This window comes from Schistocerca piceifrons, chromosome 1 (genome assembly GCF_021461385.2).
Source record: "Schistocerca piceifrons isolate TAMUIC-IGC-003096 chromosome 1, iqSchPice1.1, whole genome shotgun sequence".
Lineage (NCBI taxonomy): Eukaryota > Metazoa > Arthropoda > Insecta > Orthoptera > Acrididae > Schistocerca > Schistocerca piceifrons.
In genome coordinates this window covers 493,093,838-493,238,016 of record NC_060138.1, presented here as the reverse complement: position 1 = coordinate 493,238,016, position 144,179 = coordinate 493,093,838, and the positions used below count along the sequence as shown (strand labels likewise).

At 39.2% G+C, this 144,179-nt stretch overlaps 2 protein-coding genes across 3 annotated transcripts; both read left to right on the top strand.

Moving 5' to 3' along the window:
* Positions 1-9,536: 9,536 nt before the first annotated feature.
* On the top strand, positions 9,537-41,321 carry LOC124801607. Its single transcript, XM_047263087.1, has 3 exons — positions 9,537-9,597; positions 34,737-34,910; positions 40,762-41,321. The coding sequence occupies exons 1-3, from the start codon at positions 9,564-9,566 to the stop codon at positions 40,947-40,949; spliced, it is 396 nt and encodes a 131-aa protein (XP_047119043.1). The 5' UTR covers positions 9,537-9,563; the 3' UTR covers positions 40,950-41,321.
* Positions 41,322-77,234: 35,913 nt separating this feature from the next.
* On the top strand, positions 77,235-143,807 carry LOC124795602 (AP-1 complex subunit sigma-2). Of its 2 annotated transcripts, none has more exons than XM_047259676.1 (5): positions 77,235-77,436; positions 80,807-80,985; positions 95,025-95,133; positions 106,092-106,229; positions 140,817-143,807. In XM_047259676.1, the coding sequence occupies exons 2-5, from the start codon at positions 80,807-80,809 to the stop codon at positions 140,859-140,861; spliced, it is 471 nt and encodes a 156-aa protein (XP_047115632.1). In that variant the 5' UTR covers positions 77,235-77,436; the 3' UTR covers positions 140,862-143,807. The 2 variants fall into 2 exon arrangements, with proteins under 2 accessions (XP_047115632.1, XP_047115640.1); XM_047259684.1 differs by lacking the exon at positions 140,817-143,807 and adding an exon at positions 121,448-125,354.
* The last annotated feature ends 372 nt before the right edge of the window (positions 143,808-144,179 follow it).

Here is a 144,179-nt window from a genome sequence, read left to right as displayed (position 1 = left end):
CGTTCGCGAAGTGCTTCTATGAAAGTGATAGCCTTTTTTGTCGCTGCACTCGACATGTTGTGATAGCTGCTTTAGAGTACCGAATAACAGTTAATGATGAATGGCGTAAAACCATTTAAACCATTTGTCACACATCGTCAATCATATATATAAAAAAAAGAACATGTCGCATTATTCAACATACCAGCAGTTTCACGGTGCGTCAAACAATTGAACATTTGAGGGAGTAACTTAATCTTCTCTCACTTACCCTATTCACATCATTACTGACTAATGACTACGTTTCGTTCCCTTATGTCAAACAAGAATTTCATGGACAGCTGCTTTCATCTTCTCAAGAAGCGTCGAACTCTTTCCAATAGCATGATTTTAGTTACCAAAATCAGAGACGAAAAGATATACAAAGAATCTACAGGGTGTTAGGGAAATAAGTGCATATATTACATTACATCACTGCTTACTTCATTTATTATGTAATAATAATAACTATTACGAGTAGAATGTTTTTAGGTTCGTTAGTGCCTCCGAATACACGTGGTACAAACTGTGTTTATTTTCCCGTGGGCAGAAGATCAGGTATTGAAGAGCGGACGCATGAAAGCAAAACGTTTATCTATAATAGGAGGCACAGTCCACTTCACGGCTCAGTTATGACCATGTAGGAAACATCAGTTAGTAAAATATGTGATTTGTTCTCGGGAAAACTGATAGATGCAGAGAAAAAACAGCTAACAAGCTGAAGACTGCAATTTATTTTGTAACGCTTACCACAGTCGAGTCCGCCCCGATAGCTGAATGGTCAGCGTGACGGTATGCCGTCCTCAGGGGCCCGGGTTCGATTCCCGGCTGGGTCGGAGATTTTCTGCGATTAGGGACTGGGTATTGCGTTGTCTTCATCATCATTTCATCCCCATCCGCAGCGCAGGTCGCCCAATGTGGCGTCGAACGTAGTAAGACCTGCACCAAGGCGGCCGGACCTGCCCCGCAAGGGGCCTCCCGGCCAATGACGCCAAACGCTCACTTCCATTTACCACAGTCGAAATCGTCAGTGACAGTACCTGTTCCTCCAAATACCCAGGCATATCTGAAACACATTGTGAAGAATTGTAACCATCAATGATGTATTCAGTCCTCAATGGGCTAAAATGACGATATAATATTTCTATTCCTATGTGAGAATCACAAACTGCGAGCGTAGGGGTTGTGTCCAAGTGCCGTATGGGAGTTTAGAGAGGTCCCGGGGGTATGCTCGGACAGCTGAAATTGTTAAGGCGACCGCTCACGATAAGCGGGAAATCCGCGTCCGAGTCCCGGTCCGTCATTGCATAGATGCAGAATGCTAATATATCTCTTAACACCACGGAAGTGTTACGAACGGTATATTCTGGAGCACTTGGCCGCTCTCCAGTGTTCCACTCCGCTGACGTTTGCTCCTTAAATTACTATCTATATTAACTCGCATAAAGAGCAAACAGGCTACGTCCAAGTTCTATGGCGAGGCTTGAACGTAAATTACTTTACTAGTGTTTAGAACCTGGTGGGTAACTACCTCCGCTGGGCTGAAATGCAGTTTTTGAAGTATAAAATCAAAACTGATGCTTGTTCTCCGGAAAAATAACGGTTGTACTTTAACCCCTTGCTTTCAGCCGTTCGTAGTACCAACATAGCAAGGCCATGCTGGCTAGTATTTAAAGACTAGGTCAACCATTCATTCAGCTTCTGCTGCCCACTTCAGGAACCACAGATTTGTGTGGTCTCCCAACAGACGCTCCTCCGTTGTGTTCCCATCTACGGTACGGCTATCTGCAACACTGACTCACGCCCACTTAGACAAATTCGGTGAGTCATGAGAAATACAGACATTTTATAGCATCTGTAAATTTATAGAAAGTTTTTGGTAGTAATTGAGAAGAGTGTGAGATAACGTTGTAGCCTATCCCCGACGTTATTCAATCGGTACATTGAGCAATCAGTAAAGGCTACCAAGGACAACTTAGAAAGGAAATTGAAGTTCAGGGAGAAGAAATGAAAACTTCGAGGTCATGACACTGAAGCACATGGAAGTGCAGTTCAAAACAGATTATGAGATGAACATCAGCATACGTAAAACGTGGGTAATAGAGTGCAGCCGTGTTAAGGGTATGGTGAGGAAATTACATTACGAAATTTGACTCTAAAAGTAATAGATGAGTTTTGTTATTTGGACAGCCAAAAAAACTGATGATGGCAGCGGATGATATTTGAACACCCAAAAAACATATACTGACGACAAGAATAAATGTGTTTCTGAAAAAAAGTAGTTTGCTAACATCAAATATAAATTTCGGTGTTGGAAAGTCTTTTCTTAAGGTATTCGTCTGGACTGTAGCCTTACACGGAAGTGAACGTGGACTGTGAGGAGTGCAGACAGGCAGGAAATAGAAAACTTTGAAATGTGATGCTACAGAAGAAAGATGGAGAAGAGGGAGGAGGTGATTAGTGTTTACCGTCCCGTCGACAACTAGGTCATTAGAGACGGAGCACAAGCTCGGATTAGGAAAGGATGGAAAAGGAAAGCGGAGGTGCCCTTTCGAAGGCATCATCCCAGCACTTCCCTTAAGAGATTTAAGGAAATCACGGGAAACCTAAATGAGGATGGCTAGACATGGGTTTGAACCGTCGACCTTCACAATGCGAGGCCGGTGTGCTAACCACTGCGCTGCGCTGCTCGGTGGGTTCATCTAAACACTGATGAGAAAGTAGAGAACCGTAATGGGGAGAAAAGGAATTTATGATCTGACTAAAAGAAGGAATCGGTGGATAGTACACATCCTGAGACATCAGGTAATGTGTGTGTGTGTGGGGGGGGGGGGGGGGGGGTGGAGGGGAGGGGAGGGGGGGGAGGGGGGTGGAATGCGGGAGTAAAATCCGTAGAGGAAGACAGTAAACAGGTTTAGATGGACATAGGGTGCAGAAGTTATTCAGATATGAAGAGGCTTGCACAGGATAGACTGCCGTGGAGTCCTGGATCAAACCAGTCTTTCAACTGAAGAATACTACAACAAAAACAACCGGGGTAAGAACGATGAACATAAAATAAACGACAGGGAGCGAGGACTAGTGTCAAGTCTTGCCAAGAACAATTGATTTCAGACCCGAAAGAAACTGCTACTGCCAAGGAATGTAGATCCATCTCAACCAATTTTGAGCGAACGTTGTAAAAACAGGCCATGAGCTGACTGGAGGCATGTAGTGTGGTCTGACGAGTTGAAATTTTGCCTCTTTTTAAATGATGCAAAGTGTTAATTCCTAATGAGATGTTTTATCTGCGATTTGTGGAGGGTGCAGTTCGAGCTGCAGACGATTCTATGATGTTTACGTGGTATTTGTAGTACCATGAGTTTGGCCCACACATTCAGGTTACGGTGAACATGAACTGTGATGTTTATTTCAGTATTCTCTGTGACCAAATGTTTTTATTTCTTCTACACACTGTGTAGTGTCTGAATAATGAAAACTATTAGTTGGCTATATTATGAAGAGCAACATTTGTTGTGATAAACTCTCACATAAAAGTTGCCCTACTTAGAAAAACGAATAAGCCCCAAATTAATGTAATTCAGTCTTACAAATCACAGTTAACATTCTCAGACACCAATACGCAAATAGAGAAATGAAAGTTATATTTGATGCCTGAAATAATTTAATATTGGCCACAGGTTAACTTTCCTTTCATTGAAACCAGAATAAATCTACCTAACAAAATTTAGCTCTTCTCTAATCAACAAAATGTGGGTCCAAGTTTGTGAATTGATATATAACTTCATTATCTTGGAACGTGGGGCGCTATTAATGCCATCGTAACACAAAACAATGTCATAAGAACGTGATGTGGCTGCGCTCTCGAAGGTCACGAGGTTACTTACGTTGCGCGACCTGAAAATAACATAATGATGTGAAGAATGGCTTATTTCAGACTATTCGTTATGATCAAAAGTGATGCTGAATGAAAATGAACTGGACTGGCCATAAAATAGTCACTTTACTTACTTCTACACGCATTCACGTAAGGTCTTACATTTTCTCGTATGTATTATCTGACAATAATGATATTTTATTTAAGTGAATATGTGAGCGGTATGGATTCGAAATAAAAGCTTTAAGATTTATGTTAACTTGGATTATTATTCTGCCACATACATAAAAAAATTGGATAGCCTACTTCGATACAGTGACTTGAAGCACGTGTTGTCTCAACACTGCCGTATAAAGACCAATTCTTTCACGTGGAACATGCAAGGCGCAGTCATTTGGTGAATGAAAGTACCGACTTGCTAAATTCGACCGCGAGATTTATGTAATTCATGAACAGAACTGGAAATACCACAACGAACTGCATTCGTGAGCGCCACTTTGCCACAGTATTTAGTATTTAATCTAGGCAGATTTTGACAAACTAACATCTCTCGTCTAGATTTAGTAAACGCAAAATTGTTTTCTTTTGTCCAAAGTCGTTAAATAAGAGGAGCTTTGTTTTTAAGGTAATGGGTAACTCATACACACTATTGCTGCTTTCATATGCAGGGTGTGGGGGGTGTAAGTACAGATATTTCTGTTGATGACTGAGGATATTGTACCGAACAGCATCACATCAGTATTTACTTCATTTGCAGACTAATAGTCCCAGTTATTAAGAGTAGTATGTTTCTAGCGTGGTTCATATCTCGAAGTATGTGTGGCACATTCAAGCCATTAATGTTTATTTTCCCCTGGGCAGCAGATAAAGTTTTGAAGTAGGGATGCATGAATGCAGAACGGTTAGTCTATACTGACAGGCGTAGTTTGCTTCGTGGCACAGTTATGACCATGAGAAAACTTCAGGTAGTAAATTATGTGACGTGTTTGTAGAAAGACTGTTAGATGCAGTGAAAAACAACTAACACACTGAAGTCGGAACATATTAAGGTACAAATTATCATAACATCCGTACCTATACCACCAACGCCATATACAGGGTGGTCCATTGATAGTGACTGGGTCAAATATCTCACGAAATAAGCGTCAAACGAAAAAACTACAAAGAACGAAACTCGTCTAGCTTGAAGGGCGAAACCAGATGGCGCTATGGTTGGCCTGCTAGATGGCGCTGCCATAGGTCAAATGCATATCAAATGCGTTTTTTTTAAATAGGAACCCCCATTTTAATTACATATTCGTGTAGTATGTAAAGAAATATGAATGTTTTAGTTGGACCACTTTTTTCACTTAGTGATAGATGGCGCTGTAATAGTTACAAACGTATAAGTACGTGGTATCACGTAACATTCCGCCAGTGCGGACGGTATTTGCTTCGTGATACATTACCCGTGTTAAAATGGACCGTTTACTAATTGTGGAAACGGTCGATATCGTGTTGATGTATGGCTATTGTGATCAAAATGCCCAACGGGCGTGTGCTATGTATGCTGCTTGGTATCCTGGACGACATCATCCAAGTGTCCGCACCGTTCGCCGGATAGTTACGTTATTTAAGGAAACAGGAAGTGTTGAACCACTTGTGAAACGTCAACCACGACCTGCAACAAATGATGATGCCCAAGTAGGTGTTTTAGCTGCTGTCGCGGCTAATCGGGACATCAGTAGCAGACAAATTGCCCGAGAATCGGGAATCTAAAAAACGTCGGTGTTGAGAATGTTACATCAACATCGATTGCATCCGTACCATATTTCTATGCACCAGGAATTGCTTGGCGACGACTTTGAACGTCGTGTACAGTTCTCGCACTGGGCACAACAGAAATTACGGGACGACGACAGATTTTTTACACGCGTTCTATTTAGCGACGCAGCGTTATTCACCAACAGCGGTAACGTAAACTAGCATAATATGCACTATAGGGCAACGGAAAATCCACAATGGTTGCGACAAGTGGAACATCAGTGACCTTGGTGGGTTAATGTATGGTGCGGCATTATGGGAGGAAGGATAATTGGACCCATTTTAACTATGGCAATCAAAATGGTGCAACGTATGCTGATTTCCTACGTAATGTTCTACCGATGTTACTACAAGATGTTTGACTGCATGACAGAATAGCGATGTACTTCCAACATGATGGATGTACGGCACATAGCTCGCGTTGAAGCGGTATTGAATAGCATATTTCATGACAGGTGGATTGGTCGTCGAAGCACCATACCATGACCCGCACGTTCACCGTGTCTGACGTCCCCGGATTTCTTTCTGTGGGGAAAGTTGAAGGATAATTGCTATCGTGATACACCGACAACGCCTGACAATATGCGTCAGCGCAATGTCAATGCATATGCGAACATTACAGAAGGCGAACTACTCGCTTTTGAGAGGAATGTCGTTACACGTATTGCCAAATTCATTGAGGTTGACGGACATCATTTTGCGCATTTATTGCATTAATGTGGTATTTACAGGTAATCACGTTGAAACAGCATGCGTTCTCAGAAATGATAAGTTCACAAAGGTACATGTATCACATTGGAACAACCGAAATAAAATGTTCAAACGTACCTACGTTCTGTATTTTAATTTAAAAAACCTACCTGTTCGTCTAAAATTGTGAGCCACATGTTTGTGACTATTACAGTGCCATAAATCACAAAGCGAAAAAAGTGGTCCAACTAAAACATTCATATTTCTTTACGTACTGCAGGAATATATAATAAAAATGGGGGTTCCTATTTTTAAAAAACGCAGTTGATATCCGTTTGACCTGTGGCAGCGTCATCTAGCGGGCCAACCATAGCGCCATCTGGTTTCCCCCTTCAAGCTAGACAAGTTTCGTTCTTTGTAGTTTTTTCGTTTGACTGTTATTTCGTGAGATATTTGGCCCGGTCACGATCAACGGGCCACCCTGTATATGCATGTGTAACTCTCTCTCTCTTCTTCAATTTGTGTAAATACAGTCACTTTGAATATCACGCCATTTCACACCGAAAGTACGTCTTATCACTGCCATAGTCATGAATGGAATGAGGAAAAAATCACGTCATTGACCAAACCGCTCACAAGCCAAAGAACCTCAGCAGATGCCCTACCATAGCAGACGTTGTAGGGAAAGTCAATCAGTGGATTCAAAAAGAATGCAAAACTTGCTCGCTGGTAATCGACAAGGACCACACTGAATATGGAAGTTGGCAAATATAATACACAACCTTCAATCTCATGAGTTGTTCTGGATATTGGAGAATGGTCCATAATGTTACAGAATCTTACAGAAGATTCGAGAATGTTCTAGATTGTTTTGGAATTTTCCAGAGTGGTATAGAAAGTTCCAGGATATTTGAGAACATTCTAGAATGTTGCTTCATCATTCTTTTCTCACAGTCAGTTAGAAGTAATTTGCTCTAGACTTGGAAATCCAAAGTATTTATACGTCTCCTCACTAAATAATTAGATGACAGAAGTAGTTCATATGCGAGTATTATAACAGAATAAGTTAATTAAGTATGACATAAAATGGAACCAAACCATAGTTGTTCTTCACTAAATTACATGCAAACTTACTGAAAACATGAGGATTTGGTTTAACTTTATAATTTCTGCTGTTTAATGGTTCAATTTTTAATTCAAGTTTGTTATAAGCTGACTGTCTTTGTCCCAGTGCAGCGAATGAGCTCCAGGTACACAGGGTGTTTAAAAAAGTGTCACTTGTTCCTACAGGGGAGGCATTGGTCAAAACTAGCAGAACCCAGTACCTGTTGAGATATGAGCCAATTTGTCCTCTTATTCCTACCTGTCTGTTACGTAGAAGTAGAGAATGTAAGCAGTGCTACAAGTGCTAACTAAGCATCCTAACACAATATTCAGTCCGTCTGCGCAGTGAATCACGCACTCTTTCAAATACACCTGGCTCCATTGGGATTGCGTCAAATGTGTTGGTCACTTGCTCCTGTAAAGTCTGTATTTTGTCGATGGGCTGGGCATCCACTAATGCCTTTAAATGTCGCTATATCACACACTCCAAAAGATTCAAGTCTAGTGAACGGATGACCATACCGCTGGACCTTCTTGGTCAACAAGCCAACGGAAGTTTTGCAGTGACGCACTGTAGCTCGAACCGTAGAAAATGGAGTGATGCTCCGTGCATAAACCGTCTTTGTTTTTCTACCAGGGCAACGTTCTTCAATAGAGCTGGAAATCCATAAGGGGCAGAAATCGGTGATACGCAGCACCTGTTAATCTGTTTGGTAAAGTTTATGGCTCTATGAATCTTTCACAGACAATGCCCGCCCATATATTGACACTGAAGCAATCTTGATGCCTGATATCCGTGATCCATTGAGGATTTGCATTTTACCATGTGTATTGTGGTAATTTACTACGCCATCTTTTGTGAATCCTGCCTCATCTGCAAATAAAATGCACGTTGTCAATACTAAACATTACTTGTCACAAGTAAAACGACCCTCCTGCCACCAATGATTGGTTTTTGTGTCTGGTCCCTGTTGTGCGCTATAGTGGTTTAGTGGTTGTGCGGAGGTAACTGTTGTAGTTGTTGAAAGAGGAGTGTTTCGAGTGGTCGCTAGCACATTTTGGTGTTCACCAGGACATTTTCCATCTGTTTCGCATCAATGTATATTTCAAGGAAAAAAAGTCGTGATTCATCTGCAACTTTCTCGAACTTTTATGAATATTCTTGAATGTTGACGGATGTTTTAAAATATTCTAGAATGTTTTGGAATATTCCATAGTGTTCCAGATTAGCCAAGAGTGTTTTTTAATGCTTTAGACAGTTCTTGAGTGTTTGGAACTACAAAATTCCGGAATTTTCTTTAACGTTCTCGAGTCTTTTTCAGTGTGGTGGAGTGTTCTCGAATCTTTTGAAATATTCTCGGCGTTCTGTAAGAACATGAATGAATGAGTGACAGAGTACATTATTTGTAATTGAGGTACTGTTGAATATTTAAGTCGTTTTAAGAGTACTTAGAGTTTTTTTCAGTCAATCAGGAGTAGTTTTTTTACGATTTTTTGAATGATCATCTTTATCATGTTCTCAAATGTTCTCGAGTGATCCGCAATGTCCTCAGAAAACAAATGAAAATAAAGGCCAAGTGAAGCAGGTCTTTTTCAGTTAGTGTGTGAATATAACTTCACTTACGCAGGGTGATTACTTCAGGGTTTTCCTTCTTCAATTTCTTCTAGTGTGTGAATTAAAAATAAAAGCGAACGTATACAAACAATAGTTAGTAATATTCAGATTCGCAGTTGAGATTTTACTGCTTTGCAAAAGCAAGCAACGTTAGAAGAACCGTTACAAAATATGTCAGCAATGATGGGAATTCGCAACTCTCATTATTGGAGGTTTTGGTTTAAAGTGAAATCTATGAAGAGACGAAGAGATTGGTCTCCATAGTGCTGGTACGGCTACACAGCTTAGGGGAATGAGTCATAAGGAGACACACAGGGGATTGCGCGTGGCGCCACAGCATTTCCCTTGCGTCAGGAAACGTGTCCCACTCCAGCCAGCGGGAAGTTTCGACTCTTCCGCTCGCAACCGCTTTAAATCGTCCGTTGCTGGCCACTGGTCACGTAGTACTGTGCAGACATGGACAGAGTGGTGGTCGCCGTTCTTGTCGCAGGTATGTGTAGCCCAACACTGACTCGGCCGTGCAGCGGCAGGATTTCTATCGTTGACGCACTGTATTGGTCGATACGTAACAGTACCGCTAGAGCCTAGCACAGCAATACTGTCTGTGAGTGGACTGTACTAAGCGACTCGATAAATTAGCAAGTGTTCCAGAGTATGGTCCTAACTCTGAGGGGTTTCAGGCGGCATTAACGGTTTCACCTCTACATGGATACCTCACATTTTTTTCGGTATGAGACTATTCGTAACGGTGTCCAGTGGTCCACAAAAGCCGTCGCATCGTGAGAGATAAAGGCAGTCGTCATTGTGTACGAGATGCCAAAGCTGATGAGCAGCGGGAGGCAGGAAAGTGAAGAATTTATTGCCCTGTCGATATCGGCGTTATTACAGGCAAGGTAGTCTGTCAGTTGGACAAAGATGGACCAGGAAATGTGCTGCACCCATTTCGTGGGAATCATCGCGATATTCACTTGCAGAGAACTAAGAAAACCACGACAAACCTGTCTCAGGACGGCAGGACGGAGTTTTGACCCACGTTGTTCTAGAATACTAGCCGTGTGCATTAGCCATTTCGCTGGTTCATTCGTCGATGTCATTTTGACAATCTGATTCCGTCACATGTTCAGAGTGAACCCGAAGTTCACAGTCAACTTTCGGAGGTTGTCCAGAGATATTTTTTAGTATTTTGTTTCAAGGGACGATTAGTCTTCGGAGAAATGTTAGAGACTAACTGCATTTCGTTTGATGTTCGACCCCCATTTATATTATTATCGCCGGCTTCGGTGGCCGAGCGGTTCTAGGGGCTTCAATCCGGAACCGCGTGACTGCTACGGTCGCAGGTTCGAATCGTGCCTCGGGGGTGGATGTGTGTGATGTCATTAGGTTAGTTAGATTTAAGTAGTTCTAAGTTCTAGGGGACTGATTACCTCAGATGTTAAGTCCCATAGTGCTCAGAGCCATTTGAACCATTTTTTTTATTATAATCTGTATTGCACTTAAAACATACTCACAACAGTGCAAATGCGCTCTTTGTCATGCTTGGAAACAGACTCGTTAAATTCGCTCTTGCTACCTGCTGTTGACGACAGAATGCCCATTTTAGTCTACGCCCTGAAGTTTACATTCAGTAACGCTCAAGTATTTCGCGGGTTTGGTTTTTCTGGCGGTGTTAGTTATACATTAACAATAATACACAGCGTTATGGCTGATTAAATGATGATGGCGTCCTCTTGGGTAAAATATTCCGGAGGTAAAATAGTCCCCCATTCGGATCTCCGGGCGGGGACTACTCAAGAGGATGTCGTTATCAAGAGATAGAAAACTGGCGTTCTACGGATCGGAGCGTGGAATGTCAGATCCCTTAATCGGGCAGGTAAGTTAGAAAATTTAAAAAGGGAAATGGATAGGTTGAAGTTAGATATGGTGGGAATTAGTGAAGTTCGGTGGCAGGAGGAACAAGACTTCTGGTCAGGTGACTACAGGGTTATAAACACAAAATCAAATAGGGGTAATGCAGGAGTAGGTTTAATAATGAATAGGAAAATAGGAATGCGGGTAAGCTACTACAAACAGCATAGTGAACGCATTATTGTGACCAAGATAGATACGAAGCCCACACCTACTACAGTAGTACAAGTTTATATGCCAACTAGCTCTGCAGATGACGAAGAAATTGAAGAAATGTATGATGAAATGAAAGAAATTATTCAGATTGTGAAGGGAGACGAAAATTTAATAGTCATGGGTGACTGGAATTCGAGTGTAGGAAAAGGGAGAGAAGGAAACATAGTAGGTGAATATGGATTGGGGCTAAGAAATGAAAGAGGAAGCCGCCTGGTAGAATTTTGCACAGAGCACTACATAATCATAACTAACACATGAAAGAAGGTTGTATACATGGAAGAACCCTGGAGATACTAAAAGGTATCAGGTAGATTATATAATGGTAAGACAGAGATTTAGGAACCAGGTTTTAAATTGTAAGACATTACCAGGGGCAGATGTGGACTCTGACCACAATCTATTGGTTATGACCTGTAGATTAAAACTGAAGAAACTGCAAAAAGGTGGGAATTTAAGGAGATGGGACCTGGATAAACTGAAAGAACCAGAGGTTGTACAGAGTTTCAGGGAGAGCATAAGGGAACAATTGACAGGAATGGGGGAAAGAAATACAGTAGAAGAAGAATGGGTAGCTTTGAGGGATGAAGTAGCGAAGGCAGCAGAGGATCAAATAGGTAAAAAGACGAGTGCTAGTAGAAATCCTTGGGTAACAGAAGAAATATTGAATTTAATTGATGAAAGGAGAAAATATAAAAATGCAGTAATTGAAGCAGGCAAAAAGGAATACAAACGTCTCAAAAATGAGATCGACAGGAAGTGCAAAATGGCTAAGCAGGGATGGCTAGAGGACAAATGTAAGGATGTAGAGGCCTATCTCACTAGGGGTAAGATAGATACTGCCTACAGGAAAATTAAAGAGACCTTTGGAGATAAGAGAACGACTTGTATGAATATCAAGAGCTCAGATGGAAACCCAGTTCTAAGCAAAGAAGGGAAAGCAGAAAGGTGGAAGGAGTATATAGAGGGTCTATACAAGGGCGATGTACTTGAGGACAATATTATGGAAATGGAAGAGGATGTAGATGAAGATGAAATGGGAGATATGATACTGCGTGAAGAGTTTGAAGAGCACTGAAAGACCTGAGTCGAAACAAGGCCCCCGGAGTAGACAACATTCCATTGGAACTACTGACGGCCTTGGTAGAGCCAGTCCTGACAAAACTCTACCATCTGGTGAGCAAGATGTATGAAACGGGCGAAATACCCTCAGACTTCAAGAAGAATATAATAATTCCAATCCCAAAGAAAGCAGGTGTCGACAGATGTGAAAATTACCGAACTATCAGTTTAATAAGTCACAGCTGCAAAATACTAACACGAATTCTTTACAGACGAATGGAAAAACTAGTAGAAGCCAACCTCGGGGAAGATCAGTTTGGATTCCGTAGAAACACTGGAACACGTGAGGCAATACTGACCTTACGACTTATCTTAGAAGATAGATTAAGGAAAGGCAAACCTACGTTTCTAGCATTTGTAGACGTAGAGAAAGCTTTTGACAATGTTGACTGGAATACTCTCTTTCAAATTCTAAAAGTGACAGGGGTAAAATACAGGGAGCGAAAGGCTATTTACAATTTGTACAGAAACCAGATGGCAGTTATAAGAGTCGAGGGACATGAAAGAGAAGCAGTGGTTGGGAAGGGAGTAAGACAGGGTTGTAGCCTCTCCCCGATGTTGTTCAATCTGTATATTGAGCAAGCAGTAAAGGAAACAAAAGAAAAATTCGGAGTAGGTATTAAAATTCATGGAGAATAAATAAAAACTTTGAGGTTCGCCGATGACATTGTAATTCTGTCAGAGACAGCAAAGGACTTGGAAGAGCAGTTGAATGGAATGGATAGTGTCTTGAAAGGAGGATATAAGATGAACATCAACAAAAGCAAAACGAGGATAATGGAATGTAGTCTAATTAAGTCGAGTGATGCTGAGGGAATTAGATTAGGAAATGAGGCACTTAAAGTAGTAAAGGTGTTTTGCTATTTGGGGAACAAAATAACTGATGATGGTCGAAGGAGAGAGGATATAAAATGTAGGCTGGCAATGGCAAGGAAAGCGTTTCTGTAGAAGAGAAATTTGTTAACATCCAGTATTGACTTAAGTGTCAGGAAGTCATTTCTGAAAGTATTCGTATGGAGTGTAGCCATGTATGGAAGTGAAACATGAACGATAAATAGTTTGGACAAGAAGAGAATAGAAGCTTTCGAAATGTGGTGCTACAGAAGAATGCTGAAGATTAGATGGGTAGATCACATAACCAATGAGGAAGTATTGAGTAGGATTGGGAAGAAGAGAAGTTTGTGGCACAACTTGACCAGAAGAAGGGATCGGTTGGTAGGACATGTTCTGAGGCATCAAGGGATCACCAATTTAGTATTGGAGGGCAGCGTGGAGGGTAAAAATCGTAGAGGGAGACCAAGAGATGAATACACTAAGCAGATTCAGAAGGATGTGGGTTGCAGTAGGTACTGGGAGATGAAAAAGCTTGCACAGGATAGAGTAGCATGGAGAGCTGCATCAAACCAGTCTCAGGGCTGAAGACCACAACAACAACATGGCTGGGTTTAGTAGTGAAGAGTTAATCTCGTGTTTGGGTTCACTGAAGAGCTGCACAGCGATGCTATGCTGAGCTGTTGCAGGGACGACAACCTTATAAAAGTACAAGTGTCGCTGCTTCCATCGCACAGACCGTATGGGCAGGGCAGATTGTTCTTTTGTTGTTCTTCAGTCGAATTTTAACGTTCTTCACAATTTGCAAGACCTTCTAAACTTTTCACACCGATGAAGTCCGTAGAAGCAAGGTTTTTTCCGAATGTACTTCTAATCAAAAAGCGATTCTGGCAGCTGGAGTCCAAGGATTTTATTAATGATGCCTTCTGCGTTATCGTGGTGATATTTCAATAGAAACTTTCATCCTCTAACACATATTTCTTTGTACATAGCCGAGAAGTGAAACATACATTTAGATTTAAAATTTTCTTAATAGAACTAAATATTTTCTTAAAAATTTTCATCCCTAATTTCAACACTTTAAAAGTGGACTTTCGAACAGTCCTCTATAACGACTTCTATAGATATAAGATGCACACCCTCTTCAAATTTCATGTTTCTGTCAACAGCAGTTTGGGCTGGGCGATGATGAGTCACTAAATCAGTCTGATCCCCTTTGAAGCTGAAAAAAAAGTGTTTCTTCATTTCTCACTGAGAAGCCAAATATCAATTTTCACAAATTTAGCTCTAAAAATGCTATCACAGTGAAAAAAATTCATAAAGCATTCAACTTCTATTTCATCCCCTTTAGGACTGAATTTCCAAAAACAGTGAAACATTGTTGTTTTTTTGAGAAGCCAAATTTAAACCTTTATAGATTTCGCTTTAAAAATGCTTTCATAATGAAATATTTCTTAAAAATTTCATTGCATATTTGGCCCCATTGTGGGCTGAATTTCCAATAACATTAAGACATGTTTTTTTTATTTGTAACTGAGAAGTCAAATATTAGTTTTCATAGATTTAGCTTTAAAAATTCCTTAGTAGTACTTTAATAATGATTTATATTTAAAAAACGTTCACCCCCTGTTTCACAGCCATAGGGGTTAAATTTCGAAAAATTCTGAAACACGAGTACCTTTATCTCTGACCGAGAAACCAAATACCAATTTTCGTGGGTCTAGCTTCAAAATTGCCTTAATAGCGACAGATTTTCAAAAAACCTATCATCCCTTATTTCAATCCTTTAGAAGTGGAATTTCTAAAAATGTCTTCTTAAACGATGCCTGCTGTATAAGATCCTCAGCATGTTACAGGTCTCTATCCTTAGTGGTTTGGACTGGCCGATAAGGAGTCTTCAAGTGAGTCAGTCAGTCGAGACATTGCATTTTATACACAGAAATTTTTACGAGTTCGAAAAGCTGCACACTACAGTCATTTTCGTTGATATGAAGGTGTTTTTACAGACACAAAGGTAAACGGAGTAACAAACCGAATAAATTACAAAAATAGTATTACTCTGTAAACCCCACCAGAGGCCACGGGTCCAGTATATCCGAAGATATCCCTGAACACCTGAATTTTGTCGGTAGAGTTTGGCCTCATCTACATGAAAATTTTTAGCTATGTTTTCTTGCTGTTTGAGATGACTGAACGTTTACCTGGCACATACCATATGCACCTGTGCTGAAATAGGCGTTTCTCTCTAATAAACTAATACTGAACATAGCTTTTTTCTGTCACAGCTTCAACAGCCATTCACTGAACGAAATGGCGCAGTTGTTGACGCAACAGTTCTAGATGAGTTCAAATTCCAATCGGGACATCTAGAAAACAAGTTCCGAAACTTCTCCTCTGACGGGACACAGTGAAAAATCCTGGTACTTTGATTGAATAGCTTGCTTATTTTGAAGGATAACAAGATTTTAAAAAATAAAATAAACCTGTTTTATTCACTGATTACTTCAGTTTTAAATCACAACTAATAACACAGCGATCATACTAAAAATTTAAAAAGTAAGTGGTATCGTCAAAATGTCGCGAAAAAACCGTGCTATTTGTAGCTTTTTGCGGAGCAGTTACTCATTTCCTGCGGAACTGATAAGAGATGACCACATTTGTTGAGTGACTCTAAAAGAATGCTTCCATCGGCGACTACGGCTGCATACGAGGCCGTGCCGATTTGATTCCAAATTTTTCATGTGAAAACTCTTAAAACTTTTTAATAAAACAAATGTTATTAACATTTTACATCTTTATTTCTCAAATCTACATATTTCCAATCCTCTGCCGCTAGAGGGCTACGAATTGCAGCATGTAACATGGCGGTGTGTTACGTGACTACTCGGTGCGTGAGAAACAGCGTGCTGTAATCGAGTGTTCCACACATGGAGCACCATCTCTTTCAGCACGACAATGCGAGACGACACACGAGAGCTGCGACATCTGCAGTCCGACGCATTGGGTTCACTGTCGTCGATCACCGTTTTTACTTTCCCGACTTGGTCCCACCCGATTTTATCTGTTTCCAAAACTTAAAGAACAACTTCGAGGACTTCACTTTGGAAACCGATTTTGTCGCATGTTTTTTATTATGTATATCTTCTCCTTTTTTAAAACAAAATCTGTAGGCTGAAGAGCGGCATACTAAGCTGCTGCCAGCCCGCCCCCTTAGGGGGGAATCGAAATTCAATAAAGAAAAAAAATGAAAAAAAGAACTTCACTTTGATTGTGATGAAGCGGTGCAAACAGAGGTGAGGTCGTGGCTCTGTCAACAAAGTCAAATGTTCTACAATAACGGTATCAACAAATTGGTCTCTCGCTGGGAAAATTGTGTTCATCGCCAGGGTGACTATGTTGAGAAATAAATATGTCGACATGAAGAATAAAGGTGTAGAATGTTAAAAAGGTTTCTTTTATTTAAAAAAAACTTTAACTTTTTCACATAAAAAATCTGAGGCATTATTTTTCAACACGCCCTTGTACATAGTTCTAAAGTCTTCCTAAGGACGTGGAAGTATTTCTGGTCAACACGTTTTATTAACAGGATGCGAATAATGAATTCTTAGCGACGAACTGTTGTTTGAACACTTACCACTGAAGACTTAAAAGCGGCTGTTCATTATTGTGTCCTGGTTGTAGGATAAGTTTCACATTATTTGCTCTTTAGCGTATCCCAGTAATTTGCTTCTAAGAAATAGCTCTTTTAAGTCGCGATGCTCTCTATTTCTCTAGTATAGCAGGAATGTTTAGTATTTGCATAATTGCGTAATATACATGTATCTTAAGTTACATCGTTTAAGCAGAGCCATCTTCATCACACTACTTTGCGTTACTCGGTTTTACTCATTTTTTTTCCTTTTATAGGACGTCCGAATTACTTCCAAGATTTATTCTGTAGAATATGGTGCTCTCAACAGATTACTTCATGGTTTGTTATCCTTCGACAGCCTTTTTTCCTCGTTCCTTACATGTTTTTACGCCAATCAACGACATGGTACCAGCGTATGACAGAAGTATGGTTTGACACGATAAATTGCACTTGCACGTTCCTAGACTATAAAGCTAAATTACACACTTTTTTAAATGGCATTTGGTTTCTAGAGCACACTGGTAGGTCGTTCGTTTTGATGTCAGTCATCTTTTTCTCTATGTAGTACATTTTATAATCAGCATACGTATATTCCAGTCCTGCACGTAACATGTACATACAGTAATGGTTTGCTTCAAATCAGCTGCTTGTTCATCAACAGCGAAGCATTTGCAACGAAGATGTTTTGATAATAGGACAAGGAAGGCAGAAGCTGTATATATATGAATACATTGGTATTAGATTTAATTTCAGCTTACAAGGTCGGATGTGACGGCTTCTTACTGAAGCATTGTTGGTCAACGCTTTCACCTCGTGTGTAGCTGTGTAGCTATGCAGTGAGAGGAGCTTGCAAATCACAGTAACAATGAGATGAGTGTGGAAAATTTTTTAAGATTTTGTATGTTGCCTGACTCTTGCCCAAACCACTGACTTGGTTACTTCACTGTATAACAGAGTGCCTGGTTAATCCTTATTTAGTCAGTGACCAGGTGACCCGTGCAAAACTTCCGCACTTTTACAGTTTTAAGCAATGACAGTATTTGGAGACGTACAGATAAGAGTACTTGTAGAAATGAAAACATCTTTAAAAAATGAACAGAACGACGTGAAATAATAATCAAGAAATTATGACACATGCTTATATATACATTTCCATGCACATAATTCTGAACAAAACTCTTTACAGTGTGTTACAATAGTTTACAATGTAGTGCTCACTTCTTACCTGGTATATCACTAAGGCCACAATAACGTCTGACTGTATCCTGAGATTTTAATTGCACTTCGCACTTTATGCTATAGTAGTAGTACATAATAGCACTATAGAAGCAACAATTACAAATAATATTTGTGTTAAAAATGTGTCCAAACATCTGTTTTGTATTCGGAATGATTCTTCCGACTTGTATTACAGACAGAGATCAATGACTGTCCGTATGGCCACATAACCTACAACTTTAACTCGACAAGCATTTTCAATTACAGAAAACAAGTTCGGCCTTGACAGCAATAAGTAAACCACAGTTCAAGGTGACAATGACATAAATGTTTGTCGTTAAGGAAAGTATATTCGTTTAAAAGAATCAACCCGTACGACGGGCATCGATAATGGACAACTGCAGTGGTCACGGTTATTATCTATGACAATGTTATGTACAATTATCCAGTTAATAAGTACTTCAAAACAAATAAAATGGTATTTATAATAAGATAATATGAACAGGGAGTCTCTTATTCATTATTAATAAGTTACCATCGTAAAATATAATTATGAATCCGGAATCCATGTGCCCTTCTGTCTATGATATGTTTGTTTTCCACAAATACTAAGTTTTAGCTCAAAATCAGTACGGTACGCAGTATCAGAAGCCGATTAAAAAATCTTTCTAAAGATACTCCGTTCATCCCTGTACGATTAGTATATATTGAGAAACAAGCATGTTGACTTGGAAAACAATAAAATGATCAATCAGTATTTTCAGAAATTATCGGCATCATGTCGTGATTGTGTGTCAATTTCTCTTTTAATAGACGCTTTTAATGAAAGACTCGGGTTTTTTGTAGAAGCAGTTTTAACAGCCTTGTCCAGAATTGTTGAAAGCAACTTTTATCTGTTCTGACAGTGGTTAGCTCTTTCCCTGTTTTTCTCTATAGTGAGCCAGTCAAATGTACTAAGAAACCTACAATAGTTTTCAGCTAATTCTCCTTTTCTTTAGTATATTACGATTAATTACAATATTATAAATGCATAAGAGAATCGAATGAACATACTTGTAGTATGCTTGCTCCCATGGGTGATGTTTACGACCCATTTCAGTACATTGGTAAATCTGTGTTGTCGATGGTCTTTGAAGTCTAATATATGTCCGTTGATCTGTTCCAAGACGACTTTAGCTTCACTGAGCATTTACCTCATATTCAACAAGAGCGCTCATAACCGTGCCGTTCCCGAGCGTCATGAAACCATCATTGCATCATTATCAAATTACAACCCTTTGTTCTGCGGCAAGCAGATCTTCCTGACGCCAGAATTTCCCAACAATGAAATACGAAACGCATGACACTAGCAATAGCGATGAAATCATGCAAATAACCACACCAAGCAGGAAATTGTGTCCAAACTTCTGTCGCAGCAACATCCTGGAAGTTGTGTTGCTCTTGTGGCGTCTCTCGTAATCTTGGCATTTTTTAACTAGTTGGTAGTGATTAATCATTGTTAATATTGGTTTGTTTCTGATCTCTGGGCGTCGTAATTGTTAATTTTCTTTGTGAGAAGACGCCACAATTTACTTTCTTTAAAATTCGTCGTAAAACAGAGTTCGTAGTGGAACTGATATTTCGTAGTATCTTTCTTTCTTTAACTTTGATGGAATGAATCAATGAATAAAGATGATAATCTTTAAGATAGTCCTGTCCAAATTAATTTTGCACTCTTCCAAGTAAGTTACATTCACGTCAAAAGTAATTTTTTCGAGTTATTATAAATTCACTCAAAGATGCTATACTTACGTTAACTTTCGTTCGATTTGATGAAGAAATGATAATCGCTGCGCTGCGTAATGTAGTGATCGAAAATAATTAAAATTCTCACTGTTCCAACTTTGAATTAATTCCTATTCATTGAAACTCCCTATCTCATTTCGCTGAATTCACGTAAAAGAAATAATCATCAGATCTTTTTAATAATAAAACTGTTCCCTTCAAAAAACATAATTACTTTCAGATAAGATGGAAGATACTTCTGAAATTAAAGTTTTGAATCTTCTTACGCTATGTATTTTCACAGTTAAAAGTCATAAGCGCTCACACGAGCTAACACAATACAGACAACTAGAGACAAGAAGAGCTGAGACAAAATTAGAACCAGGCACTATTGTCTAGACTATTTATAGGCTTATACAAAGACAAAGTTGACCTAACTATGACTTCTCACGCCTAGAAGTTCTTAGTACACTACTTAGTCTTTTGAAATTCCTAAGTAATTCACAATTGCACAAAAATATTAACGAAATTATTTAAAATCACTGCTTATGGCCTGTAAGTGTGGCTTCACTGTGTTTCACCGCAGGGACTCACTTCCTTCAGAACGATGTAGAGAGAGAACGTGCAGCATTTACGAAAAGACAGCAGATGGCTGTTCGGTTGTTCGGCCTTGCGTTTTTGCGTCGGAAGTGGTAGACCGCAGCGTACTTCCTTTGTAGCGAACACATCCACAGGCCTTGGAGCAAAACAACCAGCGAGATGTTTCATTAACATTGTATTATCTTCCTGATATTCTATTAAGCAGCTTGAACTAAAAACATATCCTTCTACACAGAACAGTAGACTGCTTCAAGTTTGCATTTTTTGTTTGTACCCAGCTATTGATGCAAAAATGATCCTCTATCTACAATTTCAGAAGATGTAAATGTTGTTCTTTTTGTAGAAAATACAATTACAGAAATAATAAAAAATAGTACGTTCCCATACTGAAAAGGCAGGCAATTAAATATTCGGAAACATCAGCACATGCTTAAAAGCAAATAAACGGATTATCATTGAAAAAACTGAATTCTCAAACAATGACATATAAAAAGAAGAAAATGTTTTTTTGAGACTGACTGTAAATCACAACTTTTGTTGCAAAATCCACAGCTTAGAATTAATAAAGCTCCTTAATTCCGCTACGTTTGCAGTGCGTAGGACTACTGCTACAGGATATTTAAGTATGAAGTAAGTAGTTTATTTGTATCAATGCATAAAGGCGAAACGTTGGGAACAAAAATTTCGATAAGCTCTTGACCGATTTCCTCCATTTTTACGCGATATTGTACTAAGCATATCACCTTTGCCATTGTACAAAAATCTCGTTCATGTGCTAGAATTTCGTAAGGATTTTCAGTTCCCTCACACTGTGGTGATTAACCTTTCCAGATACACGGAAGGTAATTTCGTCGATGAATATCAGCTTAGAGGCGAAATGTTCATCCCCAAATGCTTCAGCATCGTGATGCAAAACTGAAGTCGCCGGCCACAATCTTACAGTTTTAATCTAGCAGGAACTGCCTACGGTGCGGTTTGAAATGTAACCGCCGTCGAAAAATGATCCACAGATTTTGCCGCGGTATTCCAAGTTCGTAGCTTGCGCGGAACATCGATTTTTTTTTTAATTTGAGTATGAAACTTTCTCTCAAACTCTCCACCATAGCATTTGGCACACATGGTGGGCCTGTACTTTTAGGTGTACAGAATCAACCAGTGTCCCTAATTTGTCAATACCAACCCATAACGATCTGTTTACATAGCGGTTCTTTTCCATAATTCCTTATTAATGCACGCTGCACTGTTATAGCAGTTAAATATTTCTCATATTCCAACAAACAATAGCTCTTCTCTTGTTTTGTCGCTATTTTGTCAAGGTGCTGCCCTCGTAACGCCAATTGGTGTGCTCAATGCAGACTCGATGAGTTTATATATTTACAAGTAACGTCACGGAAGCTAGTATTCTCATAGATTGAGCAGATGGAGAAGTCGCTCGCATACCCCATATACCAATGGTCCCAGCCGATTCACCCATTTATTTTCAGCGATTTCAGTTCCAAATCAAGGTTTCGTTTGCAATAGCAATAAACAAGACTCTATGTCTGACGTTCATACACGTTGGAACTGATTTACGATCGAAGTGTTTTTCGCATGGCCAAATGTAAGAGAGATTTTTTTTTTCAAGGTACAGTCGGTCTCGAAATTAAAACCACTGTGAAAATCCGACAAAGCTTTGCGAAGATATGTTGCACAGTGTTTCTAGTATGCCCGTCTATCGTGTCACGTGCACTTTTCAGTTCTCAGGGAACAGTAAGAACGTAAAGATGCCTAGAACAATAGTCCCTCGCCAAGTGCGAAGTACGTGCTGTCATTCGATTTCTTCATGCTCAGGGGTTCCGCAGCCCACATAGCGCAATGGTCATGCGTGGCAGCAAATTGCGGAAATAGGGCAGGAACTTTGAAGCAGGGCTTACAGATGTTCATTACGCAGGCGGTAAGAGAAGGGAGCAACTGTCAACCAATGATTTTGTTCAGCGAGTGGATGAGGCGATTCGAGGAAATCGTCTATGAAGGGCAATTCAGAACAAGCAAAGTGGGATGTTGCCATTAGGCATTGTTCAAACAGCCCTGAGCACTGTGGGACTTAACATCTGAGGTCATCCCTCTAGACGTAGAACTACTTAAACCTAACTAACCTAAGGACGTCACACACATCCATGCCCGAGGCAGGATTCGAACCTGCGACCGTAGCAGTCACGCGGTTCCGGACTGAAGCGCCTAGAACCGCTCGGCCACAGCGGCCGGCAGGCATTATTCTTCATGACAGTGCTTTGCTGCACACTGCAGCGTTTTCGATGGGGTGCGTTTGATCACCCACAATACAGCCCGGACATGGCTCCCTCTTATTTTCATCTTTTAACTCTCTGGAGCCGCTGCCCATGATGCATTTTGGCACAGACACCGAGCTACAGACCAGGGTAGAGCACTGGCAGGAAGCATAGGCGACTGCCTACTATGAGGAGGGTATTGGAAAGTTGGTACGACATTACGGCAAATGTCTCTCATAGGAAAGGCAAGCATGTAGAGAAGTAGCTGGAAGGTATAGATAAATATTAGAAACAAAACGGTTTTTATATAGGGGAAAGTTCTTACCAGAACTATAGAACAGTTCTTGAACATGCACTTCAAATTGTTACACAATACTCTAACTAACGTTCGGACAGACATAGCCTATATATCTTTTAATATTTTCAATATATATATATATATATATATATATATATATATATATATATATATATATATATATATGTGTGTGTGATTTTCAAACAAAAGTTGTATACACCACAATATGTTATTTTGTTACCTTTCTCGGCATCAGTTTTACAGAAAATAAGGGGAGTTATGTTTATGCCTTACCGGCTTCTGATTAGAATACTAGTATGGGATCTGACCATTCGCAGATTAAAACTGTGTGAGATACTGCCATTAAAGCGATCATAGCTGGAGACGTGTCTCTCATATCCCGTATACCAGTGATCCCAAGCGAATCAGCCACTCATTTTGAACGACTTCAGTTCCCATCAAGGTTTCATTTGCAACAGCAATAAACAAGGCTCAGTGTCGTAGAGAGGGGTAGAGGACAAAGAGAGGGGAAGGATGAGGAGATGGAGAAAGAGAAGGGGCGGGAGTGAGGTGCGCAGAGAGAAAGGGGAGAGAGTGAGGAATTTAGGATGTATATCCACTTCCCATACAAATTTAGCTTATAATAGAATGAAATAAAGTTGCCAATTGAATGAGTTACGAAATTACTCAGATTATTAATATACATATTTGAGTTCCTAGCCCATTTATTGTGATATCTTAACAAAGGTAGTATATTTTTCAATTCCCTCACTTTCATTTAACGCGGTTGCATTCAGAAGGATATCCATTTAATTAATTTCGTAATCACTACTGCAACTAAGCGCCACGTTTGAGCGCGAGCATCCCTTTAATGCGGTGTCACGAAACTCATCTGGCCGGCGCAGCTTGAAAGTATTGTCGGCAGTGAATGAAATTGTCTCTCAGCTCCTCCGTAGTCGGCAATGAGTTACAAGTGATCAATGGTGCAGGAATGTGGTTTACTTACAGCTTTTTTGGAGTGTAAAAGCATAGAGCACAGGTTGAAAAAATGACCGATATTCGTAAGTTTTCTTAATGAAAATCGAAAATGAAAGTGAGGGAATTGAGAAATATACAGCCTGCGATCAATTATCACAAGAGAACTGTGAGGAACTAAAATACCTCTACTGAAAAGGCCATTAATTGTACTGATGGAGAAAAAGTAGACCTACCTAGTAACTCTGCTGACTTCATGTGATTTTATGAAAAGGGTAGTATTTCCGATGTCGGGCATTACTTTGATGGACAAAAGAGATGGACGATTCCTTAAAGTATTAGAGTTTATTGAATCCATAGCAACCCGAGAAAAAAAATGGCTCTGAGCACTATGGGACTAAACATCTGTGGTCATCAGTCCCCTAGAACTTAGAACTAATTAAACCTAACTAACCTAAGGACATCACACACATCCATGCCCGAGGCAGGATTCGAACCTGCGACCGTAGTAGTCGCGCGGTTCCGGACTGAGCGCCTAGAACCGCTAGACCACCGCGGCCGGCAACCTGAGAAAAATTACAATTTCAGAAATGATGAAGATGGCATAAAGGGGACCTTTCGATTGGACTGGCTCTCATTATATCCATGGTTAGTTTATTCTAAAGCTGTTCAAGGTGCGCTTTGTAAGTTGTATCAGCTCTTCGCACCACTTATAACGCGTGGCAGTCATCGTGACGCATTCATAGACTTTGGTGTAGGATGGGTTGTTCATATTTTACCTATCCTTTATTTATTTGTTACAAAGTGTTTTTCTCAGCGACACTGCTATAGGTATGTAACAAGATCCCAGAGTTACTCTCCGAAATAAACAATAGCAATGCCAATATTGTATTAGGTACGGAAAGCTGGTTGAAACCAGACATAAATAGCAGTGAAATTTTGAACTCGGATTAGGCAATGTTTAGGAAGGATAGGACTGATGCTATGGGAGGTGGTGTGTTCATTGCAGTTAAAAGCTGTTTAAACGCAGTTGAGATCGATACTGAGCAGGACTGTGAAATAGTTTGGATAAAGCTGTCAATCAGACAAGGATTGACCATTGTATTATGATATTTTTACAGATCACCAGCATCCGCAACAAATGTCGCAGAACGTTTCAGGGGAAGTCTTGAGTACATAGGAAATAAATATCCAAATTATCCATTAGTTATGGGTGGAGACTTTAATCTGGCATCCATTGAATGGGAAAATTACACGTTTATCACAGGTGGCAGAAGCAAAGACTCGTGTAATGCAGCGTAGAGTTTTCTTGTTTGGGAAAGCAAATAAAAGTGTCATTAAGAATACCTTCATAGTCAGCTCGAAGCATTCACCGCGGGACACAAAGATATTGAGCATCTTTGGTCGGAATTTAAAGGTCTTGTCCACCATGTGCTAGAGAAGTATGTGCCTAGCAAAAATATAGGGGAGGGAAAGGATCCACTTCGGTACGACAAACATATTAGAAAGTTGCTGAGAAAGGAGAGAATTTCGCACAGTCGTTTTAAACGTAGTCACTGTCCCGCTGACAAACAGAAATTATGCGAAATGAAAGCAGCCGTCAAAAGGTCAATGAGCGATTCTTTTAACGAATTTGAAAGCAATATTTTATCTGCAGATTCTAAAAATAACCTCAAAAAATTTTGATCGTACGGAAAATCTATGAACGCTACAAATAATTCAATACCTTCTCTTGCTGACAGTACGGGTAATGTAACTGATGCTGATAAGCAGAAGGCCGAAATTCTAAACCTAGCTTTCAAAAACTCGTTTACGGTAGAGGACTGCAGCACCATTCACCCTTTCAACTATCGAACAAACGCAAGGATGGCTGACCTAGTGTTTAGTGTATCTGGGACTGTAAAATATTTAAGATCCTTAGGCGCCAGGAAGGCATCTGGCTCAGACGGTATCCCTGTAAGATTTTATGTTGACTATGCTACAAATATAGCACCATTCTTATCCATCATCTATGAGAGATCATTGGGACAGCGGAAAGTTCCACAGGACAGGTCATAGCAATCTATAAAAAGGGTAGAAAATCGGATGCACATAATTACCGGCCAATTTCACTGACATCGATTTGTTGTAGAATCATGGAACATATTTTGTGTTCAGACATAATGACCTTTCTATACTCTGAGAAGCTCATCTGCAGAAACCATCACGGTTTTAGGAAACAGTGGTCATGCGAGACACATCAGGCCCTCTTTGTGCATGATATACAACAGGCTCTAGATACCGGCTCCCAGGATGATGCCATATTTCTCGACTTTCGAAAGGCTTTCGGCTCAGTTCCGCACTGTCGCTTGCTCCAAAAAGTGCACGCTTACGGCCTATCCTATGACATATGCGGTTAGATAGATAGTTTTCTAACCGACAGGGAGCAGTATGTCGTCCCGAACGGGGTGACTTTAGCAGAAACATGCGTAACTTCAGGTGTGCCCCAGGGCAGTGTAATACGTCCGCTGCTTTTTATGATCTACACAAACGATACGGTTGATGGTATTGACAGCGGCATTAGACTGTTTGGCGATGATGCTGCAGTCTACAGGAAAGTAGTATCACCCGAAAGTTGTGAACAAAGCAATGAGGATTTGCAGAAAATAAATGCGTGGTGTAATGACTGGCAGTTATCTCTCAATATTAGTAATTGTAACCTACTGCGTAAACAAGGTAAAAATCCCCATTAATGTACGAGTACAAAATAAATGCCCAGTCTTTGGAAGCGGTAACATCCGTCAAGTATCTGAGTGTGACTACTGGAAATGATCTCAAATGGCATGATCATATTACACAAGTAACGGGCAAGGCGAACTCTAGATTGCGGTTTATTGGTAGAATTCTGAAGCGATGCAGTCCTTCGACAAAGGAAGTAGGTTACAATACGTTAGTTCGTCCTGTCTTAGAGTATGTTCGTCTGTATGGTGCGGCCTTCCAAAAGAAAAGTAAATGATGGTGTGACCCTCAACTACCTACCCTCCGACTCAGCGTTGCAATATTAAAAGTTTTGGCTGGTTTCGTTGTCTAGAGACTGGGATACGTAGTTGCCGCATTACAGGCCAAATACTGCTTAGTCTACAGTATACAATAAGAATACACACATGAATCGAATGGTCGAAGGTTTCTATCACTCGGCAATTGCGAATTATGAATGTAACATATAAATTTATAAATGAAAGATTGCAATTAAATATAATCTGCAGGTACTATCTTAACGACTTTAAATGATGAGTACGATAGTAGAGGTACTTTTGAGAATGCGGTATATTTCCGCAAAACACTTATTGGTGTCGATGGTCCAGCAATTAAATAAAATATAAGTTGAATAACAGGGCAACAATAGATTCCTACTTCACGTAATTAGTTATGAACAACAACATAGCTCGCGAGATATTCACTCCTGAACGCATACTACGTCTTCACTGCAGAAGCTACGGAAATCACACAATAGCACAGGTCGACACTCCGAAATATTTCTATCCTCCGCGACCATGCGCAAACTGCTCCACTGTCCAAGTCTTTCCGCCGACTGTGCGTCCCTCGCGCCGTACTGTCCTGGACTCCTTTCCCGTGACCTGTGCGACTGTGCAGCACCCCGCACTGCCCAGAACTCACCCGTGTCCTCTCCGGAAACGGTGCTCCTCCCCAACCTCCCTATGCCTCTCTTAGTAACGAGAGCTGTGATTGGCTAGAGCGCTCCCTCCATGTCTCCATGCCAACGTGCACTCACAAACATACTGAAACACATACCAAATACTGGATTTACATTTAAATAACTTGAAATTAAATAAATATTCATACGGCTGGACCATAAACACGCTCTAACACACATTATTAAACACCTAAACAAATTAAATAAACATATATCAAAGGAGTAGCAACAAAAGGTAGGCCAGTAGTCTAATGTCTGTGTGCTTTCTAAAACACGGTAAATATTTAACCAACTTCTTCTGAATACTATATATCGGATATAAACAAAGACATAGCTGAATAAATATATTTATAAGCATACTGCTACCTTTTTTTGTGTGTGTAACTGTGGAGTATTTATGGCCCGACGCGATCGATAGTAATCGGCCACTTTGACCTACAATAACTCATGTCCTATTCAAGTTACATGCCTGTAATTTACGCCAATTTAGGTTTACACTAATAGCTTTCTAATGACACGTCGATCGACGAAATGGGATGAAGCGTTTAGATTTTGGAAATTCGTTGCTGGGTGTTACTTGTATAATTTATCATCAGATACTAAACTTTAAACTAATACATATATCGAAAATCTGATTACACCATCAGAATCGTCGTGCAGATAATAGTAATGTACTTGTTTCTTTTTGAGGTATCATGATTCATCTGGCTACTATTAATTTCTATACGAACTGTGAAATGTCTGCCATTAAGGTTTCAGAAATTCCGCCATCTTTGGCACTCCCAGCGCGTCTCCTTCATCGATACAGCTTCACAATGGAATTCCCAGGCACGCGACTGGGCCATGCGCTGGGGCTACCCCTCTCGTCCGGCTAACGATTGGCACCACGTGTTTGCTGCTGGGCCCACGCTGCCTCAGCGACCCGTGCGGCCGCGCCAACTCCGAGCTTACAATCTTTCCAGGGCTCCACAATTCGCCCGTTACCTCACAGTGGGACCCTTACCATTTTGGTCTGATTCAAGAGGTTGAGAGGGTCCAAAGAAGAGAGGCAAGATTCATGACTGGTACATTTAGCCATCACAGGAGCGTTACAAATCTCATAGAAAGTTTAAAGTGGGATACACTTGCAGATAGACGACTAGCTAAACGGAAGGGGCTGCTTACTAAATTCCGAAATCCGATCTTCGTAGAGAATGTAGAGCATATATTATTACCACCAACTTTCAAATCGCACAATGATCACCACTCAAAGATAAGGGAAATTTGAGCTCGTTCTGAGGCGTTCAGACAGTCGTTTTTTCCTCGCCCGATCCGCAAGTGGAACAGACGGGGGGAAATATAACTTTGGCCCGAATTGTACCCTCCGCCTCACGCCGCTTGGTGGCTTGCGGAGTATATATGTAGATGTAGATATGTAAGGTTGCTGTATAAGGACAATTACGCCATCATATGCTGAGATTTATCTTTATTTCTTTATTATATAGTTTTTCTCTTCTGTAGATCTTTCAAGTTAACGTAGGCACATTTCAAGTGTTGAGTAGGCGCCTGGTAGAAACTGAGTTGGCAGCACTACCAACAGAAAGCTTTACTATTTTGAAAGACACACTCATAGCAACGAAATCCAGCGCTTTATTTCTCATCTGTTCCACAATATCGTAGATAATTCCCCTTAAGACGGTAGATTTTGAGAATGATTTATATTTCCCACTTATTCTGACACCTCTCCATAAAAACTTCATTTTGCTTAATTCATCGTTTTGGAGCCATATCGAAATTTAAAACTTTTCGGCCCCCAAAAACTGCCGCCCTGGGAGGATGATACGATTTGCCCCCTCCGCGCCCCCCTAGTGGAACAAGTTTACATACCTATTAACACCACAGATGATTAAGAGCTTGAAAGAATGTGTGATGACATAAAACAAATTATTCATACAGTTAAGGCTTTAAGGGGGACAAAAAATTAATTCTGAAAACCACTTGCTAGAATTTTGCAAAGAGCGTAATTTGACCATTGCTGGCACTCGATTCAAAAATTATGAAAGAGGATTGCATATGTTGGGTAGACTTGGAGAGACCAGAAGATTTCAGATACATTATATAATGGTATGGTAGAGTTTTCGAACACAAATTTTACCCAGCAGAATTCCCATTGGTACGTGCAGATTGACCATAATTTATTGGTTATGAACTGCAGTTTACAACAAAAGAGATAACAAAAAGGAAATGTGATCTGGATAAGTTAAGACCCAGAGGTCATCGAGAATCTGAAAGGGACCTTTATCCAACGATTAACTAAAACAGGGGAAAGGAATACACCACAAGACGAATGGGCACATTTGAGAGATGAAACAGTGAAGGCAGCAGAGGATCAAAGCGGGAAAAAGGTGCAGTAAAAATCCTTGGATAACAACACATGATGTTGAATGTAATGCCAAAAGGCGAAAATACAAAAATGCAGGAAATGAAGTAGGTAACAGGGAATACAGATATTAAGAAATTACACTGACAGAAAACGTGAAATGCCGAAGCAATAATAGAGAGAGGGAAAGTGAATGGTTGTAAAAGCATGCATAGAAAAGTAGATGCCACATCCACTTATTTATTCACTTATTTAACCAGATCTGATTAGAGCCATCAGGCCCTGTCTTACATCGGACCACGGTTCGACCACGGTTCCATGCGCTCACACACACACACACACACACACACACACACACACACACACACACACACACACACAGTACCTTTTTTTACATCCTAGTCACCTAAGAAATAATGATCTTAATATGACAACTAGTATTAAAATGATCTGAGTGTCTGAAGTTGCAGCATGGTTAAATATTTATACTGACTATCAACTAGTAAAGTTAACAGTGGCAGTACTTGTACTACTGCAGATGCTTCCACTGATAGTGGTAACAGTAATAATAAAAGCAATGACAATAATAACAATAATGATAGTGGCAGATAAAAGAAGAATTTATAGATATACAAAAGAGTTGTTTTCTTATGTAGAGGTTGGAAAGACGGATGTACAAGGTTAACGAGGGCATGTAGAGAGAACGTTAATCTTTCTTGTTGCTTTAGTAGATATGTCATTAACTGTTTTCTGAATTCCAGAGTCAGGTGCCTGCTACAGAGAAGAACTTCGAGAAAGTGGCTGAACGATTGAATGGGACAGAAAGGATTTTGCTCTGATAGGAGCGGATGTTTCTACCATGCTTTTCAAACAAGTACTTTAAGGTCGAGGAAAGACATGAGGGCTAGTGTTCATTGATAAACAGTAGAGAAGACAAGGAGTTGGAAATCTTTGCGCTTATCTGCACGCAGCTAAAATGCCTGTACATACGATGGCGAAATGTGACCAAATAGCCGGACATCACAAACACAACGAAAACACAGGCATTCATAACCAGTGCTAGGCGCAGTGAGCGTTCATGAGGAAAGCTTTGCAGGGTCACATAGCTTTAATCAAGAATTGCATGTATAAGTGTTTGTACAAGCTTATTTTTCAGGCCAGGGAGGAATAGCTTTAATATTTTTGTAGGGCGTGGAGAGATGCTGATACCTTCTTGCACACTGCAGTTACGCGCTCATTTCAACTTAGATTTTCATCTGTTATTACTACTAGACTCTTTGCTGAGGGAGAGAAGTTGATATTTGTCCCATTTAGCGTTAAAGTTGATACGGATTCCCGATATTTCGGGCTGATGAGCCTAGAATGACCAACCAGCACCAGTGGGATTTTGGTTGGGTTCAGCTTTAACACTGTATCCCGCATTCATTATGGTAGTGCACACAGGTCAGATTTGAGATTCTCGGTCGAAAAGTGATCGTTCTGTGGGCACATTTGGCGGATTCGATCAATAGGCGGCCAGTGCCTATGCACGGAGACGCCAATGTATGAGGTGAACCATTTCCGGTAATGTATCAAATATTGTACCATCAACAGACAAAAAGTAATGATAATTTTTTTTCGTTCAACCTCAATTCTCTCAGCAAGTTTTCGTGAATGATCTTTGACGCTCCTTGAACCAATTTGCACCCATCTTTTTCTCTGCATGCAACACGGCAGAGCAAACATTACAACAGCAGCATTTTTATTGCCCAACATTCCGAACCACATGTAAATTCCGTGGCAACCTTGTCCGAGCAAAGGCAGACCCAAATCGTTTACCACTGTGTAGCGTGTGAAGAACAACCGTTTCTGAGATAGCATGGCTAGTGAATCGAGTCGTCGTACAGAGTGCTCGCGAGGACGTCAGCTGTGGAAGGAGCAGACGCACAAGTGCTGAACAAAAAATGCTCAGATTTTCTGTTATGGAAGTGTAGTTTGAATTCAGGTGAACGAATATACGTATTAGTTACATGTAAGAACCAATAAAGAACCGCAAGCACTCGATTCTCTCTAACTTTTGTCGATCTTGGATGTTGATATAACGCGGTAACTTCGCTTCTTGCTGCACAATAACCATATTAAATGATTTTTAAATTAACTCATTGCTGCCACTTTACGGTAAGTTTCTACTATTTATTTACTTCACCATCGCGTTTTAGGCTGTAGAGCCACTTTGAAGTGCAAGGTGAAAACCGAAACCAATGAATCATATGGGTAACGAAGTGAAAAGCTTAATGCGATAACATATGATAAACGTAATTTAAGGAACATTACCTCAGTTTTAAGCCTGCAGCTGAAAAAGGCTCTACAACCAAAACTGCGAAAGTAAAACAAATAAATAATAAAATCGTATGGTCACGTGGCGGCAGTGACTGCGTTTAAAAAGTATATTTGACACAATTCCCTGAAAGGACAAATCATCTACATCTACTACACAGATATTTCGCAAGCCACCGTACAGGACGTGGCTGAGGGTACACTGTACCACTACTTGTCGCACAGAGAGCGAGGGAAAAACGACTGTCTGTATGCTTCCGTATGAGCCCTAATTTCTCGTACCTTATCTTCGAGGTCTTTACGTGCAGTGTATGTTGGCGGCAGTAGAATCGTTCGGTAGTCAGCTTCAGATGCCGGTTCTCTAAAGTTTCTCAATAGTGTTTCTCGAAAAGAACGTCGCCTTTCCTCTAGGGATTCCCATTTGAGCTCCCGAAGCATCTCCTACCGGTAACGAACCTGGCAGCCCTCCTCTTAATTGCTCGATATCTTCCTTCAGTCCGACCTGGTAGAACACCAAACGCTCGAGCAGCACTCAAGAATATGTCGCACTTGCGTCCCATATACGGTCTCCTACAAGTGAACCACTCTTCCCTAAAATTCTCCCAATAAACCGAAGTCTATCAATCGCCTTCCATACCACAGTTCTCACATGACATCATCATGTGATGTCATATCAGCTCTCTAAAGAGTGCTGTATACTAAAGTGAATGGAAGCGAATGTGAGTGAAGGAGTTCAGAAGCTATCCACTTTTAGCGTTTCAGCTGTGTAATTGTTCGCTCTGGCCTCTGGAGTACTATTTATAGGCACCACGTTTTGTAATTAAAATGCTTTTGTAATTACAGTTCCGGAACTCCTGAATAAAATTTTTGCAGCTGTCACAGTGTACGTACTTTTTGCTACTTCTTCTGTCGAGCTTTGTTTTGATGTGATTTACACTACTGGCCATTAAAATTGCTACACCACCAAGATGACGTGCTACAGACGTGAAATTTAACCGACAGGAAGAAGATGCTGTGATATGCAAATGATTAGTTTTTCAGAGCATTCACACAAGGTTGGCGCCGGTGGCGACACCTACAACGTGCTGACGTGAGGAAAGATTCCAACCGATTTCTCATACACAAACAGCAGTGGACCGGCGTTGCCTGGTGAAACGTTGTTGTGATGCCTCGTGTAAGGAGGAGAAATGCGTACCATCACGTTTCCGACTTTGATGAAGGTCAGATTGTAGCCTATCGCGATTGCGGTTTATCGTATAGCGACATTGCTGCTCGCGTCGGTCGAGATCCAATGACTGTTAGCAGAATATGGAATCGATGGGTTCAGGAGGGTAATACGGACGCCGTGCTGGATTCCAACGACCTCGTATCACTAGCAATCGAGATGACAGGCATCATATCCGCATGGCTGTAACGGGTGGTGCAGCCACGTCTCGATCCCTGAGTCAACAGAAGAGGACGTTTGCAAGACAACAACCATCTGGACGAACAGTTCGACGACGTTTGCAGCAGCATGGACTATCAGCTCGGAGACCTTGGCTGGGGTTACCCTCGAGGCTGCATCACAGACGGGAGCGCCTGCGATGGTGTACTCAACGACGAAACTGGGTGCACGAATGGCAAAACGTCATTTTTTCGGATGAATCCAGGTTCTGTTTACAGCATCATGATGGTCGCATCCGTGTTTGGCGACATCGCGGTGAACGCACATTGGAACCGTGTATTCGTCATCGCCATACTGGCGTATCATCCAGCGTGACTGTCTGGGGTGCCATTGGTTACACGTCTCCGTCACCTCTTGTTCGCATTGACGGCACTTTGAACAGTGGACGTTACATTTCAGATGTGTTATGACCCGTGGCTCTACCCTTCATTCGATCCCTGAGAAACCCTACATTTCAGCAGGATAATGCACGACCACATGTTGCAGATCCTGTACGGGCCTTTCTGGGTACAGAAAATGTTCGACTGCTGCCCTACCCAGCACATTCTCCAGATCTCTCACCAACTGAAAACGTCTGGTCATTGGTGGCTGAGCAACTGGCTCGTCACAATACGCCAGTCACTATTCTTGATGAACTGTAGTATCGTGTTGAAGCTGCATGGGCAGCTGTACCTGTACATGCCATCCAAGCTCCGTTTGACTCAATGCCCAGGCGTATCAATGCCGTTATTGCGGCCAGAGGTGGTTATTCTGGCTACTGATTTCTCAGGATCTATGCACCCAAATTGCGTGAAAATGTAATCACATGTCAGTTCTAGTATAATATATTTGTCCAATGAATACCCGTTTATCATCTGCATTTCTTCTTGGTGTAGCAATTTTAATGGCCAGTAGTGTAATTTTGAATTCAGGCAGAACTTTGCTGGACACCATGTACCTTCCTGGAAGCTTGCTGCCGTACGTCAGTTCCTGACGACGGACTTGTGTTGCAGGTTGCTTGCTGCTGGTGATGGCAGAGGTGTGCAGGGCGCAGCTGTGCTCTAACTGCGAGTGCCTGCCCGAGCCGGTGTACCGGCCGCTGTGCGCCCGCCAGGAGGGTACCGGCAAGTACCGGGGCTTCCGGTCTCTCTGCGAGCTCCAGTGCTCCAACCGCTGCCGTAAGAACAGTAAGTGCTCCGCAACCTGCGTCCTAGGAATGGCGGTTATCGCTGAAACAACCGGTTTTTGGATCTATTTGTTTTTTATTTTTCAACACCAGTTTTGCCGAACTGTTAAAAACGCTCAAAGTAACAGGTTTCTGAAATGACCGACTTTCGGTTTTTTATCATGTTTTTTCCTGTAATAAATGTAGAACTCGAACAAAGACTGAAAAATTTCGATTGCCTCTTTTTCAACATACATGTAATCAAAACACTAAATTAAATGAGCAAATGAAAGAAAACTTAGTTTGATCTCCATTCGCTGGTTTTCTCTGAAAGTGACAGGTGGTTAACTTCTACAAAAGTCACCAGTATTCTCTTGTAGATGCTAATTTTTGTTGCAGTCTGGGAGCATACCACTATTTGGACATTAAGGGTGAAAACTGTGGTTGAAGCACTCTATTTTTTGTGTTAATTTGTCCGTTTTCAAATGCTACAAGCAGAGAAAGGCATGTTATGTAGACGCAGGCAGCAAAAATCAGCTGTTTTCTGTTTTTATTGTAACTATGAATGAACTGATAATTTTAACCAGAATGAGATTTTCACTCTGCAGTGGAGTGTGCGCTGATATGAAACTTCCTTGCAGATTAAAACTGTGTGCCGCACCGAGACTCGAAATCGGGACTTTTGCCTTTCGCGGGCAAGTGCTTCTTCGAAGTTTGGAAGGTAGGAGACGAGGTACTGGCGGAATTAAAGCTCTGAGGACGGGGCGTGAACCGTGCTTGGGTAGCTCAGTTGGTGGTAGCTCAGCGTGTTCGGTCAGAGGGTTAATCGACAAACAACGAACTTAAACGGATGTCTTACGACGTCCGCCCCGAGCAGATGCAACGAACATAAAAAAATAGCCAGTACGGTAGCTCAGCGTGTTCGGCCAGAGGGCTGCGTGCTCTCTGTAATAAAAAAACTGTGTCAAGGAACCAACGATCACTTTGAACGGATGTCTTGTGACGTCCACCCCGACCAAATATTTTACGCCGGCACGGTAGCTCAGCGTGTTCGGTCGGAGGGTTACCAGCCCTCTGTAATAAAAAAAACTGAGTTAATCGACAAACAACGAACTTAAACAGATGTCTTACGACGTCCGCCCCGAGCAGATGCAACGAACATAAAAAAAAATAGCCGGCACGGTAGCTCAGCGTGTTCGGCCAGAGGGCTGCGTGCTCTCTGTAATAAAAAAACTGAGTCAAGGAACCAACGATCACTTTGAACGGATGTCTTGTGACGTCCGCCCCCACCAAATATTTTACGCCGGCATGGTAGCTCAGAGTGTTCCGTCAGAGGGTTAGCAGCCCTCTGTAATAAAAAAACTGAGCTAATTGATCAACAACGAACTTAACCGGATGTCTTACGACGTCCGCCCCGAGCAGATGCAACGAACAAAAGTAAACAAAATGAGACTAAAAAAAAAAAAAGGTAGAGCATTTGCCCGCAGAGGCAAAGGTCCCGAGCTCGAGTCTCGGTCCGGCACACAGTTTTAATCTGCCAGGAAGTTTCATGATAATTTTAAGTTTCCTCCTTACATTACGTCACAAGTTTGTTGTGAGTTCTCCCATTTTTTAATCTAATAGAGTAATGAAGCATTGTACTTCATTGATACCGCACTTTGTAAACTAAACCCAGACTGGGGATGTGCCATTCTGTAAAACAGTTGATATCCAACGACGATAGTGAGAAACTACCAATGGGCCAGATGGGGGAAGTCTTGCACACTGTATGGACACGCATACCAACTAATGTGCCATGCCGCATTATAACAGGTACATCATTGTCTCGGCAATGTTGTTACAATTCTTATGCCACGTATTTGTTGCTCGTTTCTATCACCAGTGTTGTTAAAATAGCACTGATAGGTTTTGCCATTTTCTGTGATAACGGAATATTTCAAAGCAATACAAATTTTGCGAATAAAAATTACTTGTACTTTAAAAAGGGTTTGTTTAAAAACGAAAAAACTTTAGCTCTGCTGCTATGGCTATTTGACATTTCGGTTTTTAACCGGGTTATTAGTGAAAAGTAAAAGTACCTGTTATAACCGACACCAAACAAATATCGAAAAATACCGGTTATTCGGAACTAAAATATTGCTATCGGTGTTAACCGGTCGATGTTCCCATCCATACTGCGTCCTCCTCAGTATACTTTAGAATACATCATAACTTTACGCGGATTGCGGTAGCGTTACGGAAACCTCATACTTACTACAAGGAGGTCCAAAAGTCTGGAAACACCCTCATAAAATTCAAATGGAGTAGCAAACAATGAAACAGAGTCCCTACACTCGAGGAACGGGAAGGGGGAAACTTTATAGGCTATGCCACCAACATGGCGGCCACCTTGAAAGCCGCCATCTTGGATTCAACTCCAAAATTTCAAATGGGATTGTGGTCATGTGACATATCAAACAGCTAGAGAATTTCACCAGAAAAACAATGCCATTGTTACTTTAAACATAGCTTTATTCATTCTCGGGTTATAGCCAGTTACATGTGGCAGCGGTGGGACGCTCGGCAGCATGTGTGTTATGTGCCGAAGAGACATTACGCCGATGTTACACAGTCACGAGAGACCACCAACAGTCATAGGAATGGCTCGATATGTTGTCCATTATGTTGGATTGTTAATGCTATCGTCCAGACCCAGTCCTGATGAACTTTGACCAACACATCTGGCTGAATTTGACCACACCTATCAACAATGTGCTGCTTTAGATGATGGAAATCTCGTATTTTCACAGAATAAACCAGTGCTTTGACATGACCCCAAAGATAAAAATCCAAAGGAGTTAAATCTGGTGAACTTGGTGGCCACTCCACAGCACCCCTATGACCAATCCACTTTTGAGGGAACTGCACATCCAGGTATGCTCGCACATTGTGCCCCTAATGTGGTGGAGCTCCATCATGCTGGAAGAATTCCGGAAATGTTCCGTCCTCTGTTAACAATAAGGGAAACACTTCTTCATCCAATAACCTCACATACTCGTTGGCTGTTAACGTACCATCAATAAAAAAAATCCAACGAGTTTGGTACACCACACCCCACACCACACCAGACCATCACTTTTGTGAGTCGACCGTTTTGGAAGCATCAATCCATTGCGGATATGTGTCGGACCAGTATCTGTGATTCTGTTTGTTCACTTCACCACTGATAAAGAAATTGGCTTCATCACTGAACAGCACCTGATAGGGGAAACGTGGGTTTATCTGCAGCTGTTGTGTCACCCATTCTGCGAACTGAACCCGACTATCTGGGTCATCCTCGTACAGATGTTGGAGGAGCTGAATTTTGAACGGGTGCCATTTGTGCTGCGATAAAATTCGCAGTATGGAGGTACGGCTAACCCCACATTCTTGTGACAGACGACGAGTACTCGGACTCTTGCTAAATAATGCCAACACGCTCACTGTTGTTGCTTCATCGGTGGCGGATTTTGGTCTTCCAGCCTTAGGTTTATCTGCGACAGAACCTGTTGCTCAGAATTTGGCCAAAAGCTTAGCAAATGCGCTGCGAGTGATGGGCTGTCTGGTTGGGTGACGACTGTGATTCTTTCTCCTGATATAAAAATGATTTCAATGCGTTCTTCATGTGTTAAAGACTTTTTGTAACCTGAAAATAAGGAAACAATGATTAAAACGTTAGCATTAGTAAATGATATCTAACAGTTAAACACATGTAACATAGCAGGCATGGGATAGTCACTTTGCACCGTTTCAGACTCCATTTTATGACTTCTCAATGCGTAATACTCACGCTGCCGAGCTTCCCACTGCTGCTGCAAGTAATTGGCTATAACCCGAGAATGAATAAAGCTATGTTTAAAATAACAACGGCATTGTTTTTCTGGTGAAATTCTCTAGCTGTTTGATATGTCACAGCCGCCCGCGGTGGTCTCGCGGTTCTAGACGCGCAGTCCGGAACCGTGCGACTGCTACGGTCGCAGGTTCGAATCCTGCCTCGGGCACGGATGTGTGTGATGTCCTTAGGTTAGTTAGGTTTAAGTAGTTCTAAGTTCTAGGGGACTGATGACCACAGCAGTTGAGTCCCATAGTGCTCAGAGCCATTTGAACCATTTCTTTGATATGTCACATGACCACATTCCCATTTGAAATTTTGGAGTTGAATCCAAGATGGCGGCTTTCAAGATGGCCGCCATGTTGATGGCATAGCCTATAAAGTTTCCCCCTTCCCGTTCCTCGTGTGTAGGGACTCTGTTTCATTGTTTGCTACTCCATTTGAATTTTATGAGGGTGTTTCCGGACTTTTGGACCACCCTGTACTTTTTACCTTAAACGGTGCAAACTGGACCCTCATAGGAACGCTTAGTTCTCTGACTGCCTGTGGTAAACAGTTAAAAAACCCTTTTTTTCTCAGCAACGGGTAGCTGAATGAAGTTGAAATTTACGTTTCCTTGGTGGTGGGTTTTAACCCTTTTCGCTGCTATGGGCTTGTACACATGCCCTGCTACGGCTTTCGCCAGTTATTGTGGACGTGTATATGCGCGCCACTTTGGTTTTCATTCTGAACTATGGATGTCTGAATGCGTCCTGAGCCGCCGACCCCCCCCCCCCCCCCCCCCCCCCCGCCATACTGCTGCAGACGAGTTACTTCCATATCTCGGTTAATAAAAATTTCGAATATATGTGCCGCATTGCGTGCTATCATTTGATATCTTGAATCGTATATGAGATATGACGATTGCTATGAGCACATGATTCGCGATACGCAAGGAGGTGAAGTGCGCTTCGCACGAGGCCGTCCTTCAGCAATAAAACTCAATAACTCCAAAAAGATGTGAGATATCCTTCTGATCTCAGCTTTAAATAAAATTCAAGTATCTTTTATACATTTCGTTCACTGCAATGTATGAGCTAAAAACAGTCATATGCAAAGTTTACGCATTGCGTTTTTACTTCGGCAAAATTTAAAAATTTTGCGACCGATCGGACTTCACGTTCCGGATAGCTGTCGTGTATATGGAAGACTATGCCCAGATGCCAGTAGTTTTCTCAGCTTGTAGAGGACCGCTGCAAAGACGGTGGAATCGTCGGTTCTATAGTACTTTAGAGTTGCAAAATGATGTAGTATGTTGTCCAACAGAAGTTTACTCCAAGTTGTTACAATAGTTTCTTTTTTGTTTACCTTTAACTAAATTATAAATAATCTGCTGAATTTGTTGTAAGTAGTTAAAGTCAATAAATCTTTCCTACCATCCATATTTATCACATCTAATGGCCTACCCCCTTATCACACATCGCCACACATAAATGTTCCGCACGAAGCATGAAATATGGTCGAATTGTAGTTCATGTTTCTTGACATTGTCAACGTTGGAGATAAGCGATCTCTCGTAATTTTCAATTAAGGATTAAAGATCCTCGACGTCAAGATCTCAAATAAATTTTTATTTCGGTTACTAGTTTCAGTTACACACGAGCCATTTAGGGTCATAAAAACATTCTCGATTAGTGTAATAGTCATAACGGCTGAACACATCGTTCAAATCTTTTTTAAAATGACAAAATCCACACGGAACGTGTAGGGAATATAACTTTACACTGTTCATAACCAATCAAATATAGCGAAAGTCATAGAAATAAGGCTTTATACCGTTAAAACTTAGTAACTACCACATTGTAATCAGTGTTTGTAATATCCCACAGCAGAGAGCGTCACGAGTAAGTTATTAGATCACCTTGTAATAAAAATTTACTTACGACCTTGACCTCGAGGATCTTCAGTCCTTAATATAACAATTTTAGTTGGTTTGTGACATATGTTTCGATTTCCACTGATGATGTCATTCTATTTTGAGCAGAGTACATGTTCGTGGCTCAACAGCGCTGTGGCAAATACCTGGCGAAGCTAACCAGCACGACAACGTCGACCTCACCGACGTCAGAGGTGGACTCGGGGGGCGGAGACGGCAGGCCAGTGGGGGTAGTTGAAGAGGGCAGTCTGCTGGGGCCTCTGGTGCACCTGCTGCTGGGAGCGGCGCAGGGCTAGGGAAGGGTCTAGAGCGCCCCTTCTAGCTCAGAGGCAGCTGCTCCTTGGCCGCGACGTCATGTGGGAAGGCCGATTGGCTGTAGGCACCCAGCGCCCCGCTACTACAAGGAGGAGTACCAGCAAGTGACCAATTCAGCGTAGGCACTCCAGATAGGACGCTTTATTTTTTCAAATATGAAAATGTGATGGTGTTCTATTTTGGACTGGTTACTGTTAGGTGTGTGACTACAGCAATAAGGGCATATTTTCGAATCAATATTGCCGCACGCTTAGTACAGACAGTTGTTCTAATCAACTAGATTCGTGTGCTCGAAACAGAACAAAGTACAAATCAACAAAAAACTAATCATTGTGTATATGTATATTATAGTTCTTTGTCAATAAATTATTAACTTCAATATTCATTTGGTCTTTGTTTGTTGTACAGTTGCATTCTTTTTCCTGAACGGAGAATAAAAATACCCATGAAATATTCCAGTTACTCCTCCATTTTTCAATAAGTTTCGCTTTTCAGGCAGCAAAATAAGTCCCAATGTACAGGGGATACAAAATGTAGACTGACTAAACAAGAAAAACGTTTCAGAATAAGAGAAATTCATCAAAGTCAGATATAAATTTAAGAGTTAGCAGCTCTTTTCTGAGTGTATGACTGGAGCGCTGCATTGTGCAGAGGTGAAACGTGGATGATAAATGTAAATGTCGTGTGACTAGGGCCTGCAGCCGGGTAGACCATACGGCAGGTGCAAGTCTCTCGATTTGACGCCACTTCGGCGACTTGCGCGTCGATGGGGATCAAATGATGATTAGGACAACACAACACCCAGTCCCTAAGTGGAGAAAATCTCCGACCCACCCGAGAATCGAACCCGGGCCCTTAGGATTGACATTCTGGCGACGCGCTGATCACTTTTTTTTGTCTCATTTTGTTCTACATTGTTCGTTGAATTTGTTCGGGGCGGACGTCCGATGACACCCATTTAGGTTCTTAGTTCATCCATTCACTCAGTTTTTTATTACAGAGGGTAGAACCATTCAGCTACCGGGGGCGAACTAACGTGGACGATAAACAACTCAGACAAGAAGAGATCAAAAGGTTTTCAAATGTGGTGCTAAAAAGCAATGTTTAAAATTAGGTGGCTGTATATAATAACTAATGAGGAGGCACTGAATCGATAAATGTGAAGAAGATTGAATCCCACAGTTCCTAAATATTTTAAAAACTTCACGATTCACTGCCAAGAGCTGTCGATAAAAATTTCCCTTGTTATTCAACCAGTTTCTGTCCACAGACTATCAGATGTCATAAAATATTTACAACAGCTTTCAAACAATGGAAAATCGAGGATGGAATGTAATAATATCATGAAAAGGATAGTTGCTACTCACCATATAGCGGAGATGTTGAGTCGCAGAGAGGCGCAACAAAAAGACTGCCGGAAAGTTAGATTTCGGCCAACAAGGTCTTTGTCGAAAATAACGCTCACGCAACCGCAACTCAAACACACAGGACCACAGTCTCTGGCAGCTGGAGCCAGAGACTGTGGTCACGTTTGTCTGAGTGGCTTAGCGCACGTGCGCGAGACTGTGTGTTCGCGCGCGCGCGCGCGCGCGCGCGCGCGTGTGTGTGTGTGTGTGTGTGTGTGTGTATGTGTGTGTAGTCTATTTTCGACGAAAGCCTTTTTGGCCGAGAACTAACTTTACAGCAGCTTTCAAGACGATATAAAATCAGGTTCCAGGTGGTGATAGTTAAACTGACATTATTCTCAGTGCTGCATTACTGGCTGTATACTGCATGGGGGCTTAATTATTTATAATGAAAATAATTTTAAATTTTTAGTAGCTGCCTGTCCGATTACGAAGTCTCGTAACCGCTTGGCCCTGTCTGGTATAGTACGCAATCTGACTGCATAGAATAACAACAAAGATCGAAAGAAAACTTCCGTTAACACAATTAATTAATTAAGTCCCCAGCAACTATAAAAGCTACGAAACAACAAGGCACAAGTGTCGCTGTTCTGTGTGTGGAAGTGTGATTCAACGTACACATCTGGCACGGTTCTTCCTCAATACGACAAGATATTTTAAATACCATTTATACTGAAGTAATTTAAAAAAAAAAAAAACAGAAATACTATAATTGCACATAGAAACCAGAAATACAGTCTAATACAAGAACACGAGCCAGATGCTTTGTTGAATGAACCTGTGACCAAGAGGCATTATTGTTTAAGACATTGAAATAATGAAAAAAAGGAATTTTTTACCTTCATATATATTGACGAAAAGCACACTCTGATCATTACAGCATCCCCAATCCAACAACATCTGGTGTCTAGCCCATCAAAACAATACTACAAGTTCTGAACAAGCACTCACTACCGCAACTTCTCAACTACGACTCGCTACTGCCACATCTCAACAAGCACTGCCTACTGCTACTTCTCAATAAGCACTCTCCACCACGACATCTCAACAAACACTGCCAGTGGAGGCGGCTGAATAATACTCTTTGGCGCACTCTCTGGCGCTGTGGCTCAGTGTAGCCACCTTTCGTATGCCCCTCCTCCACGGGCCAGAATTTGATGGTATTTTTGCCAGTACCAGATTAGCAATAAGATATGTAAATTTTCTCCTGAAAAGTTTTATTAATTTCTACATATTCATTTACACACAGAACACAACTCATTCTTTCTTTTTGTTGGTTTGAAAATACCACCAAATTCGTCCCAAAAAAATACAGACAATAATAAATGATAATATTAATAAGTAAATATCACATAGCCAAATAAATTTTGGCTTTGCACTGACCCTTCAATAACCTAATATATAAAATACAATAAGGAATACAAATGCTTGCATACATATGATTTTACATAATAGTTTACACAAGTATCATGTGGTTAAACCATTCAATCAATAGCGTCAGCAATGACGAATATGTACCGGTAAGAGTCTCATAACATTTCATAAACAGAAAACACACAAAAAATCAGTTTATACAAATATTCACATAAAATGCTTTCCATAGTTCAATAAACAAGTAGTTGACAGTTCCAGCAGTAGCACCCAGCAATGGTCAACAGGTGCAGACACCAGCGAGTGACATTATTTCAGTAGTAGCAGTTCCATCAGTGGCACCCAGCAATGTTAAACAGGTGCAGACAGCAAGAAGTAACATCATTTCAGTAGAAACAGTTCTAACAGTGGCATCCAGTAATGTTGAACAGGTGCAAACACCAACAATTGACATTATGTCAGTAGAAACAGTTCCATCAGTGGCACCCAGCAACGTTGAGCAGGTGCAGACAGCAACAAGTGACATCATTTCAGTAGAAGCAGTTCCATCAGTGGCACCCAGCAATGTTGAACAGGTGCAGACACCAACAAGTGACATCATGTCAGTAGAAACAGTTCCATTAGTGGCACCCAGCAATGTTGAACAGGTGCAGACACCAACAAGTGACATTATGTCAGTAGAAGCAGTTTCATTAGTGGCACCCAGCAATGTTGAACAGGTGCAGACAGCAGTCCATAATATTCACTATCACTAATCACACTGTTCATCAGAGTTTATCAGCAGAAATTAAACATTTCCAAGTGGCACACATCAATGTTGAACAGGTGCAAGCACGAACAACAGTTTGAATGCACACACAATTGCCTTTACAAAATTATTATCAATGCTCTTACACTAAACATACAAATTATAATAAACACACAAATGATATCAGATAATTGTCATATTAACTCTTACAATACACAAATAACAGTAAACCTATAAAATTTATAGGTGTCAGTGCAAGCCACAACAAACAAGAAAAATAATATTTAGGAGATAGGTCGGTACCAATTGTTTGGGATTAGGAAAGGAAAACACACAAAACACACTCACTCATCTTTCATCCACATATTAAGTATTACTGTGTAATTGATTAGTGTTAACTGTGTAAATGCAATTCTGTCAAAATTTGATGTTCAACATGTGTATCAAGTAGTAGTGGCAACAGTGTATAACAGTCAATAATAGTTAGTCAACGTCATAGTCATCATGTCAAGACCAATGTTTGCCAAGCCAAATCAAATGTACGGTTGCTGAATAACTGTCAGTGTGCCAAATTATGCAGATACTTCCTCTCTCAAAAAAAAATGTATATACTGCTTAGTAATTTAACAAAGTGTGTGTGTAGACAATCTTCCTTCCACTTGAGTGTTCTAGTCTGCCATCTTCATCCTCCTTGTTCCATATAAACCAACAAAAAAAAAAACTGTGCTCCTCACTTACTTTACCTCTTATCCACCAAAACTCCAATAACTATCACCATCACATAATCCCAATACTTCAATAATACCTCTTACGTCGATACTTATAAACCTTATCATCAATATAATTTACCTTACCTCTTGTCCACCAAAACTCCAATAATCATCGACTTCACACTATCTCAATACCTCAATAATACCTCTTCAATACGTCGATACATATAAACCTTATCACCAATATCATTTCACTTCCATAACAACTCTTTCCTCTAGTCAGTCTCCTCGAACAAGTACAGACAAAATCCTAGGGCAAATTTCAATTCATCATCCCACACAATCCGAAAACACAATGTCCACACACAACCTCTGTGTAGTCCACCTGACCCAAATCTTCTACTCATTATGAATTATAAAATACATTTTGGTTACCTCGTCCATCATTAAATAAAAGAAATGCATACATGACCTCTAACAGCCTTTAGTTTGAATAACTCTCAGTAAGTAAGTACGAGTATGGAGTGTGTATAATCATAATTTTTCACAGTGTGTACACCACTTCAAGAATCATGGCAAAACAGAAGCAAACATGTGGAGTCTTTCTTGTGTCAAGTGTCACTTACTATTTCAATTGCTCACGAAGAATGCAGTGTAATAACTGTCAATGGTCTAAACCTAGTGTTGGTATGTCATGTCGTTAGCTTCCTTTCTATTAGCACAAATTTATACAGCTTCCATAAAACCTCCAGCTCATGTGACTTCAATGAAGTTTCTTGTACTAATGTCGTTCGTAGCATTATAGTAGTTCATTTCCTTTTCTTAAAATATAAGGCACTGAGCGTAAGCAAAACATGCAACAGCTTGTAAATATACCAGTAGAGAACAGAATGCCAACAAGTGAATGCAGCACAATCCCTACAACGAGGCTCTGCCAAGCGAACAATCTATAATTAATACCATAGTGTGACCTAAACTCCATGTTCGTATACAGTATATCAGCATTTCTATATACCAAATTAAGGAGTAGTTATGACAACAAAACAGAAATGTGTAAATATGCAATCCATACGCAAAGCAGCAAAGATGTATCTTACATAAAAAACAGGTCATTAGCATCATATCAGCGTAAGCAAATAAATGTTCATATGTAATCTTAATAAGTAAAAATGAAAGCGCAAGCAGATAAATCACAAAGTATAACTTACATACCTAACCACATCAGCACAATTAATCAGGTGACAATTATAATTTAAATAAATAAGCACAGCAGGCACATAATAAAAAAAATGTGACATCAGTGAAAAAACATAGCAGCCAAGCGATGCATAATATACATAATTAACAACCCTGTTCATTAATCAATCATTGTCAAAATCAGTTAACACAAAGTATAAATCACATAATCGCGAGCAGCAAATTACGTCTAAAGTACGTACCTAAGTGGAAATATGTTTCCTGAAAAATAAACTCAATTAATAGTTACCTTTTTAGTTTATTGGTTTCTTCTTCGAAATGACATTCTTCCTGAAATTTTCTCGATGGCAAGTCCTCTTAACGTCGGACACACACAGAATTTACCTGAAGTTCTTACATATTTTATACAACCGTATACTGAAAAATACTAAACGTTAATAACAAAATTTATCAAGTCACTATAGCTTTATACTGAATTTAATCGGAGAAATTCGACTGTGTATTTGTTTACGGCTGTCAGTGCATTCGCACTGAGCGCTCGATCAGCTGTAGGTACGCGTGACGTAGGAAGTAATTGTTTGCGGTCAACGACTGCCTTGTGCGGCGCGCAGACTTGACTGTTGCTTTGAGTATGTGCCGCCGCCGGAACACGGCGTGGTATCCTTGTACTCTCCGTGTGTTTACGTATAAATGTTAGTTTCTCAAAGGTATGTCATTCGAAAAAAATTTTAACGTTCGATATATCACGTATTCCCTTGGAGCGTCGAGATTTAAGAGTTTCTACTTCGACAGTGTTATCATGAATAATTTTGCGAATTCTATATGGACCATTATAAAGCAGAAAAAATTTGCGACACAAGTCTTTTCCTTTGTGAGACAAACGATGAGACTCAATTAACACCTTTTGACCAACTGACAAGGTTTTTAAACGACCAGGACGTTTAGCTGATTTCTCTCTTCTAGCAGCCGCAGATGCAATATTTTGCAGAGCCAGGTTCACAACTTCAGAATGCCGCAGTTTCCGTGTAGGCGGAAAAGGAACGATTTCAGAAATGGGATTTGTCGGTGCTTTATTTTTTAATATCAATATAGGCGGTAAAGAAGTTGAATCATTAGGGAGTTCATTCAGAATGTTTTGAAAAATATGAAGATACTGATCTCAAGTTCTGTGGTTCTGATGACTATAAAGTCGACACAATTTATTGATTTCCTTCATCCATCTCTCTGAAGCGTTAGATTGAGGGTGAAAAAGTGAAATGAAAATTGGTTTAATCTTACGACGCCTTAGAGTACGAAGCCAAATTTTAGAGCGAAACTGTGATCCATTATCTGATATAACCTTATCAACATGACCTACTTCTTTAAGAAAATGTTTGATGAAAGCGTTAGATACTGAACGAGCTGTGGCTTTGCGTAAAGGTGTAAAACACACATATTTTGATGTCAGTCCCACTGCTACCAAAATCTACGCAAAACTATTAGTAGAACGAACCACTGGACCGAACAAATCGACTGCCGCCATCTCCTTTAATTTCGCTGGAATGATAGGAAACAACGGAGCTCTGTGAAAAATAGTTGGCGGATTAGCCTTTTGACATAATTTGCATTTGGCAAGAACAGATCGAATACGTTTTTCCATATTACTGAAGTAGCAATTTTCTCGTAATTTATGAAAGCATTTTCTGGGACCAAAGTGCGCATAACTGAAATGTATATACCAAAGTAATGTATTAACCCACTCATCAGGAATGCAGACTAACCAAACAGAGTTGTCGACCGTTTTTCGTTTATAAAGAATATCATTGCGAACTAAATAATACTGTCTAATCGCTACGCTTTCCTTTCTCCTCCACTTCTCCTTAATGTCCTTCCAGATTGGATCCTTGTTTTGCTCCTTAGCGATGTCCTGGAGCGAAGACGAAATAAAATTCTCAAACGCAACACCTTGAATATACATCAAACAATAATTGTTTTCTTTGCAGTCCTCTTCAGCACTTTGTTTCAAACCCATAGGTGCACGTCATAAAGCATCAGCAATAATATTTGAAGAACCCTGTATGTAAACAATACTAAAATCAAATTCCTGTAGGTACAGCGCCCTCGTGACAATCTTCCATGGGTTAATTTTGTTGACATAAGAAATTCCAGAGCTCGGTGACCGGTGTAAACCTTAGTACGTCTGCCATACAAAAATATGCGAAATTTTGTGAAAGCCCATACAACAGCCAAGGCTTCAAGTTCCGTAATCGAATAATTCTTTTCTGATTTAGAGAGAAAACGACTTCCAAATGCAATAGTTTTCTGTACTACAACGCCGTTTTCCTCTATCTCTTGAAATAAGTGTGCACCTAGGCCTTTGTATGACGAGTCCGGCGCCAAACAAAAATCTTTAGATAAATCCGGATGTGAAAGAAGTGGAGCAGCAACTAAAGCATCACGAAGTTGTTCAAATTCTGACTGAGCTTCCTCATCCCAACACCAATTAGAATTCTTTCCGGATAGTTCACATAAACGAGGTATGGCCAAATTGTCCAATCTAACAAAGCGTCTAAGAAAATTACAGACACCAAGGAAATTACGAACATCACGTTTTGTGGTAGGAGCAGCATAATTACGAATAGCGTCTAGTTTCTCTGGATCAGGAAGAATACCTTCTGTAGAAATAATATGACCAAGAAATTTCACCTGAGAACGACCAAATTCAGATTTTTCCAAGTTCACTGTAATGCCAACTCTTGCAAAAATACACTCCTGGAAATTGAAATAAGAACACCGTGAATTCATTGTCCCAGGAAGGGGAAACTTTATTGACACATTCCTGGGGTCAGATACATCACATGATCACACTGACAGAACCACAGGCACATAGACACAGGCAACAGAGCATGCACAATGTCGGCACTAGTACAGTGTATATCCACCTTTCGCAGCAATGCAGGCTGCTATTCTCCCATGGAGACGATCGTAGAGATGCTGGATGTAGTCCTGTGGAACGGCTTGCCATGCCATTTCCACCTGGCGCCTCAGTTGGACCAGCGTTCGTACTGGACGTGCAGACCGCGTGAGACGATGCTTCATCCAGTCCCAAACATGCTCAATGGGGGACAGATCCGGCGATCTTGCTGGCCACGGTAGTTGACTTACACCTTCTAGAGCACATTGGGTGGCACGGGATACATGCGGACGTGCATTGTCCTGTTGGAACAGCAAGTTCCCTTGCCGGTCTAGGAATGGTAGAACGATGGGTTCGATGACGGTTTGGATGTACCGTGCACTATTCAGTGTCCCCTCGACGATCACCAGTGGTGTACGGCCAGTGTAGGAGATCGCTCCCCACACCATGATGCCGGGTGTTGGCCCTGTGTGCCTCGGTCGTATGCAGTCCTGATTGTGGCGCTCACCTGCACGGCGCCAAACACGCATACGACCATCATTGGCACCGAGGCAGAAGCGACTCTCATCGCTGAAGACGACACGTCTGCATTCGTCCCTCCATTTACGCCTGTCGCGACACCACTGGAGGCGGGCTGCACGATGTTGGGGCGTGAGCGGAAGACGGCCTAACGGTGTGCAGTACCGTAGCCCAGCTTCATGGAGACGGTTGCGAATGGTCCTCGCCGATACCCCAGGAGCAACAGTGTCCCTAATTTGCTGGGAAGTGGCGGTGCGGTCCCCTACGGCACTGCGTAGGATCCTACGGTCTTGGCGTGCATCCGTGCGTCGCTGCGGTCCGGTCCCAGGTCGACGGGCACGTGCACCTTCCGCCGACCACTGGCGACAACATCGATGTACTGTGGAGACCTCACGCCCCACGTGTTGAGCAATTCGGCGGTACGTCCACCCGGCCTCCCGCATGCCCACTATACGCCCTCGCTCAAAGTCCGTCAACTGCACATACGGTTCACGTTTACGCTGTCGCGGCATGCTGCCAGTGTTAAAGACTGCAATGGAGCTCCGTATGCCACGGCAAACTGGCTGACACTGACGGCGGCGGTGCACAAATGCTGCGCAGCTAGCGCCATTCGACGGCCAACACCGCGGTTCCTGGTGTGTCCGCTGTGCCGTGCGTGTGATCATTGCTTGTACAGCCCTCTCGCAGTGTCCGGAGCAAGTATGGTGGGTCTGACACACCGGTGTCAATGTGTTCTTTTTTCCATTTCCAGGAGTGTACATAACAATGAATCCAAAATTTTGTCATGCTCGCTCCAAGAACGTTTAGCAATAAGAATATCGTCTACATAAGAAGTAATATTGTCACGAAGATAAACAGGTAAAACTTCGTTAAACTACGAATGAATGCTGCAGAAGATATAGTAAGTCCAAACGGTAATTTCTGAAATCACTTTTGGGTAAAACAGTCATATCTGGTTATTCTTTACCGACTGTCTAGATAGATTGATAATCGAAGAGTTGTTTTGATAGATGCAAAGAATAGTAAAAGAGTGGGCAGCGGTGCAGAAAACTAAAAGGGAAATAGCACCACTACAGCTCGGGGCCCTATGCACGCTACGGCACATATTCACTTAGTGTAGCGAATCCCCTGAGGACTTTAATAGCCGCACATAAATTCCAGTTTGTAACTTAGTGGCCAATTTGGTGGAAGTGCGTACAGAAATTGAGCTAACCATGAACATGGATGTATGTCATTCTTAGAATTGCGAAAGATCTTAAATTTCCGAACAGTTAAGAAGTGTTTATAGTCAAAGTTTTCTCCTCGTGGCGACAAAGACCTACCGCGTCTGTCCCAGTCCGAATGTCGATTATTGTCTAGTTCGCGCGCCTGGCGCTCTCTTGATGCTTCTCGTAAATGAAATAAATTACTTTCTTCAAACCCCTCTGCTATCTGTGATTCTAAATTTCTTCTACTGTCTTTTCCTACGATTTCACCTTCAATTTGTTTGACTTGCTTTCGTAATGCCTCAAATTCCCTTTTAACGCGTTCATTAAATTTTCCCTGATTTTCAACATGCTTATTTATGTTCTGGTACTCTTCTGTTTCTGCAAATGGCAATGGAGCTGTATCATCTGAATCTCTGTCCCCATTTAAATTAAGACTTGTCATTTTATCTGTAATCTCCTCAACTCTTTCCGATGAGTCACCTATTTGTTCCTTCTGTTTATTTACGTCTTCCGTAAGTGTCGCGACTCGGGTTTCGGTATTGTCACATTTAGTAGTTAACTGTTCATACTGTTGCGTTAAGTTATTTCTTCTGTCATTTGGTATGGATTCCTCGAATCTTTCAAGTATTTCTTCCTTATCGTGTCCACGTTGTAAATTTAACTCTGAAAATTTTTGTACTATCACACGATATCTTTCTCCCTGTTCTCTGTCCTGTTCCTCTTGTCTAATTTCTATTGAAATTAAACTATTATTATGAGCATTCAAAATCGGTTGTACTTCTTCTCTAATTTCTTTCTTTGATAACATCATTCATGTTTTTGAAACATGTCCTTATTCGTGAGCTTAACCGTGTTGCCATTGCTTCCATCTCGGTTTTAATTGTTCCTATATCTGTTTTAATTGTTCCTATTTGTGATCCCAAATTTAATATAGCACCCATCAACTGCTGCATATTAACTGGTTCGAAATTCTTTTCGCCCCTAACATTTCCCGCAAAACCAACTTCTTTCGTCAAAGCTGTAAAGCTATCTGTGTTCGATACTATTCCAGAAACTTCTGTCGTTAATCTCGTATTCTGAAAATTTTTTGATTGTGAAAAATTTTGAACTGGTTCCGGACTATTTTCCCGACTTATTAAATTGTTTTCAACTTCATTATTCTTCATACTGCTCTCCTGTGTTGGCGTGTTCGCCATGTTAACAATTTCGTCATTCTCACTATCCATCATTTTTGCCTTTTTCATCGATCGCGTAATCATTTACAAAACATACAAAATTCGTCACTGTACGAAAATTACACACAATGACACTTTATCTCCAACAATACCATTCACACGAAATGTTTCCCAACAAACATGTCTAACGAACAATTAAAACCTTCACAATTGCACAAAATTGTCAGACCTGTATACAAGACATCAAAAATTAAATTCTGCCAAAATACCATTGAAAGAATGACAAGACAACTACAAATGTTCAGTTACCAATCTACACATGCAATATAGACTACAATTACTAAACTACAAATTACTTCAACAATACTACTGTCTGCTATTTTTACTATCAGAAGAATTCCAAGGGACGATCCGAAGCAGCGGTCGCCACGTGCATGGGGGCTTAATTATATATAAAATGCAAATAATTTTAATCTTAGTTAGCTGACTGTCCGGTTACGCAGCCTCGTAACCGGTTGGCCCTGACTGGTATTAGTACGCAATCTGACTGCATAGAATAACAACAAAGATCGAAAGAAAGCTTCCGTTAACACAATTAATTAATTAAGTCCCCAGCAACTATAAAAGCTACGAAACAACAAGGCACAAGTGTCGCTGTTCTGTGTGTGGAAGTGTGATTCAACGTACACATCTGGCACGGTTCTTCCTCAATACGACAAGATATTTTAAATACCATTTATACTGAAGTAATTTAAAAAAAAAAAACAGAAATACTATAATTGCACATAGAAACCGGAAATACAGTCTAATACAAGAACACGAGCCAGATGCTTTGTTGACTGAACCTGTGACCAAGAGGCATTATTGTTTAAGACATTGAAATAATGAAAAAAAGGAATTTTTTACCTTCATATATATTGACGAAAAGCACACTCTGATCATTACAGCATCCCCAATCCAACAACATCTGGTGTCTAGCCCATCAAAACAATACTACAAGTTCTGAACAAGCACTCACTACCGCAACTTCTCAACTACGACTCGCTACTGCCACATCTCAACAAGCACTGCCTACTGCTACTTCTCAATAAGCACTCTCCACCACGACATCTCAATAAACACTGCCAGTGGAGGCGACTGAATAATACTCTTTGGCGCACTCTCTGGCGCTGTGGCTTCGTGTAGCCACCTTTCAATACACAACAGGACGCTGAAACATCATAGATATGTTCATTTAACGGTGCACCAGCAGAGTAAGCAGAAAAAAAGTAAGAAGTTGAAGTTTTCTGTACAAAACACAAATGTATTTGCGACAGTCTTTTTGTTGTGCCTATCTGCGGCTCAGCATCTCCGCAATATGGTGAGTAGCAAGTTTCCTTTTCATAATATTGTTTATATACTATAGCGCCAAGGAAACTGGTATAGGCATGCGTATTAAAATACAGAGACATGTAAGCAGGCAGAATATGGCGCTGCGGTCGGAAACGCCTATATAAGACAAGTGTCTGGCGCAGTATCAAGATTTGAATTTGAACGTGGTGTTACTGTCGGTGCACGAGCGATGGGACACAGCATCTCCGAGGTGGCGATGAAGTGGGGATTTTCCCCTATGACCATTTCACGTGTGTACCGGGAATATAAGGAATCCGGCAAAACATCAAATCTCCGACATCGGTGCGGCCGGAAAAAGATCCTGCAAGAATGGGATCAACGACGATCGAAGAGAATCGTTCAGCGTGACAGAAGTGCAACACTTCCGCACATTGCTGCAGATTTCATTGTTGGGCCATCAACACGTGCAGCGTGCGAACCATTCAATGAAACATCGTCGATATGGGATTTCGGAGCTGAAGGACCACTTATGTACTCGACTGCACGGCACAAAGCTTTATGCCTCGCCTGGGCCCATGAACACCGATAGTGGACTGTCGATGACTGGAAACATGTGGCCTGGTCGGACGAGCCTCGTCTCAAATCGTATCGAGCGGATGGACATGTACGGGTACGGAGGCAACCTCATTAAGCCATGGACCCTGCATGTCAGCAGGGGAATGTTCAAGTTGGTGGAGGCTCTGTAATGGTGTGGGGTGTGTGCAATTGGAGTGATATGGGACCCCTGATTCATTTAGATATGACTCTGACAGGTGACACGAACATATGCATCCTGTCTAATCACCTGCATCCATTCATGCCCATTGTACACTCCGACAGACTTTGGCAATTCCAGCAGGACAATGCGACATCCCACCCGTCCAGAATTGGTACAGAGTGGCTCCAGGAACACTCTTCTGAGTTTAGACACTTCCCCTGGCTAGCAGTCTCCTCAGACATGAACATTATTGAGCATATCTGGTATGCCTTGCAACGTGCTGTCCAAAAGAGATCTCCATCTCCTCGTACTGTTACGTATTTATGGATAGCCCTTCAGGATTCATGATGTCAATTCCCTCCAGCACTACTTCAGACATTAGTCGAGTCCATGCCACGTCGTGTTGCGGCACTTCCGCGTGCTCGTGGGGGCCCTACACGATATTAGGTGTGTGTACCAGTTTCTTTCCCTCTTCAGTGGATATATGACTTGTAAATCAGTTTGTCACTATTGCCTTAGCGATTTTCAACAGTACTATAAATCGAGAGAATGATTACAGTGCACTATGTGCAACCTATGTACGACTACATGCTGCATTGTTGCCAAATTTATTCAAGATGGCGGCGATGACGTCATCCAAGATGGCGGCATGTAGACTTGGCAACACTACATGACGCCATCCAAGATGGCGGCTTTTGGCGGGAAAACAGGCCAATTGTGCTATGTCCACTAACCTAACCTCCAGAAAAAATGTTGGCAATTTTGAATTTTGGTGGGAAAATAGACCAGTTGGGCTAGGTCCACTAACCTAAGCATCCAGAAAAAATAGGCGCGAAGTTTGAATTCCAACAGGATAATGGTGGGCTTGTCATTATTATTTATTAACATTTATTATTATTTATGTTCATTTATTATCAATTATTGTTATTTATGTTCATTTATTAGTATTATTAATTATTATTGATTATTATTTATTAACATTCATTACCATTCATTATCATTTATTATCATTTCTTATTATTTATTATTATTATTTATTATTATTATTATTATTGGCCTACTTCCACTAGAAAATTCCCTCCAAATTCAAATTCCAAAACGATAATGGCTGCAAAACCATATTTCTCTTTATTATTATTCATTATCATTCATCATTTATTATTATTTGTTGTTGTTGTTGTTGTTGTGGTCTTCAGTCCTGAGACTGGTTTGATGCAGCTCTCCATGCTACTCTATCCTGTGCAAGCTTTTTCATCTCCCAGTACCTACTGCAATCTACATCCTTCTGAATCTGCTTAGTGTATTCATCTCTTGGTCTCCCTCTACGATTTTTACCCTCCAAGCTGCCCTCCAATACTAAATTGATGATCCCTTGATGCCTCAGAACATGTCCTTCCAACCGATGCCTTCTTCTGGTCAAGTTGTGCCACAAACTCCTCTTCTCCCCAATCCTTTTCAATACTTCCTCATTAGTTGTGTGATCTACCCATCTAATCTTCAGCATTCTTCTGTAGCACCACATTTCGAAAGCTTCTATTCTCTTATTATTTGTTATCATTTATTATTATTTATTATCATTTATTATTATTTATTATTATTGACCTACCTCCACTAACATAGAAAATCCCACCATGTTCAAATTCACATGCCATAATCTCTGGAAAACCGTACTTCTATTTATTATTATTATCATTTATTATTATTTATTAGCATTTATTATCATTGATTATTATTTATTATTATTTATTCAAGATGGTCGATTTTTGCAGCAAGAAAGCCAATTCCCTTACATCCATAACAAAAAATCTGCCACAAATTCAAATTCAAACACGATAATCTGTCACACCTACGAAAAAAAGAAGAAACCAATTCGGCCATATGCACTAACCTAAGTCCACCTCATCCTACGAAGTTTGAATTTTTCGCTGTCACTTATTGTTTCACTCCTAAGCTATGAAAATCGCGTCAAATAATAATAAAGTGCGCTTTTACTAACGTAAGTCACCTCCTGTGAATTCTTGGGAAAAGGACTGAAGTCTTTATTTTAAACAGTACCGTAATCACTTGTTCTCCAACAGAGTACACATTCTAGAGGTCGCAGTCCAACCGCCACGAGGTCCCCAGTCCAACTGAATTAGTTCATATGGTCGCCGCCGACCCACACCGGACGCGAGCCACCAGCAAGCGAGCGGTCGCCTCACGTGACGACCGTCGGATGCGTCAGTGCCCGCTGCCGGTCCAGCGGCCGCTCACGTCACAGCCTACTGCCGCCGACTCGCTTCGCAGGCCCGCGTTATTCCAGCGATGTAAAAATGTTTTCGTGGACAGTGGAGTCCGCCCCAACCGACCAGTTGGAGCCAAAGCTGTACGCTGGACAGGTTGCAACCTGCCGATGCAGCCTGCATAACGGTCGGTCGGTTGTCCAGCACCTGATTGACAAAGAATGCCCTGCCGCACGTTTGGCGCCAAAGTTTGTTGGAGAGTGGAATCCGCCATGACGTCACAACAAGTGGTCCAGCACATGCGCTCGCCACGACGTCCCTCGCTAAGTTAATTGATCAACCCACTCTCATTATTCAATCCACATTCTGCACTTACCTAATCGAAGATCGTCGCGAAAACACATGCCCGTACACGTGAGCTTTCGAGCGCGCCGAGCTTAGTACCTCCGCAAGTGAATGTAACAAAGTTCCCATGACTACTTAATAAAATTGATCAATTAATTAACCTCTCTGATGCGGAAAACTTCCACGTCCACCTAGACCGGGAATCAATTTTCACCAGTGCCACGCCCACCTGGACTTGGAATGAGATAGTTAAAGTCCCTACCGACCACCACGGCCCCTTAACGACCCATGTTTGTCGGCTAACATGTACTAATGTGTACTGCCGTTTACTAACGTGCACCAACCTACTTTAACGTATATCACATTTTTTCTATACAAATAAGCGAAGTCTGAATTCTGATGGTCAGCTCGTGTTTCGCTGCCAACACAAGAAAATTGTGGCAAACGAAGCCACTAACCTAAGTCACCTGTGATGATTCAAAATCGTCGGCTTTGCCTCTCTCACACACCATGAGCGCGAGACCGCCAACGTCACAGCCTGGACCTTTATACTCGCGTCGGACATACTCCTCTGTAAATATTCTAGCTAAACTATGGCCCGAATACTGTTGTTCAATCCACACAGTCTAGGACGTGGCCAGAGCACACCTCCAGTACTTAAGCCGAGAACATCGCTCGCCCCACCTGTAGTTAACCGCTGAGAGACGGAGATATGCTGCAATCACATCCCTCGCGCTCTCGTAGCTATTTGCCTCAGCAATTCGATCTAACAAAACCTCCAATTAGAAAAAAATATAACCAACTCGAACTCTCTCATATTCTATATCGTCCCACAAATACTTAACCTACATTTTATTTATGCATCTAGTATATCTATCACTCTCAAACAAAAAACACTCGCCCTGACGGACCTGGTGTCATGTTGCACAGTCGGCAGACACGCAAACAGCTCCTAATTTCACTGCACAATATCAAACTGCTCTTAAATAATGCAGTACACATAATGTAAACATCATCAGTACTCGTAATCTGTCCAAATAACGCATAGCAAAATAACTCAACAGACGCGCACAATCAACCTGTCCCACACTAAGTCACACGTCCGACAGCTCTAAATTCACTCAAAGGTCTCTGTTCGACCCCTCAAACATGACTTGATCACAGCCGCATTCACACCTAACACCTGAGAAATTCATATCACCTAGACGCCGAACATGACTTTCCAAGCCAGGCCGCGCGCGTCGTCTGTCACCGTCCTAACTCAGTACGGTCCAACACACATGTTAAGGCCGCATTCCATTGCTTGTCGGTCTATTTGCGATACATCTCCACCTTCACGTCTGTTGTCAGAATGGCCGAGAGCGAGTTCACACACACACCGTCTTCACACATCCCAGTGCTGCCCTCCCCTCACAATCTAAAACGAATATCATACTATGTAAAAAAAAAAAAAATAAGAACCCAGTCAACCTCTCCGAAATTGTATAGTGCCCACAGAAATAGTTAACGCTCGCTTTCGTGTTTTCTCAGCTTATTTGTAAATTCAAATTCTTACCCTAACAGAACTTGGTCACGAAAATAATACTGAATGCGCTCCTAACGTCCTAACCTTCCCGCTCTCAACATACGCAAAAGTTCTCAACCCTCCTATATCCCAGAACAACCGATTAATCATTCTTATTCCTTCTTATCGAATTTACAGGCCTAATTTCCTAAGGACCCATTATCGAAGTACCATCCTGCTTTTCTTTATGAGGTTTTCTGTGCTTACTTTTACAGAGATCGCTAAATTAGCCCCACAGCCCCCTCAGTTTATATATACAAACACACACACACACACACACACACACACACACACACACACACACACACGGTCATCCTCTCTACTCATCGCATAACATAAGCAATACTAACTTTACAATCCCTACACAATGTAAGCCACAGTAACTTTACAATACCGACTATATGACCCAATGCTCTCCATTCCTAAGGAAGCGCTGTGAACCTGCTCTTTCTTTTTACACACGTGACTCTCAGCGGTAATCAGCCCTTCTACATCAACAGACAGATGTCCCTCTCAGAATTGTTCCACAATTTCAGCGATCGCTTCCCCTCAACACAAATGCGTTACTTTCTCTTCTTCCTTGCCTTCTCGCTTTTTTTCTAGAAACATCTCCACGCTCATAGACTACAAGAACACACCAAAATTTTTCGAAGTACAGCAGCCTGTAAACCACTGAGTAACTAGTAACAAACAGGCCAAAAAATTATATTCGCTCTCTCGAATACCGAAGTCGTTGATGTCATTATACTTACAGTTAAATGTTATGATCGTGGTCTCAATTGGCTGGTATTCGACAATGAGCTAAGTATCCGAAATACACTCTCTTGACCCCTGTTACTCTGGAAATATCTCTACCGTCCTTACAATTTCCTCTCTACTCATCACATAACATAAACAATATTAACTTTACAATGCCATATATACAGACGCTACACAATGTATACCACATTAACTTTACAATACAGTATATAGACATTTGACACAAAACAGTGTACTTATCCAGTATATCTCTACAGCATGCGAAAAAAATTTCCTATTCCTACAGCGTCTATATACCCCAATGCTCTCCAATTTTAGGAAAGCACCGTCAACCTGCTCTTTCTCTCTGCAGACCCGACACTCAGAGCTAATCTTCCCTCTTACATCAACGGACCTAAGTCACCCTCAGAACTCTTTTTACAAATTCAGTATCATCCCACCCTCAGCACAAACGCCTTACTCTTTCTCCTTCCTTGTCTGCTCGCTTTTCTACAGACAATCTCAGACTCATAGACTGCAAGACACATGTACTTTCCCCATAATATTACACGATTTTAGCTATACTTTCAATATCATGCACTAGGCTACACCCTATCGATCACTAGTTCATCATAATACCCAAGATATAGACTTCAAATTAATTCTCTACAAACGCTGAACTTCATCTATGTGCAGCATGCTGTAAACCACTGACTAACTAGAAACAAACATACGCAAAATGATATTTCCACTCTGAATACCAGTCAGTCATGTAACATATTCGAGATCTTGGCTATAGTTTAGACGTCAACTAAGGTCTGTCCCAGGTCTAGAGAACAGACAAGCTTGTATGCAACACACCACAATCGATCTTCACTCAACTAAATAAAGGAAGCAAATGTGCAGAAGTAGTCAACCGAACAATCTACATCCCATCGAATAACACTCCAACCCAAATCAATCATCTTCTCAAATTCTGACTTGACACCAAAGCTGCCCAACACATACTATTACTTCGCTATTCGGTCGTCTAGAGTACATCAAAGTTAACTCTTACAGATCGACACACTCCAACAGTTCTCTGCATTCGGACAGTTGCTCCAGTTATTTATTATTATTTATTATCATTTATGATCATTTATTATTATTTATTATAATTTATAATTTATTATTATTTATATTATGCGCGTGTGTTCGCCACGAGGTCCGCAGTCCAACTGGGTTAGTACACATCGCCACCAGCAGAGGGCCTCATTCAAGATGTATGGTTTTGGTAGGGAGTTTGGATTTTGGCGGAAGATCATACAATTCGTTTACCTAACAAGTTCAACTGTGTTTAGCTCCTATCACAAGCACCAGAGCGCTCTGTCATCGCGTCAGATGATTACGCAATTACCATTATTCAAGATGGCTGCACCCAGTGCAAAACGTGTCACCTTTCCCGAACCTGCACGCTACAGTAAAATTCCAACTTCGCTTTAGTCACAGCCTACACATCGTTCAGCTGATCCCATTTCCAGATCTTTGCGCATCTGATATCTGCAATTTAAGTCCGAGAAAGACATATCCATTACCTTCTGTAGCCTGATTACAAACAGAACGACCTCATTTACTGCAACAGGACCTTGTCTTGACCATTCGCCGGAAATGCGAGCTCCGTCGGCGGCATTTCAAAGCCACATATCTGTCCATCTAAACAGCCGTCCACTCTGCCCCAGGACCAGCATGCCGAAGTGGGCTCTCTCTATACCTGCTCTCCAGTTATTGTCTAACCACATACACCACACAAATGGATTCCTGAATAGCGCAGGTCTCTATCCTCTCCTGCATCTCCAACTCGACATGTAAACACTGTCTCTCCCCCTGCCAGCGAACCCGACGTCATTCACGCTGCGCTGACAATTTCCACTCACAAATCTTAAACACTCTCATATATAAGAGCCTATTCACTCTTGCCAAAACTCACTTAATAAAAAAAAAAAAAAAAAACATTCTCCCTTCCTAAGCATATATTAGTATGCGTTTAGAAGTAATAGACAAACATAATTCCAAGCACAAGTCATACATATGATTAAAAAGACCTCAATTTAGGTTATCCGACATTTATTTACATGTCCTAATAATACAGTGGTAGATGACTCGCGTCATCCACTCGCTCAGTCCTTCAACACACACTTTCACAGAACTTGTTCTACTTATATACCACCCACCCCGTTATAATAATTTTGTTCAAGCATTTACGCGCCCCACATACAACCCAGCTCAATAGAACATAATAATTCCTTTTTCCGCAAATAGTCATAATCGGTGAACAATTAAACGTACTAAATTACGCATACATGTAGTCAAATAAGCAAATACTTTTACCTACATACACACCCCTCTCACCGAGGATAAGGCATTTAATATTATATACTTAAACACAGACCAATGATAACAATAACTGACTCGCACCTTGTCCTTGTAATAAAGATAAAATTCATTTTCCTATACGGTAAAAAATAGCCATTTTACATCAGTGCTCCCTCAGTCGACCCAAGTCGCCCTCAGAACAGTTCAGCTAATTCGAGAGCCTTTTCCCATTGGCAGAAATGCGTCAGTCTTTCTGATCAGAGCCTACTCCCCTTTTATACATACATCTCCAGACTCGCATATTAGAAGACCAAAAATATTTTAATATAATATTATAAAATTCACCTTGTACTCGTCGATATTAAGCACGGTCCTAGTACTTAAGCGCGCCATAGACCTCTGACTAGCCAGAATTCTTGCCCTGCAGAGACATTAACACAGACTGATGCACAGCCTCTCACAGGAAACAATACCTTGCACCTTGTAAATCATATTCTTACAGTCGATAGCATAACATTGAATGATTTTATATAAAGGACAGCCACAACACAAGGAAACTAGAATAGCCTGGTGGCGTTGTGGCGACTTTTCAAACTACGGCCTCTACAGTTAAACTCATATGTCGCAATGACCCAATAGTTGATAACTCTGCCTTCCATCCCTAGTGCTTGTTCATTTCGCGCACAACTACGGGATCGCCGTTTTTGGTGCTAGCAACCCCAGAAGTTGCGGTCCATCAACCAAAATTTGTTCCCCAACTCATACAAGCATTGTCACTCAATCATTATGTGGTACCCAATGCACGGATGGTATGGATAAGACACCACGGATCTACTGTAATATTATCCATCACAACTGATATCGTGAAAAATTTTACAGCAAGTCCGACACTGGCCAATCACGTGACAGCATGTTTTACTAATTACAGTATCATAGCTAAACCATACCTCGTCTACTTTGCAAGTATCATTGCGAGCATTGATAGATGACTGCTCAGTACGTCCATTCACACTTAATTCTCGAACACGTAAAAACGATCCAGTTATACCAGACAACGCTATACATATTTCTGAGACCTTGCGCATAGTACTCGATCAATCTCTCTGCATATGGCGGTCACAAAGCAATCTCACCCTCTTACGTTAAAAGACCATCCTCACCTCGGCATTGACCAGCCTATCCCGCAACATCACTACCCAATTAATCCTCAACCGAGCAAACGAATATAGCTACGCTTCACCTCTCTTGACTGAATAGAGCTTTCCTAGTCCTAACACCTCCAAGTACACCACATTTCTCGAGATGTAACCTAGTCTTGGAGCTTAGCACACCATATCGATCTATAGTAACAGATCTCAAAGTGCCTTAATTTAATAGCATACAGTTAAGAAGAACGAGAATGGAGTGATATTTATACGCAACGTAGTTCGACACATTTTTACGTAAATCATCCAATGTATCATGTGTAAAGTATTTTAGCTGCATACAACTAGAACGCAGGCTACATCACATGACTAAAGTTTCCAGATAGAACACTGGAAAAAAAATCGACCTTCAGCAACTTGTCTTTCTCTAGAATAAATGAGTCAACGGTTAAATCGTACCTAGTTACAGCTCTGTCTCAATCGATCATCCCGTACACTTTCTGTTATCCTTTGACACAGAGGTGAGTAAGTTTAGACGTGAATGATTCTCTGTCCTCCTCAAAAGCATCAAATACAGTATTCAACTCGAGGGTATCACTGCTACCTCAGTAGACATACACTATAACACGAATTCAACGAGAAAAAATTGACTACCTTCCTTATTCCACTCGCTTCGATGTCATCGTTTTCCTACATTCCTCTTTTTGCAGCATACTTGACTCCATGTACAAATTGCTCCCTGCGAACCAGAAGATAAGCAAGTACGTCCTCATTTTCACCGCATTTCGATGTATATTAGGTTAGTTTATACCTATGCGCTAATCAGTTTTCGCATGTCTTTCGATTTTATGTCACATCCATCCATACGATCGCGACATAACCTATCATTCTGTGTTCTAAAATTGCCTGTAAATGTTACCCAGGCGAATCCAGTTACCTCCACATTCGGAGAGCGCTTGCTCTGTTTTCTGTACGTCTGTGTACATGCACGCCTCGCGGAAGGCTCCCAGGACCAGCAGTAGACTCGAGTTAACTTTCGAATGTGGATCCACCGCGAGTTATATCGAGAGCGGTGTTCAGATGCGGATCCACAATACGCCGCACACGGGGTAGTGTTTGAAAGGTGGATCCACCTTGCACAAGGTAGGAATCTACATTCGAATGCAGATCCACAGTATAGAATACCCGAGTTAGCATTCAAGTGTAGATCTGCTGCGTACTATATATCCGAAGCTGTGTCCGGGGGCGGATCCACCCCACGCAGCATCTGCGATAGGGTTCACGGGTGGACCAAGCACGCGTTACGTCCGGACAAGTATTCTATGCTCGAAGTATGGTCCACCAGCCGATGGGACTGGGTCCTAAGGAGCCGCCCGCGAGGCGTGCATGTACACAGACATACAGAAAACAGAGCAAGCTCTCTCCCACCTGTCGCTCATGCACAACAATTTGTATCCTTATTTTAGATTCAAACACCTAGCAGCTGGTACGAAAAACCGGTACGTAACATTTGATTTTTCTTAGTTCACAATCTGATTACGTGTTGGGTTCGATCTCCGTCACAGAACTTCACATAATGCGATTCATCTTTAAATGCATACACACTTTGTTACTTCTGAATGGAGGCATATCAGACATCCTTTGTGGTTAGTTAACAGGGATGAAAGGGTCTTGATAGGAGACCCGGTTTATTACAAAAACTGTCGTCTTTTATTTTCAAGTTTAGATTTGGTTACTGATAGGGCGAAAATTTCGGTAATTCATGACTGTTCACGGCTAGACAGCAATATGATATGATTAGATTAGGTTAGATTAATACTTGTTCCATAGATCATGAATACGACATTTCGTAATGATGTGGAACGTGTCATCTTAATGAAAGACTTCTTTTCATAGCGGTATTCAATTTCTTTACAACAGTTTTTTACCCTCTCTCTCATTCTTTTTTACTTTTCTCTCTCTCTCTCTCTCTCTCTCTCTCTCTCTCTCTCTCTCACACACACACACACACACACACACACACACACACACACACTCACACATATTCTTTTTTTATTTTTATTTGTTTGGTGTGCTCGACTATCGGCGAGGCACGAAAACGTCCGTGAATGAGTTTCTTAGTTTTGAGTACAGTTACGAAAGAAATATAAAAACAACTATGAGAGTTACTGATTTATGATGCTTAGTTTGCAGTCAGTTCTGAGTATTATTAGTAACTACACTCCAGTCCCTAAACCTAGTTACAGAAATGCGAATCAGACGCATTACGTATTCCACGCCGTAGTAGTCGCGTCTTTGAGACACCAGCTACGGTCACTTCCCAGACCGCTATAGGATCACCTCGGTTCGTCTTCTTCCTGCTGGTACTGTAACTGAGATTTGGCAACAAGGCAAGGTATGTTTGGCAACTCTGTGATCGACGAGTTACTTCCTGGTGTGCACGGAATTAAGCCTCAAAGTTCACTTGATATTTCCTGTCATTTCCATTGAATAATCTGACTTATTAGCTCTTGAGGTGTAACAAAAGATTGTAAATTTACGGTTTTCAGCCCAGGAAAGCCGTTGCACGTGGAAATCGCAACTAATCTCGTCCTTTAAATAGCGGTTTACGAGCCCTACCCGCTATTGCCTTCGTAAGATTAAGGGCAACACATACCTCTTTGCTAGCTGTGTGGTGATGTGTTGAGCTGTGAAGAAGCGTCTGTCATGGTTCGAGGTTTCAGTCTCGCAGACTGGACTTCTGTGAAAGAGCTACAACCAGTCATATCAAACATCGATAAGGAAATCGCAAGGAAATACTTTCAGCTCTAGTGCAATGGTGATAAACTTACAATGCTGCACAACAGGTAACGCCTCTTTCCGCTGCTGACTAGCAAATTTTTGGTTCCTAGGAATACATAACTTTATTTATGAAACGTTACATTTGCATACCAGTTAAACACAGACCCAATCGAAATCTAAGTGAGTAGTATTTAACTAATTCGTGCCGATAGAGGCACGCTTGTGTACAGATACTCACTTTTATTGAAACAGACTTTCGTCGTAAGGTTATCGTGGGTAGTTTTATTTCATTTCTTATAATACAGTGCATAATTTTCGTAAGGTTTCTTTTGGTGTTGTTAAACCCATACTAAACATCAAAGATATATGCGAATCCTCTGATGTTATCTATAACAGTCTGACAATGCACATGCAGTTTATTGATTACATCCACGTACAAAACTTGTTCTGAGGTAAAGCTGTCAAACAAGGTTTGAAGAAGAATAAAATGCCACTACCAGACGACAGCTAATGTAGAAAATACTTTTCTGTTTTGGCACGATGCGCTCACCCCACACATAATACGAGGGCTATCCACAAAGTACATTACGCTTTGGAATTAAAAATAAATAAAGTATTGGAAATTTTTTTATTATATCCGGATGCAAGCCACACTTAAATACTACTTTTCTACATAGTTGCCATTTAAATTAAGGCAGTTATCGTAGCGACGGACTAGCTTGTAAATTCCTTCGTCGTAAAATTGGGCCGCCTGCGCCTTCAACCACGTGGTTACCTCTTTTGGGACAGAAAAGGTGTGATTTTTGTGGATTTCCTGGAAAGAGGCACTACAATAAACTCTCAAAGGTATTGTCAAACTCCGCACAACCTCAGAAGAGCAATACAAAACAAGCGCAGGGGAAAGTTAGGCTCAAAGATCTTGCTGATTCACGACAACGCCCGGGCCTACAGGGCAAATGCCACTCGTGAAGTTCTCGAATCTTTTAAGTGGGAGTTGTTTCCTCATCCGCCGTACAGTCCCGACCTGGCACCAAGCGACTTCCACTTATTCCCAGCAATGAAGAAGTGGTTGGCTATGCAGCGTTTTGATGACGACGCACAGCTTCAAGAAGAGATAACCACGTGGTTGAAGGCGCAGCCGGCCGAATTTTACGACGAAGGAATTTCCAAGCTCGTCCATCGCTACGATAAGTGCCGTAATTTAAATGGCAACTATGTAGAAATGTAGTATGTAAGTGTGGCTTTCATCTGTATGCAATAAAAAAATTCCAATACATTATTTATTTTTAATTCCAAAACGTAATGTACTTTGTGGATAGCCCTCGTACAAAAGTTTCGAGATACATCTGCTGTCTGGCCGTCTATTAAACCTGAAAAAAACAAAATGTCGCAGAAGTTAGCCGTTTTTCCACATGGGGCTGTTTTGGTTTGAGAAGTGAAGGGAATTATGTTCAAAGTTCCATTAAATTGGTAACTTCAGCAGACAGCAGAATTGCGTTTTAAAAAATGTAGCAGCGAATTTCATAGAACTCGAGACGTCTTATCTACGGTGCGCGACGCTTACCATTACGCTACTACCTATCACATACGTACAGCAGCTCCAGAAGTCAACAACAGTTCCTCCAGAACTTAGGCATTCCACAGTGCTGTGAGATAATGTGTATGGCCGGATCTAGACTTCTGAGAGACTGACAGTTACAGCTTTTCTTTTGCACTGCACGATGATTTCAACAAACAGATAGCGCAATAGAGTAGCTTAAATGGAAAGGAACAGTTCCTATTTAAATTTCTGCATCCTGCACTGTTGGCAGTTCTGTGTAGGTGGCAGTTACGTGATTTTATTTAGGTGATTACAAAATAGAGTCGAATGTATGCACTGGGTAACCGAGACAGCTAGTTCATGGTGATTCGGTCAACCAAGTAAATGAATGTACTGAACATGCTGCAAACCACTACAGGTAGCCTGTGTGTCAGGATTTCTCATCGGGTGTGCCGCAACGGTGTTATGATAGAAAAATGTGTCACACTGAATAGGATTTGGTGGTCTGTAGGATTGCTGATAGGTTCCTATGCTGATGGTCTGGGTTCGACTCCAACTTCTGCTGATGATTTTTAATAGGGAGAGACAAATTCCATTCTCTTCTGGCTACGCCAAGTGAAGAAGGTATAATGGCATTGAGGTCTGAAATTCACATTAAACATGATATTCCTTCTCTACAAAGTAGACGTTAGGTTGAACCACAATAAAGTCAGGAGTGGCGAAATGTGGGAACTCTATCACCAGAAAGCTTTCTTATACTAGTTATTTATTTCTAGCGACGAAACAAACGCTATATAGGCTCACAGGACACTTATTCCATCTTTTATTTGAGCTTCTGTATGTCGATGAAATTGATTCTGAGCTTGGAATGCAACTCAGACTGCCCTTAACGCTGAATTTGATCCCTTTGTGACAATACAGCTCGACTACTATTTGTTGTTTGTTCAGTACTGCAGATTCCTCAACATCTCCACATATTGCGCGTGAATGGGTTCGAATCCTGGCCTGGCACTAAAGTTCTCATTATGCATTAGCAAGCTCTAGCATGAGAACACTTATCTGCTGGTGGGTAACAATTTTGATTTTTTAATGCATTTTCATTCGCTGTCAACACTAACGAAATCTGACGTTTTTGACTCCCAGTGGGACACAAAACTACTTGAGAGATCACTGTAAGTTCAAGGATGTTATTCCGAGTTGCTGGCGGAGAAAAATTCTGTGGCTGACGTCTCTGTGTGTGTAGTCAATAACAATATGTGTGGGGTTCGATTCCCAGTCAGCAATCAACTCTTCTTCATATTATTTTTAGTTGAAACATGCTCACATGTCGCTGCTCGTGTAACAAACCCATATTTAACGTTCGTTTTCTCTTGAATATAACAGGAATAGGTGGCGGGTTGGAGTTCTGGGAAGGAAAAAATTAATGTTTCGTTTCGTTATTTCAGTTAAAACAATCAGCTACTGCCGAGAAAATCGGATATGTCACAGTTGATTGTGCTTCGATAACAATTCGATTAGGTTTTGGGTTCGAATCCCTATCCAACACAAAGCTTTACCTCACGGCTTTTCAAGTAAGTTACTTGTGAATAAGCAATATTTGACATCTCTCGTAGTTCATTAACAGGGACAATAGATGCTGGGGGGGGGGGGGGGGGGATTAGCGTCCATTAAAAATGTTTTCGTTATGTAATTTAAAGTTGATATTTGCTAACTGATACTGTCTAAAATCGAGGTATATCACTCTCTGTATGCCTAGTCAGGAATGATTGTTAGTTTCCGTCAGTCGCGAAATCTTGGTCTGCATGGCCTGGGTTTGAATCCATATGCAGAACGGACGGTTCGTCGTGTCATTTGAAGTTCATACATATTCTCAACTACCTGCTCGTGAATAACTTAAATTTTTAATGTAATTTTGTGTTAAATAACAAGTACGATATGTTACTTTGAAGAGGAAATAATGAATACGACGAACTTACTACGTGCATTACCTATCTGATGTAATAATGAGAGTGGTAACATTTCAGGTATGTCATTTATTGCAATAAATGTGAGCTTACAAGCCTTAAGGACAGTCTTATCTGTGATAAGGTGTTCCCTGATTTTTTAGTATCGTGGTATAACTTTACATCTTGAGTTATTGCGATACAGAGCAGTGTTTGCTAGTGGAAACTTGTTGGCACCATTTTCAATAGTAAAACGACTGTACCAGGGAGCGATTAGAGAACCTGCTAGACAGCTGCGCTATGCTGGCTGCATGCGAATCAGGTGAAATGCAATTCAGGTCTTTCGGATACTTTTGAGCGTGACTGTAAATCTGAAATAAGTGAAAGATGTATGTATGAAATATGATTGACATTATGTAACTGACAGTAGTCTGAAACACAATTGTTAGAATGGGAACGGCATGTGAATGTGTATTTTATTTCGTCGCTTTTGCGCTTTGCTCTGTACTGAACTTTTCTGACTGTGAGAACTTACATTTAATTTAGCTGTGAGAATGTAAACTGTCAATAACGTTAAACCAAATCAAAAGTGCATGAATTTGCATTACACAGAAACTGAATCTGATGCAACACTATTAATTGGAAATTGGTTCTGCTAATAAAACAAAACTTGATCAATTGGAAATAATGGTCTCTCTGCTTAATGAAAGCTATCCCTGAAATAATAAAATTTCTTAAGTTTATCTGCACATTGGTAATGCTCTTCACACTGCTCTTGGTTAGTACTTTAAATTGTATAGTTAGCAAACACCTATTGTGTAATGCTGTTGCTTAGCATACATTTTGATTAAATTGAATATGACAGAGACTACAACTTCTTGAGAAAAATAGTTAACCAAAAGTGACATGGATCTGAGAACTAGTATTGACTTGAGCTAAGTAACAACATGGCACTAACTTCAAAACTTATATTTTGACTATTTGAAAATTAATAATGCTCACAATTAACACACTCAATAAACTGATTATACATTAACAATTACTTCTACAAAATCACTGTATGTGAGTGCTATGCATTGTCTCAATCATCACTTATGAATATGCACATTGCAGTAGTAACAAAACAACTTTGTTTACCTTAATTAATTCCAACTTCTGTTGAGATTTAATTTACAGTTAGTAAACATCATAGAATGTTGCAAATAGAAGAATCATTACTGCCTGTAGCCAGTAAGTATATATCCAGCTCATTTCAGATACGATATGTATTTACATTTGAGAGTCCTCCATACATCTCTCGATCTGAAGTTATCTAACACATTACCCATAACACCTTGAATCAGTGATTGCCATTGACCAGCTACACTACTACACAATCGATACCACATTTGACCATCTCTGGTTCAATATAATATTTTCTAAAAAATGTGAATTAATTTACTCTCTGTATTTACCATTCGAAATTTAAAAGAAATCAAAAGCCTCAAAATTGAGGAAGTTTTACAGAAGCTCGAAATTCAGTGCGAACTTCAATGTGGTACACTTTTAATATTTTCCGCAATGCAACTCTACCTCGAAATCTGGTCATATGTAAAGTACAAAAATGTCAAGACGCAATCGGTACCTTCACTGCACAATAACAATGGTGATGTTACTGATGACCGTACAACTAAAGCAGAGTTACTAAACACAGATTTCTGAAACTCCTCCATCAAAGAAGATGAAGTAGATATTTCAGAGTTGGAATTAAGAACAGTCGCCAATATGAGTAACTTAGAAGTAGCTTAAATCACTTAATAAAGGCAAAACCACCCATCCAAATTATATACCACTCAGATTCCACTCAGAGTAAACTGATACCACAGCTTCATACTTAACAATCATATAAACAGCTCGCACATAAAGTGATCCATATCCAAAGACTGTAAAGTTGCACAAGTCACACAAATACCAAAGACTGAACATAGGAGTAATCCGCTGAGTTAAAGACTCATATCACTAACCTCAAATTGGATTTTGGAACATATACCATGTTCAAATGTTATGAATTACCTTGAAGGAAAGGATTTATTGACAAATGTCCAATGTGGATTCAGAAAATATCGTTCTTGTGAAACGTATATAGCTCTTTATACTCATGAAGTAATGAGTGCTATCCAGAGGCGATGTCAAAATGTTTCCACATTTTTAGACTTCCAGAAGGCTTTTGACACAGTTCCTCACAAATGATTTCTAATCAAATGGTGTGCCTATGGAGTATTGTCTCAGTTGGGTGACTGGATTCACGATTTCCGTCAGAAAGGTCACAGTCGCAATAACTATCGGAAAAATCATGGACTAAAATAGAGGTAATGTCTGGCATTGCTAAGGAAAAGTGTTATAAGCCCTCTGCTGTTCCTGACGTACAAATCGATTTAGCAGACAATCGGTTTAGGAGACAATATGAACAGCACTCTTAAATTGTCTGCAGATGATGCTGTCATTTACCTTCTTGTAAAATCATCACATGATCAAAACCAACTGAAAATTGATTTACACAAGAGATACATATGGTACAGAAAGTGATAACTGACTCTAAATACTGAAAATTGTGGAGTCATCCACATGAATACTAAAAGGAATGAGCTAAATTTCGGTTACATGGTAAAACACACAAATCTAAAGGCTGTAAATTCAACTACATACTTAGGGATTACAATACGAATAATTTAAACTGGAATAATCACATAGAAAAAGTTGTGAGGAAAGCAAAGCAAAGACTGTAATTTTTTGGCAGAACACTCAGAAAATGAAACATATCTACTAAAGAGACTACTTTCGAACCGACCACCTACCAACGATCCTCTGCTCACATGGCACGTCCAAAACACTTTGCTCATCACTTGCACAGTGAAGTGTAATCACGTTAACCAAATTATCACTATTACCAACACAATTAAACTCAAAAGAACCAGACAGTAATTCACGAATGAATACATCATCATCATTTGGCTAATTGTCCCTCACAAGCCTGCAAACACTACATGCTTCTACATCCATGATAATACTTCACCTCAGCACAAATACACTACTCATATATGTACCACAATGGAAGAAACTTTCTTTTCCTTAAATGCCATTAACGGTATTGACACCACTCATGATTCTGAAGACATACATGAAAGTCATTTCCCTCCAAAAATAAATTGACAATCTCCTGCTGATCAGGTTCAACTCAAACCCAGAGATCAATAAACAATTCACTTGCGCCATGAGAGATGCGACTACCATAAAAGAGTCTACTCAATGTTAATATATTGCCTCCAAGGTCACCATTCATGCTCATAAAACGAGCACATAAAATAAATGAGTCTGAGTCTGTTGCTGTATGGTTTAATGGTGATGGTGTTTGTAAATATATTAGTTTCTGGTGATGTTACATTTTATTATCGCAATGAAAATAAAGTACATTTCCTTATCTCTCATGAAATCTTTTTTTAAAACTTCTATTGATCACACTGCCCTCTTCAAAACTATTGCTGTGCAGAGAGAGACCTGCACCAGATGGAGGCCATCGAAAAAGTTCTAAGAAATACAGCTCTTTTTGTATATTATCATAAAATAGGGGAGAGACTGCCACAACTATGATATGTGAATTGAGGTGACAATCATTTAAACAAAGACTTTTTCGTTGTGGCAGAATCTTCTCATGATATTTGAATTATCAAATTTCTGCTCATAGTATGAAAATATTTTGTTGGCACCCAGCTAATAAAGTACAAGAATTCAAAGCTTGCACAGAAAGATTTAAGTGTTCATTTTTCTGTGCACTGTTCGAGACTGGAATGTTAGAGGAATAGCTTGAAGGTGGTTCAATGAACCCTCTGACAGACACTTAACTGTGAATTGTAGAGTAATCATGTACATGTAGATGGTTAACTTGCACTCTGTTTAAGCAAATGCATGTATTTCATGCACCTCAATGTTTATTGTGTTATATCTCATGAACTATGTTTCTTGCAAATTCATTTAGTAGTAAAGAAGTAATAAATTAAAACGTCATGTCTGAAGCATTAAGTTCTAGTGCATGAACATCGAAAATGTAGTAAACGATAACCGTTTTTCCTTTCATCATTTTGTGAAGCTGTCAGTGAGAAAAATTTCGTTACAGTTTGACATTATGTGCAAAGTTTGTTGGAAGTTGCAAAGTGTTCTCATTCTCAAATACTGGAAGAATATGGTCTGAATATTTGTGCACCATCACTCACACTACCTCAAGACCAACTCACAGTGTCTAACAATAATATCTGTCTTAGTGTGTCAAACATCTATTTTTGAATAGATTATGATTGCATTTTAAATTTGGTCAATAAACACACGTAAAATTGAATATCAAATTTTTGATGGGCATGGCAGCCTTGGGATAGGCAACCAGCAACTTATGTTGGCTTCTTGGCTAGTCCCTTAGTAAGGTAGATATGTGCCAGAAGTCTTGTCTCTGGCTGACAGCTAAAGGCTGATCCACTACAGACGTCAATGGACCATCATGTCACGTCACCATCACTCAGGGTTTATCCACAACAGATGCCATGTCATGCTATATCACTTCGCTTACACCCAGTACTGAACTGTGGAAATAAGGTTAAGAGACACCATCCATGATACAGTCGGCGAGATGTACCTAGTTATTGTGTATAACATCTACAAACTCATGGAGAATAAAGTTGATTCAAACCAGGCAATTAATCTGAAAAGTGTCTACTCATATGCTGCTGCAGCTACGGGTATATAAGTAAGCTGTCTGAAATGCATTGTGAGTGAGGATGTTATGACTGACCAGCAATCAGGGGCACTTATAACGCCAAATTAGAAACGTTCTACGAGAAGATGAAAACTGAAATGGTTGATATCGGTAAATGTGTCTTTCGATGAATGGAACATAATTTTCACGAAATGAATTGTAAATGACCAACAGAAAAGTTCATTCAGCTTTAAAGGAAAAGGTAAATTTTTTGGGCAGCATCTAGGAACTATGAAAGATTATCACTGATTTAGGACTTAATGCGGAAATTACTAACTGAAAGAAAGATATTTGCGAAATTACAGTATTTACTGCATATACAGAACTACAGGAATAGTGGGAGGCCTATTATATACACAGATGAGATTTCCATACATTCACTGCATACCACTCGTCGCTCTTGGAGTGGCAACGGAAACAACCAGTTTCCAAGAGAAACTGAACTATAAGTGTATGTGCTGGTGGCGATAATGTGTTCAAACCAAAAACATTATTAATTTTTATTCTAGGATTAACTGTTCTGCTTATCAGAATGATATGAACTCTGAAACTTTGGAGGAATGGTTCAGAAGCAAATTAGTCCCTTGCTCTCTACCAGACTCGGTATTATAGACTGATAATTCTGGATAACATCAAACTTAATCCATCTCCAGCCTCTTCTTCTCAGAAAGAGGAGATGTTTAACTGGCTTCCACAAAGAGGTATTCCATTTAATGAAATAGAAATGTATCCTCTTATTAAAAGCAAGGAAGAAAGATTTCAGATGTTTGAAACTGATATCCTGCATTCCAAACATCCAGATTAAAACGCAGTTGAACTTGTATGGACTATAGTAAAAGAAAGTTCACAGAACAAGAGTGTGACATTCACTCTAGATGATGCAATTAATTTGTGGCAGAAATGTTTCAGACAATAGGAAAGATGAGTGGGCTTTATGTTGCAGTCACGTGCCTATACGCAAAGAGTAGTGTCTTCTACTTGAACAAACTCTTGAGTGAGGACAGAGCAATTCGTAGCCAATGAGAAGAGTAGCAATGACCACGGAAACAGCAACAGCAAAAAATCTGATGTGGAAGGCACTGACACAGCAGACAGCAGTAGCAGCGACACTGACGTGAGAGGTACTGAGCCATTGCAGATCTACATTACAGGTACATGTGATTTGACAGTATGATAATTTTTAGATGGATAGTAGCAGGGGCATGCATTTTCCCTTCAGCGAGCGTCTCCTTGTTTTCTGATGCCACATTCCTCTGATGCACAGTTCTCCTTATATTTCTTAAGCTAGTCAGAATTGAGGAACTAATAATGACAAGTTTATTAATCTCCAAAGCAAGCTTCATAACGTATGTTCTTGATCAATTTTGTGTGATAAAGTGCTGAGAAAAGAAACGACATTGCAAATTATCGGCATTTATTTAGTAGTGAAAAAATTTATGTACATTCAAAGACATTAAAATAGAGCCTGTTTATCCTACCCATTACTGGTTTTTTTTCCTCACATAAACTAATAACATTATAAACGACTATATTTTTGTCCTTCAACAAGGCCGATTTTTTCACTGAAAAGTTATTTAGTGAAAATTACCTCATCAACTTATGGTCTTATTTGTACACAGTGTAGGCGTCAGCTCTATTCTGCTATTTCAAAACTGACCTCGTTTATGGAAGAACACTCAATGGGAAAAAAAGGTCATGACATTTGCAATTTGCCACAAAACCAAAGCATAATAATAAAATAAAGTTTGAAGGGCCATACATATGCACCAACCAGCGGACTATCAAACTGGACATTTGTTTTGACTGACATGCCAACTACTCAGCAAAAAGTTATTCTTTGCTACTGCGTGCAGAAGTAAGTGCTGTTCTAATATACATGACAGGAGCGGGGTGGACGAGACTTTAAGGACACAGCTTTTCGAGACATTTAAAGACAGCAGATGTTTGTGGGATACGCCATGCGAGAAGTATAGCAATACAGAAGCAAGAAGTGAAACACGTCTTCATTTTTTAACGAATCCGTAACGGTTTCGCGCGGCACATAGATAGAATAAACGTCTGTCCACATTCTAAATTTCTGATTTTAGGTGTTATTTTCGATACTCATCGGAAATAAAATCGAAAAACCGAAATCTCGACATTCAATTGTCGTTAATCCATAGAATATACTTTCTTTTTTTTGTAAAAAGTGTTAGGAAAATCCAGTGTATGTCGAAGCTTGCTGCTATGAAGAGTGAAGTGTGAGAGCGTTTTTTTACCGTTCTAATGGTTGTTAAATGCTTCATTTCTTATATATCTGTTGTTGTATTTGTTAGCTGATGCTCGCCACCACAATTTTTGGTCTTTATTCTTCGAATCTGAAATGAGTTTGTTAAACTTACAGGGGCATCTCTCTTGCTAAATGCGTGAATAAATTAATAAAGTTTAGAGGAAAATCTTTTGTTTTATCTATTTTGCTTTACCATGATGCACTTCCTGAGACAACTATAAATCGCGTTGCAGATTTCAGGAGTCATTTTAATTAATAATTGTGGGGATACAACCGTGCTGAATTTGAGTTCCTCGTAACTCCTGCCATTGGCCAGAAACCGTACCTAACAGCCTCTCTTGGCAGCTTACAGCCACTCTCATGAATATATTCTTTTTCGTTAAGAATTGTTTGAAATGCATGTTTCATCTATTCTTAGATAATTGCGAAAATCATTGGCTCTCAGCCCCTAAAGTAACAGAGCAGGAGTGAAGTACTCTCCTTGCGTTAGCCCCTTCTTTGCCCACGCTCTGTCTGGTCTTTTTTCGTATTGTTATCTCCAAAACAGCCAAGACAAACACCAATTTTTGTTTCTATGTAAAACCAAAGAGGATCCCGTAAAACGCAAACTCAATGTACTTAAAATAAACAAATCACAACAACAGCGCTTCGCTGTAAACGCTGAGTGGAGTCTATTGGTACGTGCGTAGGCTGCCACGGACTTGTTCTGTCCCTCTGTCTGCCAATAAATTGGTGCGTGTGTAGGGATCTTGAGAAGCCACAAAAGAAGAAAACCCACTACTATAAGACGAATGGCGAAAATGGGTTAACTTGCGATGTTAGCAGACGACTACAGCGTCAAAATTTTCTATCTGAGGAACCTTGACGTGACGTGACGGTCCGTTGACGGCCTCTGGGAAAGCCACCATCTGAAATGCATAGTGGAATGTTTCGACGTGACGGCTAGTATAAATTGGCCTTCAGTGGTGGAGGGCATGGAATACGAATCAATGCATATTGTATGTTATCACTCCAATGTACTTTGTGGTAACTAGGAGGACAAATGTATTGATGACGAGGAAAGCGTACTATGGAGAGAGTCGTTTGAAGTACTCATTTCAGTTTTTTCTGGTATAAAAATTTGTTTCCCATGGAAAATAATGGACGGTAGAAAACAATGCACAGACTTTTTCCGTAATTAGGGCTGCAGACTGAGCTGTCTTTATAGATATCGTCTGCTCGTTCCTCGCGAGAACGCGATTCAAAATTATATCGCAACTGAATTCGGAACATCTGTGGAGTGTGGACTGTGACAGAGTGAAAGGTCGACAAAATGTGGTGTATGTAGATGTGGAACATTTAACATTGGTAGCAATTCAATGTTGCCTGAAAATACCTGATGAAATTATTTTAATGACAATCTCTTCCACGAAGTAAATACAGATAAGGAGTTTTTTTAACTTGCTGGACGCGCACGTTTAAAGGTCCTTTAAGGTACAGAACTTCTAACAAATTTTATTGCGAGAAGAGATTTACCTCGTAAATTAAGTTAGATAAAAAACTGAACACATTAGACAGTAAAATGTATAGTGACTTGCAGTGTTAAATATCGTTATTTGCAACTAACTAAAAATGACTACAATGCAAGTTTTCTCCAGCTGAGAAACCGGAAACATCGATAAATATTTGCCGGCTTCATGTATTGTATGGCTAGTAGTCAACTAGTACTTTAGCTGTATTAACTGCATGTGGTTGTCACAGACATGTTGTGAACAGGATTAGTTAAAATGATTAAAAGGCCGTTTATACCTTTTTCGATAGTAAAAAAAAAGGATAGAATTATACATTTCCAAGTGATATAGGTTGTGAAAGCGATTTATTTGTCACTTCGAGAACACATTTCCGTTAAAATAAAAATGGTTCTGTAATAAATTTAAGTAAAAACTTATCCAGAAACAATGACAATCAGTAGCACTCACCTTTAGTCCACAGGCGTCGAGATAAGAACTGCCAGCTTATCAAAGTAATTAAATCTTTGCCTGGCATCCAGAAGTTTTGTCCATTGCTTAATAGAAAAAAAGTTTCGCCATAGCGGAGAAAAATGGCAAGTGTATTACATTTTTTGTTCAAACAAATGTGGGGTTTGCTTTCGTATACAGCCAGACTGGCAATGTGAATGAACAGCATCAAATGTCCCTTACACATCCCAGATCCTTGAATAGGGGCAAGCTGTGTTTTCAAATGTTATCGATTTACTGGATCTTATGAATTTATTATGTACAGTTACATTTACCACTTAATTTTCAGTGCATTACTTTTTACCATTTAATTTTCATTTTTCTTTGATGCTATTGGTATTTGGGCCCCAAGCAACTTAGGCATTAGGTTTCCTCAAAAGAGTAGAAATATGCCATCGACTCTGCACATCACCTTGTCACCTGTTTGTGGCATCAAGCCAGTATTTGATGCAGTTAGATGTTGTCATGTAGTAAACAAAATTTATGTTAAAAGAATAGATAATATTTTTATATCTTGAAATCACATTTTCTGACATTTGTATTAATAAGTACATACAACAATTACAAATGCAAAAAGTGTTGAATGATATGCAGCCCAATGCAAAGACAATGCTGGCTCTCAGTATAAACATGTGTAATATGACATGCATAAGTAAGCAGAAAGATAACTAAAATCCTACAATAACTGCTCAATCCTAGTCATAAACAACCAAAATTAAAACTTTTACATTTGTGTATGCAGTAGTGTAACAGACTGTTATGCAGTTGCCAGATATTGTTGATACAAAGTCACGGTACCAGGATCCATTCTGGATGATTAAAATTAATTATGAATCATGAGGCCAAGTTTTAAGATTATACACTGTGTTGATTGTGTCAAATTTAGTAAGTCGAATATATAGGCTTTAAGGTCTGGAGCGACATGTGCTGCATTGACTATTTTCTTGTAGTCATCAAGGTAATTCCAGGCCTGAAATTCCTGGGAATAAACATTCAAAATGTAACTGGTTTGTGGAAATGGTCGTTTAGTAGAGATATATTCCACTTTTTAGTATTGTTTCCATCTGGAATATTAACAGAGCAATTGTGAGATTAATGATGGATTCGTTTTCACAGTCATTAAATTCCCAGTGTGAGTTACATAAATACGCATAAATTTCTGAAAATTGACTGTCCCTGGGAATTCAAGAAAAAAATTGCCATTTGCAGCATTCCTATGTTGTAATCATGATGACAGTAAACTGAGGGAAATTCTAGCCCATAGAGTGATGTATAAGCAGTTTTTGCTAAGCTCCCCATGGAAGTGAGCTGGAAAGGCAATGCTGGTATTTTTACACCATGTGCACTGCACTATAATATATAATGACTTGTATTGCACAAGTGTAATGTAGATGTAAATATTGTTCTTGGGAGGACAGTTTTACTAGCTTCTAAAAATGTTAGGTTTCTTCAATGCTATCGAGTGATAACAAAATAATACGCCATCAACACATTCCATTGACTGGCCAGTGGAGACATCTCAGAGCAGGAGGCCATCTGAACAGAATGTCATGTTTTCCTGCCTGCAATGTCACATATGCTGAATGCCCTGGTCTGAAATGCAGCAGCCTTCTCCTCAGACATAACACTTCAACTACTTTGCAATTAAACCAAATAACTGCAGGAATTTAATTGTGGTCAACTTATTGTGGCACACTGCATCCTACTCATGAACTTCGTTGTCGTATCCATAACTAACAAAAACAAAATATAAAATTAAACCTCAAACTGTAAACAACACACAGCACTGGTAAATTCTGAACCCGAAAATGCCCATAACTGAAAGTGTCAAAATAGCTCATTGACAAACTGCCTCAAAATTGGCCAATATTATTCTCAAAAATAGCACTCACGGAGTCCAGTGAAATACTGATATCACCCACAAACAAATTAGAATGTAAACATCCCACTAGAGCTTGCCATTGAAATGCCATCACATCCTCTGCAAAAACAATCCGTTTCAAATACGCCACACCTCCATAACATCACACCATGCAACGCAGTTGTGTTATGAGTAAAAGCAGGTAGGTGGTACCACAAACTTTGGTTGACCCAAAATACATTAGTATTTGATAAATGCCATGTGCCATTTCAGCATTGTTCCACTGGTTGTCAAGAATCTTTAGGTGTAGTATAAAAATAATGGAACTGGCTGCCAATACCTGAAGAATGTGTTGTATCCTGTTGCAGTTTTCAGTTAATGGATTAGACATGTGCCGGCTGGAGTAGCCGAGTGGTTCTAGGCGCTACAGCCTGGAACCGCGCGACCTCTACGGTCACAGGTTCGAATCCTGCCTCGGGCATGGATGTGTGTTATGTCCTCAGGTTAGTTAGGTTTAAGTAGTTCTAAGTTATAGGGGACTGATGACCTCAGAAGTTAAGTCCCAGAGTGCTCAGAGCCATTTGAACCATTTGATTACACATGTACAAACATTGCTCGACTATTACCAACAAACTGATGTTCTCACTGGCATTGGTGGACAGTTGGCACATGACAGAGATATGATTTGTGTTGGAACTTTATTCCCAAGCTGTAGAAAGTTAACTAAAAAGTAATTTCAATCAATCTGTTAACTTACCAGTGTCAGTGCGCACTCAAGACAAATTTGCACATCTTGAACTACTTTTGGTGCCTTTGGTCAAGTTATTTGTTAACCTGTATAATGACAAATGATTCCCCCCCACAAATCCCCCTCCCCCCCCCCACACCCCCTTTTTTATTTTTTAAATAAGTTTGCTCTTTTCAGAATAGTGCATTAACATAGTGGAAAATAAACACAGCTTTATTATTATTTTTTCATTTTTAGATGCAGTTCATGTTGCTATTTAGCCGCCAAGGAAAGCTGAGACTGCAGAAATGGTATGTTGCTCACCCTGACAAAGTAAAGAAGAAGATCACACGAGAGTTAATAACCACAATTTTGGCAAGAAAACCAAAAATGAGCAGCTTTCTTGAATGGAAGGATGTAAAAGTTGTGTACAAAAGGTAAAATGACAATAGGTATTTCCTAGTATGCAGTAATTATGCATAAGCTTTTGTTGTTGAGTGAAGAAGATATTGAATTATCTGTATTTTAGATTTTCCGTTTCTGAACTTAATTGTCTGTCTACATGCTGCATATTCATGTTTTATAAACCGCCCTTTATTTCCTTTGTTGTTTATTTATTGTGTTTTGTATAGATTAGAGGAGTCTCCCCACATCACAGTAGTTATTATTTTCATACTGAAAGTACCAAGCACTGATATGATTGTCTATTATCCCTTCATGGAAGAAGGGAAATACTAAGGACACTAATGATATACATATACAACAGCAGGTTACCATATTACAGCTTACATACAATAAGGTTAATGCTATGTACTCACTACAAAGGTGATCGGGTTACTCAGAGTGCAACTTTGTGCACCTTACGTGGCAGAAAGAAGAGACACAGGAAATACAAACAGGAGTGCATAATGCATATACAGTGTGATAAACAGTGAGAATATGGTGGGACACCAATGACAGTGAACCCTCCTCTGCCCTTTCAGCCTCCTTCCCTTCTCCTTCTTGGAGATAAATTGAAGAGGTTGGCAGAAAAATGTGCTAACCCACAAAAACTTACTTTCAGCTGTTGTAGACAATAAGCCTAGTCAAATTCAAAGAAAAGAGCACAAATAAAATGATACAAATCACTTTGTATAGAAGACAGTTTTTTTCTACTGGTGCCAGTGGTACACTTGATAACACCAAAATTTGCCACCTTTCAGAAGTCAGTCTGGCCATCTGCACAGACTGGCAATGCTGTAGGATGTGGAAGTGTCTTAATAAAAAATCATCTTCTGCTTGAGCTGTTGCAGTCCTTTTGGTGCTCATGGTGTAGTGGTAAAAGTAGCACAAGTACTCATTCTTTTTTATTTATTTATTTTTTAAGCATTTCGGCTGAGCCCTAACAATAACAACAAAGTTCATTGTTGTTTGATTACATTAATTCTGAAGATAATTGCATAAAAAATATTACCATCTGCTATGCAACTGGAAAGACTCACTACACAGGTTCTATAAATCACACTTAAGTAATCAGTTCATTGTAGTCCTACTTTCACTGTTCTGAAATATAATGACCATTAGTTATTTGAATTAAAAGACACAGCATTCTGATTCACATATTACTATAATCTGGCTAACAATGACCACTGTTAAAATAAGATAGTGGTAAATTCTTCATTTGTGTGACCGAGGGTATTTTCGTTCTTCATTGCAACAACCAAAAAACATGCAGTTTTTGTAGTTGCAACGACAGAACAAAAATATGCTTTACTAAGGTAGTGGAAGTTTGGCATCACGAATCAGCACCATATGGGTAGTTTCCACAAATTCTAGAACTGTCTGCTCATCTCTGCTGTCATATTACACCTTGATAATTCCTATATAAATGTTATGGTAGCCTAGAGGTGTCATTCGTATGAAACCATCAGGAACTAAATTAATAACATTTTGTGACAACTGGGGTGCTGTGTAGAAAATTAGTACCATACTTTACGTGGTAAAGCTATAAAAATTTTGGATTCTCTCTTTCTTAAAAGAATTGCAAGTTGAAAAGCTGTTAAACATAAGTGTCTTTCACGTTTATGCTCTTCACAGCTGGATATGATTGCCATCTTCAGGTGAAATCGCTGAGCACACAATCACACCGGAACGGAATGAACATCAGAAACAGTGGCTCCTTTATACCCTGGGTCCAGGCAGTGGCAGTGCACCTGCGCGAGCAGTGAAAGAGCTGCCCCCCTGTGGAGCAAAGAATTGCAGCGCCACTGGCGGTAGAAACTGGCGAAAGTGATAAATCGCAAATTAAGATGTAGCGGGTCAAAAAGCAGACTGTAGCTGTTTTATATCAGATAAAATAAGGTTCCATATCTTGCTTAAAGGAAAACCTTTATCTCTGTTAATACTGTCATCAGTTGATTGTATTTTGATGGATTCCTTGAGCATACAATCCCAGTAATGAGGAGGCAGAGCAGTAGTTTGTGTCTCTTTTAAACGACATGTTATGCCCCTCATTGAATCAATGTTCGGTGACTGCAGATTTTTCAGGCTGGAGCAAAAATACGTGATGCTGATATTCCACACATCGGTCATGAAAATTGCGAATAGTCTGTCCAATATAAGCGTTTCCACAGTGACAGAGAATTTTATAACCTCCAGGCTTCCTCAATCCCAAATCACCTATGACAGATACAAACAAAGCTCTAGTCTTGGCCAAAGGCAACAGGACACTTTATACCATATTTCCTGAGAATTATACCGAGCGAGGTGGCGCAGTGGCTAGCACACTGGACTCGCATTCGGGAGGACGACGGTTCAATCCCGCATCCGGCCATCCTGATTTAGGTTTTCCATGATTTCCCTAAATCACTCCAGGCAAATGCCGGGATGGTTCCTTTGAAAGGGCACGGCCGGCTTCCTTCCCCATACTTCGCTAATCCGATGAGACCAATGACCTCGCTGTCTGGTCTCCTCCCCGAAACAATCCAATCTTGAGAATTATAGAAATTTTTGAGAAATACTTCCAGCAAAAGGTAGAAAAGTGACTGATTTACTAGTATCTGGCGCTGGTTCACTTGATGGTCCAAACTGAAAAGCATGATTAATTTGATGATCGGTATATCTGTTGAGCTTGAAGACAGTCCTAAGATGATCCAGTTTGTGTGTCAAATTTTTGGTATCAGAAATGGCATAAACTCATTTGATCAATGTATGTAAAACTCCGATGCGCTGATGTGGTGGATGACAGCGTGTAGAATGAAGATAGCAGTCCGTGTGTGTGGGTTTATAGTATACGCCATGTCCCAAGGTTACATTTTCTTTTTTGTGTACTAGAACACCCAAAAAAGGTAATTTGACATCTCTTTCAATTTCCATCGAAAATTTGATAAGTGACTGAAGACAGCTAATGATCTAAAAACTGATTAAGAGCTTCCATTCCAAGTGGCCCACTGAAAATATCAATGTAAAAACATGTAAGTTGAACAGTGGTAGTCCTGAGTGCGATATCTTCAAAATCTTCCATAAAAAGATTGGCGACAATAGGGGAAAGAGGACTCCCTATAGCCAAGCCATCAGTTTGTTCAAAAAATGCGTCATTAAATTTTAAAAAAATGTCGATATCAACAAATGGTGACACAGCTCAGTAGTTTTATCATCCAAAAGTTGACCAATTAACAACAAAGACTCAACCAAAGGTACCTGGGTAGAAAGAGAAACCACATCAAAACTAACTAAAAGTTCGGATGTTCCAGTGTATAAAGACTTCAACCGTTGAATAAAATCAGTCGAGTTGGATAAATGATGTTCACATTTCCCAGTGTAAGGGCTAAGGACGGAAGCAAGATATTTAGCTAAATTATAAGTGGGAGTGCCCAAATTACTAACAATAGGTAAAAGAGGAGTTCCAGGTTTATGCACCTTCGGTAAACCATACAGCCTGTGTGGTACTGCTGCCCCTGGATGAAATTTTTTTGATGGTGTCCTTTGGCAGGGAGCTCTTCTTAATAAGTGAAATGGTCTTCCGCTTTATCTGGTCTGTAGGATCGCTTCGAAGGTTGTGGTAAGCAGAATCATCCAATAAACAGGCCATTTTAGCCAAACAAACTTCACGAGACAAAAGAACAGTGGCACTACCTTTATCAGCAGGAAGAACTAAAATATCCTTAACTTCCCTCAATGACCGAATGGCCATCTTTTTCACTGGAAGAAATATTCCTTTGTGATGGCAATGCACAACAAAGATGATAAGAAACTTCCTGTCTAATTTCCTCTGCCAAATCTTAAGGAAAGCGAGCAATGGCCCTTTCAACAGTGCTAATAAAATAAACAGTTGGCAAGTTCCTTGGTGTAAAGTTTATACCTTTTTCCAAAACCGACAAAGTAGCATCATCCAATTTCTTGTCAGTCAAATTAATAACAGTCCGACGATGAGTAATGTCATTGGATGTGGATGGTTGTTGGCGAAGTTGAAGAAATTTCGAAGATTGTTTCTTAGTCGTATTCTTCTGTGTAGAATCCGAATATGCCCACGAAGGTTCCTCAATTCACTTCCAGGATGCGGGAGACAGATGAGGAGAAAGTTCTAAATGCAAGAAATACAATTCTTTGGATATCAGATCCAACTGTTGACATGTGAAATGAATTCCTTCCCATACTAACGCCAAAATAGCACGTTACTTGATCCTTTTTGCCATCTTAGTATCAGTAAAGTGAGAAAATTTAGCAAATTTTGGAATAATACTGTTGTTATGGCATCTCAATAAAAATACAAGTGAACTCAGCAACTTTTCTTTCTTCTTGCAAAATTTATCAAACTTCATAATAAGAATTACCATCTCCTCCACGTAGAGGTTTCTGATGTGAATCCGTAGATTTTCCTGGCATCTTATATGTTTATGCTCTTCACGGGTATTCCTGTCTGTTGTAAGAGGCGACTAAAAGGAGTCTCACACGTGTTGGCCTTTATGTGATGGTCCCCTGTAGGGTTTGACCTCCATTCTTCAAAATGTTTTCCAAAGAGCGAGCCAGTTGAGGAAGGGTGCCTTACATGGTGCATCGTGTCCATCGTGCCTTGAGATCTGTAGCCCACTTTCTCATCGTCGCATTGCAGTCCGGCTCATTCTCCATCTCTTGGGCGAGGACACCTTCCTGGGTCCATTTTCCACCATGCACTATGCAGTGTCACTTTCTGTGCCAACAATGACCATGGACTTTTTGCGCTGATATCCAGCACGGTAGCCAGTCCGTTGTGGTGGGACCTCCACGTACCCTGTTGGTTGTAGCCCCCTGACAACACAGAGATCACTCTACTGATGCCTGCAGTGTTAACTCCCCATGTGTGCCAAGGAGTAGTTGCCTGTCACCCTGGGGCATTGGGACTCCTGGGAATGGCCATCCTGCCAAGTGGCCTTTGTTGCAGCTGGGTAGCGCCCGTGGGAAGGCCCCCTGGTCAGGGTGCGTGGCATCGGGGCAGATGACGCGTGATGAAGCGTACCACGTCACTACTTGTTGGTGATCAAACACCAGCAGTCTCTAAGCATTCTAAGTCTTAGTACAATGCAAGGAAGTGCAACTCTAAATCATTCCCCTCCCTGGTCACATCATGGGAGGAACGCCAGGCTAAGGATGGCAGTGAACCTTATTCACCCCGGTACCTCGTATGTACGAGATCTGATGGGGACTCCTTCGTTTCAGTGAAGCCACAGTTTTTTGTAGACCATTTGGAGGACAAGTTTGGGGAGGTGGAGGGCTTGTCCAAAATACGGTCCGAGTCAGTCTTGATAAAAACAGCGTCCTCTGCCCAATCACGGGCATTACTCGCTTCTGACAAGCTGGAGGATGTATCTGTTACCATCATGCCCCATAAGAGCTTAAATATGGTCCAGGGACCTTCTTTTGCAGTCTGACGACAAGCTGCGCACCAACTTAGAGCGATGATGCATTTATTTTGTCTGGTGCGTCCATCAGGGTCTGAGGGGTAATCAGTTTGCCACCGGTGCCTTCATTTAGGTCTTCGAGGGTGACACATTGCCCGAGAAGGTCAAGGTGATGTAAAGCCATATATCCGTCCCCCTATGCAGTGCTTTTAGTGCTAGAAGTTTGGCCATTTGTCTTCCCACTGTACTTCCAGCGTCACATGTCCAGATTGTGGACATCCATCACATCCCAATACTCCATGTGCCCTGCCTCCTATCTATGTCAGCTGCGGAGAGCATCTTCTCCTTGCTCACCAGACTGCAGGATTTTACAGTGCGAAAGGAAAATCATGGAATACAAGACCCTGGACCGACTGACCTACATTGAGGCTAAGAGGAAATTTGAGCGTCTACATCCTGTGGCTATGACCTCCTTTTACGCCGCCACTATGAGAGCAGTTGTAGCCCCATCCTTTCCGTCAATTCCGGCCGGCTCTCCGAGCCGGAAGACACCAACTGCCCCCCCTTGATGGTGAGGGCATTTCCCTCTCTGTTGCTCCGACACCACCCACCTGTGGAGCAGCACTGCCTCTCTCCTCCCCCCCCCCCCATCAGGGACACCAGTCCCCACTTCTCAGCCGGAGAAGCGTAAGTCTTCTTCGGCACCTCCCGCTAGGAATGGGTCCCTTGGGTCACTCCCTTCCCAGGTCTGCTAGTGGGAAAGATGACTTCAGCTAGTGGCTGAAGTGCCCAAAAGTAGCCGGTGGTAGGGCTTCATGATCATCCTTAGTCCCAGCCAGAGAAACCCAAGGAGCAGTGAGAGAAATCCAAAAAGAAGACCCCCCAAGATCAAGGGACTTGCGGTGGCACCCACACTGCTGCTACCTACAAGCTTTGCTTCTGAGGATGAGGTGGAGATTCTGGCGTCCACTGAGGACCTAGATTTCGCCAGACCCTCAGACACCATGGATACAGACTGCTCAGGAAATAAATTGGTGGTAGCAGGTGACCCTGAGGTGTAAACTGCCTCATTGAATGTTCCATGCCTTCCCAGACTCACGATCACGTCATCCTCCAGTGGAATTGCGGCAATTTTTCCACCGCCTGGCTGAACTACAGCAACTGTTAAGCTTCACACCTGATTTCTGCATTGTCCTCCAGGAAACCTGTTTCCTGGCAATGCGGAATCCTGCCCTCTGTGGCTATAAGGCATATTACAGGAACCGTAGTGACTATAATTTGCATCTATGTCCTGAACTCAGTATGCAGTGAACCTGTGCCCCTCCAAACTCCTCTTCAAGCTGTGGCTGTCAGGATAAGGGTGACACAGGAAATAACTGTCTGCAACGTATATCTTCCTCCAGATGGTGCAGTACCATTGAACACATTGGCTGCACTGATTGATCAACTCCCTAAACCTTTCCTACTTTTGGGAGATTTTAATGTTCATAACACCTTGTGGGGTGGCCCCGTGCTCCGCCGAGGCAGAGTTGTCGAAAATTTACTGCCACAACTCGACATCTGCCTCTTAAGTATAGGTGCCCCCACACATTTCAGTGTGGCACATGGCACATATTTGGCCATTGATCTCTCAGTTTGCAGTCCTGGCCTTCTCCCATCTATCCACTGGAGAGCGCATGACAACCTGTGTGGTAGTGACCACTTCCCCATTTTCCTGTCACTGCCCTGGTGTCAGGCCCATGGACACCTGCCTAGATGGGCTTTAACCCTTTGCACTCCGTAAGGCAGACACAGGGCGGCTCCGCCCGCTCTTATTTAAATCGCCGCTGCCTGGGCGGCACTGCACCGCAGAGATTTGCGCGAATCTCTTTGTGGAAACAATGTGGCCGCTGGCCAACGATTGGGGTATACATTAAAACAAAATGTGTGCTTTCATTCATATAATTACGTAAGCTTTTACAGTACAAAACTTTCCATTGTGTGGTATTTTTTTAAACACTCTTCAGGGTGGAGAGCTGGGTTTCGTGAGCATGTTTCGCAGTGATACACAGTTTCATGCCTGCCACCTTTCTTTTTTCTGTCTGAGCACACTGCACAGTCCTTATGCCTGTTCCCAGGAAGCTTGATGATAATGTGCAACTTTCCATTCAAGCGTTCCTCGTCATCAGAAGTTGAACGACGTTCTTGTTTCTGTCCTTGAGTTCTTTCTTCAGCAACTAATCCTCTTATAACACTTTTACGGAATGCTTTGTGAGACGGTATTGTCAAGTTGTTTTTCTTACAGTGGTTCTTGTATAGTAAATAGCTGTTTACAAGTCCTACCTCCAACAGCCAGAAGTATAGTTTTCGCCACCATTTGAGACTTTTCATTAGAAAACCGTAACTGGAAATAAAATGGTCAGATCAATCAACTCCACCCATCTTTGGAGTATAATCAATAATTACATTTGGTTTCTTTATTTCTTCCCTTTCCTTTCTGTTTCTCCTTTCTGTAAGTGACACCAAGTTATTGGCTTTTGTAGAAAGCATGAGAACTGTTCGTTCATCTTGTCATGCCAGAACCATCATCTTGTTGTTGCGGAGGCATTTTATTTCGTGCTTCCTTAGGCGCAGAGCTCCTTTCTTGATTGCAGCTGGAAGGTTTTTGCGATTGGCCTGAATCGTTCCTGTGAGATGCATGTTCTGTTTCAACAGCTCATCAGCTAATGCAACACTTGCATAAAAATGGTCAGTGTACAAATGACACCCTGATTGCCCTGTAGCATTTCTGATATTAGCTAGCAGCTGAAGAACTATTCTCTCAGAAAAATTCAAGTGTAGACAAATCAATGACTCAGTTGTTACAGCGCCAAAGTAGGGTATCAAACTGCAGATATAACCATTTTATGAATCCGAAATTACATAAACTCTGAGTCCCCATTTTGTTGGTTTTTGAGGATTGTACATTTTGAGTAATACACGACACTTGAACGATACTGTAGATTCATCAGCAGCTAAATACTGATATGGTCGATAAATTTCGAGAAACCTGCCAGACAAGTAATTCAGTACATTTGTCACTTTACTCAGACGTGACTCAACCTGACTGTTGACATGTGTAGCACTCGTCGGATTAGAAACATGAAGTGCCTAGAAAATTTGCATAAATCATTGGCGGCTAAAACAGTCTGGAAAGAAGTTGGATGATTGTAACCATTCTCTTGAAAAAAAAGTCCTGCAAGTTCTTACACTTTCGTAATGCCATATTCAGTAGCACACCATGGAAGCGTTTCATTTCTTCCATGGTAACATTTCTCCAGTCCCACCATGCAGAATGTTGTGGAAGTGGTGTCACTTTACGTATTTTTGATGTAGCATACCTATTCGTTTCATCTGCTATTTGCTGAAATAGGTTATCTGTAAAAATTAATTGAAAGAATCCGACAGGCGATGATGGAACAGAACTACTTTCTGTTACAAAACCACACCTTGATTCTCAAAAGGAAAATCTGTGAAGTCGGTGTCAGTGTTGCTCCACATTTGCCACGAATCCTCTGCTGAATCACTAGAAACATGCACATTGTCACTGTTTTCTTCGTCATTGTCACTCGAATTGTTTTGAAATGAATCACTATCATAATCAAAATTATTTTCACTCTTGTTTTCACTTAGAGATTGCTCTAAAAGATCTAAAATCTCTTCCTCAGAAAGGACTGTACGTGAAGAACTAGCCATTTCGAGCGTGTGGACTTGAACGTAATAATTACAATCTCTGACTTAACACAGCTGCAACTGTTTGACACCGAGTTAACACTAGTTCTCGTAGATGGCAGCACACTGCAGCAATAATGCCTAGTAGACTCAAAATACGTTTGAGAGCTTCGAAAAGTCGTGTCGAATGAGGCTCGACATCGGGGCGGAAAACAAATTTCGCAATGTCGAGTGGGACTCGACACTGGAGTGGAAAGGGTCAAACAAGACTGACTGGGAAACTTTCACCTCTGCTGTCACCGTTGCATCTCCCCCACATGGTAACATCGTTTCTGTGGCAGAAAACGTGATCTCTTGCTCTTTAGGGTGCCCCCGGCGAAAGGTAGTACCTTGGTGGTCGCTGGAAGTCACTGAACCAATTAAGGTGCATCAGCGAGCTCTTCAGCGGCATAAGTGGCACCCTTCCCTGGAGCACCTTGTAGCCTTTAAACGGCTCTGTGCCCACGTTTGCCATCTTATCAAATGACGGAAACAGGAGTGTTGGGAGAGATAAGTCTCGACCATTGGGTGCCATATGTCATCTTCCCAAGTCTGGGCAAAGATCAAACGTGTTTTCGAGTACCAGACCGCAACAGGTGTTCCCGGTGTTAACATAAAAGGCAAGTTATCTATTGATGAAAACGCTATTAGCTATTACCGAGAACTTTGCTGAGCACTATGCTCGAGCCTCTGCGTCAGAGAATTACCCCCCAGCCTTTCGCACTCTCAAATGGCAGCTGAAAGGGTAAGTGATTTCATTCCCTACAAGCCATAGTGAATCCTATAACGTCCCATTTACAGATTGGGAGCTCCTCAGTGTCCTGGCACATTGCCCCAGTACAGCTCCTGGGCCAGATCAGATACACAGTCAGAGGTTAAACATCTCTCATCTGACTACTAGCAGCATCTCCTCGTCACCTTCAACCGGATTTGGTGTGATGATTCTTTCCATTGCAATGGTGGGAGAGCACCATCATTTCGGTGTTCAAACCCAGTAAAAACCCGCTTGATGTGGATAGCTATTGGCCCATCAGCCTCTCCTACATTCTTTGTAAGCTTCTGGAACGTATGGTGTGTCGGTGGTGGAGTTGGATCCTGGAATCATGTGGCCTACTGGTTCCATGTCAGGGCAGCTTCCGCCAGAGTTGCTCTAGCACTGATAGTCTTGTGTCCCTTCAGCCTGCCATCTGCACAGCCTTTTCCAGACGCCAACACCTGGTTGCCATCTTTTTTGATTTATGAAAAGCGTATGGCATGACCTGGCGACATCATATCCTTGCCACGTTATACGAGTGGGGTCTCCGAGGCCCGCTCCCGATTTTTATCCAAAATTTCCTGTCACTTCGTACTTTCCAGGAGAATAGAGTCCCGTGCTCATAGACAGCACTCTGCACCTGGTACATGCGGTGCTCGGAGACCACAGCGCAGCTACTATACCTGAAGATGGGCTTATAACAGTCCGAAACCGGTCGTGTGAAAATAAAGAAATTTACAACTGAAGCGGTATTTTCAACCTCTGCTATAATGCTCAGTCGCGAATGTTCTTCCAACGGGATTGTTTGTAACCTACATGTGTTGTATAATTTCACAGTGTTCACTTGGTTTATGAAGCTTATTTTATGCAGAAAATCAAACCTACCATAAGACACAGTTTTATGCTTTTTACTGATGCAAGTCCAGAAACAAGCCCAAGATGTGCAGGGTTCACCTGGTGGGATGGAGGCCAGCGTAAAGTGTCTGCTGCTGTAGGGCAAGGAAACTCTCTAGCAATAAGTTTTCTGATCCTGATGCAGCGACAAGCTCTTACGTAGAAGGTTTTGCTATTCCTGGTGAGTTTGAAAGTGAAGCAAGTTACCTTTGAGGTTCTGTTAGACTGATATGTTTAACAGACAGCTGGAATGGTTTTTAAAAAAGGAATAAATATATAAATGAGGGTTTCTGAACTGATGAATTTGCATCTACATTGTGCAATATTTACCAGCAGATCACAAACAGATGTGGCACTGCTTGAGTGGAAGACAACACTTCCTACAGTGTTGCCAGATTGTGCAGATTACCGGATCTTAAATTGTGAACTGTGGCCAATTTGTGCAGTCAAATGTACATTTGAAATTACTTATCAGCTTATGGTGCATTCAGATATACAACAGATAACATGATCAGACTAATCCTTACTAAATTAAGGATTAGCACTTTCTTCTGCCGATCCCTTCAATTAAAATACGCAATAGTCCCAAAAATCTCTGTTTTCTGGCCACCTATTATGAATTGGATGTTCAAGATGGCATGAGGTTAAAATAACAGTGGTATTGTACACTCAGATATGACGGTTGCATTACCATTTAACTATAAAGATGTTTGGAAAAAATAATTTTGGTATGAGTGTAGCATACATTGCAGGTTGCATATGATATGTATTTGTGGGGAGTAAGATTGAGTGCATAAGGAATTGAAAAATGTTCACCTCTTACTGGTCCCCTTTTTTACATTTTTCCTTGCCTCAGAAGAATATAAAAAGTGAAATATTTGGTCATACAACCTATTTCTTTTACTTCTACTGAACAAAATTACGACACCATGGAGGTTTCACCTAAGAAGTCATATAATTTTGGACATAGATGGGCAATACAGATATGAAATAAACAATTCAAATTTGTTTAAAAAGGCATGATTGTAGCCCTGTTACTTGTATATCTGTAATATAGTACTTGCCACATTCTTTCAATTTGATTCTGCTATTCCATGACCATTATTCGCTGTGCTTTTGAGCTGTTGATGATTGAGGGACATCTACTCTTTTATTGTTTTCCTCACCTCTGTGTGACAGCAGATTTCTCAACAGGTGAAGTGATTATTACTGACTCAATTTCAGTAGAAGACTGTGCCTTAAACTTAATTAGTGGGCTGGCTATAATACACTGGTCCTTGTTTCCCCTGCACAGGTCCCTTAGACTTATCATTGACGTGCCACTCACGGTCACTTGGACATTTTGTGATAGATCCTCTACCTGTTGCAGATGATAGGTTAGTACTTGAGGTACCTATGATATTCTTGATTCATGTCTCGCAGTAGCCCTCCTGACACACCCATTTGTAGCTGCTTTTAATCACTTGACAACAGTCAAGTTGATTTCGAGCTGCTTATGAGCAGCAACTAACTTGTTCTATGCCTAAGAACAGCATTCATGGGGGTCTGCATTTTGGCTTTAAACTAAGCTTGCTGATTTTATTTTAATTTTTTTGGTCCATTAAGCTCCAACTACTACAGGTTTCCTTTAAGAACTGAAGTGATTAACTTGCACCAGAGAGATTTCCGTTTTAATAAGGGAAAAACTTGGAATTGAATTTGTTTCACTGAATCCACCTGGAACTTTTTTGCAAAGTGTACATTCCTGTTGAAAGGAAAAACTAAATGTAACACAATATGTGCCACAGTAACTCCTGATTTATTACAAAATTTGTTATGTACTACACTCATAACATCTTAAAATTCTCAGAAATGTATATTTATTTATATAGGTGTGCTCTGAAATTGGTAGTGAATGAAATATGGTTTTCATGATACTTAATATTTCGAAATACACAATACTATCATGATATTAATGCTAGTTATGAAACAGTCAACATGAAAAGCACATTTAATTTTTGTGTGAAGTTTCAGGATCATGTTTCTTTTGATGAAAATTTATCTGAGCGGCTTGGATTTTGTTCGAAAACAAAGAAAATACTGGAAGTTTCTTTTATACACAAATATATGAAAATAAACTAACAGAATTTCTGAATTTTGCACTTTGCTAGTTTTGTTCTGCACTAGAGTGCCAAAGGTGACTGCTATATCATTAGTATATCCCACTAAAAACAGCAAATCTTATGGAGCACAGCGAAGCACATGTACCCCAAGAGACAGCTAACAATGAATTCTATTTCTCTCTCTGCACAGAATGCTTCGCACACCTGTGTTCTCTTTTGACCCATGTCTTTCTTAGAAATGTGAGTAGGAAGCAAAACTTAGTCCTTTTAAAGGTTTCCATTCTGATTGCCTTTCAGCACACTACTTTATCACCAAGATTAGTACAATTTGAGGCAACTGGGGTTGTTCTGACAGCCAGTTGGCATCTCTGAGTGTCACACTAGGTATTTGTCAGGTGTGGTGCTCGATACAGCCTTCTGAGGATTGGCAATAAGTGCTATAGCATCTCATGCATACTGTGGCATTGTTATTCTTTAGACAGACTAATGTTCACAAAAAATTTGACAACTGTGAGCTCATGATGGTCTGTACTTATAAGTTAGTAGTAGGTGGAAGCTCTTTGATTTGGCTACCTGCACAATGTAAAGCTTGTATGCACTGCACAGCATAGTAGGTCAGCAGACATGGGAGCAGACAGTGATATATCCATTATAGCATCCCTTGTGGATAAGGTCTCTGTCCTCTCACATGCAATTCATTTTGTGGTTTCTTGCAGGATTATGGTTCTTTACATTGTCTTCTGCTTTTATCTTGTACAGAAAGTTCTTCTGTGTGGCTAAGTAGTTAGTAGCATTTTGAGATGCGAAAATACATTTGGGAAGGATGCATATTTACTTCTTTTAAGACTATACAACTTGACTGTGCCGTGCTTTTTGTATTAATACAGCGTATTTTACTGAGATTGCTGTTAGGCAATGATACACTATTTGTAATAATTTTCTTGAGCACTCTATAGACTATTTATATCCAATATGGCCATTCAGAGGTCACCAATCCATTCAGCCCCAAAATGCTGATCTTTGTCATTTTCAGCTTTGAGTGTCCTGTGTATTTTATGTCATTTTATTTCTTTTTTATGCTACAACTTTTGCTGGTGCTGTACAAAGTAATTTCCTAATGTTTTCCTATTTAATTTTTATAGGTATGCAAGTTTGTACTTTTGCTGTGCTATTGAACAAAAGGATAATGAACTGCTGACACTGGAAATCATTCATCGTTATGTTGAGCTGTTGGATAAATATTTTGGAAGTGTAAGTTTAAGTGTTTTCCAAAATAGTGTTAAGTTTTGATAGGTTTTGAAAACTGTGTGAACATTCAGCTTGTTTTTTATTTGTTTGGTGTGTAGTGTAGTTTATTATTAAACACATGTATAAGTCTTGATCGTTAAGTCAAGACATGAAATGTCCCGTAGTTTCTATTCTCTTTATTTCTCCCTGATCTCAGGGGGGTAGGGAGGGTAATGATCGCTGTGTCTGTGTATTTTTGATAAAGCCACACACGTCCCTCGGGTCATCCCAAATGGTAAGCTCTACAGAGAGCTCAGCATTTGTTTCGTGGGTACAGGCTTCATGAACCTGGATTTCCTGTGCTGAGGCAGGTGAGAACTGTAAGTTCTCTTCATCATTGTAAGCTATTGGCATGCTTCAGTGGCAAATACACGGGGTGGTGGTGGAGCATTGTGTGCTACAGGGAATGGGGTTTTCTGCCTGGATTGCAAAGCTGGATAACACCTCTATTGAAAAAAAAAAAACAACCTCAAAATTAAGGTGTCTTGTGCACCAATGAGATGGTTGGTTATTGAGGCAGAACAATCTCTAGGAGGTAACCTCTGGGGACCTCTGCCTGGGTGGACATTTACTAACGTAGCTGCTTGTGGGATGCCTATGAAGCTTATATCTCCCAGTGGTTCAGGTGATCAGTTGGGAAATATTCATACCCAAACCCCAAAGAGACATTGTGTGGTTAATCCACCTGAGATGTCTGTCAATATAAGAAAAACCAGTGACAGTAATGTGCCACATTGCGTAGTAACAGTCACAAAATAGGTCGCTATAATCTGGGCAATATCTCATGGGTTCACCGTTACGTAATTAGTTTCATTAAACATGTAGAAGGTTCATTTGGGAGAGAAAAAAAAGGGGGTTTGCCTTTGTACATATACAAAGCTTTGCAGGGCCTTGCAGGGCAACTAAAAAATATCACAAGGCTACACAATGGTACACTGCTGATTGAGACACTGAAAGCTACCCAAGTGAACAAATTGTTAAATACCAAACTACTTGGAGAATATGCTATCAACAGCAAGCTGCACACTGAGATAAATTGTTGTTTTTATGAGAAGTAACGTGCTGGGGCATTAAGAATATAGATTCTAAAGAACTCCAACAGTAATGGGAAAGTGAATATGTTACTGAAGTTCAGAATTTCTTGAAAAGGGTTTATTGAACTCCACGAGTCACTGTTTTGTATCCTGACATTTAATTTAGTGAACTTGCCTATCTATATTGTGGAAAGCTTTCTCTACATTACAGTTATGCCCTGTGTGCCCAAGCCAGCGCACTGCTTTAAGTATCAGTGCTTTGATCATCGCAACAGGGGTTGTAAAAGTCAGGCTGTGTGTGGAAGATGTGGGTCCACTATCTGTGAACATGTTGTTTTGTGTACTATCGCACCCAGGTGTGTCAACTGCTCCCAAGCCTATCCAGTTTGGAGCAAAGAATGTCTTGTCTAAGCAGAAGAGAAGAAAAGCCAGGAGACCGAAGTCAGCTAACACATCTCATTCTATGGTGTTTAAGTTAACATAGCCACCTACCTTTGGGAAGTTGCCTCAGCATTGAAGCATCACATGCAGAAGACTATGGTTGGCCCCTAAACATTGGTAGCTGAGCCGAGTGTGTCAGCGAGCAACTGCACTACTAGTCTGACAGTCAAACTTTGCTACCACTGAAATAATGGTAGCTGCAGAACCTCGACAAAAAAGATAACCTTAGTTAAGAGAAAGGGGCTATTTTCATAAACACCACCTACCACTCCTGGGTCATTCCATGTCATCATCCAGAAGTTTTAGGAAATGACACCCATCATCGTGCAAATCTTTGAAATTTTGGGTAGTGGAAGTTTACCTAGATATATTCATATTTCCAAAATGTAAATGTTGCAGGTCAATTACTTTTTCACTTATGATAAAAAGAAGTTGTATAGATTCAGGAATTCAGGCTTTCATAGATAAGCTCCTTTATAATTTAAAAACGCAGTATTTTCTACGGTTTTTGCAGTGGGAGCTTGAATTTTTTTAAGTTAAAGAGGAAGGTTTATATTTTTATAGTCTTGCTTCTTGTAGCGAACGTCCATCATCTACATCTCAGAAAAAAAAAAATTGTGAATAATTTTTTTTAAACAAAATCCAAGCATGGACATTATAATTTTTTTAAGGTATTGCCCCCTCATAGATACCTTTGAAAAATTTACAATATTGTTATAAATATGCCATTGTGTCACACAAAAAGAATCAATGTCTGGAAATAATGGGAAGTGTGAAAAACAACATTCTTGTAAAAGAAATATTGAAGTTGCTAATTCACGAGTACCATGTCACCACGAAATTGCTGAAGTTGGCTACACTGGATTTCCCTAGGAACAAATCATATTTGAGAACACTTGTTTTATTGCCACTAAGCGTATTGCATCATCCAGTTCCTTTATTTTGAGTCATGTGTTTATTGAGCATGCAGTTCTAAGCTCTTGTACTTAATTGTACCCAGAGTCAATTATTGGTTAAAAATTCAAATGTTGCAGTTTTTAACTATTCATTCCAAAAAAAAAAAAGTAAGTCCCTAATGTTACAATAATAATGTGAAATACTTTAGTAATGAAACAGTGAGATAGAATGATTTTTCATTATTTAATTACTTTTTAGGTTACACTAATCATCTTTTGAATTATTTACGACAAATATTGGTTTTATGACTGAAGCAGTTCTGAAAGTACAAGGAGGCAGTGTTGTCTTGGACAATATCTGCGAGATCCACAGCATTTACGAAAAGACTATGTAACATCAGTATGACCCTATTGTAAAGTTGTTTTTGTAATGCCATTTAACCTGAAGATGAGGTATAAGCCTTGAAACATGTCGCTAAATAAATAAGCAATGCAATAGTTGACAAAGTTTGTGACTGGTAGTGGTAATTAAAAAAAAAAAAAAACTTTACGTATTCCCTGACTTGTGTGAATGAACTGACCAGTGAAGAACAAGAACTTTTATTATGGTGAAGCAACAGTCATTCATACTGTGATTTAGTTATATTTCATGTGCGTGTGTTAAACTCAAAGATTCCCTCTACATAAGAAAATTTGCTGTGATCCCTTCAAGTGCCATAAACGATTTGTTTCATCTGGATTGCATGAAATTAGTTTAGAAAAGGCAAATACCTTCAAAATGAGAGGCATTAGCATTATTCCTAAAATTTCACGTACATATCAAGTTGAGCTGGCTGCTGATGCAAACACTATCCCTGACAGTGATTTAACAGAACTAGAAGAAAAGGCAAAACATCATGATGAACTCATGGAAAAAATCAAACAGAAAATTGAATGTGCAAATAATTGTGAAAAAATTCAGTTATTTACTCTTGTGCCGCCAACTTGGTCTCTACAGTAAGTATGTTTCAAATTTCAAGTTTCTGAATATTTGGTATGACAGGCAAGAGCTCTTTTAATGGAGAAGGGTATTTTATCAATGGCTGAGTGGAAAAGAGGAAAGACATTGCCACATGGTACAGTGCAAAAAGTAAAGAGTTTTTATTTGGATAACGAAGATACAAGAATAATGCCTGGGAAAAAAGACAAAGTGAGCACCAGCAAAAATACGTATGGACAAAAGTGTCTTGTTTTAAGTAATTTAACTGAACTGTATTCTCTGTATAAAAACAGTATCCTGAAGACAAAGTACGATTCTCAAAATTTGCTTCTCTTAGACCAAAACAGTGTATACTTGCAGGATCATGAGCAACATATACCGTATGTGTGTGCATTTACCACCAAAATGTTAAATTGCTTCTAAATTCCATTTCTATTAAAGAAACATACAAAGATCTAATTAAAATAATAACATGTGATATAAACAACCGAGCCTGTGTGCTTTGTCTGTGTGAAAAGTGCCCCACCAGTTCATTGCTTCAAACCCACTTAGAAAATGAATTAGGAGACTATGATCCTGATGAGATAGTTCAGTACAGTCAGTGGATATCAACTGATAGAATGACTTTAAGTGTTCAAATCACTTCTCTATCAGAATTCTGACACACTAATTAAGAAAATTGAAAAACTTATTCCACACTCTTTTATTTCTAAATCACAATCTGTTTATCTGAAAATGAAGAAGGAAACACTTGATGAAGGCTCAGTGTTAATTTTAATGGATCTCAGTGAAAATCTCAATTTTTTTTGTTAAAGATGAAGTACAGGGGTACCATTGGAACAATGGCAGCTGCACTCTTCACACTGTCCATATATATTACAAAAAGGGCAAACAGTTGCATGCAAAAAGTATTTGTATTGTTTCTGATGATCTAGAACATGATGTTGCCTTGGTGTACCAGACTCAGAAGACTGTATTGAATTTTTTTAAGTGTGAATTTCCAGAAATTCATCTTGCATATGTTGACTATTTCACTGCTGGTTGTGCTGCACAGTATTACAATTATAAGAATTTCAGAAATATCTGCTACCATGAACACGACTTCAACATAAAGTGTATATGAGGCAATTGTCCAAAATATTTTTTATAATTCAACAATAAAATTAAATAAAATTAATTTACAAAAATTTAATTGGACAGTTCTAACTTGTTTTCAGAAACTACATGTCCGAAAGGATATTCATGGAAAAAACAGTCAGCATTCCATTTTTTGTTTAAAAACTGCAGCCAATTTTCAGATTGTTACCGTTTGCTTTGAAGCATCCCATTGCAATAAAAATTGGCAAATGTTTATGATATTAGATACAAAAGCAGTACACAAAATCTCAGTTCACAACTAGATAATGGGTGTCATGGCCTGATGGATGACTTGACATGGAAAGACCCTCCTTACTTCTGTTCCTCCCAACTGACTTACAAGCAGTCACTGTATCAGTGCATTTGCATTGTGAGTCGACAATATGTTAACTCTATCTGCCTCCAAATGAGGTTTTAGACAAAGAGACTCTCAGTTCCCCCAAACACTTTCTCCTCTGTGGCGAATTTAACACACACAATGTGCTTTGGGTTCTGACAATATGCTCCAAGGGTAGAGCAATTGAGAGACTTCTCGTGTGTGTGTGTGTGTGTGTGTGTGTGTGTGTGTGTGTGTGTGTGTTTTTAACACCAGGCACAGCATGAATTCCAGCACTGAAACAGGACCATTCACAGCTATCAGTGCCTAGGTATGCTCTCTAGCCTTTGCACGTACTGCTGAATGGGAAGAAATAGTTGATGACAAAGAAGTGGTTGCTTCCGAATCTGGATTCACCTGCCAGACTCATGCCCAAAAGAAAGACGCCACAATGGGTGGTCATTAGGGCAAAATGGACACTCTGCATACAGCTTTCTGTTTCTGCATACAGCTTTCTGTGGATCCTGTTACTAAAATGATCCACCACACCATTGAAGCATCCATTCCACAGCCTTTGGGTCAGCTGAAAAGGCAGCTTGTCCGTTGGTGGATGGCGAATGCTGCTCTGCAGTCAGGACCAGTCAGGTGACTCTATTTAGGTTCAAGTCCTAGCCAACTTCAGAGAACACAGCCTTCTGGATAGTGAGGACAGAATGTTGCAGAATTATTACTGGCAGCCAAAAGAGATCGTGGCAACAGTTCCTGACTACCATACACCATTTCACAAAAAGTGCATTATAGGAAACTATCAAGAGGATTTCTGTGAGAACTGAGAGGTGCCCAATGACTGTTGTAATAGTGAATGGAAGTCTCCAGATAAAAACGATGAGACATTGCTGATTATAGTGGCCTATTTTGTGACTGTTGCCACCACTGTCAGTCAGGATTTAGATTTCCGACACTAAAGAGTAGCTGCTGAGAAGAGCAATACAACTTCAGTCTCACCACTGATAAAGTGTAAAACTCCCCCTTCCTCATGTGAGAGCGAAATTATGCATTGTCTGTAGCCCTTGACACATCACCAGGTCTTGATAGGGCCTGTTATAGTATGTTATGGCACCAGACAGGACATAGCAAAGAAATCCTCCTTGCTCCTGTAATCTCCTATGGACATTGAGACGCTTTCCCAGTTTGTGACGAGAGGCAATTTTAATTCCACTTTTAAAACCTGGGAAGGACTGTACATACCTGAGTAGCTGTTATAGTGTTGCCCTCATCCTTCGGTGTATGTAAATTGCTGCCTTAATTCTCTTAGCTGTTTTCAGTGTGGCTTTAGGAGACATCACTGCATCTTTGATAACCTGGCCCCCTTGGAAATTGCTATACAACAGACTTTCCTGCAATGACATCACCTAATGAGTGTGTTCATGACATCGAGAAGGCTTACACTACTGCTTGAAGGCACAATATCCCCTGGCACTTCCATGAATGAATGATGGTTTCAGTGATGTCTTTTTAACTTAACACAATCTTTCCTCTCATCACACTATTTTAGATATTGAGTTGGTGATGTCCATTCTGCAGTTTTGAGCAAGAGAACAGACCCCCTCAGGGTACTGTCTTAAAAGTGACTGGCTTTGCCATTGCTATGAAAAGCAAATGTTTACAGGTAAATGTCCTGTCCAATGCTCCCTGAGCCCTTCAAGAACAACTCGCCAGTTGCAGCAGACTATTTGATGTTTGGGGGAAAGGGATTTTTAAATTCTCAACTGAGAAATCTGTGTGCATTCTTTTTAACTCTTCATGTTGTGTTTTAAATTTTCCTGAGTTGACAATTGGGACACTGTTCATAATTTTCAAGACACTGTGAGATCTCTGTGCCTCATATTTGACTCTTAACCATACGTGGTTGCCACACCTTAAGGACCTTAAGAGATGGTTCCCCAAGTACTCAGTATTTTGAAATGTCTTAGCCACAGTTCGTGGCAAGCAGACCAAATTTGTCTGTTCCAGTTTTATGGAGCCTTTGTGTGATCTCACAACCCAAACTTCCAAATGTGACACACTCACATGGGTATCAGATGTATGTCAATTGAGTATGAACCAAAACACCGATTTAGTTTGTGCCGTGTGCTGTCGTCCAGCAGAACATGTGTGAATGGTAATTAAAAGCATCTTAAGAGCTACGGACCATAGGAAAAGCGTATATGTGAATTATTGTATTGTTGATCTCATGTGGGTGAGATGGTAGAGCGTTCGGTCGTTGTACCAAATCCCCATGATTACTTTTTTTCTTAAGTGTTAAACCTTTTTATGGGAGAACACTTTCCTGGCATGTAAAAGGACTTCTTGGAATTTATAGCAATGTTCTTTTGGCAGTCTGCTTTCACTTGTTAGTTGAACATTTTGAACTTATTACTGATTTTATTATTTTGTTTATTAATAATAATTATTATTATTTAGGTTTACTATTTTCAAAGAAACAAAGTGAAAACAGAATGCCAAGAGTACATGGTTATAAACTCCAAACAGCCCTTTTCCATGTCATAAACACGTTATCCCATATAACACTCTCATGCATAATACATTAAAAAATGTTTGTCATAATCGGGGTTTTAACATGGGACCACTGGTATGAGGCTCTAACGCTCTACCACCCCTCCCCCCCCCCTTAATTAAAAAAAAAATTGGTTTATTTGTCACCATAGAGCCCGAAATAATGCCAAGCATTACAAAACTTTCAATAGTGCAAAATATACATATAAGCAGTAACATGGCCAGAATATAACTAATTACAGTATTAATATACAATATTAATATACAATCATTTATAGATTACTCATTTTGTCTCTATGAATAATCATGATCGTCTCATGGCACATAAAGGCTTCGGACTCCTCCTTACATTGACAGTTGCCCAGGTGTAGGAGAATTCCTGTGCCGCACGAAGAACAATCATCAGCTTGTTTGTCAATTGTCCTTCCGAGCTACAGCTAGAAAAATGTTTCCCCCATGATAGCAACATATGTTAGCTACTCACAGTTATGCTTTTGATGTGCTCCATAGTTCTGGTGCTACTTTTAATTAATGGTTGTGCCCATTCTGCTGGACGGCAGCACATATTACTAACTAAATCAGAGTTTTAGTTGATACTCTATCGACATACAGTGTTTGGTACCGATCTGAATGTCAGATATATGAGGGTTTGGGTGTCAGCTTGATTATGGATATACTGTGTATAGGTATGCGAGACCCTCTTATTTAAAAATCTTGGACATGGTGCACCATGAAGGACTTCAGCTGACCACTGGGGTATTTAGAACCTGCCTTTGCACAGAGGCTAGTGAGTCACTGCTCAACATCAGGCAGGCAGTGATGGGCACGTTGTGGTTGGTGAAGTCATCTACTTGGTTGTGGCATTACTTATGCCAGTCACTCCGACAGGATGAAATGACCCTGATCTTCCTCTGAATTTGGCAGTCTCCTAACACATGGCATTCAATTCAGCAAGAGGATCCTCCCTCCACCCTCCTCCCTCCAGACTGTGATGCCCGTGCATGGAAATCGCTTTAACTGAACACACTTTATTGTGAGAAGTGGGCAGTAACAAATTTAGGTGAGGATCTACCCTGATGATAAGGTGAGTGTGGTAAAGCTTTTAAAATTTTGTGAAATGTCTGGACTCCATCCCAAGCTTTTAGACTGGAAATTTTAATGTGTTGCAGAATGTCTGGGTCATTCATTCTATTCCAGTGAACAGCACTGCAGTACTATGTTAATTCTTTCCACTGCGTTTTTGCTTTTTTCTCTAAGTTATAGATCTGAAAACATGATTTATGGTGTTTGTGTTTGTTTGGGGTGGGGTGGGGTGGGGTGGGGTGGGGTGGGGTGGGGTGGGGTGGGGTGGGGTGGGGTGGGATGGGATGGGATGGGATGGGGGATTAGGGCATTCAGGAATTTTCATTATTGTTGCAGATAATTCATGTTAATGTTTTGCAACTGTGCCAGTGATTCATAACTTTCACACCTATCATCTTATGAGTTCTTTGGTGTTGTGATTATTACATCCTCCTGGAGATCTGAGGGTATTGTGCCTGTCTCATGTATCTTGCATATCAGGTGGTTCAGTTTTGTCATGGTTTGTTCTCCCACAGTTGTTAATAATTATGAGTGAACATCGTCTATGCCAGGTGCCTTGCTTCAAAATAAATCTGTTAGCACTCTGTCAAATTTTCTTAACAGTTTTGCAATCCCCTTCTCATCCTCATTCACTTTCTCTTTCAATATGAATGCTAAGGGATGTAGTATTAAACAAGTAACCTTAGCCTCTAGTTACAATCAGTCCTCATGCAAGAATCGTGGAGAGGATCAGGGAATGCATTTGAAGTACAAGCACAGATTTAACGAGTAATGAAGCGTGAATGTAATGTTTGGAAAAGATTTGTTGAGGGCATAAGACAAATGTGCAGCATTAAGGTTGTATTTAAAATTTGGAGTTGTCATTGTAGGACTTCAGGAGAGAACAATATAGAAAAGAAGTGAATGAAGCTACAATTTAAAGGCCATTGATTGAGAAGGTAAGGACGAATGGATACTATTTAGTGGAAGTTGCTGCAGAACATTAATTCACTGACTCATTCATTTACCCATCTACGTTCTGTAAATCTAACATAAAGAAGAGTCTTCAGGGATGTCGAACAAGTAAAGCTATACATTAGTAGACAGAAGCAGGCACTACAGACAGCTTTTGTTTGTGTTCTTTGTTTTATGGTTAAAGCAGATGCAGTTTGTGCAAATGAAGTGACTTACTTAAGTTACTGAAAGAGGTGGCCGGAATGAAGTAGAATTTTATTTAAAAAGCTGAAACTAATGTTGGTGATTGATGTGTTTAAAAACTGAAGCTGTTTTGGGGTCTGTTAGCACTTTATGTTGAATGTTTTTCCAAGTTTCATTATAAAAATTTCATTTTCTAAAAACATTTTGGTAACTGAGCATCACTCACATGGTACTCTGGAGACCACCAAGAAGGCTAGTTGAAGGCACAAGCAATGCGGAGAGGGACACCACAGGCACCACAGTTGTAAGACTTCCATACAGGATGTATTACAGTTAGTAGCAGCTACATGGGACGCCAAGTTGAAAGAGGTGCCAGGATTTATACACAATGTGTAAGACAGTTAATGGCAAAAACTGACTGTGTGAAAGTGTATGAAGTAATGGGAAGGAGGGGAGGGAGTGCCAAATAATAGATCACTTGTTTGAAAAAATGTTCTTGAACCAGCACTGCACCAGGAAGAAGAGAAACAACACATTCTTCTACAGCCTCTTTCAATCTTTTGTATGAACTAATGAGGAGTCCTGTCAGACTGCAGTAATGGTGTTAATGGTTACAGCCATTACAACACCCCCCCCCCCCCCTCCTCACACTGCTAAAAGGAGGACTCTCTTTTAGCATGTAATGTATGTCAGACTCCTGCAGTTGATTGCTTTGCCATCATGTGATCCTATATTTGTATGGCCTTCTTTCAATACTTCTTAAAGATGATGATAAATCTGACTCTTATTTTCTTTCTTTTTAAACATGTCATATTGTGACAACTTTCTGACAAGTCAGAACTGGTTATGGTAACATATGTGTTAAGCAAAGCTAGAAAAGGACAATAAAAGAATTTTTAGAACTTTTGTGTTTATCTAAAAGACATTTAGTCACTTTCAGTAAGTTTCTTGTTTGGTAAGCAACTTGTAAGGTCATACTGCTCTTAACTGAAACTTCATTTTTTATGAGAGCTGCTTACTTTCTAACTGTACAAATAATTACTTAGATTCCATGCACTGCAGAGAATGTATTTTTCTTGCTGGTTTTCAAGTGACTAATGTAGTATTTTTAAGTATATGTTTCCAAAATCTATTTCAAAAGAATACTAACCATAAACTTCTTAAATTAAATATAAAAACTGTAATCTATTTGTAGTATGTAAGAGAACAGTTATCAACTGTATCAGCATTTGATGCCATCAAATTTGTGTGCCACGTAGCAGCGTATTTTTGCCGCTTAATGCATCAGACACATTTCATAAATATCTATTCACATTAAATTAAAAATGCATGTATTATTTCAGGTTTGTGAACTGGATATCATATTCAACTTCGAGAAGGCATACTTCATTCTTGATGAGTTATTATTGGGTGGTGAAATTCAGGAAACGAGTAAAAAGAATGTACTGAAAGCAATTGCTGCCCAGGATCTGCTGCAAGAGGTTAGTTATGGGTCCACTCACGTTGAACTTTAAGTTGTTTGTATGAAAGTATCATCTTTGATTGTTGATCTGTCATTATCCATTGTTTCTCAACATATCTGGAAGTTCGTTTTAGTGATGGACTGCTAGTTGTTTGGGTGTAGTGGACTTGTTCATTACAGTTTTGAAGAGCAGTGGTTATACATTTTCTGCCTAATGTATGCAGATAATGATAAAAAATGTGCCTGATATGCATGCAATAAAACATTAGGTGTCACATGGTTTGCTTTGTGAGGTGCGTATGTTGTAAAGACTTTGATTACTTCTATTTATTGCATGATATATACAATGCATGATCTCTTAAGAGAAATTAATGATTAACTTACAATATTTGCTCTATTTACAATACCTTACACTCCAGTATTTTGTCGTTCTGCATTAAAATTGCAGATGAGAGCCATGAGTAGACAGTTCTGTTGAATTTTTATATTTAAATGGTGGAGGTTGTGATTTATTTTTTATAGGAATCATTTGATGAATATTAGGAAACACACTGTAGCTCTTGAGCATTCTTGCTTTTTTTAAAAATATGTAATGTGTTCCTGTATACTACTTTTGTGATCAGTCTTCAGAGAGCCTTACTGTGGAGTAAGGGGCATCTGAAATTACGATCTTCTGACACTTGGGCAAAACAGTATCCACAATTCTCAAAGCATTTTTATAATTTCAAAGAAGACTGATGAAAATGTTTGTCTTGCCAGTTGTTATTGCATAATGTGCATGTTTTCCTGATAATTACCTGTTGATATTGTTTTGTGGTCAGCTAGTAACATTTATTGGGAAGTTGGTGGGAGTGCACTGATAGGCTGTACAGATTGACAAGTACGAGTTGTAGTTATTTCCCCATCCTTACGGTTTCTGAACAACAGCTATATTTGTGTTCATTTCTTGAACAGGTAACACAATCAGTACTTGATTTCTTTTTAGTTGTTATAAGCAAACAGTACAAGGATAGGTCATTAACTTATGTCAGTATGTGTGGCTTAATAAGGGAAACTTTAATGACATTTTGTTGGTTACATTCTAGTAGCACTTTGTGGTTGCTCTTCACTGTGATTGTGTTACACATGTTTTGTCAATTCTGTTTTTTATTATCTTCTCTTTTTGTATTCAGTTTGTTTCATACAATGCCCTCAGTAAGAATCTCATGCCATGAATTGCCGTCCAGTAGTAATAGTAGCTGTTACTTGTATTTACTTTATCATTAGGTAATTACACAGGTAAAAGCTTGGTATTCTCAGCTTTAGATTGTGTTTGTCTTGCTTGAATGTCTTGCACACTTGTAAATTTACTTGATGCTGAAGTCTGATGATATATCTGGGCAATTTGTACAACATAAGCTCATGAAATTTGGAAGAAAAACAGAATGGGGTCATAAAAGTATTCTAGTCATGTGGAGAAGGTAGGTGATACAAATGTTCTGACATTTGGTACCGTGTTAAACTTTGTTACAATTTGCTTTGTGTTAGATCCTCTGCAAACAATATTTTTTTCTAATGTGAGCAATACTAGAATATATAATGGGAGAAAAAAAACCACCCAGAAACATTCCCATTCTGCTTTTCTTTATTGTCTGTAATGATTATGAGAATCCTTGCACATGTCTTTTGTAAAAGCTTGAGAATTTAAACTAAAGGTGCTAATGTTCCTGTTGATATATTTAATATAATTAAAATATTTATTGATGAAGTTTGTACTGGTGTCTTTAGTATGTGCTTAGTATTTACCATCTTAACAGTAAAGTTATTTGAATCTCTTATCAGTAGCTAAGTTTCCTAGTGCCATATGAAACTTCATAGATATTATCTTGTTGTCAAGTTCCATTCTGTGAAGAACAGTTATGGGTTTAAAAATAGAATATAATATAGTAAAGTGGCAGCTTATTTTTTTTTTCCCTGAGAATATTTAAAAATCTCATCTGCAGGTGTAATAGGTATTGGTGGTATTACTTTAGCATACTGACTTTTGGAAGGTTATTTTATTAGTTCTTTCGTATGATGTTTTGTTGTTCTTAATTTTGGGCAGTGGAAATGAATTATGTATTTTATTCACATTTTCGTGTTTGAAGAATGTAATTTCCTGTGATAGCGTTTTTAATTTGGTTATGTATACTTTGATCTCTCCTTGGAGATACACAGGGTTATGACAAACTTGTCACCCAAAATCAGAAAACTTCCTCCTACTAAAATTTGTAGGCACAAAACATAAAATTCATAGATAAAACTTCTTTCCATAGAGCTTGTGTTATCAACTAAAGACTGGCTAATAGATCCTTTTAATCAACCTTTCGTCCCCAAACTAGTAATTTCTCACGGCCTGATCTGCTGGTGAGATCTCTACATTTCCCCCGGTGGGTTTTTCTGATTTTAGTTTTTTCATAAGCATAGAAAAATGATGTTGTTGTGAAGTGTAAAACACTCAATAATAGCTTTTACTTTGTTCCCCACTATAAGTTCTATTTTGGGTAACTAGTTTTAATTAACTCTGTAAATGTGTCATTGTGAATAGTTTATTGCCATGTTGGCTTCTTACAAGGTGCTGATTATATAATTTGTTTATTTGAAAATATGAACTGTTGTGACATTTGGGGGTGTGAATTGTAGGAAGCATGTCATACATAGACTGTAATCAGAAGATACATTGATGACCATTTGAGAACATTAAATAAATTTACTTGTAAGTGGAATTATCTGTGTTCACTATTTTTCTGTACCCTTTTTTTTTCAGTTACTTTATTCATGAGCATAAGACTGTCTATCCACTATAACAGCATGGCATTTTAATATGCATGCTACTAATGATTAATATCAACATTTTTAAGCAGCAAAAACCTGTAACATTTGTAATATCACTTCAGGATCTCTTTGTATTGAGTTGCACATGACAGGCTTTAAATTGTTGACTAAATTGTGTAATTCTACTAAATTGTTTTGTTGTGTGATAAGCTTATAAAGATTATCTTCTGTTCACTGTAGTAGCATGATGAATGTAAGTGAAATGCATGGTAATGCATGTAAAATAAATCATTGGTTTGAAAAGTGGAGAGCATTTAAGAAACAGAATTTCAGTTTGTATAGTTTTTGATAATTTTACAATAATTTCAGCTTCTGGTGAGTACACTCCATTTTTCCCCTCATTTATGTGTCTTTAAAATATAATTTGCTTACTACATAGCTCCTTAAAATGGCATGGTATTGTCCTTACTGTCTACATTGCCAGACAACCATTATTGCATGTTTGAACAGTTTGTACTTGCAAATCAGTTACACCATCATTCATTTGGTAGTGGAATATTACGAATAGCATTATTGACATGTATGTGATTGGTACTAATGCTGCATCAACATTGCAATGTATCAAGTAAATCACTGCTTCAGAGCTGTGGAAACTTGAAATTTGTACTGTGTCACTTTTTATTAATTTTTGTGAGTAGTGGGCTTCTGATTTTGCTTACTTTAAGTCAGAGACAAATCAGTCGCACTAGCAAAGTTGTACTATTTAATGGAATAAGTACTTTGTTATGAATCAGAGAAGTTGTAAACAGTATTTTCAGTTTATGTATACGTCTATATACAAGTGAAAACTCTACTCGATATGTGGCGGAGTACCCAATAGCTTCTAATGAATGAAAAAAGGGAAAGATACAATTTACAGTGAGTTAGCTGTTGATGTTTTGAAGTGACCAACACATTGATGGCCACATGTTAGTCATAGTTTAAAGATTTTTGAGGGAAAGAAATTGATACAGAAGGATGAACCATGAGAAACAATAACAAAATACGTAGAAATGAACTAATACAAGGGAAGATGCTACCAGGAAACTCTGAACACTGAAATATATATATATGTGTGTGTGTGTGTGTGTGTGTGGGGGGGGGGGGGGGGGTGGGGGGGGTGCGCACATGCGCGTGTAACAATGGATTCCTAAATTGCATGGGTGTGGACACACGTGCGTGTGTAACAATGGATTCCTAAATTGCATAACTTCCTGTGGCTACTTATTCCAGCACAGATTTGATGCATTTGAAAATATTGAAAAAGTGTGGGAGAAATGAGAAATTATGAAAAAGAAAGTTGCTACTCACCATGTAGTGGAGGCACGCACACTTGCGCGTCCACACACAATAGAAGCACCCAAATAAAATTTTTTCTCATTTCTTTCATATGTTTTGCAACTGATAAGAATGAAACCAATAGAAACCAAATTAGTAACTGGCAGGAATATGTTTGCTGGATCACTTTGATAAAATGGTCCATAATGGTAAAAAAGAACATTCACTTTTTTACAATGATAGCTAAAAAGATCTACATCATTGAGAAAAGATGTAATCTTTTTACATGCTACTTTAGGTCTGCCATACTTCGTCTTAGCTTCACGGCCAAATTGTACAATTTTGCACTGCGTCTGAACATAGTATTCTCATTACTGAAGTGTGAAGAAATGAACTACAATGTGGCATACTTCATGAACCATTTTAAATTTTCAGTAAAGCTATGAATTATGACTGATGGACTTTGCTGAAGTTTTTTGTAAAAGTCATCTTCAGAAATCACTATGATAAATAATTCTTTATTAACTACTGGTTTCAATCATCCAGTCATCTTCAAGTGTCATACTATTATTTATGATGCTCCTTGTGGCAAGTCTTTCTGGGGTAAGTGAAATTAAAACCATCCTCTTTTAGTGATGTCAATAATAAAATGCATTATATAATAAAAACAAAAGAATGGAGCCTGATTATTAAAAATGTTCAAAGATTAATAAACTATATCAGTGCATGGTACTATTGCTGGCACTGACACAGGATGGTTTTTATTTTACTTGATACCACAGTAATAATGTTGTTGCACAATGTGTTGTAAATAATTTTATGGTGCATGAAAATGATTGTAACATCTACAGATATATGTCTACTCTGCAATACATACCCAAGTGCGTGGCAGAGGGTTCATCGAACCACTTTCACAGATTTCTGTACTGTCCACTTTGTAACAGTGCATGGGAAGTATGAAAGCTTAAATCTTTCTGTGAGAGTTCTGGTTTCTCTTATTTTATAAGTTATTTCTCCCTATGTAGGTGGGTGTCAAAAAATATTTTTGCATTTGGAGGAGAACTGATAGCAAGTAAATATATATTTATCATCAGTAGTTCATGACAGTTGTCATGACACAGTACAACTTTTGCTATGGCACTGTGGTGGGTCTGAAATTATGTGAGGAATATTTTTGTACCATCATTTGAAGTTCACTTTGCCACTGAGTCAAACAATGAAGTGACTGTTATATTACTAACCTACACCAATTTTCCATCTCTCCCCCTCCCTCTCCCCCACCCTCTCCCCCTCCTAATTGTGTGGAGAGAGTAATTTCACCTCATGAATGGCTGATAGTGACATCATGATCCTTGATCACAGGGAAAAGTTGCAAATATTTGGAATTTTCAACAGCAATGTCCGAACAAGCATTGAGTGAAACAATACCTGATACATGCGAAGCTATATAACTGTTCTGAAGCTAGAGTTCATGAAGACAAGTACAATATCTCAGTTACATAATATATCAACTGTGACATATTATAGATTCTATTTTATATGTTTTTGGACTTGTTTTGAACTTCATATATTCTAGTAAATTATAGGAATGGCTAATGGGGTAACTTGTATTTTGTTACTGAGTGTATGCAAATTTTCACTTCCCTGCCTGAAGTCCACCAGCAGCTTTTGCACCAGAATATAAAACTCTCATTCTGCACTCAAGATGTAGGGATTAACACACTGTCTTAAAAGCTTAACTTTTAATATTGTGGTAATGAAATGTACAGTTTACCTTTAATTCACTCTTTTTATGAACCACAGACTCCATAATATAAAGACACAACGGAACTTACGACATTTAACTGCTAGTGGGTGTTATACATCAGTGGTGATGTTGAAAACTTGAGTGTCCTGCTCACTAGCCAGATACTTTGACCACTAACCCATCCAGCCACAGTGGTCATTGAAACTGTATGGATTACTCTAGCAGGCCTCCCATCAGACGCAAATTCTCAGCTTACACCACACACTACTGACATAGTGTGCCTGTCTATTGTCCTCATTACTTATGACATTTCACCAGTTGTAGGAGCTTGAGTGTAGTGTGCATCTGCATTGAAGGGTTTATTGGCCAGTCTCACCGTAATTATATGTACGGTGTCTGTTCCTTCGGACATATCCAAAAGATCAAAAATCATTTTGATCCTGTAGCTATTATGTATCAACACACAAAGCAATTAATGCCATTTAGCTGCTCATGGGCATCAGTACACATCAGTAGGGAAGTCAAAAGTGTGTGCTGGACCTGGATTTGAACCCATCTCTCCTGCTTATTAGGCAGATGCTCTGACCACTAAGTCATCCAGATGCAGTGGTTATTGCAGTTGCATGGACTGCCCTAGCACACCTCCCGTCAGACCCAAATTCTCAACTTATCCATATACTACTGACATAGTGATCCTGCCCATTATCATAATTACTTCCAGCATTTCACCAATTCCTAGCATTTGAGCAAAATGTGCATTTGCACTGATGAGATCATTTGCCCAGCCTTGCCTTAATTATGTGTACGATGTCTATTCTTTTGGACATGTCTAAAAGAACAGACACCACTTATATAATGTAAGTATGAGTTTCTTTATGATCTAAGATACAGCTGCATGGTGTTTCTTTATCAGTTTAACACAATATTCTTCTGTGTAATATATACTTTTATTTTGTTTGCACTGACACAAGAGATGATGACATGGAGAAGCATTGAATGAAAATATGCTAACAATCCCATATTCAAGTCAACATAATGAGAGGTTTCCAAGTTAAAAGCTGATGGCAGACAGACTAATAATTTTGGTTTAGTCTGCAACAATTTTTTTTAGAAATACTATTTCTGTGTTTGCTGTAGGGTCAACTGCTCTGGTTGTGTCTATTAAGGAATTAAAAGTAGCTGCCTTCTTATTTAAATCATTGTAATGCTTGCTCTTAACTTTCCATGAATATATGTGACTCTTCTGAACAAACAGATGACTTGACAAGTTTCGCGTACCAGATTTGTGGCAATCTCCTGTTCGCAGTCTCTGATTTATAAGCACAGATGTGATTTTCATCCATGGATTTAGCAATTTCTCTCAGTCCTTCAACCCCAACTTACAGATTTGTAAACGTCTCGTGCACACGCAAATGTTGTATCCACATGCTACAACCTGTCTGCCAGATTATATGTGGACTGGTCAGTAGTACAATCACATGGGACAAGAACTTAGTCACCCCCAGGAGACATCACTCTGATACTGTAACACACTGCCTCTAGCCTTGGTAGTGGCCTCAGTTCATTGGGAAAGAGAAACCACAAGTTTCTTCAGCTGTGCCATACCCAGCTCAAGCGACTGTTTGATGACAGATCCCATAGAGGTACCAAATTGAGGGGGTGTTGATTGCTATGTTTCACCTGTTGTTCTGAGAGATTAAGATTGAGTGGCTGAATAGGGAGTTAAGTTAAGGTGTGATGGAGTGCCTCGGTGTTTGTCAAACCAGGAATGTATGTGTGTGGCACTGTGAACATGGCTGTTATTGTCTTGGAAGCTGTGAGTGTGAACAACATGCTTAGGAAGGCGTAGAAAAAAGTGTAACACTTGAAATACACATCCTAGCTCGTATTCACCACAATCTGAATGAGTGAAACCCCAAAACATCTCCAGAAATAACTTTGGCCTGAATCCTTAACATAGTGCATGTTAAAAGTGTCACTGGCCCTCAGCGTGCTCATCACCTCACACCATTTGAAATGAGAAAAATCATGACTCATTAGACCACACTGCGTGCCTCTAGTCACCTATTGCCCAGTTTCTGTATTGTTTCGGCCATGGAAGACTTGCAACTTAAAGTGCTGCTGTGATCAGTGGCCTTTTGTGAGGTTCCTGCAATCAAATACTTATTGCATGCAGTTCCCCTTGCAGCGTTTTCTCAGAAACTGGTGGAGATGGTTGTGCATTTACTGTCGGTAGCAGTTCCTTTTGGATTTACACACTATTGTCACTGATAAGACATGACACTCTCCTCCAGTTCTGATCAGTTAGGATCTTTTAATGGTCACTATTCTTGTGTTACGTTACATGACTGTGAGCGGTACACTATTCCTTGCAGACACGTTGGACAGTGCAACTTCATTTGTGGTCTGGTCATGGGCATGTCCAAAGACGATAGTTCATGACTTGACATTAGTGGAGGACCAGTTCTGCACCATTCCAAAGCAACTAGTGTGTTCTTTTAAGGTAGTCACTAATATGTGTAGTGAGGTGTATTATTTGGAATTGTGATAGACAGTCAACTGTGTTCTATTTCTTGTTCATGCTCCTGTTCACTTCTTGGTGCCTCCACCATACAGCAAGTGGTTATTCTTATGATTACATTGTTTACATTACACTCACAATTTCCTGTTTTATTTTAACTGCTTGTGACTGGTTTCAAAAGAATTCTGAATGATTTACGAAATAGTTTCATGAATGTATACGTAGTTTCTGTGTCTTAGATATTGTTGGATGACTCATTTTTGCCCCACATTCTCCAACCTTCTTTATGAGCACTTAACCAACTAGAAAAGTCTATGTCGTTTGGCCGCTGCTTGCAGAGGTCAAAAGTAGCCTTACACAATGTTTGTAGATTTGCCTTGAATTTGGCTCTACAATGTAAATGAATTTTCATACACTCTGCTCACTTAAGTGCTGATAATTACCAGTGTGATATCTACAGTTTTGGCAGTCATTACGTTTTAAACTACTTATCTGCCCAACAGTTTCAGGTGTGACCCTTAGATCTTTTTCAAAATGGCATCTCCCTCCTCCACTCCTCCCCTCTTTTTGCAGTGTGAAACACCCTTTAATGCTATTGTTGTACCCCTCCAATGTGTAGTAGTTACCTGAAATCTCTTCAGGGGAAATTTTCTAAAAAAGTTTTAAGTGTACCAGGACCTGTTTTATGCCAGCAAAGATGATGTTTATTAGTTAAGTCTTATGGGAAGACAGGAAATTTCCTTATATGACATTTGATATGAGTACACAGCTGTACTTTCTCTTTATTTTAATAACCAATTTCATCTACCTTTAAGATTGTCAACAGGCTGTATAAGAATTACTTAGATGAAGAGGGAATGGTCCAAGATGACATGTCAGAACTTGCCCGGAAATTTCTTTATTCAAGAAGAATGCACCGAAAGAAAGACTGTCAGAATTTTAGCTGCTACGGCAAACTCCAAGCATTTTTCAAAAAAATGTTGAAAATTGCCAAATTCTTAGCTTGCTGTGCTACTGGAGAACTGTACAGCCATACTGGAGCTGTAGCGAACTGTGCATGGGCAACATGGAAGGTGCAGATCCTTCATTGACAACACATTGACAAACGGATAACACGATTCACTGTGAGCTTAATTTGTAAAGCGAATTTCAGTTTTTCTACTATTCACTGAATTTTGCAGCTCATTTCATATCTGGAAGAATTACCAGTTGCATTTGTGATAGGTCCGCCCCGATAGCTGAGTGGTCAGTGCAGCGGTCTGTCACACCAAGGGGCCCGGGTTTGATTCCCGGCTGGGTCGGAGATTTTCTCCACTCAGGGACTGGGTGTTGTGTTGTCCTCATTATCATTTCATCATCATCAGTGGAAGACAACGGGAAACCACCACTGGAATCACTTCCCTAGACACTCATATGGTGGACCTCTGTGACATGACAAGACCTGCCGTAAGGCAGAACACAAAGTTTTTTTGTGATAGGATAAGTGTTAGTAATGGAGTTGAAACTGAATTAATATTCATTGTGTTTAATTTTAGGCAGTGTGCAAAAATGGTCCTGCTTCATAAAATCTGACTGTGAACTATACAAATAGAAAAACTATCCAAAAGATTTACTGTACAGGTTGACCACAAACTCCCATCAACCTCTCCCCCCTATACTAACCAACACAAACCCCAAACTTAAATAAATAACACCAACAACAGGAGTATTCTTGAGATATAAACCATGTAGAGCTGCTTGTGAGATGCAGTGCACCGTTACCAATGAAGATTTCTTGTCTGGGTCCTCCAAATCCCAGTTGAGATGAACATTGCTGATTTCAAGACTTCTTACAGTATAGGAAGTCAAAAAAATAACAATGTTTACTTCTAGTAAAGGTATAGAGGAGATGCCATTAGTTTGTACCTGATGTGAAGATGAAGCTTCTTGTTACCTCCATTACATCTGTTGCACTGGTGTTGGTTAGTCGCATTTCCTGAAAGAACTGCAAGAAAACTGCACTTTATCATTTCGAGATGAAAAAAGACAGAGTCTACTGCGCAATCAGTTAATGGTATGACACATTCATTTGCAACGATAGCAGTGAGGAGTATGAGCGGATCACTGTTCTGGAGCTTTAAATCTGTCCTCAGGTACCTCAAGGCACAGTAGGACCAAAAATTAAAAATGAGACTGTTTAGTGGCAAGAATCTTATAACAGACCTATTGTAATGTGAAAAGATAGGAAAGAATAAGTTTTAACATTTCATTGAAAACTGTTTTTAAACACTTGCAGAAATTGATTCATTGCTTGTATTCGACTCTTCACACGGGCATAACGACCCCTCTGTCTTTGAGGAGGATGATGAAAAGAGGGTTGATATAATTCAGACTCCTCCCTGAACAACCAGTGAGACTCTCAATAACGAATTTATTGACTGTGGTAAGTATTTTTAAGGAAATTGTTGGAAATAATTTCCGATAGTTCCATGTCGCTTGAGGTTTATCAGGAGAACGGAATTTTTAAATTTAAGTCATTTGTTCTTCATTAATAATTTTTTCATAATGCGGGGCCACAGTCATAATATATTTCTTTAAAGTCAGTACCGCCATTAGACTGTTGTTTATTTACAGTGTTACATTTACACTTACACAATCATGATTTCGGCTTCAAAGTGCCGTTATCAAGTGTTTTAAGTATTATACAGTGTCAAAGATGCCATACTGTCATATTTAAAATACACTATGTGACTAATAGTGTATTTTAAATACGAGAGTATGTCATCTTAGGCATTGAAGAACACTTAAAACACTTGATGATGGCACTTTGAAACCGAAATCATGATTGTGTAAGTGTAAATGTAACACTGTAAATAAACAAGTCTAATGGCAGTACTGACTTTAAAGAAATGTTCTTTATTAGTTTGCATCAGCATGTTTTATGAACTGCTTCAAGTGAGCTGAGCAGTGACCAAAACTGTTCCTTACTCATCTGCAGTTCTGTCTAAATAAAACTATTAATTACTGTAGAGTGCCTGGAAGCTTAATTTTTTTTCTTCAGGTGTGCCTGGTGGAAGGAAAATGTTTGTTTTCGTCATTCAAATGACTCTTCACTTTATTGTGTCGACTATGGGGAATAAACAAGCAACTGTTTCATTGTTAGTAAAATATCTTATTCAAAAATTATCATGAGAACTATGCTATAGTAATATTTATAGAATGATGTATGTGTAAGTATTATATCATTTCAACACATTTAAGTGACGATTGATGGAAGTTATCTGTAATGTAACTTCAAACACTCCCTTGATTTATTTTTTTCTCTTAGTCACCTTTGTAAGAATTACATCCGCAACAGTTTGGCTGTTGATAGAAATTGCCTCTGATTAAAAAAAATAATGATTCATGACTTTTTTGTATAGTTTAGGTGCTTCAAATTGACAGTGACACTCTGGATATTCACACTAAATGGTGCTACACTCTCGTCATGGCTAATTACGTGCTACGGAAGGAGGGCTGTATAAACTGCTGTCATAAGTGGTTCTTTATGCGACAAAAACAAATAAATTCAACAGTTTTTAAGAAATACTTGTGGTGTGTCTTAGCAGCTATGATTTTGACACTGCATTTATTTTGTTGTATTGTTTCTGCATAAAAGAATCTCATGGTGGGTTTTGACATGTCAGATTGGACCATTCTCGTTTGAGTTTCATACATATAATTTTTTTTTTCTGTAGAATGTTAACCATGCTATGGTATTATAAATATAAAACCTGGCAGGATTATGCATATGTTGTATGTTGTACTAATTTGTACTGATTTATTAATATTAGTAGATCATAGAAGATAGGTATAATTCTGTCAAGTTTGGTATGCATGTTGCTATATGTATGACTCAAGGCTAATTCCCTGCAGTAGGTATGAAAATCATTCATATAAACATAATTTTCCAGGTTTTGCATTTTTAATACTGTGGAATGTTTTACATTCTGTGAAAGAAATTTTATCTATAAAACACTCGGCTAATTACTTCTTGTATAACCTAATGATCTTAAAAAATACAAAAACGTTTCTTAAAATAGAGAATAGATATAGCTGTGCAAACCTACACAGAAGTTACTTAAGTATCTGAAAGCTGTACATCATTGGCTATACAAAATACTAGTTATATGTGCCATGACTTTCATAAAAATAGTTTCTCAGTTTTAAAAAAAAAAATCTACTGACTTGTATGTCAACCTAATGCTTTACTGCTCTGTGCTGTGCAATGCAAGACATTACAATGAGGTATTTATATTTTTAAGTATGCTAAACTTACTGACACTACATTCATACACACTTGATAACAGTTTGTATAAGGAGCCGTTACTAACCACAGTGGATACGGAACACAAATGTCCACAACCACCAGTGAAACGTGAAAAGTCACAGTGCTTAGTTTAAAGTGTTTGTCGTTATCCTTAGCATACACGTGATAAATTGTTGATGGAGAACACTTCACAGTAGTGTATTATATGTCTCCCATTATATAGTAAATGAACTAGAGATATGCATTATATATATTGTTATCTTTTTAGAGTGTCTGCCACACTATAAGGTGAAGGGTTAATGACGTTACATTAACAAACTTTTGTAGTTAGTACTAATTTATGAGCATGTTAAAATATGAAAACATATTGTTTTTTCTTCTATAAGTTCTCTACTGATTTTATTGTAGTTGAGAGAGCACACAGACAAATGTTGTTTGTAATACTAAGGTGTAAACTTAATAGTGGTATACGGTATTTATATTCTTCTGGCTGATGATTTGCACTCATATGATTTTGATCCTGTACAGTGGGAAATTGCAATTACACCTGTGTACCATAGTGGGCTGACACTCCTTATTCGAAACAGTTGTTTCCGACATGAATAACAGACATTTTATTTAGAATAAACTGTGAAATGATTTTTTGACAACCTCAGCCCACTCCCCACTTCTTCCTCTTACTTCCATTCTCTTGCACTCCTCCACCTTCTCCTCCCTGTGTGCGTTCTTTCCTTCTATTCTATCCTCAGCCATAAGTTTATTTAGTTTCACAGGAGAATAAGAGAATACTAAGAGCCATCTCTTCAGCGTACTCTATATGCACTTCAAAGAATCTGTAAAATATAATTAATTAGATACATCCTAAATTGACTGCGTTTCATTAAATGATCATGTTTTAAATAACTCTGATGTGGGATAATTTGATTTTTTTAGTCTTCTCTGTTGTACCCTTTTTCTGAATGCACTGAGATAAGGGAAACTGATTAACATAGTTGTTACATACTTTTTAGTGTAATTCAGAATGGATTGTACATTTTCTGGTCTTCCTTTAATTCCTATTTCCTCTTTTCAGCTTTCTGAAAGCATCTTACATCATCTTATTTCCTAAATTAAAATACTGTCAGATATTACATCTGTTTGTCATAAACGGGCTCGTTAGCAAAAAAATTCTTGTTGCTTGGTTATCCGATTTCTTTATTTTTATTTTTGTAGCACATTTTCTCTTTAGGTCATTTTCACTGATGTAAAGTAGTCCACGTTTCATTAATGCTGGTGAAAGTGCCACCTGATGTTAAGACTTCTCATAGTAAAAATGCGTGCACATAATCTTCAGTACTCGAATTGCATATTACTGTAACTGCCTCTTCCATCTTTGTTGAATGGATTTTTGATCCGTAGGGAGTTTGGATACTGGTGAAGTCTACATTTGTACCATATATATAGAGAAAAAATGGAAGCTGCATAGATCTTTCATCTAACTTTTTTCCTTGCAGGTACCTGACTGGCAGACATATCTAAAATAAATTTATATACTTGGCTTTCTTGTCTTCCTAAAGTTATTTTAAGTTTGTGTGATTGTTGATACAGTGGTGAAACGCCATGTTGTTATTTAGGGACAATATATTCTCATTTCTTTGTAATACATACATAAATCATTGTAAATGATTCTGTGTGCTTCTTTCAGTAAACTCTAAGCTGCTGATATCCAATACTAGTCCCAAGCGATTTTTTTTTTTTTTTTTTTTTTTTTTTTTTTTTTTTTTTTTTTTTAAAAAAATTGATGACTTCATTGCAGGCATACCATAAGGTGCATAACTGACAAATATTTAAAATTTATGATTTAACATCAACAGCTTTAAAGAAAACTGGTGTCTTACAGTTAATCGGCTGCCTTAACACTAACAATTGGTGCATGCTGTACGTAATATAACATTCATTTTTAAAAGTTTTTGTGTTCGGCCTACTACAGTAGTATTCTATAAATTAGATATATAATGTAGTGTTCACAGAAGTATTGTTGTGCAAGCCTCTCAGTTGTGTTGTTAGTTTTCTTCTTTGTTACTATGCTAGTCAGTAGAATAAAGCCTGTTGATAGATATCTTGCATATTATTTCTTTGCTTTGTCTTTGAATCTGTGTTAAACTAAAAACTTAATGTAGATCAGTATAACATATGTGAATAAATTTATTGTTTCACTGTAGTAGCTGTAGTCATTCTTTACTATTTACTAACAGAGCTTCTCATACAGTGATGATTTACTCGTATTTTTATTGTTAGGCAGTGTTATGATATTAAAAACACTATTGTTGTTTTTGTTGGTACTTATTTCCTGCTGCAAGAACTCTCTCCATACACACACACACGCACACACACACACACACACACACACACACACACACACACAGATTGTGCCAACATTCCTCAGATTTCTCATAGCTAATAAAATATTTCATTTTGTTGACTGTGCATTCTCTTCTATTTAACATGATTATTGGTTCTGTAGCTCTCAGCTTTAGTTTGCCTGGATGTGGAATTTGGTTTTGCAAAAGTTGATTTTCTGTCATTCTGAAGGATGAAGCAGTGGAAGGGGCTCTGAGGGAGATAGGGCTTCTGTAGTGGCTGGTGCACCCAAAGTACAAACCTTCAGACACATGGACAGCAACAGCTGAGCTGGCTTCTAGTCTTCTGCTGCATGTTGTTCACACCAGAACTGTTATTTTTTAAATATTTTGGAACCTAAGAAGTAAATTTATTGGTGAAGATAGTTGTTCATTGTTTGACTACTGTGAAGCAAATACACATTTCAAATTGTGATTTAAATTTGATACTTGTGTGTGTTACAACAAGAGTTAATATGAGGATAAGAGAAAAACCTCGTATATTGTGTTTCCAGGCTAATATGCAATAATTCTGGTTATAGAGAGTAGATTTTTATAGAGATTTTTACAGAGTTCAGAACTCAGTATGTGCACGAATTTATATTGCTGTATTGTAATCAGCGGAAAAAAAAGCTTCCAGCTATTCCTTAAATTATGTAATTTAAAAATACGTTATTAAGAATAATTGTACAAAATTTTTGAGAAAAGTCTATCCTCCAACAAACTGAATGGAATAGTAGATTTGTGACTGACATAGTATAAGCACAAGAATCAAGATTAGCAAAACTGTCAGATTTTACCTCCTTGGTACATAGCAATAATACTTAGTGTGTTAATGAACTGCAATACTGAAATTATATTTTTCCATGAAATTAATTTTGTTAGCATTAGCATTCTGTGTGAAATAATTCAAATTTGTAATGTGGAAGCTAGAAGCATATTGTGACACATTATTGAATAGTACATAGTGACCTCATTCTTGGTGTTCGTGAAACTTGAAGTATGTCATTGGCACAGCAGGATACAAACGTATTCCAGTTTCCACATGTTGTTTCCAAACCTACTTCATAAACGCAAAGTTCTCTACAAATATAAAAACAAAACTTCAAGGAGCAAAATATTTTCTAAATCTGTTGTCCTGAGATCTTTTCAGAAACAAAATGTGGCTAGGAAGAAATAAGTGAAAGCTTAAAAGTATGAATAAAAGCCAAGGAGTAGTCTCTATTCACTCTGAATGAAAACAGCAGTCAGGAAAGAAAAAGTGAAAACATAGAGCAGTGAGCATCCCTTTCAGACACACACAAATTACAAAAACGACATAGTGTCATTGTTGGGATAAGAAAGCACTTAGAGCACATTTGATGTGACACTAATACCTATAGAAGATAACATTAGTTAATTCTCTGTGATAGATCACTTATGTACCTCCCACACTCTATTTCCTCTCCATTGCAGTGAGTGAGAAAAAAAATGTTTTTGTACCCCTATCAGTCCAACATATTTGTTACTACACAATGTCTAGTGTGCGTTGCAGCTTGATCTTTGTTGATATCAGTTGGGTGTTAAACTCTGATCACCTTAAATCTTTATTTTCATTCATACCTGAGTAGAAAGTGCCTTTCAATGGTGGCAGATTGAGGCTGTGTAGACAATGATGGAGAAAAACAAAGATGTAATTGACATTTGAAAATAACCTATTGATAAAATTCTTAGAATATGAGAGCATGATAACGTTATGAAGTTGTACAGAGACTCAGTCATTGAATTTCATCTGGTAATATGGTGACATAACCGGGAAATGTTTAAAAAAACAACTCCCAAGTGTTGAAGCCTGATTTCATATAAATACATATCTACTTCAACATCTGGGACTTAGAGGAAAATGAAGTTATTGTTTCACTAGTCAGTCTGAAGAGAGAAATACTTGAAAGATTATGAAAAAATTTTAAATATCATATTTGTGGAATTCACCAGTAATTGAAATACCCCAAACATTGCTTCTCACTGATAAAGCACCATCTGCTAATATGTTGCTGTTTTCCTACATTGATCTCTTTCTACTGTTTCTATGAATAATTTTTATCAGGTTTTGTGTCATTGTTCTTATTGTTTCCATCTACCAAGGAAAATTTTTGATTTTGAGAGATCAGAATTGAGCATGCATTTCCTGGTGTCAGTCAGATGGGTAATGATTTTTAATAAAGGTGAACATCATGTCTTATTCATTGAAATGTCTTTTTAAAACTTTCATTTGGACTTAGGTTAAGGTTATGGTCTTGTTTTGGTGTTGTTGCTGTTCGCTTTGATTAGTGGTTGCTGTGCCATTGACAAAAATCTCCGTACTGTAACAACTTCCTCCACTTATTCCTGTTATTGGATTGAATGATCTTCCAGCTGTAAAATTTGCTATATGAAAAATTAAATCATGAAGATAATTTAGAAACATTTATATAGAAGTATGTATTGTGTTTATTCTGAAAGGTACTGGAGGCTTGTTTCATAATTATTTAAGTGGACAAAATGGTGCTTAAGCAGTTTCAAATGTTCTGCAGATCGATGAGAAATATAAGGAATCTATTCAGAACTACATTTCATTAAATAGCCACTGGTACTTCCTTTTCTGCAAGTATTCACCATTTTAATGAAGTGTAATGGGACTGTCACTCCTTTTATCATTATACAGTCTTAAATGACAAGTGGGTAGAGAAGCACTAATTAGGCAAAGGATGGTTGGCTACCACTTTTTCTGTAATATCACTGCCACTTTAACAATCTTCTTTTGTTAAGTTTAAGTGAGCTGTTTTAAGACATCTATATTTGTGATACAGATTTGTGTCAAACAATCCCCTCCTCACACACACACACCACAGAAAGCAGAAAGAAAGAGAGAGAGAGAGAGAGAGAGAGAGAGAAAGGGGGGGGGGGGTTGGGGGGGAAGAGAGAGATGAGCTTCCTGTATGAAACAGTTTTCACAGTTCTCCCAACATTCACATTGAAAGCATTGTTGTGCAGTTGAAGGATTTGTATAATTCCTTATATTTGTAAGTAAGTGAACAATATTTTTCTTTTCATGTGAGACTTTCTCAAAGTTCTTCATTAAACCAACCTCCTGCTATTAAATCCATGACAATGTTTGGCTGTTTGAAACAGTTTTCCCAAAATTGAAATTATGAGCGTCGTTGTGCATTTGAAATATTATATACTTCCTATTATTCATTGCTAAGTGAAACATTATTTTTCTTTGAAGTGAGACTTTCTCAGGATATTGCATGAAGCCAGCCTTCTTCTATTAAATCCATGACAGTGTTTTTGTATTGTAAATGAATGGATAAAATTTATATTTGTTTGCTAGAATCTGGTTGAAGAAATAATTATCTTTTTATGGTTTAGCCTTTAATATTTATTGTATAATGATATGTCAAAAGCATTTATTTTTGTAAACATTTTCTTGTAACTGGAATGTATTTATGCCATTGTTATGTTAAAGTTTTCATTTTGTTGCATATATTTACAACTGCATATGTTTTCATAACATTTCTAATAAACAGAAATATTATCTGAAACTTAATAATTTTTCCATACTTCTTATTTGGAATAGAATATATCTGTTGACATATTTACTCAAAGACCAAGGATGTATCTGGTATACAATGCAGGTTTTCAAACTGACCACATTGGAAATAGGGAGTAGTTCTTGGGAAGACAAATGCGATTTTGGGTTGAGCCTCCGCGGATTAGAAAATTTTCTCGTAAATTCATTCACCCCTTTCTTCCTTTTGCAAATAGGTATGAACTGTAGTGCCAAATGCTAAAAGTTGTTAATGAAACATTACAGTAAATAAACAAACATCATCTGGATCACAGCTTTTTATTTACAGACAACCCGTTTCAATCTGTGCTGCAGACCATCTTCAAGTATGGTGCCGCTAAGTGCAGTATGTTAGTGTTGATAAATAGCACTTTACTGCGCCAGACCTGAAGATGATCTTAATTGACGATTAAAACCGGCTGTTGGTAAATAAAAAGTTGTGATCCAGATGGTGTTTGTTTCACACATTGTTGACAAACTGCACTTTGCAGTGCCAGACCTGAATATGATGTGCACCAAAAATAGAAACCAGTTATCAGTAAATAAAAAGTTGTGACCCAGAAGTTCTTTGTTTATTTCTTACAACAAAAGATAAATGTTTCCTAAGACATGGTGTCAATTATCAAACATTACAGTAGTATTTGTGATATGATACAGCATATTGGAAGTATTCAGATCGTAATTACTACATTATTGTCTTCAACTTTAACTGTTAAACTGCAAATCAGTTTTTGAGACACTTTTGTGTGATTCTTATGAATAATCAGCATCAACATAATCATCACTCCCACCACTGCATGTCCAAATTTTTATTAGGGTGGTAAGTATTTTTCTGAATTCACACAGTGACCTACACAATATGATGTATTTTGGTTACATAAGAGTTCTAAAATTAAGGAATTTCTGAGCAGACTTGTACTTATTGTGGATGACTTTTACTTCGTACCATAATGTTCTCTTTTCCTTTTTTAAATTACTTGGTAAAACAATTAAGAGGTCAAGGAGGAAACCTTCGTACATTGCTGTTGGTATTAACTTATTGGAACTCACCATTATTCAGCCACCAATTTATGATACAGAGTTGGAGTATAATTTAAATTAAACTGATTTTGTAATGCTTTATCATTTTCTGAAAGCTAACTTACAGGCATACCTTCATCTGTCGATCAATTTTGTTGAGTTCATAGTAAAGGATTGCATTGTTAAAGATTCAGTTAGAATACAATTAATTAATGTGGCCGTGATGTTTTTATGAAAAGAACATTTTTTAGAATGTTTCTTCCCAAAAAAAAAATAATAATTAACACAAAGGATTTTCAAAAGTTTACTGTGTGATTTGAACATATATTTTGATATTGGTGAAAATGGCACTGTCATGATTATTGATACTAGTTTCATATTGATCTTCAGGGACATCTTTCTCTTGCACTCTATCTTTAAATCTAAGCAACTTGATGCTGCACGATGATATTTTTTTACTATTGTGTGCTGTATCTGAATTCCGTCTTGAAACTGTAGTAACCATCGAAATATAAATAGGTAACATTTAAGAACTATTACAGAATTTGTGGGAGGTACAAAGATTTGCATTAAGAAAAACAATAATAATAATGATTATCATCATTTGCAACATTGTGTAAGCCTATTATAAAAAGGCACTGATACAGTGTTTTGCATGTAAATATAGCTGCTTATTTACTTGAAGCAGCTTCTCCCTTGGGCTCACAAGATGGAGACTAAACTATTTAAGACTTTCCTACTACAAAAAATATCTGAAGTGTTCAGTAGAAAGTGAAAACAGGATTTCTGTGTCAGTAAGCAGCATCACAGATCGTGATCCCAAGAACTTGAGTGAAAGAAAACAGTCACTGTATATGTGAAAGCTGTAACAAGCTACTTTAGGAGTGTAGATATGACAAATTATTAATGCTGTCTTAATACTCATTATCTCAATTAAGTGGTATTACACTTGTGAAATTGTTAGTTTGACTGTTGCACCAGTTTCTACTAAAAATTTGAAATTGCAAGCAGGTGTAATAAATTGCTGGTAGTGAATTTAAGTGCATGGCATGATGTAAAATTAGATAGACAAACATATTTCATGGAGATGTTTCAATGAGAAATGTGTTCATAAGGATGACAGGGCCCAAATGTTGTTATAAATATGAAGGTTACCTCTGTAATTTGAAAAAGGTTAGTGCAGTATGTAGCTGTCATTGTCCGTTAGTGTAACGTAGATGCAGTGGAAGCAGCTCTGTGATCTATACTAATTTGAAGAAAAAGATAGGAAGAAATTAAAACATTTCTTTAAAATGAATGCGTCTCTTTTTTAATGACTCCATTGCATGTGGGACATTAAATTCACAAAACAAAGAGGAGGAGAGGAAGGTGGAGTAGCTGCTCAAGTGTAAACCAGTTAGGTTATTAGGCTGACAACTCCAAGTGGTGTTGTAGTTCATGTGTTATGCTGACCTGTTTTAAAGAATTATCTATGCTATTGGTCCATGCAACTGGCATAGGGCTTGCATTTTTTCCTTCACATTTGTGGTAGTTGTGTTCTTACATACTAAGGTTGTGAACAATCTTATTATGGGTGCCATCGGTGTTCTGTCCACAGTGTTGTGTGGATCATCAAATACTGTAAGCATTTTATAAATGTCTTTTAGCATTTGTTGAGAAAGCCCATTGTTGTTGTTGATGGTGTCGTTAGTTTGAATGGTTTCATACAGCTTTCCTGCTTGCATATCTTATGCAGTCCTCTTAATCTCTGCATAACTACTGCTTATAATCGTCAAGTGGATTAAATTAACTGATAATTAATTAAATTAAATAAAGTATTTCTTTTGATTAAAAAACAATCTTGTCCTGGAAAATGACTTCCCTCAAAGTGTTAATCTGAAGCAACAATCAATTACTCGTCTGTTTCATTTGCTGTTATGATGGGTGAAATTTTGATATTCTGGCGTTCTTGGCAGCAGCTTTCTGAAGCAAATTGCTTGGGGAAGAAAAATGTTTGGAGCTGTACATTTGAGATCTCCACACGTATAAAATTATAAATTTACATATTGCGTGAGACACCAAAAGCATTTGAAGCCATCCTGGCCACCCATGCCTCAGAGGATTGGTATGAGTCCCAGATGTACATACTTGTTAGGTTTTGTCCCGAATATGTTCAACATAAATGATATCAGGTGATCCGGAGACCACACAAGTACTCTGATGTACAAGGACCATTTCTCAAACCATTCTGACCCAATTCCAAAACAACAAGGTGGGACACTGTTGTGATGAAAGTACAAGTCATTTGTGGGTGAAAAAGTGGTTACTTGTGTATTATTCATCAGTGAGTGAATGACAGTGGCAGACTGACAGGACCATTGGTGTGTACCAATGTGTAGTGCTGCTGCTTAGTCCAAGGCACATTTTTACATGCTTTGATTGTCTGTGATCACACCGTCATTGACAAGATATTAAATCTTAATCATCTTTCTTCCTTCATGCTTTGATCACCTTGTGAAGTCTCTGTTGATCCATTAGGGGTTACCAGAGATTGAGAAGTCATGACATCCCGGAACACATGGTCCTAGTATGCCAATATTGATTATTTTTAAGAGGTGCCTGAAGATGAAGATGGCATAATGAATTGCTGAAACTGGTAGGGAAAATAAAATAAAATAAAATCTCAATTGCACAGCTGTTCGGTGAATTTCATTGTTGAACACCTTGTGAAGTATTCTCACCTCTCCTCTAACCTATGGTGTGTTATGAACAGAAATTCACTTATGGGTGGTGGCTCTTGTACCTCATAGCATCTGGATGGTTTGGTTGTTCATTTGTTGTTGGAGTTGGTGGTGGTAGTGGTGGTGCTGGTGGTGGTAGTGCTGGTGCCGTACTCTGGCATTAAATGGACAAGTAATTTGCTGCAATGTGGTCAGTCGGTCTGGTATTTTAATCCACAGTAATCATTGGTGACCCATCAATGTATTTCCAATGGCAGCTGAATCAGCAAACTGCATTTTTTTTGTGAAATTGATTTATTTGCGGTACACCAGTGACACAGTAGCATATGAAAATTTCAGTGGTTGCAAGAACTCGGAAATGGAATGTCCCTTCAGGCACATATAATCTAACCAGGATCAAATACGCTGATATAAGATGTGTTGCCTATCCTGTACTTGATTGTAAGACTGACTGTCGCTACAAGGTCTGAAGGTGACACACCAAACTACTTTGTTCATACTTGCAACATGAGTATTCTTTTTCCAACCTAGCAGTTACATTGCTTAAATTGCCCTGAGATTGCCTTGGGATGTCCTTATTTTGTATTTTGGCATATATACATGTTTATCACCTCATTTTAGAAAGAGATCTCCAGTATTTGTTGGAAAGTGGGAAGCAGCAAAAGCCAGAATGTTGAGCCAGAATGTAATCTTCATTGTATAAAAACATGATGTGTCTTGCTAGGAATAGAGTTAAGCATCACATTAGTCGAGATACTGCACTTCTATTCAAGGAGCAGGATTCATATCTGTGCCACTGTATTCTGGCTTAGGATTTTTACAATTTCTTCAAATCATTTCAGTTGAATGCATATTATTTATTTATTTATTGTTTTTGAATCACCAATCTTCTGACTGGGTTGATGCGCCACACCACGAATACCTCTCCTGTGCCAATCTTTTCATCTCAGGGTAGCCCATGCAACCTCAGCCCTCAGTTATTTGTTTGATGTCTTCCTCGACAGTTTTTACCCCCTAATACCATGGAATTTATTCCTTAGTGTTTCAACAGATGGATTATCATCCTGTCTCTTCTTCCTGTCAGTGTTCCCCATGTATTCCTTTACATGGCAATTCTGCGGAGATCCTCCTCATTCCTTACCTTATCAGTCCATCAAATTTTGAACATTCTTCTGTAGCATCATATCGCAAATGTGTCGATTCTCTTCTGTCCTGGTTTTCCCTTGGTCCATGTTTCCTTACCATACAATGCTATCCTCCAAATCGACATTCTCAGACATTTCTTCCTCAAATTATGGCTTATGTTTCATGCCAGTAAACTTATCTTGACCAGGAATCCCCTTTTTACTGGCACTAGTCTGCTTTTTATGTCCTCATTACTCTGTCCGTCATGGATTACTTTGCTGCCTAGACAGCATAATTCCTTAATTTTGTGTACCTCATGATCACCAATACTGATTGAAGTTTCTTGTTGTTCTCATTTCTGCTACTTTCCATTACTTTGGTCTTTACCGAGCAAGGTGGCGCAGTGGATAGCACACTGGACTCGCATTCGGGAGGACGACGGTTCAATCCCGTCTCCAGCCATCCTGATTTAGGTTTTCCGTGATTTCCCTAAATCGTTTCAGGCAAATGCCGGGATGGTTCCTTTCAAAGGGCACGGCCGATTTCCTTTCCCATCCTTCCCTACCCCGAGCTCACGCTCCGTCTCTAATGACCTCGTTGTCGACGGGACGTTAAACAACACTAACCTAACCTAACCTTTGGTCTTTCTTCGATTTACTTTCAGTCCATATTGTGAACTCATTGTTCATTCAATTCAACAGATCCTGTAATTCTTCTTCACTTTCACTGAGGATAGCAGTGTCAGTGAATCTTGATAACCTTTCACCCTGAATTTAAAGTCCACTCTTGAACCTTTCTGTTATTTCTGTCATTGCTTCCTCAATATACAGATTGAACAGCAGGAGTGAAGGACTACATCCCTGTCTATTACATACTTCTCAATCGGAGCACTGTGTTCATGGTCTTCCACTCATATTTTCCCTCTTGGTTCCTGTACATATTGTACGTCACTCACCTTTCCCTATGGATTACCCCTAATTGTCATACACTTCTTCCAGGTTGACAAATCATATGAAAGTGTCTTTATTTTTCTTCAGTCTTGCTTCCATTATCAACTCCGACATCAGAAATGCCTCTGTGCCTTTACCTTTCCTAAAGCCAAACTAATTGTCATCTGACAGATCCTCAATTTCCTTTTCCATTCTTCTGTATATTGTTCTTATCAGCAACTTGGATGCATGAACTGTTAAGCTGATTGTGCAGTAATTCTCGGACTTGTTGGCTTACACAATCTTCAGAATTGTGTGGATAATGTTTTCCCAAAAGTCTGCTCATATATCATTAGTCTCATACGTTCTACACACCAACTTGAATAATCATTCTGTTGCCACTTACCCCAATGATTGTAAAAATTCTGATCTAGCCCTTTTGCCTTGTATGATCTTACGTCCTCCAAAGCCGTTTTAAATTCTGATTCTGATGCGGGATCCCCTATATCTTCCCTGGTGGTTTCTGTCCTGTTCCTTCTTCTATCTTGTCATCAGACAAGTGCTCTCCCTCTGGGAGGCCTTCAGTGTATTCTTTCCAGTTTTCCACTCTCTCCTTTGCATTTAACAGTGGAATTCTCATTGCACTCTTAGTGCTAACACTCTTGCTTTTAATTTCACTGAAGATAGTTTGACTTTTCTGTATACTGAGTCAGTCCTTCTGACAGTCATTTCTTTGTTAGTTTCTTCACATTTAACCAACTTTGATTTCATGAGGAACTGTTGTGCACAGCAACCATAGACTATATGGAAGGAGAAGCACACAGCAATCAGCCACAGTCCCATTAGTTTTTATTATTCTTGCATATCTAAATTTCGGCTATTAGGTATGCAAGAGTAATAAAAACTAATGGGATTGTGACTGATTGCTGTGTGCCTCTTATTCCTTTTTTACATTTTTAATGCACCCATCGCACCTTAGTTTCCCTGCACTTCTTATTTATATAATTCCTGATTGACTTTTATTTCTATTTTCTCGAATTTCCCTTAACACTTTTGTACTTCCTTCATTTGGCGATCAATGGGAGTTTTTCTTCTGTTACCCATGGTTTCCTTGCAATTAACTTCCTTGTACCTATGTTTTTCTCTCCAACTTCCATGAATACCATTTTTTAGAGACCTCCATTCCTCTTCAACTGAACTGCCTACTGAACTACTCATTATTGCAGCATGTATAGCCTCAGGTAACTTCAACCATATTTCTTCATTCCTTAACATTTCTGTATCCCACTTCTTTGCATCCTGGTTCTTCCTGACTAATCTCTTAAAATTCAGCCTGCTCTTCATCATTACTAAATTGTAATCTGAGTCTATATCTGCTCCTGAGTATGTCCTACAGTCTTAATATATGAATTTGGAATCTCTGCATGGCCATTTTGTTATCTAACTGAAGTCCTTCGGTTCTCCTGGCCGTTTGCAAGTATAGCTCTTCCGCTTGAGTTTCTTGAACAGAATATTTGCTAATACTTGTTGAAAATTATTGCAGAACTCAATTAGTCTTTCATCTCTCTCATACCTACTACCAAGCCCATACTCTCCCATAACCCCTCCTTCTGCTTCCTCCCCGAAAACTGCATTCCAATCCTCCATAACTGTTACATTTTCATCTCCCTTTATGTACTGAACTACCCATTCAGTATCCTCGTTTACTTTCTCTATATCTTCTGCTGCCCACGATGTCGACATGTATACCTGAATTGTCTTTGTCAGAGTTGGTTTGCTATCAGCTCTGATGAGAACAACACTATCACTGAACTGTTCGCAATAACTTGTTCTTGTCCTCCTTCCCTATTCATAACAAATCATACTCCTGTTATATCATTTTCTGCTGCTAGTAATAGAACCCTATATTCACCTGACCAGAAATCCTCGTCGTCTTTCCATTTCACTTCACATATCTAGATTAAGCCTTAACATTTCCCTTTTGCGATTTTATAGCTGCCCTACCAATTCAAACTCCTGACATTCCAGGCCCCAACTCGTAGAGCTATTCAATCTCGTTCTCATGGTCACCTCCCCATTGGCAGTCCCCTCCTAGAGATCTGAATGTGGGACTAGTCTGGTATCTTTTGGCAGTGGAGAGATCATCATGACACTTTTTTTCAATTACGGGTCACTTCTACTGTGGATACACATTATGTGTCTTTAATGTAGTGGTCTCCATTGTTTTCTGCAATCCCATGCCATTGATCATTGCTGATTTTTCTGCCTTTTAGGAGAAATTTCCCGCCCCAGTGGCAAAGGAGTGCGCTAAACCTCAGTCGGTTAATCTGCCGTCTTTGACAAGCCTGTTGGCAGTATGGGGGTGACTTTCTATGTTGGAAGTCCGCATCGTCATCACTGATGATTTTTATTCAGAATTTAAGCAGTGTCAGCATTCAGACCCAGGACCAGTGACATTTTGATTACTAGTCTAAGATGCTACTCCTGGACCAGGGGTCCATCTTATGCTTATATGGTTCCTAAAGTATTCCACAATTGATTCTGTAATGTATCTTTACCCTGTCACAGTGAGATATTACACACAGTGACGTCACAAAGGATTTGCACCCTCCTCCCCACCCCCACCCCTTCTGGCAAATAATTTTTGGGGGCCTTGTGGTAATAGTAAACCTTGAAAGAACAAATAAGAAAACAGACATTCTCACATCGTAATCTAGATTAAAAGTGAAATAAACTCACTTGTTGATGCACACCATGTAGGGGGTAGGAATATAAAATAAAATATAGTGCCTGTGTCTCTCATTGGGTAGACTGATCACGTAGTGCAAGTCATTCTAATTGATGCCACCTCAGCGAGTTGTCATTGAGGATAAAATGAAGAAGATAATACAACACCCAGTCTCGGAGCAGAGAAAATGTCCAGTGTGGCCAGGAATCGAACCTGGCCCCTTGCATAGCAATCTGCCATGCTGACCTTTCAACTGTGGATGCAGACACTTCTTGTAGAATAAACATCATCTCAGTTTTTTGAAGTGAAACTATATGCTAAAGCACACACATCTTTCCAGTTCCCGTAAGCTTAGCACTCAAAAAAATTTTGTACGATGTCTACCAAGTTTAGAGAACACACGTCTTATGTTCAGTGCTTAGAACTTCTTGGATGCTGAGATATTGAGTTTCTAAGAAATTTTTTATTAATTTCAATTTAGGAAATCATCATCTTGATGTAGTAGAAGTAACTTGTGGAGTCCAGTACAGCTGGAGAGCTGTGCTGTTATGGAGATTAGTTACAAGAAAAATATTTTCGACAAACAAACACATTGTGAGGTCTTTAATCGACACCGTGTTTCCTTTCTTTCCAAATTCTTTTGACATAAGTCTTTCTAGGCTAATAAGTTCAAATGAACAATTTATGGTAGAATCTGATTCATGCTTCCTAATGATTTTCTGCTCTGAATATCTTCATTTTCTAACTTAAAAACACAAATAGGATGTAAGAAAGAAAAATAGTAATTGACATTCTGATGGCTGATAAAATGTTTGTTTCGCAGGATGATGATTCTTCTGGAAAAGCTGGAATTCTCGGGAATTACATTTTATCTGGATAATTCAGGGAAATTTCATAAAATCTCAGAAAATTCTGTGTTTCAACCTTTGATTAAAACAGAATTTATTGTTTTATGAATGACAAATTTTAAAATACTTATTATTTCAAAGTGTATTCATTCCGTATAAATTATCGATATTTAAAAACTGCAGTTAAACTGCTGCTTGTGGCTACTATATAGTTCAGCTGAGATGAAAGAAAAGTCATTATTATGTTATGCTGCCCTCCCTCCCCGTGCTCGCCATTAATTAATTTCCATTAATTTATCAGGAGCTTCTTGACTCCATCTTCCTCCTCACACCTGGAATTCTCAGGTTGTTTTTTTTTTTTTTCCCCCAAGTTTGAGTAGCCACAGTGGTTTCGTTGTTGAATTGAAATATCAACACAAGCATTGAAAACTGTGTCTTGAAAAGAGTGTATCCACAGTTCTATGATTTGCAGTAAGTTCACCAAAAAATTTCTTCACTTTGTGGATATATTTTGAGATCAACTCTGGACAATGCTCCAAACTTTGCTAGTACTATTGATTTTTCTACTACAATTTCAAAATAGTTTCTTAAGGTGACTTGATTATTTCTTGCAGCTTGAAGAAGTTGGAAAGAACACCTAATTGAGCACTATTTCTTCAGAATCACTGTAACATTTCTGTCAGTTGCAATAGTTTCACTCAATTGTTAGTATCGAACTGCAGGAGCACCAAAGAAGACATAAATGCATTGTATTTTCTGTTATAAATGTTGCAGTTCCATTTCATTCATGACTAAACTGTTGCAGATCCACTTTATTTGTGACTGAATGATGTATTACTGAATTTAAGTCGTGTGTTGAATAATGTATAAACTCAGCATTTGGGACAAATGCTTCAATTCTTGACTGTGAACCTGTGTGTGTGCGCGCCATTCATAGATGCAGCATTGGCGTATCTTTGACCTCTGCAGCTGTCCACTTGTATGTTGCCATTCTTCTCTAAATTAGTTATTATTTCTTTTCCAAAACTCTCAGCATCAAAGCCCCTTACCTCATGGCATTCCTTTTATTTCAAACTGCTTACAATGACACTAAGTTGATCCTTTCTTGATACAACTGGAGTTGTGTCTACAGTCAGTGAAAAAATGGCTGTTGTTTGATTTCATGGATGACCCGTTCTGAAACACAATCATTTAACAGTTGTAACACATCGATTTGAATTTATGGGCTTTCACGTGAAAGATTTGCCTGCAAAAGAGATATGTGTAGAAAAAATTATTCTAGAAATTATAGCCTTCATTTGGTTGTGTCCTTCATCAAAATGCATATTAATGGTTTTGTCTTGTTTCCTCATGCTGTAAGTAGTAGATGGATTTAAATGTGTAGCGCAAGTTTTGTGTACTTTTATTTTCTTGCTTAGACCTTGCGTCATTAATTTGTCTATTGTGCCTTGCATTTTCTCCACCTCCAAACAACCGTCTTGCTACACAGTATACTGTGTTTAAAGTAGGGGAGAGCATACATAAAATTGTTCAGTTTTATGGCCTGTTTTAGTATAATTGTAATAGTAATCACAGTTGAATGATCTTTTGGTCTCATTGTCTCTAAGGAAAGGGCATTGAGGCTTGCCTGGCATGCTGTTTATAAATTTTAGCTTAGTCTCTTCATTCAGTTTGCCTTGGAATAATCCTTTATTGATGCTAAAATGTGCAGTTTGCTGATAATTTTGAATTTGAGTAGTACAATGTCTTGCTGGTGAATCAGTGTTTATTACTGGTGGTCCGTTTTCAAAGCTGGTATTACATCCTCTATGAACTTGCAAAGTGTTAGAATCTTCCCTCATTGAGTTTTTATGACAGTACTGACTTTTACTTTCAACTTTTAAATCCTCAGACGTTTCTCTGATTTCACTTTTGTCACTAATTTTAGTAGATATTTGTTCTGGGCATGTAGCTGAACACTGGATGCTTGTATTTATGTTCATTGTCTTTTTAATTTCTTCACCTTGGCAGACTTTCAATTTTCTGTATTTGAGCTCTACTTAAATATTGCCTATTACTACATATTGTAGTTTTAACTTAATGCAAACATTTAAGAGCAGCCCATGTAAGAAAAAACAGCAATAAGTTTTAGATTAATGCGAGTACACTATAGAAGAAGAGTAATTAAACTGAATTATGAAGATGCCTGTTGTAAGCAGTTGTAATATCAGGATCATTTTCTGTTGGCAGTTCACTTGCTTTGTAACACTACATCCATCACAAAAATTAAAAAAAAAATGAACTTATTGATTTATTATTGGATGGATAAAAAAACTACTCACCAAGTGACGGCAGGAGAATACAAATATAAAAAAAATGATTTAACATATGCAAGCTTTCAGAGCCAGAGGCTCCTTCATCTGGCAGAAGGGTTGAAGGGAAAGGAAGAGAGGTGACCAGAAGAAGGAGCCACTGGCTCCGAAAGCTTGCATATATAAAACCCTTTTTATATGTGTGTTTTCCTGCCGCTGCTTGGTGAGCAGATTTATTGTGTGTCCAATTACATCACATTGTCAAAAATTGATTATTTTTGTCGTTATGGAATTGTTACCAAGAGGGCCTGTCATTTTCAATACCAACTGAAGGAAATACGCAGTGACGAAGGTAGTACATTGCTGAGCGCTAGCTGATGTAATGGCCACTGCTTGTGTAAAAAAAAATAGCACTGGTGAAATCTGTACGCTGCATGTAGTGCTGGCCGCCATACACTGTAACATTCTTGTTAACATTAAACCTGGAAAGGTACAAAATAATTGCTAGCACACTTCTGTTTGCATTTCATAAATGAGTTTACATGGCTAAATTATATGTAAGAATACATTTTTAAATAAATCATACTTCTGCATCCCCTTCGTGTGGTCACCACCTCCCCCTTTCCCCCACCCCTCCTGCACAGCAAGGCCATTATTTATGCCGCTGGTTAACTGATTTCCTTTCTCATCTTCTGTGAACAGGGAAAACTGACTGTAAGGAATAAAAATTCAGTTCATTAAAATAGCTGTCTCACAACATATATAGAATTTGTCATCGTGCCATTAAGGGAAGAAGCCTTAAAAATCACAACTGAGTGAAATTCTGAATATATTCCATTAATGACACCATATTGTATTGAAACTGTTAAAATATTAATATTTTATTACATATTACAAGTTTTATTTTGGTGCTTAAAACATCACATGTATCATTAATGGCTTGATGTTATGGACTACATTACCTTACCATCGATTATTATTTGGGCCTCGTGTCAGTAGTGTCCTTAAACTTAGACAGGAAATGTGAAACATTTGAAACAGAAGTCAGATTGAGAACATACTAGTGTACTCTTGATAGTGGCTAAAACAGAATAATGATTTTGGGGTGGCCATATGTTTGTGGGCTTGGAGATAATGGGTTGGGTGTTGTAGGGTAAGTAGGGTAGGTAGTGGTGATACTGGTGCTGGTGTTACTGTGATTAGGTGGCAGGGCAGGGCAGGGCGGTGGGGGGGGGGGGGGGGTCAGTTTCATCATGCATTATGGCCTTAAACTTAAAGAAATAGATGAAAAATAATTAGGTGTTGGATTATATAGTTTGGAGTCTCAGTGATAAGGTATTAATTTCTGCCTTTTAAATTTGACTCTGTTTATTCCTGTTTTTCTGGCATGTACATATTGGAGGCTTTCCAAACTATGGATGAATTGGAACAAAAAGTACATCAAATCTAACCTGAACACACCTAACAGCAGTGTTCTAAAGTGGTGTTGTGTAGTAACTGCGAATAATTCTTTCAAATGGTATTGCCACATTTTGGAGTGCAGGAGTCATGAGTGGGCCTTCACTGGTTCAGACAAGATACAGAGGCTGCAGGACACAGCCTTGTTATGAATGTTACAGACCTTAGTGGGCATCCCACCTGTCCTCTGGTGATACAAGATGTTGGCAACCAATGTTTATCTTACCTGTCATATGTCTCAAACGCTGCACATCCAGAAACTAGCGATGTCTGAAAAAAATGAAGCCTGGAAACACAGGCAACCCTTGTGGACACTGGGATTGAGATAACTCATTTCTGAGTCATTACCATTTCAATGTATCACATCGAAGCCATCATTTGCATCATTGCTGTACCATATATAATGTCCATTTGTGAAATATCAGTTTTCATGTGTCAATATTTTAGACTGATTTTCAAAATCAAAGGTAAATATTGAAGTGCACACTCCAGTTATATCAGGAAATGTTGAAAAATTTTCTGAATCCAAGCACGTGTTGTACTACAACAGATGATCTCTCATTTTCAAGATCCCCTGCATGCTGGTTGTCACACACTGATGGTTGTAAAACAGCTTTTGTATATTTTCAATGAATGGTTTGTCTCCTTAGCCCAATAGTTCTGCCTCACGTGTCAAGTGGAAAGGTTGCTTGTTTCTGCACCACCGCAGCATCATGGACACCTGCACAGCTGTTTCTCAGTGTTGCTTGGGTCTTCGTGTGTTTCACGTGTCATTTGGTTTATGGTTTTATTTGTTGTATGTCTGTTGGTAGTGGCATAGTCCGCTTCATAATGTCAACCTTGCGTTCAAAGTGTGTTCTGAGAAAAGGTACAATAAGCTTTAGTTTTGACAAATCCAAGCATTTCATGCAGCCTGTGGTTTTGGAGATACATAACTGGGCTGTTGATACCATTCACCTGACATCTGATAAAGTCCATAAAGCCCATTTTGATTCTGGTAACTATGTGTTTTTCTTTAAGTTTTTTGATTCCCTGTAAGTTGGAAGGTTGCTTTTGTGTCATGGTTCTCAAGTTCTCTTTAAGCATCGTTATGGTTCCGTAAGTATGGTGCTTTGTGCTGAAGCAGAACTGAATTGCACAACATTTCAAGTGTCCAGTCTCTCACTGGAGGTTGATGACAGATTACTTAAGGAGCTTTTGCTTCCTTAAGGTGATGTGAGGAATATAAGATCTGAATGCTGCTGTTATTCTGGTTGAGGTGACACCACCATAGTTTCCTAAATAAATGTTTTTTTGTTGTTTTATATATTACTGTACTATTTCAGTTGGCACAACGTTATGATGTTAGACTGGAATTTAGAAATCAGCCCATTTCTTTGTCAGACTAAGTTCTTTATTGATCTTATTAAAAATGGAAGGGAAAAAAAGTCTGTACTTTCAAGGCAACAACATACTAATTATTGTGTGTGTGTGTGTGTGTGTGTGTGTGTGTGTGTGTGTGTGTGTGTGTGTGTGTGTATTTATTTCATGAAACAAGCATGTAAATTCTTGAAGTGGGTACTGATCTCCTGGTAAAAGTTTTACAGTATTGTACAGTTTTCTGTACTACTTCTGATGGCTCTTTCCATGCTTACATTTATAGCTCCATTTATTACTATATTACTACACTATTGAAGAATGGGAGATGAAAATACCAAGCTACTCATATTGTTCTTTAACGACCCATAAGAATATCTAACATTATGTTAGACTTGGTATAAAATGATCTCCATGTTTCCCAGATATCATTTAGTGGTATTGTGTGAGGCACTTCACGTATTTTGTAAGTTTTTCCATGTGATGTAGATTCTGCAATGAAATTGTGAAAGTGCTGACATTGAGATAGAGGGTAAACATTCTCCAGTACACAAAGTTATTGAAATAGTACATTAGTGAGGACTCCTTTTTATCACTTTTATTTACCTATGTTCAAATGTGGAGATATTCACTTGTATGGGAATATCATACTGGATTTCTTTAATTTTCTTGGTGCAATACCTTTCCAAAAGACAAGCTTTGTCAATTTTATCCACACGTTTTTAACATAAATGACTGTGTTTAACTTCCTTGCAAAATGATACCTATTTTTGCGTATTCATTATCATGAGTCCAGATGAGGCATACTATGTTTTCCCTGCTGCTAAAACTTGAGTCAGTGTCATAAGTGTTAAGTTGCTATCTCGTATGGCAATTTTGTAGTATCAGCTGACTGTGAGGGATCTTGTTGAATGCTTTTTATTAAAGTAAAAGTATGATGTCTGCTTTTGCACTTAGAGCATTTCTTGAAGCATATCACCGTGTTTGCCACATGAAGGTTCTCAGTTATGAAAAAGAAAAGATTATTCATGAAAAGTGATGCTCTTCTAGTGTGCCAATAGATGTGAGATTCAGGGATTCTGTGCTCACAAGATTAGAACATTTGATTTAACAAGCAGTATTCTGCTATTAAATAACTGTAGAACCTACATGTTATTAGAGACTTATCCTGTCCTTGTAGCAGCAAAATTGATTCTCTTAATGACAAGTTTCTTGTAGGCAGCTTGTTTGGCATCCTTTAAAATATAACCTATTTTGAATAGGCCTATTCATTAACAATATTGCTGACTTCCTGTAGCCGACTGTTGCCATATTTTCTGTGATTTCTGACTGAGGAACTTCAGACATTTATTTTCATCTTGTAAATGTCAGCCAAAATCATGGCCTGTCTATATTTGAAATTTTTTAGGTTTCATGATGTAGTTGTTTTATAACAGATTTTGACTATAATTACAGAATTAATGAAATCACACTATTTGTTAAATTCTCTTCATTGTAGGAAGAAACACCACAAGGCTTTTTTGAAGATCATGGACTTGGTTAAAACAAGAACACCTGCATCTCCATCTGCTTTGCGGAATGAGCTTTTTGAATCCATGTTCCAAGAAAGACATCTTTTCCCTTTTCTAAATGATGCAGCAAAGTATTATTAGATGTTTTGTAAAACAGAACTTCATAAAGAAAGTTTTGTAACATAGAAAGAAAACACTTTCAGTATTTTATGTACTTAATTTTAGTAAGATATTTAATCAAAAAGCAGAATTTGCCACATTTTTTTCTGTTGTGTCACTGTTTCATTATTATATTTGATGTACTTGTCATTAATAATCAAAGTTTGTCACGCTTATATATGGAAGTATTAATACTGTATAAGTAATAAATTGCAAGTACTCAGAAATGTATTATGGTGGGTATGGAATGTTTGATGATTGTGTGAATACTCTTGTGCTAGTATTTCTCAATTTTGGAAGAGGTGATTGGGAGTCCTCCAGTTTCCCCCTCCTCCTCCTCCTCCCCCTCCCTCAACCTCCCCCCCTCCCACCCCTTCCATCTCTCCTCACCATGTCTCCCTATAAATGTGCTTTGACTTTCTTGTTGTATGGATGAGGTTCTGTGCAAACTAGTAGTGTTTAATGGGTATAAAATGTTACTGACTTAATTGGTGTGGGAACTGCATACAATAATTTTTTTCTCTTCCTGAAGATTAGAGCTGTGCATTTCACTAGATTCAGCTTGTTGTGCCATCCCAGAATCTTTACTGATTTGGGAAAGTAGCTGCTTGGCTGAGTAAACTTGCTATTGAGTTGAGATCAACTTGCTGGCACCAGAGCAGCATGGCTCAATACACTGACCATATCTGTACAGATTCTTGGTCAGGCCTACTATCCAATCACATCTACATGCTAGTACACAAACTGTAGGATTTACTCATCAATTGTGTGTGCCATACAGTGCCTTGCATCCATTTGCTACAACCCTGTGAATCTCTAACACAAAATGCCCAACACTTATCCTTCCTCTTAGTACTGTTGTAAAATATGAACAGTTTTTTATGGGTATACAGTATGTACTGCTTTAGAGAAAGGTGACTGGTGCACATACTAAGTATGAGTCATACCTCAGTACAAATAGTAGACTGAAGGTACAAGTAAACTCAATATGGAACACAGCACCACGTGGTAGTGGCGAAGTGGTGGCTCAGTAATCAGCCGTAGAGGCTAGCCTTCAGGGATGGGTTGAGCAGGCTGAATCCAGCTGTATGTATGATGTTATTTGACAAGCAGCTCATGCTGAACTTCATTTTTTGTGTTTCTCTCTGTGCAAATGTTTGTTGAACAGAGAGCAATTGGTGCAATAAAAACATTCCATAGCAGATAGAGTACTTATTTACCTTATATTAAATTGTAGAATGTAGCTTGCTAAAAACTTATACACTTTTGTTGTTCTGAAAGACAATAATGGGACTGCCCATATTTTGACATACCAGTTTTGTTATAAAAGAAATATGCATTTAGTGATTTTACATAATGTTTATTACATTACATTGGTTTACAAAACAGGTAACACAGCTACATTTACCAAAAAGCTTTTTACAGTTGGATGCTTTCATTGTAACTTTTTATGCAACAATTTCAGCTAAATTCTAAAAAGAAGAGTGTTGTTGGTTTTTGTTATAATGTCGATAAAACAAATTGTATTGTCTTGCAAGTGTTTACAGGAATTGTTAGTGTCTGAATGTGCATTTCAGTATCACAAAGTGTTAAAAACAGTGGTGCAGATAAGAGCAGCATGAAAAAGTTTATACATCTTGAGTTTTGGAACCCGAATTAATTCCTGGAACAAAAGAAGGATAGGTAAAAAAAGGAAAATATATTTATCATAAATATACAAATGTTTGACTTGAGGCTAAATAACTTAAGCCTGGTGTTAAGTTTGTCTGCTCTTTGCTAAAGGCTTTGAGTGACTATGACCTTAGAAGCTAGAGACTCATAAAATTTTTTCATGTTGTTCCCTGCTGAATTTGCACATGCCATTCAAACATAGATATCAGTTTCATTTATTTCTCATAAATCATGTGTTGCACTCATATCTTTTCAATGAACAGTGGTCTTGTTACACTCTTCAGTGAAGATTGTTTTGACCAGTGTACTGTTGTTTGTACAATGTTAGGTATTATATCTGTAATGTTACACACATGACGATTATATATGGTAGAGGGCTTTTGCTCAGGTATAATTGCTACATATTTTATACTTGCACAGAATGCTGCTCTTGTTAAAAATGTTTACTACCGGATACCAGTTTTAATCCTTGCTCGATAAACTGCAGTAATAATTATTGACCCTTTAAATGTTGTTGTTCTAATCTTGTGCTGACCATGTCGGGTTGAAACAGTTTTCACACAACTTCTAATTGTAATTTGTTAATTTATCTAGCACAAATCAAATGATGTATAACCAGAAACTTAACCCAATTCATCATTTATGTATGTTAAATTTTGGAAGTTGTTATTGTGTGGCTATCATGTAAATGGATTTTTTTAGTTTTGTTTTTCTTTGTGATAGCACAGAGCCTAGAATCTCTGACTGTTTCTAAATTTAGTTACGATTATGAATTTTGTGTATTTTTTTATAATAGTTTCTTGCTGGGAGGTCTAGTTTTTCAGTCCCATGACTGTGTAGAGTGAGTGTTTTTTGTAAGTGTATTAGATGGAGATGTGGTTGTTTTTATATGTTTTTGCAGATACTTTTACTAAAAGAGGCATTGATGTGAAGTGAGATCATTATTTTATTCCTGTTATGTAGAATTAAAGCAGAGGTGTTCTGTTAGTGGAGCATGTTGATTACTGTTCAGAAATGTACATTTTATGAAACAGATAGCTTTGGATATGTTTGTTAGCCAATTTGATTACAGTATTGGCTGTGTATATGTAGTGTTTAAATATGTTACTGTATGAAATGTGAGAGAGTGATTAAAGATTGGAAACTCATCTTACCTAAGTCATTGGTACCATTAGATTGTGGTTTATTAATCACACATTAAACGATCTTTTTTTAAGCATGACTTTTATACAATACATTTAAAATGCAGTCTGCAGACTTAACATTCTCTTTGAGGCACCAGGGAAGATTATGCCGTGGTAAAGTCGCTGGAATTGCATTTAGGATTGGTGGGTTTAAATTCAACCACCCAGCCTTCCATATTTAGGTTTTCTGTGAGTTTTCCTGCATCACATATGGTGAAAGATGGTGTAGTCACTTTGAAGAGGACGCATCCTGCACCTTCACCTTCTTGTCAAATTTGAACCTGTGCTCTGTTTCCAGCTACATCATTGTCAGTGGGACATTAAACCTTCATCTTC

What these genes read in the sequence shown, in the direction of transcription:
- LOC124801607 (XM_047263087.1), top strand. Translation starts at nt 9,564, where the DNA reads ATGGACAGAGTGGTGGTCGCCGTTCTTGTCGCAG. An exon ending in GGTCGCCGTTCTTGTCGCAG is followed by an intron (nt 9,598 to 34,736) that starts GTATGTGTAGCC and finishes CTTGTGTTGCAG; the next exon opens with GTTGCTTGCTGCTGGTGATG. An exon ending in CAACCGCTGCCGTAAGAACA is followed by an intron (nt 34,911 to 40,761) that starts GTAAGTGCTCCG and finishes TATTTTGAGCAG; the next exon opens with AGTACATGTTCGTGGCTCAA.
- LOC124795602 (XM_047259676.1), top strand. Translation starts at nt 80,807, where the DNA reads ATGCAGTTCATGTTGCTATTTAGCCGCCAAGGAAAGCTGAGACTGCAG. An exon ending in GTAAAAGTTGTGTACAAAAG is followed by an intron (nt 80,986 to 95,024) that starts GTAAAATGACAA and finishes TAATTTTTATAG; the next exon opens with GTATGCAAGTTTGTACTTTT. An exon ending in CCCAGGATCTGCTGCAAGAG is followed by an intron (nt 106,230 to 140,816) that starts GTTAGTTATGGG and finishes TCTTCATTGTAG; the next exon opens with GAAGAAACACCACAAGGCTT.